Genomic DNA, 144,179 nt, shown 5'->3' with positions numbered 1-144,179 from the left:
CAGAATTCCCTCTTCTTGTTTATTCCCCGGGTTTGGAGACGGCATCGGAAAATAAAAAAATCAGAAAAAAATACCTTTCCTTATTGTCTAAAAGCACCTTTCTTTTAACCAAAATTAACATCTAACTCCCATAACTCTCAGAGCCAAGCGGTGAAATACACAGTCATACTGAAGGTATACTAACAGCAGTTATTTGGATCAGTGTATACTGGATGATGGGCATTGCCATCGTGCTGATTGACATGATGACCTATAATATAACCCCCAGCGCTGTATACAGTAATAACCCCCCAGTGCTGTATACAGTAATATAACCCCCAGTGCTGTATACAGTAATATAACCCCCAGCGCTGTATACAGTAATATAACCCCCAGTGTTGTATACAGTAATATAACCCCCAGCGCTGTATACAGTAATATAACCCCCCAGCGCTGTATACAGTAATATAACCCCCAGCGCTGTATACAGTAATATAACCCCCCAGCGCTGTATACAGTAATATAACCCCCAGCACTGTATACAGTAATAACCCCCAGTGTTGTATACAGTAATATAACCCCCAGTGCTGTATACAGTAATATAACCCCAGCGCTGTATACAGTAATATAACCCCCAGTGTTGTATACAGTAATATAACCCCCAGCGCTGTATACAGTAATATAACCCCCAGCACTGTATACAGTAATAACCCCCAGTGTTGTATACAGTAATATAACCCCCAGTGCTGTATACAGTAATATAACCCCAGCGCTGTATACAGTAATATAACCCCCCAGCGCTGTATACAGTAATATAACCCCCAGCGTTGTATACAGTAATATAACCCTCAGTGCTGTATACAGTAATATAACCCCCAGTGCTGTATACAGTAATATAACCCCCCAGCGCTGTATACAGTAATAACCCCCAGCGCTGTATACAGTAATATAACCCCCAGCGTTGTATATACTAAACTTGGTTTTATCTCATTTTGCTCCAATAAACTCCCTTTATCTGCAGACCTGGAGCCGCCGTTGCTGTCAGTCATGTGATATTTTGGGTGACTTTCCCAAAACACCACACTGAGCTGATGCTTTATGGCGATGCTAATGAAGTCCGTCCCTCCATAGACTGTCATTAGTCAGAGAGTCTGGCTGGGCAATTAAGACCGAGCTGAAGGAGGCAGTATGCTAGAACACACATAAATGACTAATAGGCAGATGTCTGAACCATCATGCAATCTACTAGAAGTACACAATATTTTTTTTTAAATTTATGTTTAATGTGACTTTTAATAAAAATAGTGGCGTTCCCGTTTCTACTGTTTGAGGTGTAAGTGTGAAACATCCAGCAACGTTTGCATACACCTTCCGCATTGTCTCTTGAGCACCAATATATTATATATATATATTTTTTTTTAAAAAAGCTCCATCCAGGTGTCTGGACGCAGGAAAGCTTCCAAATATCTGCTTTTCGTAAGTTTTAGTTACGTTCCGCGGCCCATAAAGCTGTATTATTTCCAGAGCACTATCTGTACTGTTCCCAAAAGCGGCTTTCACACTGTTGTTCTGACGCGGTTGATCTGTTGGACGGGGTAACGAGTAATTAAAACAGTTTGATTTCCAGCTGAAGGACGCTGGCTTGGGGTTCTTGTCTTCTGAGCGCAATAAACCAGAGCTGCTGAATGTAGAAACGGGGCAAACAAATGTTGGGTTTAGTAAAAGTGACTGTTTTTGTTAACTTTAACATATTTTGATATCATTTCCTAATAAAATGTCTTAGATTGAATTAAAAGTTTATTGTGACTTGATGCTCAACTTCAAAAGTTCCAATCAGAGGTCTCCATATTAACGGGACTCTCCAGCCATCAAATGCACTTTATTGCATATGAGAGCTATGGGGGCCAGTGGTGTACCTAGAGTTCTCAGTACCCAGAACGGATTCTGTATTCGGCCCCCCTCCAACACACACAAGAGCATACACACTCTCCCTCACATTCTCACTCACTTTCTCACACTCTCACATTCTCACTCACTCTTACATTATCAGTGTCTCCCTAACTTCTCCGCCGACTACTTCAGTGTCCCTGTCTCCTTTCCTGCTGCTCCCCTTCTTCTCTTGCCTCTTCTGCCTTCTTTCTTTTGTCCTCTTTCTTTGTCTGCTTCTCCCCAGGATCAACTCAGTTGACCAGGCCTCCTGGAGTACTTCCTCAAAAGGGTGGAGCCTCCCCGCCCACCCTCTTCCCCGATTGGTGGTACGGTGGAGAGTCTGTCCACATGGTTTGTGCCATGGCTCACCCCTTTGGCGGAAGTACTCTGGGAGGCCTAGTCAACTGAGCTGATACAAAGAAAGAAGGTAGAAGAAAGAAGACAGAAAGAGAGGCAAGAAAATAAAACTGCAGGAAAGGAGAGAGGAACATGGAAGTAGTTGGCGGAGAAAGTGGGGAGATATTGAGAGGGAGAGAGAATTTCCAGGAGACTTGGGACCTCTGTGTTATCATATTTAATTTTTTTCTAAATCTACAAATTTCAAAAATTCCTTTAACTCCAATAACAACACAAAATATTAGTGGAAGCAGGAAAAATCTACCTAAAATAAAAAATAAAAAACCCAACATTATAATGTGGAAAATGCTTATGATTTAAAAAAAAAAAAAAAAAGTATAATAAACAATCTTGTTATAGTCAGTTGGCCCCAAATATTTGTTTTAAAATCATAAAAGAAAATAAAGGAAGAGGGAAAATGGGCAACAAAAAAAAGACTGCAAAAAGAACAGTTCATCCTTAGGAAAATATAAGCGCTGGACCCCTGCCAAGAGGAGAGATTTAAGATTTCATGCTTGGATTTTCTAAAGCACCTTTCGAAGCTTTGTAAAAGTTGACTCAATACGTGTTCCTTTTTTCACTTGACCCTTTGTGAGCCCAAGGGGTGAGCAACACCCTCCGAAAGTCTTTACGCCGGTACATGTCTTTCTTTAAACAAATTCCTGACAGATATGCAAACTGCCGTGAAAGGAGAGTGAATTATTTCTTTTCTCTTGTCTAGGGGTGCCTAACCCAAAGCGCGTTCCTCTCTATGACTAATTGAAACGTGTACCTTGGACCTTGAAGTAAATCAAACGAGTGATCGGAATCTGGTTAAAGACGCTAACAACCTATTTCCAAGTCGTATCGGAAAGTTCCCACTCCCTCTTTTTCCCTATGTGTAGGGCAATTAACCAGAAGAAAGCTTGGGGTACAAATGGGCCAAGAGTGAAAAAATTCTTCCATATCAGTTAGTGTGGAGACCGCATGTTTCTCTACCAGTTGGGAGACTGTAATTAACTGAGACGTTACACAAAGAATAAATATTATCACCGTCTTTGACTCAAGCCTACAGTCTAAAAACAAGGTGACAATTGTCACGGAGGTCAAAAGGATGGGGCAAATGGGAAACAGAGATAGAATTCCTGAAGATACAAATTAGACTGTTTTATATTGTTGGTTTTAGGACATGTAGAGCCCATAGGTATAAATATGATGGAAAGCAAGGTCCTTACAAGAGTTGCAGTTGAAGGACATCAGTGTCTTTATCCCGTTAACCGAGCTAGAGATTCCCATGTGCTCCTCAGTATAGCTGGGCAACAAGTCAAAACGTTGCCTCAAGAGTTATGGGGAAACATCTTGTTTTCTTCTGGAAGTTCATATTGGAGCAAAGATGAGAGCAAATGGGGGCCGATCTGCCGGCAAATTCTACGTTTCCATGTATATATAATAATGGGTTCTAATGATTTATTTACGTTGGTTGGAGGCCCTTTTTTGGCTTTATTCGGGTTCATTTCATTTCGGGTACGTTGCCTTCACATATTATACCTCTCTTATTTCCAAGCCTTTACGCCGACTGTTTCAGATCTATTTCTGAGAGCTATGATGATATCTTTCAAGAACCGCAGCATGTAATCTTTAAAGGGTTGGGACAGATGTTTCTCCATTCATCTGTACGCCATAAGGCCACACGCAACTCCCCTTTTCCATTATTTTTTCCCATCGTTGTTGCATTCTTGCCGTTCGCCAGCAAATGTGCTTTTGATATACAAAAGTTTGATCAATCCTTTTTTACTTTGGCTGTTCTAACACACGCACAAATATTATGACGCACAACTTGTACGCACCGAAAAGACAGCGCAGTAACCCTTTCGATTTTTCTCATCCCGTCGATGCCCTAAAGATTTTTTATATATGGCTGAAAAAATCCCATTACAGCAGACATTTATTGGAGTAATATGTATGTTTGGGTTTTTTTTAAGTAAGTGGTCATTGATTTAATATTCTGGAAAACCAAAGAAAAAAGGATGTCAACAAAAAACATTTCCAGCAATTTGAAAAAGATACATTTTGGTAATAATTTACGGTCAATGGTAACAATGTATATATAATATATATATATATATAAACTGTATATCTGTCTGGGTTTCTTGTTGGCAAATAAAGATAGAAGAGGTTTTTACCTTTCTATAAGGACATATAATTAGACCCTATGGCCGAAACGTTGGTTCAATAAAATATATTTTGATTTAAGTTTATTTTATATTGTATACCGGCGTTCCCATCATGACATGATGGAATGTAATACATGGTTCCTGACATGTCAGTCCTAGCCTAGGAACCATTCAAAGCTAGAGGCACCAGGAACCATCCAAAGCTCCATCCAAGCTTTTATGGAGTCATCTGAGTGTGAGCCTAGCAGAGACAATATAGAACATCTCTCTGCCCTCACCCAGCTCAGGTTACAGCCTTCGAAGAACATGAACCTCACACAACAGTTAAGAGAGATCCCCAAAAAAAAAAAAAAAAAAAAGAAAGAAAAACCCAAAAAGCAAGCGCTCTGTGATTTAAAGGGTATTTAAGAATCTTGAATTCTATGTACATGGACGATGCCGTCGAACGGTCACACATCTTTATTAGGCAGGTTGATAGTAAAAGATAATATATAACCTAACCATATATGATACAATTACAATGATACAATTTCATCAACACCAGTGTTATTTTTAAGTGGGTCTGTTTGGGCTGAAAAGGTCCACTTTCAGCAGGTCATGGGTAGACCCTTCGTTTTGAATAAGACACTTACCAAAAACATTCAAGGTTAAGCCTGATAACAGAAATTGATGCTTTTAAATAAAATTTATGGAGCTCCGAGGCTTGGAATTATTTTAATGGCTGCTAAACTATAATAATAATAATAAATTCACTCATTGTCATGTAGTAACACTAGCTATAATAATTTAATATGGGGGGGGGAAATGTTATTCTTCAAAAACCTTTTTTTCGATAATTGAGATTCATGTACATTTTTATAGCGCCTATAATTTTTTTTTCTTGGTTCCCAACATATTATAAGTATTTTTATTAGTTAAAAAAAAAATATGAACGTTTAGGTCATATCCAACGAAATGTTAAATTATTGGTAAACTTGTAAAGTATCAAATACGTTAAGTGAGTTGTTATGGTATTTTGCCACGAGACGTGAATAATTCCTGCGCGCACGTATTGACTTTCGTCGGAATGTTTTTATAAGGTGGTTTCTGGAATACCTTGAATACTGCAAATTTTGAGCCTCAGGTCTAACATATGGTAGAGAAATATCCCACGCCTAATAAAAAACAGAAAAGAGAGCGATATATCTGCTTTAAACATGTTTCTCAAATATGTTCAACTCTAGAAGCAGGTAGATGGTACTGGTAGATCGTACGCCCAGGTCTACTGCGAATGCACATATGAGGCTACACAACCCTAATGCATTCTTCTTTATTGTTATGGTTCAGGGTTGGACCCTTTGGACATCCATGTGGCCCAACGACAACCCAGTAATCAAGAATCCAGGTCAACTGGATGGTTCCAAGCCGCTCTGTGGAGTAGTTTGGGTGGTTCTCATGCCTCGACCTACCAATAAGACGTGATCAGCCCATCACTTCCCATACGTGTCCCTCATAAGCCTAGAATCATGGGATGGGGCAGAATTTACGGTCTCGAGGTCCATGGAGAAGGATTTCCACCCCATTGACTCCTGAAGGTTGACCGCCACAGAATGCTAGTCATGAGGATAATGTATAATAGGTCACAGATTAGAAGAAAGAGATGGTCGCCTCAGGCCTCAGGCTGCGGAAAGCTCCTCACTATCTCAGTTTGCTCAGCACCTCGCGAATCCACTTTGGACCCAACTCACACAGAACAGTCCAAGTTTCTAATTGGGCTTGGCGGGTGTCTGCCTAAAAGAGTAGTTTTCCTGTACCTTCGATGATCATTAACACAGTTCTGGACCTCGGCCCATGACCTATTGCCAATCCATTTGGCACCGTATGGTTTACAACATTAAGGTTCAATAGACGCTTGTACATTCGGAGAAAAAGTTAATATATTATTAATGTTTTTCTATCACGATAACATTACACAGTGCAGCAGCACAGGCTCTGCCATCTGTATAAATAATGACTTATTTTGCTGTGTTGGAAAAGTTTGAACCTTTTTATCTGAAAAATAGTTCTCGCTTGATACTGAAATATATTCCATTGCAGGACTTTCATGAAAAAGATATTTGTCTTTTTTTTTGTTACATATATATATACAAAAAGAGTTGATTATGGAGCCCCTGCGAAAAGTTGGCTCGGAATGAACAGAATGATTGAAAACACTTTTATTAAAAGGCTGTTTGCACAAAATGTTAAGAAAAAAAGCACCCTTATACCTCTCAAAAGAAGCAGATAGATTGAAACGCACTTGCCGAGAAAGCCACTGGAGATCCACTGGAGATCCGTCCAGGACTATTAACGAGATACAAATGTATCAGTGTGTGTGTGTGTGTGTGTGTGTTACATGTTACCAGTATTAGTATTTGTTGGTATAATTACACCCCCGCCTAATGCGTCTCCAACTGCCCTGCACTAAAGTCTGGAAAGGGCCACCAGGTTTCTAAACCCCAGAGGGGCCAGAAAGGGGCCAGACATGGGTAGTGGGCTGCAATGTCCCAGTCTGACCACCAGGTTTCTAAACCCCAGAGGGGCCAGAAAGGGGCCAGACATGGGTAGTGGGCTGCAATGTCCCAGTCTGACCACCAGGTTTCTAAACCCCAAAGGGGCCAGAAAGGGGCCAGACATGGGTAGTGGGCTGCAATGTCCCAGTCTGACCACCAGGTTTCTAAACCCCAGAGGGGCCAGAAAGGGGCCAGGCATGGGTAGTGGGCTGCAATGTCCCAGTCCGATAGCAGGCCGCGAGGGCCATTGAGGGGCCCTTTGACAGGGCCCCTTTGTTTTCCCGAGCCCCCATATACAGGTACCGGTTGTAACCCCTTGATGACCCTGGATTTGGAAATAAATATACACAAAACACTTTAATAGTGAATGAGTTAAAGAATCTGTAGATTAGCCACTTTTATAACAGTGTCCGAGCCTGAAATAACGTACTTTTTGAGGAAGATTTTATTCTTAAATGTTTACTTTGTTTTGTTACACATAATCAAAAACAAGAATTAATTGTAACTTTCTGAAAATTCAAAGTGAGGTCAACATTTTAAGCGATATTATTCCAAGAATTATCAAAATATAAGACGTTATTTTTTTTTTATTATACTTTTTCGATGTTTTGCCGTCTTGTTCTGAAATACCCGTAATCAATATTCGTTTTATTGCTCCGTCCTCCCCTTTAGAAGTCATCTGGCATTCATTTCTCACTACTTTGTCCGTCTTTAATTGTAACCATTGCGTACGAGGCTTCAGAACGTTGTGTGCATCTGGTGCTGTTTGAAGACCACAATTTGTAAGTCTTAAGACGCTTCATTTCCATCTGATTTTTCTTCTCTCACGATCAACAGGAAAGGGGCTTTTTTTTAAGGAAGTAACTCATTTCTTAAGACTTACAAATTGTCTCAGTCCGATTTTTTCATTATGTCAATTATCGAGGCATGGATTTTTATGGAATCAGTTTCTAAAGTCAGAGGAAAGTTGGGACAATTTGGGGGGAAACCTCTGGGAAGATCTGGTTCCAATATCTTAACTATTAAAGTTATGTAACAAATATGTTGATAATGATAATAATGTTAATATAATAATGTAAAGAGTTCAGAAATAAATTATACATTAACTTTGGATCTTTGGAACTTTGATGCAATCCCAGGTCTGGACTGGAGATAACATGGTGGACCTGCCACTTTAAGGCCGGTGGCCGCCTAATGCCGTAAGAGTCGTCGACGGCTGGATAAGAGGGGCTACACATTAAGATATCCAGTTGGCAGCCACACACTGCAGCATGGGGTGTTATCGGCCAGGGGACAGTTCGCACCTACATAGTCCTCATGTTGGCCACAAGACGGTCTATGTCCTTCATTTAACATTTCAGATTAAAGGATAAAAGGGGATATTAAGAATTGATTATCCCATTTGACCAATAGGATATTATCCAAAGTTGTGGGGTGTGACTAGAGGTGAGGAGTGGTGGGTTCCAGGACCACCTGCCCACCACACCTGAAGAGCTGCCTCATGGCGCTTAGCTGAAGAACATCACAAGGAGACCACTTAGGACCTTCAATGTTGCGGCATAGACCTCCATTGATTTTACACAAAGGCAGGACAGTGACGCAACGGCGAAATAGTGCACAAAAAGTGGAACTGCCTCTCAAAAACAAGACTCTTGGGAGGAATAAGTAATGGCTTCAAAAATGTAACGTTTGCCATTTTCCTGTGCACAGATAATAAACTTTTCTTAGCGGCGTTCCAAATCTTACTAAGCAATTTGCAGTCACAGAAATCACTGCCGGTTCTCAAGTGCGTTTTGATGAAGTAATTGAATAATTACGGAAAATCATATTTTCTGGTAGCTCGGAGTTCACTTTGGGGTTTGGATTCCTGAGAAAGATCCAAAAACCTTGACTTATTATCTGGTTAAATTAATTAGGGCTGATTCGTTTGATACATGGATCCGGTTATCCGTGATTTCAGGGTATTATAAACGAAGCAGCCCAGGTCTGTGTTGTTTTTTTGTTTTTTTTTTATGGGTTTTTGGCTCAGTCGTGCGAGTGGAATTACTCCGGCTTTAAAAACCCTGGCAACTAAAAGCGAACACAAAAACCCCCCCCCAAAAAAACCCATTTATTGCGTTTATGTGGTAATGTGGCAAGCAGAAAAGCAAGAAATTACAGGAGAAATCACTTTGTTTTCTTATATGTTTGTTATATGTTTTATTTTCTTATATGTTACTTGATATTTTATTGTTTTCAATTAAAAAACTACAAATCACTAATTATTTTTACTTGAAACTTTCACTCACTTGACCAGCTCATGAAGTCCTGGCGCACGTGACATTTAGTGCATGGGGTGTGATTTCAGATGCCAGAATTGGGTGGTTTCAGCTGAACTTGAGCATTTGTTTTCGTCCGAATGCATTTTTGTGCCGCATTTCACCGTTTTGTCCATTTGTCCGAATGCAACATTGGAAGAAAGGTACGAAAGTCTTTGTTCATTTGATGGTCGCCATTGGCCGCCATTTTAACCACACTAAGAGGAGGAGAATCTCACCGTTTTAATATAGCTTCTTCTACGCGTTAATTTCTGGTTTCCATGGCAACCCGGACAGACAAATGGGATTTCCGAATCTCGTCGAATTCTGAACACATTTTTTCCCCCTGAAAACAAACACAAACATTCCGCCGGCATCCAAGTCTACTTTCCGTCCATTTTAACGCTCGGCGATGCAAGGATGATTACCGCGGGAGAAAAAAATCAACTTTTCCCGGTAACTCCCGTAAACGCATTTTACAATATTTCAGCCGGCTCTGTAGAATTATATATATAAATTAATATAATGATGCTAAACGCGCCTGTCCTGAAAAATATTTAGGTAATAAATAAACTTTAATGAAGAGAAGGTAAAAACGTTTCACAAAAGGCCCCCGATTCACCTCCATATTTACGCTGAATAATCCGTTAAGATTCTATTTTATTAAACAAAAACTGATAAAATATCCCTCATAATTCACTTCTAAGCCCGTTACTGTATCAGCCTCGACATTTTTTCTTTAGAAATTCTTTTTCTTTAGAAATTCATGGCTTATTGTTTTTTTTTTATGTCCGCCCGTCCCAAAATTTCCGTTCTAGAGTTTGGCATATCGAGTTCATTGACGTGATCTCGTCTGTAGAGGTCCGCAGGTTAAGTGGTTGATATGTCTATCGAGAACGTTTACACTTAACGATAAACGTTGTGACAGCGCGTCTATGTTTTGTGAAAGAATTACGCAAATATTTCAAGAGTAGTGGATCTGTGGAGCAGCCTTTTGGCAGAAGGGGGGGGCGATGAGACCCTTGATACCCCCATCAAACCAATGAGGATTATCTAATTTAGAAAATATAATAACATCCTTCATAATGTTTCTACTATCATTTATTATATTAATTCAGTGCTAATTTTAATAATTAGATGATAAAATAAATATAATGTTAAAGGACCATTTAGATGGGAAGATGGCAAATATGATTTGTGGTTATATTGGGCACAGACAAGAAGGGCAGAGACATTTAATTTTTAATTCTTTCAAAATAGTGAGTTTTGGGAAATATTTATAATTTTTTTTTCTGTTCAGGAATTTGACTCATAAGAAGCTCATCACACTCTTGCTCGTGGGGGAAGCTCTATACAGGATTTCTAAGCAAACGGGTTTAACTTGGAAGGATGGATGAAAACTCTTTCCCAGTTGGACTTTAACATCTCAGGTGGTCATCCATGCTTCTCTCCCCGCTCGGATACCAGCTGTGTGGTCCTCGTTTTTGGTCGAAACGGCCGTAAATCACTACAACGTGTCTCGGTGGAGTCGATTAAATATTTTATGCGTTATCATCCTCCATAATAATTCTCGTTGCGTAAAAAGAGAACAGATGTGTATAACGAGCAACGTGGCACGTATGCAATCGGGACGTCATGGTCAAGCCATGAACTCAACGCCAGATTTATCCCACCTTCACCCCTCGCTCGGTTTGAGGTGTAGTTTGAGCCTGAAAACGCTAATTACCCCCTTGGGACGACGTCCTTTAATCTCCTTAGCGTTCCCAAAAAAATGTGGTCATGGTGTAAATTTTAGTAACGTCGGTATCTGCCGAGGGGTCTCCAAGCCGTCGGAGTCATATCTCCTGAATCTGGGAGTATTTTATTGTACTTTTTTTTTGGGGGGGGGGTGTTGCCCTTAACTCTTCCATGCAAGAAGCGTTATCTAAACTTCCAAATGAGGTCTCGCCGGACCCTCGTCACGTCTTGACACGGGATCTGTTCCTTTAAAACCAACAGCTGGGCCGAAGCGCCAGAGTCCCCTTTAACAGAAAATCGCACTTGGCGCGTCCCGGGTACCCCATGCTGCTTGGAAACGGTTTGCAGCTGTCACCGCAATTGTGCAATCCGATGCCAGATTAAGTTGCGGTGACATTCGAACTGGCACAAATTCTAGTGCTTTTCTACCATTCCTAAACACGTTAACCATTTAGGTTCCGCGAGGGATTGTGGATCTTCTTTGTTGATGAAATATATCACAATATATTAAAATTAAATTTAAAAAAATCTTTGCGTAACAATTTGTGGAATTCTTCATAGAATTTGAGCTGAATTATAAATCTTAATTATACATTTCTGTGTTTTTTTAGAATCTGGTTACATCAGACACCGTTTATTAAAAACCCGTCTGACAACCTTGAATACTTTACCCAAATAACACACGCTGTAATTCAAGATTTTTAAAAAAAAATTCTAAAGGCATTGTTTTGGATGACGGCGAAGCTTTCGGCATTTATCAATTTAAATATAATGTCTGACCTTAATTCAACTCGGCCGAAGCGTTCCGAAATAATACGGTTACCTGCCAGAAAAGTCATTCCAGTTCAGAACGTCTTATACGACACAAAAAAAAATGCAAGATTCAAGTATTTATTAGCAGCAGAAGTCACAATTTTTTTATTTGATCGTTTTAAAATCTTTTTCATGGACTTATTATCAAAGGCAATGGTTTAAAAAATAATATTTTGTATTTTAGGAGGAAATCAGATAAAATAAAATATGAAATAATTCTGCTTGACACTACAGTTTGATAAACTAAAAAGCTATGTTATGGTGTTAATATTAACCCCTTCATGACAAAGCCTGCACAGGTACGGGCTCACAATGCATTGTCATTAATGGGTTTCAGGACAACCCGTCGTCCTTAAGGGGTTAATTAAATAAATTGAGCAATATGCATGTTTTTCAGAAACCAATCCTATGTCTATATCCTGGGGGCAGTCATCTTAACTTCCTGTTCTCAGGATCTGCATGATTACACTTCCTTTTAAGTTATCTCTCCCCTATTGTTAAGTTGCTGATTGTTGCTGATTGGTTTAGGGAGCCCTTGTAAGAGTAGGGAGGAGAAAATGTAAATTGATCAGATAATACTGGCTCTGCCACGGGCTGCCATACATTTCAGCTCTCATGATCACACTTGGGAGCAATGATGTAGGCCTAGGGGCAGATCACCCTCTTGGGCGATCAGACCACCCTCCGGTGTACCACTTTCTGGGTTCACTCAGAGACTCCGGGTAACGCACCTTTTCTCCAGCTCTCCGGGTCAGGGTGGGAAATCGCCGGGTGGCGGGGGCTGTGTTTAGGCACACCCACTTCCTGCCCATTTCCCCTCCCACTCTCCCACAAATTTAAGAAGCGCGGGGCTAGCCCCACCCATGTATGTGGCTTGCCCTGCCTACTCATGTCATCAGTTCTGCCCACCTTTGTGTTCAGCCCCACCCCTCAAGAAGCCACTCCCCCCGAAGGTATGTCAATGAGGGAAAAAATCTCTTTTACAAAAAAAAACATTTTACAGATTGAAAAACAAAAAGCACACGCTATAGGTAATTTTACTAAATGAATAAAAAAATACTATTTTAGTAATAAAAATATTAAAATCCATATCTTCTGTGGTCAGGTCTTCATAAAATGATCCGGGGGGGGGGGGGCAGACCAGTTGGACATCGCGGATAAAACTCAATTGCTTGATTTCACACCAGTAACCCGTCATCTCGCAGAGACACTCCAGACGCGGCAACACAAACGCTTTGTTATTAAGGACACTTGTGTTTACACAGAGCATTTAAAAAGTGGTCTAAAGCTTTGCAAACTGGGGGGGGTTCCTCTCCGCGTTCGACGCGCGTCTGCGTTGTAACATTGTGGCAAAATCGGAACGATGCGCTGCGTTTCATTCCCTCGCTCCGATCCCAGACACAAACCAGTAACCCTTTGCCTTTTATTTTTCATTTTGGAAATGTGACATAATTAACCTTTTTTGCTAAACAATATGCGGGGAAACCAAAACCTGACTATATTTAAATACGGGTCCTGGTTTCTGTCAGTTTCAAACGCAGAACAAAATATTTGTGCTCGCATAAATTCTTGGGAAAGGTAAAATGTCATAACAGTTGGTGCCTCTCTCTATTAATAACCGAATCCCCCCCCCCGTCTTTTATAAATATATATATTTAGAGTATTAACTTGTAAATAGCGCTAAAGATTTATCTTAAGAGTTTGCCTTTCGTGGCCGTTTTTTTTTATAACTTAAAGCCATAGAGCCTTATAGAAGTGGAAACCCCAAGACCTTCCAGCTGTTGTTTGACTTTAACTCCCATTACTCCCAGGCAGTCCCCGGCGCATGCAAGCCATCAGCAGACAAATATTCTTGTGATTAACTTATACTTAGCTTTAAGTGGACCTGTCACCAGCGGCACATTCTGCCCTAGGGCAGAAGGTCCTAGGGGGCAAATAACCAATGTATCCAATTGCCTTTCGGGGCGACCAAGCACCCTGTAGCTCCATTGTTGAAAGGACAAGATAAAAAGGGAGATCATGTAAAAAAAGGTAGAATATGATGTCATATCCTGGCTCTCGACATTCAAGACCGCGGTGTGGAATGGGGGGGGTTGCGCTGCCCTGGGATAGGCATATGGCTGTCGTGAATATGAGACCAATCAAATGCTACACATTGAGCAGCCAATCAGAAACTGTTAGGGACAAGCATATGGAATAGTTCAAAAGCGATAGGGGCGGAGCTTGGTTATAGGAGGTGGAGCTAGACGGTAATGGACAATATTATTTGTACTCCTGATTTAATATTTAATTGTAAAAAAACCTGTTTTACTCAATATGATGTTGCATTTGCAACAATACCTTATATATTCAAATAAAAATAAAAATGTTTAATAAAATCACCTTTTCATTCAAGCATCTGTATAGAGTGTATCTCTCGTGCTCTCATCTTGGTTATAGGGGATATCGTAAGAGTTTCATGCGCACTCAGGTGGACGTCGCATTGAAGAAGTATGCTCAGCTTCCGATGTGGTTGGACAGTAGGGTTCCAATGAGATGGTCAACGCGGAACATTGCGCAATGAAGGAAAATCTGCCTGAAATGTCATGGTTGTTGTGCGTTTGGTGGATGCCAAAGCTGGAGAATATGTATCTGAATATTTTACAAATGTTATAGAAATAATATTAAGTAATACATGCTTTCCGGAGCTGAATCAAGTGATAACCCCAGGTCAGACGGTTCCCCATTGGGTTTGCAGAAGTAATTGATGAATTTTTAAGGAAGAAAGACTGGCCTCGGTAGCCACCGATACAAATTCCTGGTCTTGGATCTCACAACCATCTTGTCTCCTAAGATTCTATAACCTGTGTAATATAATTGAAGCCTTTTCTATTGAGTTAGAATCTTCCAGCTTGTAAATCAGGCCTGGGAAGCCGTCAGAATAGAGTTTGTTCAGCTTTTATTCACATATTTGTACTGCAGATTTCGGAGAAGGCAAATATTTATGTGCTGGTCAAGTGCACTCTACCTTCGCCTGGACAGAGACCAAACTCCTGAACGATGGCAGAACGCAGAAACTCTTCATGCGCGTGTCCATAGCACTCGCACAATAATAATGTCTCTGGCTTCTCCTGCCCAACTGGGAGCTACGTTTCTGGACGCTTCCTCTCCTTAAAGGAGCCTCCCTCCAGTTCTAAGACAAACCCTAAAGGTTTTTTTTTAATTACCAAAACACAAATTTTTCAGATTCCTAAATTTTGAAAAAGAAAAACCTTATATTTTGGGAATTCCTTTAAATATAAGGGTTATGTGCCTCATGGTGGTATGCAACCACTATGGTGGTTATCCATCAGTAAGAAAGTAGCACTTATTCTTATTCGCATACCGTTACCCAGAATCCACAGCTCCGTATGGTAGGCAATTAGTCTACCTACTAGACACATTTTTAATGCTAACCAATGCTGTAATGCGCTCCAGCCCGAGTGCTTTATTGAACCAGTAGTGCACTTTGTCTCGTTGATGGATTATAATCACCTTCTTAACTCACCGTAACGTAGCTGAGCACACAGACTCCAAGAATTCGCTTCGGAGGACCGTCCGAGTCTTCCTCGTTATAGGATAAGCCTTTGAGCTGTCTTTGTCCTTTTGACACCCATGAAACGCTCAGTCAACTGATTCTGAACGCGCCTGCTTTTAACTTTCTTTTTATTTCCACGTGACGGATGGTTTAAGCAGATGGACTTGTGCTGGAGAAGCATTACGGATCATTGATGGATCATACCAACTGAGCAACAAAAGGCATCCATTGAGACGAGTTCTCGAACCTCCTCGCAGTCTATCTCCCTCGCGTTTTATCTGGTTCCAGATACTATTGTGGTTATGCATGTGATGAAGAACTCTTTAGATAAATAAGAGGACTTCTCTTTTACAGTCAGACAATAATGAAACATTGTTATTTTTTTTTTTTCATTTTTTTTTCTTCTTTTTGAGTTCAAAAAGCTGGAAAAACCACTTCAAGGATACTTTTTTTTTTTTTCTTCAAACCTAAGATGTTCCAGGAGAAATAGAATTTGGCAGCAAATAATCAGACGCTTTCAGTTTATAAATCTTGCTTATAAGATCGGGTTGGACGGGGAGATGATCTGTTTTTACAGCAGACATCCTTATATAGGAAACTTGCGGAATAACCTTGAAGATTCTATTTTCACCAAATGTTACCATTTCCGATACATGTGCCTGTAAGCGCGTGTCTGCGCAGGTCCATCGCCATTTTGTATGCCCAGAATAGAGATAGAGAGACAGATGATTATTTCTTTTGGGGGGGGCATATTCAGGGTTACCAGGAAGACCCCCCCCCCCATAACTCCAAGGTTAACTATTCTATAAGTAAAGTGAATTGTTATCAACATATCAATAAAAAATAATTTCACCATTAACGATGGCGTCCTGGTGCAGGAGGAGAAGAGGGCCCTGCTCTTGCGATGTATTAGGAGGGCGATGGGGATTGACAGGGAAGGTGGGGGTTAGAAGACACTTTGTTCAGAACACCCCTGTGACTCTCCAAATACAGTCCGCCTGGGTAAATATTCCCATTTGTTTATGTCGGTGAGGCTCGAGGGAGAACCCCGTGAGATTTACTGTCCACATGAGAAAGTCCTTGTTGGTTTGGATACTTGTGTTTTTCGGAGGCAGACTCGTATCACAGCGGGGGGCGCTCCTTCTGTTTAAACAACGCCTGGCGCATCCATTAGCTGGGAGCCTGGTGTCTCTTTGAAGTTTGTTTGCATTCCATCGCAATTTGAAATACACATTTCCAGTGGAAGAAGGAATCGCAGAGCTCCGCGTATGAATAATGGTCTTTCTACGCCTAAGCGTTCGGGAGATCCAATGGTGGACAATAATTTTTCCAGTTCGAGGTGACTCTGACGCCGCGCCGCTGGTCCCTGTTCAGCTGCACACACGCAAAAAAGGAATAAAAGGGGAAAATTTAGTAAATAGAATTTTAACAGTAACAGATTAATGCAACACTCGTTACAGAGAAGAAAACTCTCCAAAGTTATTATAATAATAATAATAATTATTATTATTATTATTATTATCTGATTCAAAGCAATTATAGTTTTCACATAATATAATGTTTATTACAGTCTCACTTTACCAAGGTTTTCAGCTTTATTACTTTTGTAGATAAACTTAATCCATATCATACTAAAAAAATAGAATGGCTCAGTTTTAATCACCCAGTCAGACTCTCTGACCAATGAAAGTCTATGGAGGAAAGGACTTTATTAGCATTGCCATAAAGCATCTAAGTTTATTCTCATTCAGGAATATTTTTTTTATAAAAATACACCCCCCCCCAATAATTGGAATTCTATCTTAAAACGAGGAACTTCATAAAAAAAAACTTAAATACTTATTTTAACTTTCTTCAACATGCAATTTCCTAAATGAAATTACTCCTATTTATATATAAATATTTTTTTAAAAAAATATATACTTTTTATACATTTTATATGTATTTATGATTTATTCCAGATTGTGAACATAAGAATTTGAAGAAGAATAAACATTACTTTTACAGCTTTATATATTCTTTATATTAATTTATATAAGTGGCAGTGGCTGCCATAGTAGCCATATTTTCTACAGGGTTAAATTACCAGCCTTACCTACCCCTGGTTATGCCCTACCTAACCTTATTCCCCCAATAATATACCTTTGATATTAACTCTTTTAATATATATAATCATTTGTTCCATTTAGTCTAGGGTCCCGTGTATATGATGCATATGAAATGCCAGAAATCACGTTCATTTGGTTTATAAAATGTAATTAAAAGTGAATCAAATATCACCATCAGACCGATACGGGTGAGATTTAAGCCCCTTCCACGGCGCGCATTTTAATTGTATTTTCTTTTATTTTTTTGCATTTTACGATCCGGCAGCGCTGAGCCTCGGAGCTCAGCTTTCAAAGAACCGCTGTAACCCGACGCCGCCGGGTCCTGACGCAGCTATTTGTCTACAAATCCACTTTAAATAACAGAATTTGTACTATAACAACTAACAAATTGCACAGGAGGGCCACATTTCAAGTGGGGATTGCATAATCCTTTCTGGATCAGATATTGATCTTGTCAATAGATTGTAAGCTCCTAAGAACAGGACCTTGTTCTCCTTCTGTACCAATACATCTTAACGCATGTTATAGTTAGTGGTGATTTTTAATTGTTTTTTTTCAGATATTTTCTTTCTATTGTAACGGCGCTACGGAAGCTGCTGGCGCTGTTTAAAATATAATTAACTCATTGTATTCCAGCAGGACAAGGCGTATCAAACTGTTTTGTTATTCTTTTGTTATGAGTATCTATGGCTTGGAGGAGAGAAGAGAGTGAGAGAGGGAATATGATAGAGACATTTAAATCCATTGTACAGCGCAGCAGAATATGATGGCGCTATATAAAACAATAAATAATAATAATAATAATAAATAGTTAAAGTGATTTAACGAAGTACAGGAGGGAAGATTTTTTTCAAAAGAGGAGAAATGTTAGAACGCGAGACCAGAATCTAGAACGGGAGGGTTAGAGGCTTAGATAAAATATGTAAGGAAGGTTTACTTTACTGAGAGCGTGGTGCATAAGTGGAACAGCCTCCCAGCAGAAGTGGTAGAGGGTAATACAGTGAGGGTATTAAACATGCATGGGATAGACATACGGCTCCTGAATCTAAGACGAGACCAACGACTGAGTCTTTACAGCAGGAGAAACGTGCGACTAGATGGGGGCCAAATGGGGCCGATCTGCCGGCACGTTTTATGTTACTATGTATCTATGTTTCTGTATTTCCCATGCGTTTGTCCATTAGAGTAACAACGTCAGTCGGAGTTGAGATGCAATAAGTTGCCCCTCGCCTCCTTTGGCCCCCTGGTTCTTCATGGTCCAGTAGGAGAAAACTTAGATGTGACCGTAATGCGGAGTCACCATGGTCGGCGGTCCGCGGGGGTCTCCGCTGACGATGTAACCATTCCGCCATGCGTTAAAAAGTCGCCAGTCTGGATTTGTAAAGCTCCCTTTTCTGCTGTTGACAGTCACGGCGGCCACGTCACGTCTGTCACTCTTTCCACAACTCGAGGACGTGGCTTAAAAAAAAAATTAGCGACGGGTTGGATTTTACGGCCCAGAGGTTTCAGCAAATTCGGTGACAGCGTTAAAACAAACGTACCAGCGTCAGCAAATTTCACCCGTCGGCCCATATGTGCTGCTCCTGGATATCCACTGATGGTGTCAGTGAAGATTAATCACATTTCATACACTACATGGCAGCGAACAAAAGCTTCAGGGCCATCCCTGGTGTGAAGAAGTTCAGATATTTCATCGCCCAAGGCCGTCCACACCCTTAAATACCCCTCTGCTCAGACACATTTAAAAAAAGAAATGAAATTGACTTATTAAATACCCCCGAGCCAAGGACTGCCGAGTCTGCTGCCGCTGCCGAGGACGATGTATTTTCAATTCATTTTATTGTACGGATGTGTGGTTGTTTAAATAGAAAAAAAAATGTAAAATATGAAAATATTTATTAATAATTTATTTGGATTTTTGTTAGAATTTTTATATCACAATAAGAGGATTTGTTGGTTGAGCGCATAAAATTATTGGCAAAGAAAATTAATCGAACCAAGAGGACATAAAAATTAAACTTTATGTTTTTGTTAATTAGATCTGAAATAGAGTGGCGCCTTTCTCTCCTCCATGTCGGGACACAGCAGCCGCCAGGGTGCGACTCCAGCTCGTTGGCGCCGGCCAAGGGTCTTTAGAATTTGGGCTTAGGGCCCCTTGGTTTTAAATTGGAAAACCAGCTGAGCCTAGTATGGTTCTGTGACCCTAGAAAAGCTGCCCCTTGGGGTGGCCTTTGATTTCCAGGTGGAGTGAGTGGTGCTTTGCCCATTTGCCCATTGAGAGTTAGCCCCGTGTCCATGCTTGGCTGCCCCTATCTTTCCAAACTGCCCTCCGATATCACCCACCTCCCATAAGGAGCAGGAAGGGGTGACTCTGGAGAACCAGACCTGGTAAGTTCTCAACTATGTACATCTGGCTTTAGACTTATGTCTCCAGGAGCACCGAGACCTGTGCCTTCTATGGCGTGAGCTTCCGCCGACATAAAAAAACTATTTTTCAGATATGGGCAAAAAAAAAAGCTCCCAGCTCTGCCTAGAGGCGCTGCTTGCCAAGACTCTTCCTGTGAAGAAAAGCAAGCAACGTGGCAAGTAGGTGCAATTTAAACAGCCGAGGAACCCAAAGGTCCTTCAGCATGGAGTTCTTCTCTGAATGCGCTCGTAGCCTCCATATTCCACGTCCAATCTTCTGAATGCAATATTTCCGGTACATATTATATACTAGTAAATAAGAATAAAAGGTCTTTAAATCCATCGGCACCGGGAATAAATTGTATTTCATCCCCGTAACATTATTGTTTATTTGAGATCTGCATCCCTTTCTATCTTCCCAACGTATGAGGTCCGTTTGCCTTAAATAACTCCTCGTTTCTTTTTATATACACAGATGACAGTCTGAAAATAAACCGCCTCGAGTATTTGTTACCACGAAGCTAATAATACAGCAACACCAAATACAGCGATCTCTCCGACGGAATGAAATATAATGCTTATATGTTTTATATTAAAGGCCTGCAATGACCGTGGGTCGTATTTTCTAGAATTGCAATTGTTCATATCTGTCGAAAAACTAAAAATTAATAGTAATGAGATTGTTATGGTGTAAAATACTATGTATCACTTGTTTTTGTTTTTTTTTAACTTTTATGCCCCAAATAACTAAAATGTCTTATAGAGAGAGAAAGAAACTTCCTATCAAGCCAAGAATGAAAACATTCTGACCCAAAAAACAAATGTTTTATAGCGGTGCATCTATTTTTGTGAAGAATTTGCTACAAATTTTTTATATATATTTATAAAAGAGATTCTGGGTACACTTTATGTCCGTGTTTTCATTTTTTGGCACAATTGTTGGTTTCTTCCTGATATTGGACTGTAAAGCCATACAACAGCAACTATCATAGGAGCTACAGACAAGTCACACAACGTACTCATAAAATAAGGAAATTGTTCCTTTTTGCAGAAAAAAAACAAGAACTTGGTCAATGGACCGTTTTTAGTGCTTGCCGTCGAAGGCCCACCACAGTCTAGTGCGTTATCCTTATAAACTGCGTAAGGAAACCTAACAGAGAGCCGGCGCATTCCGTTACATATTTTTGGGCTCAGTGTAACCATTTTTTCGATGACGACGGACCAAAAGGATAACTTTCCTTAAACATACAAAAGCGAGGTTGTGACATCATCACAGCGAGGGCTTCCTGCTTATGAAATCTTTCACTCTTATAGACTTTTAATAACACAAATATTTTGCCGCGCTAACAAAATCTTACAAAGTATTACATTATGTGGCACGAGCCCTCTGGGTGTCTATTACGTCAGATTAATTTAATGTAAAGCAGCTGTCCCTGTTTTGTTCTAAGAAAAAAAGGTGTCTGTTTTTTTTTTATTATTTGCCCTCCAGCTTTGCTTCTTATCTGCTAATTTTCAGGACGGTTTGCTTCTTGGCAACATAGCTCCGTTTTCACACCTGCTTATGTGACGCTATGATGCTAACGTATTATTAATGAAGAGAAACAAATTACTTTTTCTTTCCAAGTATGTTTTTTTTTAACCTACTTGTTGAGTTACTTCTCTTTTGTTGCTGTGTTTTGGCTTTTCAGATCCTCATGGGCAGGTCTAACACTATAAGGGAGGAGTCACTTAACCAAAGGGGAGCTTCTGGGAACAGGAATGAAAAATGGCTGCTTCCATGGGTTTTATAGTAAAACCTATGTTTTCGCTGATGACTTGCCCAATGTGAACGTGGGTGAAAGCTGCCAGTTTCTGTCCACTGACGTAACAACCCGTGTAATGTCTTCTGAAATGGCTCCGACGTCCTCTGAGGAGCAAATGACTCCAGAAACCCTTCTTGCTATGGTTCCACAGGGTGTATGCCCTGCTTTGCCTTTTGGGGTTTATTGTAAGTTACAGGCTTGTCACATCTTGAAGTTTTTTCCAAAAATCTTGCATGATGTCCCTTTTTTTTTTTTGAGGGGCCAAAATAGAAATAAAAAGTCACATGACCCAAAGTTGGAGGAAAAGCCTGGGGAGAGACTTAATGTTACACCAAAAAACAAGAAGCGGAACAGCAAACAAGTCATTCAAACTATTAATACGAAGTCATTTAGTATCTTTGTTATGGCAAGAAATGAAGCCTATAGAATGTTCGGTGCCACTCAGCGTCTTGGTTTTAATCCATTAAGATGTCAGACGCGTCTTGGTTTGACGTGTGTATTTAGAAGTTTAGGCCCTAAGAAGCCTGAACAGAAAGAAAATACAGACTGATTTTCAAACAATATGGGAGCGAGAAAAGGCGTCCTGAGAATTGATTGCTGTCACCGACAACAATGTTACTGATCTCTCACCGCTACGTTCGGAATGACTGCCACCTGGAAGGGGTAGGAAACAAAAACAATAAGTGTATCGCAACGGATTTACCCAAAAAGGCTATGTCTGCTTAAATTCTTTTAGCATTACTGATATATGATCAACGTTATGCTTTGTACAAATCTATCCCTATGTTAGTCTCATTATCTATTATATATTTATCGAGAGCTCCTGCAAGCAGCTCTTGTATGTCGACCCCGCGAAGCTGTACTGCAGCATGGAATATGTATATACAGACATAGTCATTTTTAAATAATGTATTGATTTATCTGTGTCTGAAATGTCACAAATCTCATCATTAGAACACTGGGGGTTATATTACTGTATACAGCGCTGGGGGTTATATTACTGTATACAGCGCTGGGGGGTTATATTACTGTACACAGCGCTGGGGGGTTATATTACTGTACACAGCGCTGGGGGGTTATATTACTGTATACAGCGCTGGGGGTTCTATTACTGTATACAGCGCTGGGGGTTATATTACTGTATACAGCGCTGGGGGTTATATTACTGTATACAGCGCTGGGGGTTATATTACTGTATACAGTGCTGGGGGGTTATATTACTGTATACAGCGCTGGGGGTTCTATTACTGTATACAGCGCTGGGGGTTATATTACTGTATACAGTGCTGGGGGGTTATATTACTGTATACAGCGCTGGGGGTTATATTACTGTATACAGCGCTGGGGGGTTATATTACTGTATACAGAGCTGGGGGTTATATTACTGTATACAGCGCTGGGGGGTTATATTACTGTATACAGCGCTGGGGGTTATATTACTGTATACAGCGCTGGGGGGTTATATTACTGTATACAGCGCTGGGGGGTTATATTACTGTATACAGCGCTGGGGGTTATTACTGTATACAGCGCTCAGGGTTATATTACTGTATACAGCGCTGGGGGGTTATATTACTGTATACAGCGCTGGGGGGTTATATTACTGTATACAGCGCTGGGGGTTATATTACTGTATACAGCGCTGGGGGTTATATTACTGTATACAGTGCTGGGGGGTTATATTACTGTATACAGCGCTGGGGGTTATATTACTGTATACAGCGCTGGGGGTTCTATTACTGTATACAGCGCTGGGGGTTATATTACTGTATACAGCGCTGGGGGTTATATTACTGTATACAGCGCTGGGGGTTATATTACTGTATACAGCGCTGGGGGTTATATTACTGTATACAGCGCTGGGGGTTATATAACTGTATACAGCGCTGGGGGTTATATTACTGTATACAGCGCTGTGGAATATATTACTGTATACAGCGCTGGGGGTTATATTACTGTATACAGCGCTGGGGGTTATATTACTGTATACAGCGCTGGGGGTTATATTACTGTATACAGCGCTGGGGGGTTATATTACTGTATACAGAGCTGGGGGTTATATTACTGTATACAGCGCTGGGGGGTTATATTACTGTATACAGCGCTGGGGGGTTATATTACTGTATACAGCGCTGGGGGTTATATTACTGTATACAGCGCTGGGGGGTTATATTACTGTATACAGCGCTGGGGGTTATTACTGTATACAGCGCTCGGGGTTATATTACTGTATACAGCACTGGGGGTTATATTACTGTATACAGCACTGGGGGTTATATTACTGTATACAGCGCTCGGGGTTATATTACTGTATACAGCGCTGGGGTTTATGTTCAAGGGGAAAATAAATATAAATAACTATTTTTTCCCCTGCTCCTTTAAAACTAAACACTAGATTTACATAACGATGTCATCAATCAAGAAAGTGAGTTTATTTTGTGAAGAGTTCTTCTCGTAGCTCAAACGCCCTTTTTGTGGCCTCCGTAATGAAGCAAGGAAGAAAAAAAAACAACTTCCAGGCATTCTGTCAGAAGAACTTTTCTCCCCGAGCCCTCTGGTCTTGCAGGTGCGGATTCAAGAGGAGGAAGGTGTGTGATTAACGAGCTAAAAAACCCGTCGCGCGGCAAGTTTCGGCACAGTTACGGATCGCCATGGCGTCCGCGGCCCTATCCTCTGTACCACGCCGGCCGCGGGGACGTCCATTTGGAACGCATTATCTTTGATCGTTCCACAATTACACCGCTAATGGGCTCAACATGTTGAAAACATTTTGATTCCTTAAATGCTGTAATCAAAAAAGACAAAAGAAAAACAAATTTATCACCCTGTTTATGGAAAAAAAAACGTCTATTTTTAAACTGGCAAAACAAAAACAAAAAGAAATTAGATTAGGTTAGATTAGGTATTGCTTGACGGACGATGCAACTACAATAGGATCTCAAGCACCTCAAAAAAAAAAACACTTTTTTTTGCTTGTTTTTAGATGGTTTTACAGATCCGTAAAAATCTTTTATAAGGTTTAAATATTTTCATTTTTTTTTTCTTTTGAAATTTATTAATTTTAACCTTTTTAATAGGTTTGGAATGTGCATTAAACTGGAATTTTTTGAGATTTGTGAAGATCAAAAACTACTTTTAACTAATTAGACTTTTAACTAATTAAACTCTACAAATAAATATTATATATAAATATTATATATATATATATATATACATATTAAATATAAATATATATATAATTCTACAATTTAAGTATATATATATATTTTATTATTATTATTTTTTTATACAATACAGTTTTTTATGTACAGTAGGACAAACTATAGGTACCGATGACCACATTCTTAAACTTCTATTGTACCAAATCTTGGGTCTCACTAAAGAGCGATATATAATATTTAACATCTAACAGGTGCAAGAAGGTCGCCGGAGAAAACAATCACAGATGCCATTTCTGAAATTGGAACAACAGATCCCAAGCTCTGTTCTCTGTTGGTTCAAAGCATTCTTTGGGAATTAATTGACGCTACCCTAATGTTATTCCGCGGGACAAGTGATTCTTTCTATCATCGGCTTGCAAAACAATTAGAAAACAGTAACTAAAGTGAATTAACATACTTTGAGGCTGTGGAAGGGCCACCATGGAGTGGGAAAAAAAGATAATAAAGAAATAAATTAATTGCATGATAGAAATGATGAATTAGTGTATTTATTATTCTCAACTATTGTCATGTGACATTCTTGTTTTCTGTTTGCGCTAATAATTTGCTTTTATTACAAAAATATTTTATTATAATGCATATTTAGAATTTGATTTCTAGAAGGCTGGTTTGTCCTTTTCGATGGGTCAGCCATGACCTGTCCAAGTCTAAGCATCAATGGCTGACCAAGAGGGGTTGACAAAATGATCCATTAGTCATTCTATTACAGTAACGTTTTTTCTAACTACTTTAATGGAATCATAAGATGTGTCAAAAACTATAAATTCATTTAAGAGCTATGAATATTTAACCCGTTAAAAACATTAAAAGCTAAGTTTTGACAGATGGCTGAAGAGCTCTCTTCTAGCCCAGGTTTGTGAGACTACCAGGAGGTAAGTATGGAGCATGAAATGACCAAACACTACCAAGAGGGTGGTAGATAAGTGGCTCAGTCTCCCAGCAGAGGTGGTAGAGGCTAATACAGTGAGGGGATTTAAACATGCATGGGATAGACATACGGCTCCTGAATCTAAGACGAGACCAACGAATGATTAAGGTTTGAGTCTCTACAGCATGAAAAGGGCGACTAGACAGGGGCCGAATGGGGGCCGATCTGCTAGTCTCAAAATAATATAATGAATAACCCTCACATGTCACACCCAGAGCAATATTTAAAGGCTGCTTTGGGGGAATTTGGGGGGTTGGTGTGAAGAAAGACAAGAAACAACTAATATTTTTTTCAGATAAAACTACAACTCTCTCTGAGGATTAAACCTCCTGTAATCTGATTAAATGTAATTATGTCAGTGATTGAGGGTTAACACGAGCCATTCAAATAACAGAGGCCAGAAAGGGACGAGGATTTCTCTTTAAATGTCTTCATTTTATGACACTTGGAATATTTTCAAGGAGATAATTGCCGATATTGAACGGAATGCATGAAACCGTTTCTTCCAGACTATAATTATCCTAATTGTCTGCAACAGAGTTAGATGTTTCTTCATTGTAAACTAATTTGCTATTTGTTTAACATATTTTCTCTGTTGTGAGCTCATTTGCTCATTATTATTTTTTTTTCTTCTTTTATTTTCGTTGTCAATCATGTGTGTGATCTGTTCGAGAGATAAGGTTTCACCTACAAAAGCTTCAACGTGGAACACAGTTGAGAAAATATTTTTTGTTTGAGACATTTTTCTTTTAGTCTATTGAGGATTTCTAAAATGTTGCTATTTTTCATGGATATTTATGGTAAATATTTTTATTTATTTCATTTGAAAAAAATAAAAAATAAAAAAAATGATTAAAAAAAACATTTAATTTTATTATTCTAAAAATCTCTGTTTGGATCACAGTGATCAACCAGGTCAAAAATTCAGTAAACGGCAAAAATAATTGTATAAAATTTATGGGATTCATGTGAAATTAAGATTAGAATTTAATTTCTAATGAAAATTTGTATAAAATACCAGATTTCAATTAGACTTTTTTTTGCCAGTGGGATTTTTTTACAAATCTGTAACTTTTGGTTCATTTTCATGAATGATAGAAATATATCTTCAGACGTGTTGATTAGTCTGGGTTTAGAATGATCTGAGGCGCAACATTCTTATCGGAAATGAGCTCCTTCTTCATTCATACACACGAGCAAATAGTGTTAGGTGTGATAAGTGCTCATATTTAAGACGTGAATGACCGATTAATGATTACCGACCTACTAAGGGAAGCAAATTAGACAATCTAATCAGGGAGACACCTGGTAATCAAACAGACGAGGAAAAAGTCGGATAAGGAAACAAAACAATTTGATAAAAATTAGATTGTTGGAGAATTCAATGGAGACTTTGTAGGAAAGGAAACAAAATCCCAAAGATTCCTTCAGCTTTGTGTGAATAACAAATGCATCGCTTTTGATCCATCGCTGTGACGCAAGAAATATTTTTTGGACTTGCCCATAAAAGTTAAGTGTGTAAAATATCATCATTCTTGATGATACACCTGTAAGACTTCCGTATTGTCAAGCGGCACCTTAATAGGAACAAAGAACACCATTTCTTTAGCATACGAAGCTTAGTATTAGCCTCCATATCTACACGTCACAAGCAGTTATTATTATTATTATTATCTTTTATTTATATAGCACCAACAGTTTACGCAGCGCTTAATACAATAAATATATTCAAGGGGCCTGACAAGACGAGAATTGACAGAGTAAGACAAACTGATACATTAGGTGGAGAGAGCCCGGCTCACAAGCTTACAATCTTGAGGTTGAGCCCATGTCACACCTGTTGTCAGGGCCGGCCGAAGACTTAACGCCGCCTGGGGCGAAGTTTAAAATGCCGGGTGGCATTTTAAACTTCGACGACGCCATTATTTAGCCCCCCCCGGTACTTACCTTTAAAGAGTCCTGCGGCGAGTCTCCCTGCTCTGCCACGGTGCCGGCTTGTAATGCTGAGCGCCGGAAATTGACGCCACTTCCGGCGCCCAGCATTACAAGCCGGCACCGAGACCGAACAGGGAGACTCGCCGCAGAGGAGAGAGAGGGGCGCCGAGCGGGTAAGCGAAAACCACTCGGCACCCCTCTCTCTCTCCTCCGCTTCAAAACGAACAACAACAAAAAAACGCTTGGGGCGGCAAAGTGCCGCCCCTTCTAAAGTGCCGCCTGGGGCAATTGCCCCAGTCGGCTCCATTGTAGGGGCGGCCCTGCCTGTTGTGTCTCTATATGATATATGGATAACATTAAGATGTATCGGCACTGCTTTGGTAGCGGGGTTAAGTGATGGGTCTTATGGAGAAAGGCTGAGGAACGGTTGGATAGACAATATCAGACACGTGTGCGTGCCCAGTAAACCTTGGTTTCTCCACTCTTTGTTGGAAATATTACGTGAAAACCAAGAAGAACCCAACCTCCTTGAAGAAAACATGGACTGGTGTTTGGTTACATTCCAAATTCTAATACAAAAAACTTCTTCAATAAATAGGTTGTGAAGACTACACAATCCATTTAAGAGTAGCTGGTTTTGGCTACCGCTGAGCCTTAGGTAGGTTACCACGTGAAGACGCAATGCATGCCACAATGACTGATTTTAGCCAAGGGCCCATGGCGGTATTGCTGGTTGGGTTATGTGCTGCCGAGGGTAGTGCTAGACTTATCCTTCTATCGAACTAGTTGTGCCAAGGCCTGATTGGCTGCTTGTGGCCCTTGAATGGGAATCGAGAAACTCCTTTAGGGACTGTTTCAATCTATTGCAACTTCGTTACTCATTTCTAACTACCACGGGGGCTTTCAGATCTGGCACGACTATTAATGATATAATCCCAGTCCCGCCTTCACATCTAGGCTATAAAAATACCCACCCAGGATATTTCACGTTCGGATCCAATTTCCAATCCAGATGGCGTGGTTTTCGCAACACCTACTAGAACGCGATATCCATTTCATCTCCCTCAAGCATTCTAGTCGCACAAAACAAGAAGGACTCGGAGACAAAAATACATTCAGGTGCGAGATATCAGATAAGCAGATGGACCTCAACAGAATATAAACTGTGCCAAGGTGTGAAATGTAAACCGATATAATATTATTCCATGGTAGGCTTCAAAGAAAACGCTGCTTATTTCCAAAACATTCTAATTTTGGCTACAAGGATTTTCCATGATTCTGTATTTCATACTTTTTGAGAAATAGGGGTTTTCTTTGCTTTTTTTATTATTAAGGAGGAAATATTAAACTAGGTTTGATAACCCTTCAAATTGGGTATGGTGGACCGTTATGGGGATCTTAAGGGTTGGCAGGGGTCCATTTTTTTGGGGGGGTGACGACCATCCATGTAGACCCCAGCCATATATATATATATATATATATATATATATATATATATATAGCCAAATATATCACTACCGTAACATTAAGACAAATTTATTAATAATAAATAATAAATATAATAAATATAATAATAAAAATATAACTGAGTTAATTGATTTTTGCATTTGTTTAGCAAAAAAAATTATGTTTCTTTACTATTCCAAAAAAAATGTGAAAAAACAGTGAAAGAATAGTTTAAAGCATGTCCTTAAATCACTTTGTGATGGCTGCGTACTGAGCAGTCTTTCTGAACAGATAAACCGTGTAGGTCCATTGCAATGAATTCACTTCACATAATAGACCCCTTTTTTGTCTTGGATTACATACACAAATTATCAACAAAGCAGGTAAAATAGCACCTTATTCCCAAACAGAGCCTTACTTCAAAGCCCCCTATAATTAGTGAAAGCGGCATTTAAAAACCTAAGTGCGGGGTAGAATTCTGCGCACTCTCATCGTATTAACACACAATACAATGAAGAAAGTGTCTGTTATCGTGAAAGCCCGCAGAGGCTGAGAGTTTGCTCAAAATCATGTTTTTGATCTCATGTTGTCAAATGATGTCAAATAAATCAAGATTTGAGAGTGGGCACCGGCGCCATATTTTCCTAGTTTTGAGTTAAAAACCTCATAACAGACGGCGTTCACCTGGATCTGCTCGTTATATAGTTAGGGAATTACTTAAAGTCGTTTGTAGGAAAACCTGCCATTCGGATTTGTTTTTGTGTAGAACGCTTGTCTTCTATGCAGGTATCGTAAGTCGAACTTCTTGTTAAAACCTGCCAAAATTATTTCACCAAATTAGGAAAAATGTCTTGCTTTACAAATTGACAAATGTAAAGTCATTCCTATACAGTATATATATATATATATAGATATAGATATACATACATTGACATGAGAATGAAACAGACAATGAAATAGTCAGTACATCACTGTGTTTCCTTTAAATGCATTAAAATAACAGAAACAGCAAAACCGCACGTATTTTATATATGAATAAACCAGATGGCTGTGTCCAAGTTTGAGCTTTATAAAAAGGGAAGTCTCATGGAGAAAAATAAAATTCTCCTTGCACATAACCCCAGCACTGTATACAGTAATATAACCCCAGCGCTATATACAGTAATATAACCCCCCAGTGCTGTATACAGTAATATAACCCCCAGCGCTGTATACAGTAATATAACCCCCAGCGCTGTATACAGTAATATAACCCCCCAGCGCTGTATACAGTAATATAACCCCCAGTGCTGTATACAGTAATATAACCCCCCAGTGCTGTATACAGTAATATAACCCCCAGCGCTGTATACAGTAATATAACCCCCCAGCGCTGTATGCAATAATATAACCCCAGCGCTGTATACAGTAATATAACCCCCAGCGCTGTATACAGTAATATAACCCCCCAGTGCTGTATACAATAATAACCCCCAGTGCTGTATACAGTAATATAACCCCCAGTGCTGTATACAATAATAACCCCCAGTGCTGTATACAGTAATATAACCCCCAGCGCTGTATACAGTAATATAACCCCCAGCGCTGTATACAGTAATATAACCCCCCAGCGCTGTATACAGTAATATAACCCCCAGTGCTGTATACAGTAATATAACCCCCCAGCGCTGTATACAGTAATATAACCCTCAGTGCTGTATACAGTAATATAACCCCCAGCGCTGTATACAGTAATATAACCCCCAGCGCTGTATACAGTAATATAACCCCCAGCGCTGTATACAGTAATATAACCCTCAGTGCTGTATACAGTAATAACCACCTGCACTGTATACAATAATAACCCCAGCGCTGTATACAGTAATATAACCCCCAGCGCTGTATACAGTAATATAACCCCCCAGCGCTGTATACAGTAATAACCCCCAGCGCTGTATACAGTAATATAACCCCCAGCGCTGTATACAGTAATATAACCCCCCAGCGCTGTATACAGTAATATAACCCTCAGTGCTGTATACAGTAATAACCACCAGCACTGTATACAGTAATAACCCCAGCGCTGTATACAGTAATATAACCCCCAGCGCTGTATACAGTAATATAACCCTCAGTGCTGTATACAGTAATAACCACCTGCACTGTATACAATAATAACCCCAGCGCTGTATACAGTAATAACCCCCAGTGCTGTATAGACTACCTTTATTTGCAGACCTGGAGGCCGCCATTGTTGTCAGTCATGTGATATTTTGGGGGATTTTCCCGGCACAAAAACCACACTGAGCTGATGCTTTAAGGCAATGCTAATGAAGTCCGTTCCTCCATAGACTTTAATTAGCCAGAGAGTCCAGCTGGGTGATTAAGACATAGCCATTCTAGTGTTTCCCACAGGCTGTATGATAAGGAGTCAGGGTGTTTGTCTAGTAGCTCTAATAGCTCTGGATGATGGGGACTTTATATTAATTTTATTAATAATATTAATAATTTATTTTATTATTTATTTTTGGATCCTATTAAAGGTTCTCTCTCTCTTTACTATATAAGGCGATATGACATCATCCAATATCTACATGATGTTCACGCACTATATGCAGTATTACAATATGACTTTATAAGTCAGCCCCACGGAGTAAGGAGGGCTTTGAAGCACCAAAAATACAATATATTAATAAAATGAGCATAGCCTCATCCTGGATAAAAAGCTTTTTTGTCGAGGATCTCTCAAGTGTTAAGATCACCTTGCGTCTTATGTGATCAGAAACCAAGAACTTTTTTTTTTCATTTTACTTGTTTGTGTTTAAGGTGGATATCCAAACTCCCAAAGTGCATCTTGTAACAAAGGACACACTGTCACACGTCTCAAAGCCCTACTTTGGTCAGTAATTTTGTTCCCTTTGAAATAAGGATATTGGTTCAACGCATGGCAGCTTCTCAAATGACCTCAAGGTCCTCCAGGGAAGGAGGGAGTTTGTGTCCGCGTGTGTGTGTGTGTGTGTGTGTGTGTGTGTCCGTGTGTGCTGTATGGCAGCCGGACAGCTGAAGCTACGTAATGCCGTCAACGTATATAACGTATAGGGGGTGTGCAGAAAATCTACCCCCACCCCACGTGGCTACCTATTAATACGGCACCAAACTAAACTACACCTCGAGACTATGGTCCTGCTGATTGCGTCACTCCATTGGCTGCTATTTTGCACGAGAAACACTAAATACCCGTATATCCCCCATTTTCTTCAACAACCTCAACAAAACATCTTAAATTTAACTTACAACAAATGCACAAATCACTATTTTTTTTTTTATTGCATCGTAGATAAAAGCTTCAAATCCTTGCAGCCATATTCACCACTGTTAGTTTAGGTCACACATAAATCCAGTCGTTGGTCACTCTCATGTCATCAGGCGGCCGCTGGCCTTAAAGTGCCAGGTCCGCCTTGTCATCGACAGCCCCGCTGTGTTCAATACAGATAGGATTTGTTACATTTTATAAACATTTACTATATAATGAGTATATATATATATATATATATATATATATATATATATTATTTTTTTTGTAAATCATTGTATTACTTGTTGGCCTCCAGATTATTTTCCGTTCCCCAGTCTAAAAAAATGACGGGGGTATTAGCACTGGCTGGGTAATTACACAGCCCATCAATTGGGGAAGCCTATTTCAATCTTTTTTTGTTGGTTCGTTGTAAACCTTTCCCAATTACTTTATGGCTAGGTGCCTGGGGCAGGGATACGCTGTGTTTGGAATTGTCTGTGTACAGGGCTGTATAGGGCTGTTTATTGCCCAGGCCATTTATTATTTATACAGAAAGCAGGGTTTGGGTGTAAAGTGCCCCCAAGACTCCGAAGAATTTGGGGGGGGGGATTAGCACAGGGCTGGTTGGGCAAACTATGGATTCAGATCTTCTTGGGTCATTAATGTGTTTTATGACACTTTTGAGAGGCCTGACTGACTGACAGCCGTGACACATGTTTGACAGACGGACACACATGCACCTGATACAAGCAGGAGGGGGATAGTCTCTGTTCAAAGCATACAAACACAGGTTCATCACATACGCATACACACAAGAACACACATTGTCCTATACAAGCAGATATGCGAGCACACGAAGACATTATAAAGCACACAGTGCATATAATTATCATTATCATTATTATTATTATTATCTTTTATTTATATAATGTCTACAATTCCCGCAGCGCTTCTTACAGTCCCTACATTCAGAGGGTCGGACAAAATTAGAACCACAGAGTAAGATGAGCCAATACATTAGGTAGAGAGAGCCTGGCTTGCAAGCTTACAATCTAGAGGTTATAAATATTCATTTCACACACATTGCATACAGATACTACATGCTCACTTACACTGAACACTCACAACATCACATACATATAAAAATATCTTAGCAACTGGATACAATGTATCATGTACAGTGCACTGTGTAGATATATTTATAAACACATGCTTTGTTTCCAAAACATACACATTTAAAAGCACACACTAATGGATAAACACATAGACAGTACACACACATATGTAAAATCACACACACGCACATACACAGACATTCGCACACACAGACATTCACACACACACAGACATTCACACACTCTCTCGTTCTCCCCCCTGCACACACGGCATTCTGTCCAAGTGAATACAAAGTATCTGGCAGTTGTATGTTGGTGGGAAGAGCCCCAGCCAATCAGCTTTCCCGATACAGCTCCCAATCGGACTGGGTGTGTGTAGGAGCCAATCAGAGGACACTTTGCTTTCTGAGCTCCGGAGTTGGAACTGCTACAGTGTCCAGAGAGCAGAGCTGGGAGTCCGGGGATCTGCTGCCGGACCCGAGTGTGTGACTCCTGCTGCCGGACCCGAGTGTGTGACTCCTGCCGCCGGACCCGAGTGTGTGACTCCTGCTGCCGGACCCGAGTGTGTGACTCCTGCTGCCGGACCCGAGTGTGTGACTCCTGCTGCCGGACCCGAGCGTCTCTCCTGCTGCTGGTTGTGGAGCTGAGTGTGCCTTCTGCTGCTTGTGGAGTTTTGTGTGCTGGACCCCGTTTTTGTTGCCTTTTGGGCTGAGTATTGGGCTTGTGTTTGCAGCCAGGGCTTACCTACTGCTTTATGTGCTTCTCGCCAAGACATACAAATCTGTGCACCCCTTGGACCTGCTACTAGGACAAATCTACTCTGCATGAACTGGACCTCTATGCTCTCCAGAACTGGACCTTCTGACTGCAGCACCCAGGACAACCCACAGCAGGACTGCTCTCTAGGATTGCCCCCACACAGAGCAGATCCATAGGGCTTCCTTGGACCTGATGACAATCACAGCAGCCCCCTGGAGGATTTCATCTCGTGGGCTATGGAGACACCAGTAATATCTTCTGATCTGTAGATCATCAGCTCATTATTGGCTGCCACCTCCTTCATTAGCAGCTCCTGTTTGAGTCCTTTGTGGATTATAGAACATGCAGCCTTGGTTTGGAGGAAGATTATCTCTGCTGGATTTCACCCTGATATTTTACCTGTTGATTGGATCTTGTCAAAGCTCGATTGCCCCATGTCCTTCCATCTGCACCTGCTCTGGGGACCTGGTGGACTGCAGTCACCAGGGACTGACACAGCTGCCCCCTGACCTCCCACCGTGGACAGTTCATCTGTAAGTTACCCTCTGTGATATGATCATATAAGTATAGTTATGTAGCTGTGTCTGTATATGTGTTTTATGCATGTGGTTTTACTTTTATACACATTTTTATACATGCTTCAAGCTATTCATATGCACATGGATTTGCTCATTTTATATTCAATTTTTATATTCAATATTCAATTAATATTACAATTATTATTAAGAATGACTGATTTGTATGCATTGAACAGATTGAACATTATATATATATATTCCCATTACCCCTACACCAGGTGTGGATTATCCGGACTGCTGCCAAGTAATCCTCAGAATACCCTTAAAGTATCATTATAATATAATAATATATTTTTAACCTTTCAATTTAGAATCATGGGAAACCAGATTTAAATTTCAAATGGTACTAATAGTTTTGTTTGTTTTATTTTTTTTTTGTTATGGGATATATTTCTAGCTGTAACTTTTTTATTTATTTATTTATTTTGTATAGGCCTGGATTTAGTCAATAATATTAAATCACGGTTTGGATATTTTTATTGTAAATTTGTGCTATAAATGTTTAAACAGAACAGTAGCTGGAAATAAAGGTATTTATAGAACAGACTTATAGAACACATTATATATAATCACTTGTGGGAAGACAGATTTGAATAGTGAATATTTTTGGGACTTTCAAATTATTCTAGTTATTATTTCTTGTCTTTTAGATAATCTAACTATAAAAACCTTTTTTTTTTTTACTTAAAATTTCTTAGGGAATTTATATTTTCATTTTGTGGATCCAAATAATCCTAAAAAGATATGAACTGAAAATGCTTGAGTTCCTATGGCATTTGGCTTGGCTGGTTTGAAACCTAAAATTGATCAAAGACGCACAAAAGGGGAGTCTGGGGAGTTGTTTTAAAATGATTATTCTGGGTTGTAGATGACTGATCTTAATTTGTTTTGGGGGGGGGGGGGGGGCCTTGGACTACCGCCTGTCTCTTCACTATTTTGACACTGAAAGGATTAGCAGTCTTATTTTGACATTAAAAGGGTTAACTTCTTTTAATCCAATGCAGAATTGCCAGTTATTAGGAACACATGTTTCAGGAAGAGCTATCCCAATTCTGTGATTTCTTTTCTTTTTTTTTTGGCATAAAATTAAAGTAAAATCTGGCTGAGGGTTATGAGAGCTGTGTGGGACATATGAGTGGAAAGTTGTTTTTTTATTTATTTTTTTTTACAGCTGTTGCGGGCTGTAAAATATCATAGTTATTCATGTCATTGAGTCAGATGCTTTATGAAGATATGATTTCTATTTGTTTCTTGGGTTCTGGATTATACAAAATGTAATTTAATTTTGAGCCTTTCATTATATTGTTAGTAAATCAAAGCTTTCACTGGAAGCATATTTCAGATTTTTGGAATGGACACAGTGTAGATTTGTATGCTTTATTGCCCCACTTGTTACCCACACAGGTCTAGTGTTGGAACAGAAAGGCTTAAGATGCTGCGGCGCCTCTTGGGGGGTTGTTACTCCCCTCAGTCTTCATAAAGTTGATTGGCAGTCCTGCATCTGGCAAGGTTCTAGAGCAGCTGTTGGTTCCCCTGCTCTGGTTTCTGATCAAGATCTCCTGGTTTTTTTTCAGGGCCCCAATAATTAAACTCTTAAGAAGCTCAAAAGCGCCCTCTGCTTTTTTTTGATACAAGCTGAACTTTTTGCATTGTTACTTTGACCTGTTCGGTTATTAAATTGTGGTTAAAAAACACAACAACGTCACGGTTTAAGGGCCTTCTTGAATTGTCACAAAATTCTAGTCGTGTGTTAGGAATATCTCATTTCTACCTTAACCGAAAATCCATAAACATGACTGTTAATGTTACCACTAAAGGGGCTTTTCCACAAAAGCGCTCATTTTTGGAAACTATTCATTTTTTTTTTGGAATATTAAATAAATACGTTTTAGACAGTTAAAAACGGTTCCTTTCCATTTAGCCTCCACCAAATTAAAATCTATTTCCTAGAATTTTTAGAATTTAGTATTAACTTGGATATTTCAGCCTATATTTGACTAATTTTTATGGCTTTTTTAGAGGGTTTTTTGGGAATCAATTTCACTTTTTTAGCCCGTTCCAAAACAAATAGCATTTCCTATACAACAAAAGGGAGACATTTATTTTAATCTGCTAAAATATTTTTTTGTTTAAAATAACAGTGAAACAATAAACTGCTGGGGTATATTTGGCAGAAGAAATCTATTTACTAAAATGTGCTTATACCTGAAAAAGTAGATTTTTAATTAAAAAAAAAAATATTTTAAAGGAAAAGAAATATAAAAGTGTAACAAACTTTCCTAAAGGAGCTTTGGAGTTTTTAAAACAAGTTTCTAAAACTGGCTTTTAGGACTTAAGTTCAATAAAATGAATTTATTACTTTAAGGTAAAATGTAATGTTACGCATTTTGACAATTAACTTTATTAGCCGCTTATTAAACTTCTCTGCCTAGTGAGACTTTTCAGTGCGAAATATCAAATTTTTGTACGTCGAAAAAGGAATAAAAAGTACGTTCTCAGCCTCTTAAAACTTCCAATCTAATTTTACTGCCCAATAAATGGGGGAGGAAATGATTAAAACACATGATATTCAACCCCTCGCCCCCTTTTTCACATTTCTCCAACGTACAGTGCATGCAATAAACACTTGTCAGATTTCTTTGCACCTCTCCATATCTCAGGCTCCTATAATTTGGTTTTATTGCAGTATTATAGATTACTTTATGGCATTTTGTCTGCATTGATGGCTCCCACTTATAGAAATTAATAGCTGCCTGGTTTTCAATTAAACCCGAATTTAGCGTAAATAAGGCAAAGACCCTCTGCGTGAGTTCTCCGGTGGGTTTTGCTTCGTTTTAATTGGCCGGCTTAGTGGCTTTTTAAATGTTCATTTCCCCGTTTACCAAAATCAGCATGATTCCAGTGGTTTTGTTGTAATTGTAACGCAGGGACCTTTCTGGCTCAGGGTATCCCCATTCATTCACTCAGCAAGCAGGAAGCTAACTTTTAATTGTCGTTACTTAACCCTTCTTTGCACCAAGGGGGGGGGGATGGGACACAATGCTTTGTATTCCCAGCTAGTATTAGAAGGGGAAGAAAAGGAACAGTGACGTCTCAATCTCATTAACTGATGTACTGTTTAAGAAGCTGAACCTTCTCCCGGCGAATGCATGGCCATGAATGCATCATTTAAGACAAGAAGACCTGCGAAAAGATGAGGTTTAAGCTCATTTAAGGCTAGCGTATCAATAGTGTTGGCAATGTGCTCAAACCTTGCATTTTACAATTAGGTAGACTAAATATACTCGTATTAGACGCCTAACTTGTGCGAGTTTCCATCTTAACTTGCTCCTCCCGGTATCGGCATAGTTATTCCTTCCCATTATGTTATCACCACGCCGTTCTTAAGTTGCTGACTGTTATCTGTTGGTCGAGGTAGCCTTTGTAGGGCCAGGGGAGAGGAGAAAGGAGGGAAGTGCCACCTCCCATCTCCTCTAACGTAAATAGTTACTGTTACACTAAACATTCAGACAATTACACCGGTCAAACGGCACAAGTGATAAGTTCTTTTAAAAAAGTTACCATCCCCTTTAACTTGCCTCGCTCTTTCTAACCTAAGTGTCGGAGGTCAACATCTTAAGGTGGACGGAGCCTAATAAAATAATTACCGTTGCTAATTCTGTTAGTACCATTACAATTACTGTTGATTTTTTTTATAGGGATAAACCTAGTCGGCTCTGGACAGGCTTTGGTGGCGCAGGTCTGGATAGCCTTAGCAGCGGTTTTATTGGTATGTAGATAAGGGAGGTGGAAAAAACCCAGCAGGTTTATATTAGACTTCTGATCTGCTATTGACACTAATAATTGGAACGTTGTAGATTCTTATCTTTCAATGAGTGCCGCGTGTCTGTCAACACTTCAGTAAGTCAACAGAAATGAATGACACATATGGGTGGTAGAGCACAATATAGAGTTCCATCCCCATTACATCAAATTTAAATAATCGGAAGTGTGTGGCTACGCCGCGTCCCCCCCCCCAAGAAACACTTTCTTAAATGTTTGTCCTCAAGTGTTTTTTTTTTTTCCTTCCCAGCTCCCTTTTAGTGAAAATTCACCATTTCTGACCAACCATTACCAACTCATCTATATTTTATAAAGCCCCTGGAAGCATTTCGAGAAAAAAAACAGCAAATGTTCGCATCTCTTTCCCAGTTTCGATGGCTGTGAATCCCACGCATTAATATGTAATTTGTTTAACTACGAGTGATACACATGGATTTTTTTTTTCCATTAAAACCCCGTCCACCTTTTAAACACAGCTGTTGCAAGCCCCAAACCAACAGCCCCTCCGTGCTTAAATTAATATTGCATGCTGTTTAAGTGTGAAAAAAAAGCTAATTAGCCTCAGGGCCTACTAAAAAATTAATATATATATATATATTCCTTTCCTCTTCTGACCTTGGCCAAATCTGGATTTTATTGCATTTATTTCAAGAAACGGTGGAGCAGGTTAGCAATTTGGAACTGAGATTTGTGAGGTCATTTACTGTTTGCCAGTCTTAACGGTAAGGGCATGTTCATCGAGCCGGCGGGTGATTTGTTGTCTTTTTTTAAAAAAAATCCTGATTTGATTATTTTTTTAAAATTTGGGTATGGAAAAATATGCAGCATTTATGAGCCGTTATAGGGTGCACTTCCCTGCCTGTACTCTAGGGGCGCTGTTTGCCAACGCTGTATGGGAAGTATGGCCAAGAAATGATATTCCCGTTAGATTGGAAAATAAACATAATTTTGATCTGTTCTCCCTTAAATTTCCCTTTTTTCTTATACCCGTGTTCATCATATTCCAACCCATACTGCGCTCAGAGAAAGGAGATACCTCAGTACTCACCCTTTCATTTATTTGTATTGTGACACATTAGTACCCCCAAAAAAAAGAACAAAACATTGCATTATCAGGGATCTTGGGCAAAAAAAAAAAAAAAAGCAATTAAGACGCAGAACCTTTAAGGCTGTGCTATCACCATAGGGACTGATGTATGGCCAGTAATTTATATGATTTGTGGATTTTTCAGGTTGGCAGTTATAAAAAATGTTAATCGGTGGCCCCTACAGACCTACCGAAAATTCCATATATTTCAAAGTCAAAGAACCATAAAATAAACTGCAGGACCTCTCTACGCCAAGCTCTCCTCCTTCCACCTACGGCCCACATCTGGACCGGCAGTCACCGCTCGGCGCGTTCCCTCAGACGTCCCATTGTCCGCCCTTTGTACGCCACATGTGAATTTCACTTGTCAAAACACCCTTCTGTAGGTTTGATGAAGCATTTGCTTGTAATCGAGGGGAAACGAGGTCTTGATTCCTCTTTGGAATGAACAAGGGAAGTGGATTTGTGTCATAGCGGCTGATCCAGACTTCTAAGGTTTCTCCTGACGTCGGCCCAAATGCACAGATCAGGGGCTTGCAGCTGCAGATTACGTGTCGTGGACAACGTGGCCCTCAGGTTCTCTGGCCACGGAACCTTTGCCATTTTATTAAATCATCGTTACTGAAAGTTGTTTGGATGCGTTCACAAAAGTTTACGCGTCCCGGAACCCAAATAATATATTCCTAAACTTGATTTTTGAGGGAACTTGGCCAACACAGATGACGCCCTCATTATTACTGTATTATATATCTATTTATCTATATATATACAGTATATAACTGTCTGAATTAAAGTATCCATTTAAAGTCAGGCTGATGAAGTTTAGACAGAGACAGCAGGACATATCATAATTCTAAAAAGTTGCAAGATTATTATTTTTCTCTTACTAATTATGTATTTAATTTAAAGCATATGAGAGGTCCCTATAAAGTTACATCTTGGCCCCCCCGGCAAATGGGTGCAGAATCCCCCCATATACATTTGCCCCCCTCCCCTCCAATTTTCTTTAATATACCTCATTTATATGCATTTTCATATTTTAAGGAACCAAACTTGTTGCCTGCTTTCTGCTATACACAAAATGTGAAAAAAAATGAAAAAAAGTATATACAAAAAAGATTGAAAAATAGTTAACTAAATTCAAAGCAGTGTTTGATTTGATACTTTTTTAATATATAAAAAAGTAACATTTGAGGCAGAGTATTTTTATGTAAAAATATAGATGTTTATTATTTTCTATCATTTCTTTTTAAACTGTGTTTTCTTTTTTTTCTTTTTTTTTTAATATTTAATAAAAGAAGTCCGCTTTGCCAGGGTTTTCTATGAAACGGCCAGGCATTCTGCACATTGACCGGCTCCTCCGCTCGTGACGTATAAGCTTTCCAGATGCCTTGCCTTAACGCATCTCTGAATTTTCTAATGAGCTCACGTGATTTAGCATTTAGGCAAACGGCATAAATCCGCGACTGTAATTCAGACAGTAAAATTCCGCAGCCCCCCTGGTGAGTACGTAGCAGTAGATCATATTTATCATGCATTCAAAACTTTTTTTTTCTTTTTTTTTTTATTGTATACGTTTGCACACCTGGTGTGTGAGCATGAAAAACAGCCAAGTTATCCACCAGGTGCACCATTTTTAAACATTAAAAACCACAGGGATCAAATTATTGTTAGTTTTCTTGTAAATCGGTGGGAAGTACGCAGTGTTTATTGTGAAGTTTTGTGTATCTCGGTTTCTCTGAGCTTAAGTTCCGATTTCCATAAAGAAATTCTGTGATTCTCAGGTTGTTAATCTGAGTTATTTACGGGTTTTGATTCACTGCTCTTTTCGTGATAAAAAAAGAAGCATCCAAACAAAAGAGCGGATTACCATTTTTTGTTTGTTTTGTGCGTTTTCTTCTTCTTCTTAGCAGGACTTGTTGCATCAGACGTTGATGAGTCCGGACGTTGAAGAGTTAAGATTCTATGAGGTCATGAATGTTAGAGATACGTGTGTTTATTATAATTTGGCTTCGTACTTTTTTGGCTGCCAAGTCATGGACAAAAATATCTCTCGCAGGACTCTTAGACACTTGTGATGGTTCAGTGAAGCTATCTGGGTGGGCAGAGACAGGAAGTCTTTCCATCTCTTTAAAATACCATCATTGTCCTCCAGAACTGGTAATGTTTTCGTTATCTGCTGCAAAAAAAAAAGTGACGTTTTTGACGCAACCATTTTCTCTCTCTTCCTTGGAAAAGTCTTCTGATCGCGCAAACACAACAGAATTTGCACAAAATTGAATTTGCCCGTTAAACTTGGACATAAATCGTAAAGTTTCCGTTTCTGTATTTTCACCCTGGATTAATTCCAAACGCCTGGTAATCCCCAAATTGTATTTATTGTAATTAATAACTGAAGCTCCCATCATCTATTTTGCTTGGCCTTTCCCATGATGTGGTAGGAGTAATACTACCGCACACCGTGTTTCTTTAAGGCGCACAACCCAAAGAAGACAGCTTTTTTAAAAAAAAACAAAAACAAAAATAAACCCTTGATGGTCGTAAATGGATTTGGATATTGTCCCATTCCTGAAAGGTTCGTGGTCCAGGTTGGTGAGAATGGATGATGGGTCTTTTGTTTTCTGAATCAATTTTTACATAAAAGAGACAAAATCTGAAATCTGCACAACACAACGCAATTTCATGCTGGAAGGGTCCTCGGCAGGAGCTGGCAGCGCGGCCGACTTTCCGATGAGGTTCTTTTATACTTCAAGAATCTGCCCCCTTCATCTTTTGGTTCCATTTCAGACAAGACGTTGATGGGTCAATTTACATATCTATGGCTCTGAGGACAGGGGCTTCGAAATTGAGTGACATTCATTCATAGCACTTCTTGCTTTCATGGAAACACAGTTGGGATAACCAACCACCACCACTCCCCTTATTGCGTACTGCAACTCTAATCATTCTAGGCTAGCGTAATGGCTTCAACGGGCAGCATTTGAGGGCTTTCCTGTTGGAGAGAGACTGACTTGGAACAACATGCACCTTGAAGATCCTTGTTCTTCAAAACAGTCTGATGGACAACTTTTTTTGATCGAACGTTTTAATGGTATCAAAGTTGGAATTAACACTTCATATCAACTGGTGGATCTGGCCTTTCTCCAAGCAACAAGGATCTATGGAACTTCGACTCAACTTTTTTTTGCTTTTGTACAGTTGGAGTGTTCCAAAATATTTTGCCAATAGAATTCAAAGACTGAATCAGTAGTAACTTCTGCTGAATTGTCATCAAAAATCTAAAACAAATTGGTCTATTAAGTAGTCATGCCCAAGGCTTTGCCAACACCAGGACCTAAGGATTCATGGTTCCTATAACCGATATACCTGACGCCTTAACTTCTTTGTCTATTAAATATAGAATCCTAAAAGGTTTAGCCCATTCTGGGTTATTTGCATGAGTTAACCCATTAATTTACCCTTTGATGCTGTGCTGAGATACTTCCAAAGTAGTACAGGGTTGATCAGCTTGAATAATTAGCCAACCACATTAAACAATGACATTGTAAACAGCACAGGAGATGATCATAGACCTTATCGAATAGTTTGGTAGATGTTGTGTTGAGACATCAGGAAGCTGGAACCTTATGCCATTTTTTTCTTTTTTTTTGTGCTGCTGTTTTGAAATTTTTTTATGGTCTACGGCCTCCAAAATTCCACGTGGTGTTTACAGCAAGCAGTGTTTTGGTTTCTGAACACAAAGCTCTTAGCGTTTTCTGCCCCTACTTGTCCGAGTGGCTAATGTCAACTTTTGAGTTTATTGGAGCATGGGACGGTTTCTTTTGAAGGAAAGTCCTTTATGTTTCTCGTGAATTTTTGATTCATGCTTTAGAGAAATCCAAGGGAAGAAAAATGATCTGTCACGCGTTTAAATAAAACAAATAAGTTCACTTCCGAGCACCGAAGAAGAATTTCTTTATAATGCGAAAAAAGGGCGCATAGCATTCCGCTTACATCACTGCCTGCAGACCTGCAGAGGCGAAGATCTATGCTGTCATTCGGAGAGTATAGAAAATCTATTTACGGTCACTTCTTTCAAAAAGATCCTGCTTTTCATCAATACTCTATTGATAAAAAAAAATCCTAGTGTTTCCATTAATGGATGCGTAATCTACCGGTTCCCTGATCAATGTTTCTGTGCAGAACACTCAACAGAACCACTTGATTCCCTCTTGGCCTTATGGCTTGGCCCCTTGGACAGCTGTCATTTTGAACTTGACTGCTGTTGAGTTGATCATCAAGTATGACAAATCGGTGGATAAATCTGTCCAGAAGTCCGTTCGTTGAATCGATGGTTGAGTTGGGTAATCCTTTTGAGTTTAATGAAGTTCTTGACCCACTTGCCTCCTACAGAGAGGTCAAGTTAATCTTGGCGAGTCTGGACTGCTAACTCTACTGAAGCTGACCTTCTATGAAGTTCCTATGTTTTTTCTATTAACTAAGGTGCTCAGTTGTGGTCAACTTGGTCACCTTGGCCAGAAAAATGTTCTTCACTACTCTACTCAACTACTTCGATACTATATTTCCCCTTCAGTGGGAAAATACCAGCGGAAAAGGGTCAATGAGAGCAAAGGAGCTAGGAAAGAAACGACTTCTTCTCATTGAATCAGAAGATAGTTCGTAGGTTACAGATTCTTTAGGTGTGCGAGCATCGGGTTAGGAAAGGGAAATAATCCAGCTAATGCAAAATGATGTCAGGCACATTAAAATTCAAGAAAAAGAGGAAAACTTTAAGTAAAAACAGCCTTCTAAAGGTGTCGTAACTACTTTTCTCTATCTGGGCCCCCTTTAAACTTGAAGGATCAGAAGTCTAAAAAGGTATAATTATTTATTTAACTTTCAGGGTTGAGTAATTCTCGAGGTACCCAATAAAAATCCCATGAGGGTGAAGGGTATCATCAACGGTTAATAGGCAAACTTGACCTTTAGAAATGGAGAATTGGTCTTCTGGTTTTTAGAATTGGTCTAAAACCACACTTTTATTGTTGACCCTAACCCCAGAGACCGACACAAATCCATCTGTAACCACGTTTGACCTATTTTTATTCCACGTCGGCCAATCGACCAACATTTTGTCATCAAAAACACGTCAAGTCGGGAATTATTTTTCAAAAGATCTGCTGACGGCCAATAGACCCCCCCCCAACACCCCCGTTTTCTGAGATTGTAGAAAAGGACATCAAAGTGTCGGAAGCAGCGGTGCCAGACGCCTCCGAGTTATTGTTAGAGGAATTTCGAATATAATTGAAAACAAACCTAAGTGCGCGGCCGACTCGGGGCCCGGAGCTGGCTCTTTTGGGACGGACCGTTGAGAGCTTGTCTCGCTCCGGGCCTGATACTACGAGTTGCTCGTGAGAGATGAGTCATCTGTGAATTCCGTGCATCTGGTAAAAGTTTGCATATCTGGAAAATGCATAATTTTAACAAAAAAAAAAAAGGAATTGCATTGCAGTGGAAGGCAGGCTGGAATTTGGCGGGACGTGGCTATCTAGAAGACATATTTTTCTAATAAACGTAAAACCTTGGAACCTGTTTGGATTAAAGGAATTTTGCGCATGCGAATGAATGGCTTCAGGATCCGCCGCGTGCTTCCACATATTCTTTCTCTTGTAAATGGCGTTAAAGGCCCCCTAGCAATAATTACCCCAATCTAGAGCAAATTCATTTTTTTTTATTTGAAGGGAGGAAAAAATGTCGCCTTATTTACAATGTAAACAAACCACAAATTGCTCAGCAGGGGGATTGGAAGTCCCAAACTTCCAGCTTTCGTGGAAATTATTCTTTTCCTTTCTTCCATTCTTCCGAGCGAGACGCGGAGAGCTCCTCGCTACACCAGTGACCATACCTGGGAACTCTCAGGGTATGGCCTTGAGTCTCAGGGGTTTTTGCCCCAAGCTCAGGGTCTCGGGGCAGATTCTCCAGGTCACGCAGTCTGACTCCTTCCTATTCTACCCAGGTGGTGCTTTTGCTCCCAGTATGTTATGGTTGATATCCCTGCTTGAATGCAGGTGACTCAATCTTCTTTAAATAAAGGCAAGTCAAGGTTTCCATGATGACCGGTATTCGAGCCCTTTGGTTAAAACGTTTGATGAGTCGCTACGTAGAATCTATTAAAGGGTTAATAATATTTCAAAAATCTCAGGATCCACTCATTTAGAAAGTTCCAGGTATTCCAGTGACCCCACCCCCCGTAGAACCTATTGGGAAACTCCCCCAATCCTAAAATTTCGAATTCATGCGATTTTATTGTTTTTACGATAATTTTCAGAAGGAATTCGCTTTGAATCAAAGTGTTTTCTTTGGGAGTCTTTGATACTTTTTTTTTTTGCAACATTTTGCTGCAAAAGAAAACCGTAGTTTTTTTAATGCGTTACGTTTTTCCAAATAAACTTTTTTTTTTTTTTTAACGCGCCGATGGTGTATTAATGACCGGCCAGCCAGGACGGCGTTTGCCAAAACCCGGCAAAGCCAACGAGCCAACAATATCAGCTTGAACTTTGCACTTGGAAAGTGTGAAGTGATGTCGGTGAAAGGAGTTTATTGCACGAGTGCAACTCAGCGGCCGCCTTTGATGCATGAATTTTAACCTCAATAAAACAGAAAAGTATAATAATTCACCCTCCCGGGGGGGGGGGGGGGGCTGAATTCCCGAGGAACCTGACCTCAAAACCAACTAAACCCTCAATCTGTTTGTTTTTATATAAAAAAATAACATTTCTTTTTTAATAATAGTAATAATAATAGTTTTAATAATACGGGGTAATTGTTATATCCCATAATAATTCTATATAGAAATGATCAGGCTGGAAAAGTTTTAGGATCAGGTAGCGTTTTAGCCATACCTGGGATATATAGAAAACTTCCGATTGGTGCGTTTGCTCCCAGGGTGTTACGGTTGATATCCCTGCTTGAATGCAGGTGACTCATCCTTGAGGACGATGAGAAGGGTTAATTAATTCTGAAGGGTTAATACTTAAACTGTCTCAGGGTCCGCTCCTTTAGAAGAATTTTAATGTATCCGGTTCAGAATCACGGAGATTCTATGTTGCAACTCATCACTTATAAGAGTGACTGAGTCACTTATGTTCAAGCAGGGATCTCCATTATAAAACATGGAGGAGTCAATTAGAAACATAGAACCTGCCGGTAGATCGGCCCCATTCGGCCCCCGTCTAGTCGCCCGTTTCTTCTGCTGTAAAGACTCAAACCTTAATCAGTCGTTGATAGCCGTATGTCTATCCCATGCGTGTTTACTACCCTCACTGTATTACCCTCTACCACTTCTACTGGGAGGCTGTTCCGCTTATCTACCACCCACTATGTAAAGTTGTCTACGAAAGGGTACAGCAACTTTTTTTTAACTGCTAAACTTACAGAAAAACTACAGATGAGCAATAAATAAAATATATATTATTTTGCTTTGTTTTTATTCCTTCTATAGGCGTAAGACCTCTTGTGTAAAAGCGATATTTGGCAGAAGCAGGAAGCCGTTTACGGTTTTTTGTCTTTAAATCTGGAAATTCCATTCCCGGCGTCCGCAGCCATTTCTATCGGGGCCTTTCTTGGAAACGGGACGGGCTCTTGTGCAGATGCATCGTTTGCATTAAAAACGTTAACTCTTTACTACCACAAAGGTTTTCAGATACATTACAGGTCCTAACGGTTTCCATAAATTGTTATGTGATGCGCCATTTGTTATGTGCTGTTTAGCTGTTGTACAGCGCTGCGGTATATGATGCCGCTTTATAAAGCAATCGGTAATAATTAGGATCATAGAACCCGCCAGCTTATTGGCTCCATGTAGTCGCTGTAAAGACTCAAACCTTAATCAGTCGTTGGTCTCGTCTTAGATTCAGGAGCCGTATGTCTATCCCATGCATGTTTAATCCCCTCACTGTATTACCCTCTACCACTGCTGCTGGGAGACTGTTCCACTTATCTACCATCCTTTTGTGATTACTTTATAGCTGTGTTTGGTTGTTTTTTGCTTCCCGGATATTCTCATGTGGTCTTGTCTCGGAAGCCATAAAGTTGTGGCAGAAGTGTGGTTACTCAGGACGGGTTAAGGTGCGAAGTGTCTGACGGGGATGTCTGTCGGCAGGCAAACGGGGGAGGGGAATTCAGACTGAATTTCGCGGCAAGTGAGGGTTTGAGCAATCCTGGGAGACGTCATTGGATTTTTCCTCTGTAATGTGATATGAAGCTGAGGTCGTGTTTGCTGTGACATCAGAGCTGAAGTGCGAATGATTTCATAACGAGAACGTGTTGGGATATTTTAATTAATTCTGCTGTTTTCAAAAGACCAAGAGGATTATTGAAATGTTTGCTCTTCTGAGTAGGAAGCTGCTTTACGATGTTAGTGAAAATTACTTCCCCCTATCCGTCAGAAAACACTTCCCTTGATAATCCATACATGCACGCACACGGATACACGCACACATACACACTCAACCGTTGGGGTCACTTTCCTTGTTTTCAAAAGAAAAGCCAATTTTGTCCATTAAAATAACATGAAATGGATCAGAAATCCAGGCGGGGTTAATGTAAATGACTATTGTAGCTGTAATCTCTTAATAGGTGTACAGAGGCCCTTTATCTCTCCCATCACTCCTGTGTTCCAATGGCCCTTTATCACTCCCACCACTCCTGTGTCCCACTGGCCCTTTATCACTCCCATCACTCCTGTGTCCCAATGGCCCTTTATCACTCCCATCACTCCTGTGTTCCAATGGCACATTGTGTTCGCTGATTCAAGTTTAAAAGTCTAATTGATGTAATTATGTTACAGCCAGAAATTTTCTTGTTTTCCATGTAAACAGTGACCCCAAACCATAGAACATTAGGGTGTGTATTCTGACATTACCACAAAAAAGTGTTCCCAGACACCGCAGAATGGTGACCGATTGATAGAGTTGCAAAATCAAGACTATCCGGGGCAAAACAGGACAGTTAGGAGGCACGCACCAGTCACCTGCATATTATAATGCAAACGTTTTTAATTTGAAACATTGTTGCAACCGGCACATAAATAAATAAACGTATAAATTTGGCTTCATTCCCCATTAAACCCCTCGTTCCTGCACATTAATCTGCGATAAAAAAAGCAGAAATCAAACAGTGTTTATTGATTTTATTCCGCCCCGTGCACAGCCGGGTTATTTACCTGTCTGAGATATGTGGAAGTCGTAGGTGTTGATCGGATAGTTAAGTAAAGATGAAAAGAGCGGAAAGGAGAAAAAAGAAAGGAGCGATAACGCCATTGTGTTCTGGTTGCAACGACAAATCCTGCGACCGGGGTGTATCGGCCGAGGTTTGCGCAGCACGGCCTTAGATAAATATTGACACCGCAAGCCACAATTTGTCCTACGCCCTTGGAAATAAAGGCTCTCTCTTTAGAGACTTCCTTCTCGCCTGACAGTTTTGCACGGGCGAGGCGAGCGCTGTGTATACCACCGGCTGCCTGTGACTGTGCGCAGTGACTCGGGACACTGCGCAGGTGTCGCTCGGCCTTTTGTTTCCCTCTCCCACGGGGACTGATCACAGAATTCCACACGCTTCCTCTGGGGCGAGATCCCCGGCTCTTTAACCCACGGCCTTTGCTTGTTGCTACACCATGGAAGCCACGCTTGAAGCAACCAATCAGTGGGCGGGAAGGCACGCCACGTGGATGGGTGATCTCCATACCAGGGAACTTTCAGGCTCTGGCTACTTGGATACCTCCCCTTTGCGGGATGTAGTAGACAGCTCCCTGACGTCGGCAGGCAGTCCCGCTGACGGCAGTTGGCGCCATGCTCAGGCTGTGGGCAGGCGTCAGTGGGCAGGAAGAGACCATTGTCAGAAGTGGGAGGGGAGTGGGGCGTCACCGCGGTGACCCGGAGACCCAGAGGAGCCGAGCTTCACCCAGGAGTCTCCCGGTTATGGTGATCGCTTGATGTAGGGCAACAGTATTTTTAGGGAAGTTCTTACTCAGACCCCCTCTCGCTGCAACGTTATTGGATTATGTTTTGACGACCTTGGAACGAGGTGCTTTCATTATGATTAAGAACGTTACATTGTATATCCTACCTAAATCCTTTCCTTACGGGATAAAGATGTTTAGACCTCCTTAGATGAAGATATGATGCAATTAGTTGTAACGCTTCTGATAACGCCGGTCTCCGCGGTATCTTCTAACCGTGACCTTGAAGGTATCGGCTTCACCCGTCGATTGCGACTCAGATAAAGGAAGTCCTGCTCTCCTGGGCTGAGGATCTTAGATTTCATCGAGGACGTCTTCCTAAAAACCACAATGCGAGCGAATAAGCTCCGTTGCCTTTTAACCGGCAATCAGCGGGGCTCCTGAGTGCCTATCGGGGCCCCGTAGGCGCCGGCGTCTTTAGTCTACGGACTAACAGGGAATCAAAGGCTCCGCACCAATTGTTGTCAAACACGCGCCTGATATAAACAAGTCTATACGATACTGTACATCGTAACCAGCCCATAATGTTCTGACCTTCCAAATTCCGAGTGTCGCGGTGCATGATGGGAGCGGAACATAAGAAAACGTTAACCAAAAAAATCCAAAAATATCTGTAATAATATCTAAAAATTTTATTATTTCTTTAAAACAAATTGAAAAACAGAGTTAAACAAAATATATATAACACGCTATGCACGTACTTTCCTATACATTCATCCGCTGACCAAATGGATACCAAATTTTTATGTTTTTGGGGGGGGGGGGCAAAAAACTATTTTACCTAAAGCCGGATTTTGAATAAAACCCATGTTACGATGTTTACAGGTTAACTCAAACAATAACACGTATGTCTGACAGCCGGCACACACGCTTACCACAGGAGCAGTCGTTATCAGGATCCGCATCTCCCTTTACGGTTAAAGTTGCTGATTGTTTTTGATTGGCTCAGGCAGCCTCGTGAAGGGAGAGAACATCAGGACAGCAAACTGATCGAATATCTTTGTTGTGTCGGCTTTGGCCACCGATTTTTAGCCTGTTAACCCTTGAAATGTTAGTCTCTGTATTACCCTGACCGCGCAGCAAATGTTCCAAGCTGTAGGTATTTTGATGAATGAATTTAGTTCTGCGAAGCTATGACATCGATAAACGCTTCATTTCATTCATAATGAGAGAGAAAAGTCTGAGTGCAGATAATCTACTTTTAGGATTGGCCTCATGCGCTATATTTACCTCCCCTCCCTTATTGAGCGAACTCATATGTTTTACATTTTACACCCAAATTATCGTAGTAAACCATGCGTGCCACCATGAGACACGACCAATAGAAAAAATCAGTTCAGAATGTTTAATTTGACAATTAAAAAGCCGTTTGTGATTTTGCCATAATTTGCTGCAGTATTGCCTTTTATGGGCATCTGGATTAAGGAAAATAAGAGACATATGGATGTGTAGTAAGCAGGATAACGGTGTCCCTGACGTTGTGGGGAAAAAAAATGAGAGGTTTGGTGACTGACTTAAATGAGCAGAATATGATGTAAAAAAAAGAAAAAAATAGGCGATTCCGGAATGTTGAAGGATTTCTGGTTCCCGATAAAAGATGTTTGAAGTCCAGAGACCTTTAAATTTGTTTGTGAAATGGATAATTGGCTAAAGCGACATCGTGTGATCGTTGTGAAGCCAGCTACGAGATAAAGTTTGGTCAGGTAACTGCGGGATGTCATACCTCCCATGTGTCCCTCTTTAGGAGGATCAGTCCTTCTTTAGGAGCCTAATGCCTCTGTCCTTATGCCCCATCGTGTGATTTCAAATATCTTATTCTAAAGTGTTGACGGAGGAACAGAGGGACTTCCCAGGGGATGACCACAGGTGCATCAGCCAACGTGTGACTTTTAAACCCGCGTTGATGTGATTACAGTTATGTGAATCTGAGGACCAGAGTTGAGGCGCTTCATAGCATTTCCCGTGCCGCTCGCCTGGTCTGTCCAATGACCGTAAACCTTCTTGGCCGGTGTCACAGAACCTTGCTAATGATTTTGGTTCCGAATCCACCGGTTTCAGCCAGCGCAAACCCTTGTAGTCGAACGTTCTCTGATGTCCTTTGCTTCTGACTCTCTGACCTTCAAAGGACCAGAGTCCTTCTTTTTTTGACCTTTCCTGCGAGCGAGAAGCTGCACACCCCTCTCGTATATAAACCTAATGTTATCGGGCGGCATTATGCTTGATTTAGAATGTCATGTGCATGTTTTATTTATCCGTGAAGATCTTCCCCTGCAGTTTAAATCACTAGTGACACGTTAAATATAACCTTATTATGTGGTTAACCGGTAATGCGATCTCCGAAGACAAATTGCATTTTTCGTTATTGTTCTTGTTATCGAACAGAGCTGTGCTTTTGAATACACTGTCAACCCGAATTTCTCATGACTCCCATTTACAAGGATATCTCGAGGCCGATGTTAACAAACATTAAATGCTTCTCGGGGAGGCAGGGGGATAACTCACAGGACGTTATGGACCCCCCCCACTTAAATCAAATCACAGCCTTAGCACAGGGATCATTACAAAAGCGGGTACAGAGCGCTAGATTGTAATATAATAGATTCGTTCTGCGTACAAGATGGTAATTGGAGAAAGCAGGCCTGCCCCAGAGAGCTTACAATCTAATTAACGTTCTTTCATTGTCTAGGATTACAACAGGAACATCAACGGTTCTGAAAACAGTAATACGTAACGTCGTCCAGTTTGTGGCGGGCTACAAGTCCCATCAGCCTGATGAGAGTTGTAGTCAAGCAACTGGAACGCTGAATTTCTAGTTTGGTAACGGAGTTCGGAATTTTCTGTTTCCCCAAATATAACGCGTTGATTGTCCTGTAGGTTCTGCTGATCGAAGGGTTCTTCACGCGCTTCTCTCTTTTTTTTGTAATTTTAACAGAAACCTGAGCTACAATAAACTAACAGAGATCGATCCGGCCGTCTTCGAGGAGCTGCCGCATCTACGGGAAGTGTGAGTATTTTTCCTGAAGCTTTGGGGCTTTTTATTTTTTTTTATGCATAATCTGAGATTTCTGCATTCTCGCTTGGAAACGCGAAACCGAGAAGAAGAAGAAGAAGAAGAAGAAAAAAAAAGAGAGACTGAGAATACAGGCTTCTTCTAACTCACTGAAGTTCAGCTATTTAATAGAATTATACATTTATACATACACTCGCGTGCGCACACATACATACACACTCACATACACACATATATACACACACACACACACACACACACACTCACACACACACACTCACACACACACACTCTGTGGATAAGTGCGTGAGTGCAAAGCACACATACTTCCATAAAATTTCCGATTTTGTATTTTTTTTTTGGGCTGAGAATACATAGGCTACGTCCTTTTCGCACCAAGCGCGGCGGCCATCTTGCTTTTTAGACTAGATCGTACCCACGGCGGTTGAAGGTTTCTGGTGTACTCGCAAGGGTTAAGACTCCTGAATGTCTGTCTTATTTAATGTCCTCTCCTTTAATTTGACACCAAAGGGGCAGCTCGCCTCTAAATTATTTATGTAGAGCATCCTCGCCGCTCGATCCCGGGGCTGAATGTCTTATTTATGAGAATCGGCGGGAATATCGGCCAAAATATCACCAAACCCATAAAGCCCATAAAGACATGTATATGTGTGTGTGTGTGTGTGTGTGTGTGTGTGTGTGTATATATATATATATCCAGGTCTGCGGCCGTTTGCCAGAATTTAGCAGACAAGGCCCACTAGAGGCTGCGAGTTGAGGACTCCCGACAGTGAAATCGTTTGTCGTTGCGCCATCGTTACGACGCAGTGTGTCACTTTCACACAAACCCTAACTCCCGCTAAATTGCCTTTTGTTACGCGCGACACAACCGTTTAGGGTGACACGTCAGAGCGCATAGCGTGGGCTTCGCAAATCATTCTAACAGCTGACGCCTCAGCCTCAACTGCATTAGGAATTTGATGTCATTTAGTAAAATACCATCTGTATGTCGCTGCGGCGCGATTGCCGTGTCAGCGCCTTGGTTTGTGGAAGTGGGCTGAGTGGTCAATCTCTTGGGTCCCCGTGGAACAGGCGACTAGATATACCCCGCATTCTGAGATGCTGCAGATAGAAGTTGCAGTGTGATGCAATAAGGGTTAAAAAAAAAAAAAGTAAAAAAAAAATATAATTATTTATTGATTTGATAAAAACATACTAAATAAGGTCTTGCTATAGAGGGGGGGGGGAATCCAAACGGCCGACCGCCATTTAATTGTAGAAGTCCAAATGGGAACTCCCAGAAATGGCTGATGACCTTTTAAGAAGATCTGTAGATGCAAAAGGGCAATATTTATTCTGGGGCAACAATCCTGACGCGGTGCAATCGCCATGACGACCGATAGGACCTTTTAACACAAAATCGTTCTTTAGAAATCTGCCAAACTGTAACTTTTCTGGAACAAACAGATTGTAAACGTTTGGGTGATAATTCCCTTTATTTTCCTCTTTTAATTTCAGGCAGTTGAATCACAACGAACTGACGGCCGTCCCTTCTGTCGGCGCTGCGTCTTCCAAGCTGACTTCCCTTTCGCTGTAAGTTATCGACCAACATTTTAATCGTCTACGAGTTCGTAATTTGCTGATAATTTTTAAGGACGGTTTGGGCAAAACAATTTAATTAATTTTAACCACTTTCTGCTTCTTGTTGAGTCGGAGAATTTTCTTTTTCTTTCACGAACTGAAGAACCTCAACGTTCTTTAACGAGACGAGTTTGTTCTCCGTGGAATGTCTGAACGTATTGGTGGCGGCCACACTATGATTCACAAAGATATAGGCGAATATTTTGGTAGATTGTGAAAATTTAACGTATATAAATAGGTATTTATTGGGGGGAACCCAGGAATGCTGCTCTAACTTTCCTTTTTATAAATTAAAATTTTTTTAAATATACATTTTTTTAAATAATATACATATTCCCTTCCAAAATGAAGTGTGACGTTCTGGGATGCAGTTTCATCCCCCGTAATCGGATTGGATATCAACCGGCAGGGGATTCTTCTTTCTGGGAGGCCACACCCACTGCGATACACAACGGCCTATCGAAAAGTAGCAGGGGTGTGGCCACGGCTTCCTTACCGCGTTGCCTTCGCGGGATACGCTCATCGACCCGTATGGCTGTCACATGGCGCGGAAGTCAAATACCATCCATCCTACTCGTTACGCTCAGCCGACCACGACGCGCGGCCGGCTCCATTAATCATAACTCTGGATATGAAACCCAGAAAACCATCTCTGGCCTCCTGCTTTCCTTCACGTGCATAACGCCGAGAAATAATACCGTATTTGTTGAGACGAACTAAAAGCCCTTCCATGGATGGCTGAGACCAACGTTTTTCCGACAAACCCCCCCCCCTCCTAAGCAGATACAAAAAGTCATGTTGAGGATCTGGCGGAAAGTGTTTGCAAAAGATCTACGCGCTTCATTAAACCTTTGGATCCAATTTATTTATTTTTTTTAATCTCGCCAGGAAGTTCTTCAGCTCGAGTCATCTTTTGTTTATTTAAAGTTAGCTACGGCGGTTGTTCCTGACCAAACTAGCGTTTAATCCCACGGAGCTATTGATCCGTATTCTTTTTTTTGTTGTTTTTTTTATTTTTGTAGAGGCCGATACATTCGCCTTTCTTTCTTTTTTTTCTCTTTTTTTTTTTTTTCCAACTTGAAATTTGCTCACCTGTGTTTGCGTTTAAGTGAAAGAGAATCAACAAATATAGTTGGGGTGAGTTGGCACTCGGAGCTATTTATAAAAGTGTTGATATAGCTTGCAGGGCCGAGATTGATGTTGGCAGGTGGCCACGTTTTCTAAAGGTATTGTAGTTCTGTCAAATCTTTGCCTTTTTCTTAGCCGTGACGGCGTAGGCGGCTTTTTATTTTATGCAAAGGAACTTAAAAAAAAAAAAATAAATAAAAAAAATTTTTTCCACGTTCTAAGAAAAGATACAAAAAATACTTATTGAAGTGAAATTATGAAACATTTTAGAAATTCAAAAAAAATTCTTATGCTAGTTAATCTTCTGCATAGAATACGACAACATAACAGCATAAAAAAGTCAGATTTTTGTACTGTTAATTAAAAAAAGAATTCAAAAGAAATTTTCTAAATTAGTAGCAACTGCAAAGGCATGAAATTTTTTAATGATTTTTATTAACAAGAAAATATATTATTTCTAAATAAAAATATATTAATACATTTATTTGGAAAAGTTAGCTTTAATAAAATCAGGTGTTATTTTAATCAAAGTTCTAATTGCCATGGAAACAAAAGGAGGATTAAACAATTAGCATTCGGAATGTTAGGAATATGGCTCAACGTGTCACTAATTATGTCTCTCGGAGTGAGCTAAAAGTCGATGTTTGGGGTAAGAGGAGTGGAAAATAGGATTAAGGAGTTCAGGAAGGGATAAGCATCTCGTTGCCCCGTATTTACTGCAGGAAGGGAATCGATAAGAGTCCGAGGCCGCGGCCGCGCAGAGAATAAAACTCAATTTAAAAATCAATCTCTTTTACAGGCTAATTAATGTAAAGATCGATTCCCATTAAACTGTAATTAAACGGGTAGAGTAACAGAACGGGGCCGATCTCTGCGCGTTTCAGCGTAATCCTCCGTCTGGAGATGAAACGTGGGATCTACCTTCAGCCTGGAACGTCGGTTCGTTAACGCTCGGGCAGAGATAAGAATCTTGGGCTCTTAAAATGTTGAACTGAAAATTCTATTCCGTATCAGCTGGACAAAGCGAAGGCAGCAGGTAGATATCTAACGGGACAAATCTGCTGAGGACAGCTGGCTTTATTTCTGCATTTCACCTACGGCACCAAATTAAAGACACCATGACCGGGATTATTCATCGTTGGGTCCTCTAGAGCTGGTGGAATGTTTGGACACGTACCCCTTTCGTACCTGGTCTCATACCCCTTTCGTACCTGGTCTCGTACCCCTTTCATACCTGGTCTCATGCCCCTTCCGTACCTGGTCACATGTCAACCTTTGGTAAATGTCCATTCTATAGGACCCAGTGCCCATAGATAACTATAAACATTTTGGAGAGCCCAAAAGTGATTGCCTATCCTAAATAATCTACCATTAACCCTATGAGTTCCCAAGGGGCTGGCGAGGTACTGCAATGCTTGCCCACCATCTACACTCAAAAGGATGAATGTTTCATAAAAGGAACACGCGAACCCCCTCTATATTACCATTTTTGCTTTCTTTTTTTAAAAAAATAAATACACAATTATCTCTCTTTTTCATGTTTCAGTAGTTTTCAAACTTTTCATATAAGAAAAACGTTATTCTCCTTTTTGCCGAAGACGAGAGGGTTGGAAAGCGGAACTGGGATTTGTTGAAATCATAAACTATTGACCTAATCCCATTTATCCCCACACCACTTTAAAGCAATTGCTTCTTAATTCTGAAAATATGTCATTTTGAGCAGAGCTGAAGTGTATAACGGTGGATAACGGGGACATTTACCCCATGTTACTCATTACAAAACAAACTAGTTTAATCAAGGTTAGCGCTCCGTTCGAATTGCTTACATGCGGTACATTTGGTTGCAATTACGGACCTGGCACTTAATCACAGTAATAATGGTGGTATTTCCAAAATACTCTTCTTGCCCTATTTGGTATTTGTGATTCACCAGCTGCTTTAAATTATTTCTCTGTGATTCACTTCGAAATTCCCAGGAGTCCATCTGATCGATATTACCAAAAATGTTGGCTTCCTTCTAGCCAAGTCTCGGGACTCAAGACTTAATTTTGAAGTTTTAGATCTTCTCCAACGCCAATCCGTACACAAAAATAATACTCCCGTCTTCCCTTTAACTCAAGAAGAGAATTCTACATCGTTAACTTTAAACAAGTTACCGTTTTCATAGGGAATGTTACGGTTTGGGGGTCCGCAGCTTGTGCCACTGGCCAAAAAAGGAGAAAAAAAACCTCCAACTTTTATGGGTCCGTTGCCCTTACAAATAACAGAACCCAGAAAACCGCCTTTGTTGTATATAAATGTATCTTTTTTCCCCAATAATTTCCTTAATGATGCATTTCAGAGAAGCTCCGCAGAAGCTCATTAAGCTACGAGCACTTTGGGCACGTGCCCAACTCTCCCTTCCTAATCATGAATCTCCTGTGGTCATCAAGGCTTCTCAGCAGTCAAGAGACCCTCACAGATGTAAGAGTAGCTCTTTAATTAGCACAGATCGGTCCATTAAGAAGACGGAGGGCTCTGTTGGCTAAATCGTGAGATTAGAAGAGCGTAAGGATGGAGTCCAACACTTACATCCAACACACAGGTGCCACGAACCACGAGTCACTTCAACCTCACCATCCACCGAGCATCTCCTCTGTTCTTCGACGATTACTACAATTGTGTTCTTTTTGGCCTCTCATTCTCCAAAAATACATTTGTTTTTGTATGCATTTTCTACACCTGTTTCTAGGTGATGTTCTTTGCTTCAGTTACAGCGAGACATGAAGACGTTTTGAAGAGAATGACAGAAATAGGCCTGTTCAGCGCGTTTCTAAGAAGTATCAAAAATACCACCAGCTGCTCCTCAGAAAACTTGCAGTTCCTGAATCTTCGCATTCCTCGCAGGCCTTTCCAGCCGTAGAGGAACGTTTTATTTCATCATTAGAAAACACGAATCCCTTCATAAGTTGGCAGAACGGAGTCCAAACGCTTAACTCCGGATACATCAAATTCCAATTTCATTCGACTTCAAATAAATCTGATCACCTAGCATTGGAAGGCGGCCATCGCTTCGGGGGTTCACTCCGCAAGCGGGTCATAGGAACGCCAATGAAAGATAAATCATATGGGGCCGTTCTTTAATCAGCAGGTTGGCTGAATTTCAAACAGCAGCTGAACAGGTGACAAAGGTGACCTTATTTTCAGTTGATCAGAATGTCCTGGTTTAATGGCTCATGGAGTCTTGCCCGAAGCGAATGTGTCTTCTAGCTTCATGCCGTTGTAAAATAAATGAATCGGTCCATTACTTTTTGGTACAGTGTCTCTAGGCTTAGTCTTTCCATCATAATTAATCTCTAATTTAGCGAGTTTATGTTGCAATATTTAAATAATTTGATTTTAGTAGCTTAAGGGACATCGTATATCGTCCCAATCCGTTCAAACGAGTACTCAGAAGATATCGTAATAATAATCATCCAAAATATCGAGATGCCTTTTAATATTTAAATATTACATTTATGTGCAAATGCATTCTGGAAAAATATTTAGACATTTTCTAAAAACTATAAACAAAATTAAATTATAATAAAATGGAAAAAGTCTGTTTCGACAGAAGAGCAAAAAAATAATTGTACGGTTCCCTCTTACATACATAGCAAGTCTAGACATTATTTCTCCAAAAATATGTTTTTTTTAGCAAAAAAATTGTAATAAAAACTTCTCAAAAGCTTTTTTAAAGTGAATTTTTTAAATTTTTATTTTTTCTGGTATTTTTCTGTGTCTTTCTTGTATTTCAAAGTGATTTAATGAATCCTATTTGTCAAGTGAATTTTCGGCGGGGGGGGGGTTGTATGTGTTTCCAGATGTTTCGGGGCAGTTCTGGAGATAAGTGCGTGACTCGAACGTCTTGCTGCCTCTGGCCTCCCGGGTTCCACGTCCTACCACTAGCCTGTCCTTGTTTTTTTGGATCTAATTCCCACCTGAACAAACACAACATCTGCAGCGAGCCTGAGAATCCGTCCAATTTCCCCCGGGAAGCTCTGATTCAGCAGAATTATTATTATTATTTTTTTTTTTTGCAGAAAATAAGTTTGCTGATCCTCATATATTTGCTTCCTGTCTAAAAAAACAAAACAAAACCAAAAAAAAAAAAATAACCCAGAGAGTCGGAACATTCTCCATATTCAACAAACATCAGGTTTCTCCACCGTAAGAGAGAGCGGCCGAGTCTTTGTTGTGTATGAAGCCAAAATGGCGCTCGACCCCATGGGAATTGGCAGCCGGTGAACCAAAGAAATCTCACAATGTCCTTTTAAAGAGCTGTCTAATTATTTTTAGATAAATTATGAGGTTTTTGGCCCTGAGATCTGTGTAATTTATGCTTGAACGTGTACTTGTTCATAAAGGGACGGCGTAGAGGAGCTGAAGTTCTCCGACACTCCAACCGCCATGGACTGCGTGTCCTATGATGCTTTTTATCGGATATTTTATACGGTGCAATCACGTTGTTCTTCCAAGAAGTTTTTTCCTCCAGTCGGTTCCTGATACCTGTCGTACCCAACCATTTCCCCTTTTTGATGACATCATTATCTCTCTTGCAGACATCATAATAAGATTCGCGGCATCGAGCCCGGCCTGATGAAGCTCTACATCGCGTTGGAAACATTAGACTTGAGCTTCAATGAAATCACAGAGATCCGGAGCGGCTGCTTTCCCCCAGGACTAAGAATAAAGGAGCTGTAAGTCAATCGCTTGCTATTTTTTATTAGAATTTTTTTTTAATCTTTTAATTTTTCCTAGTATTTTAAGCAGAAAATCCATACTGTTTTATTTTTTTATTTTTTTTTCTCAGGATGTTGCCCATTATTTTTTAATCTCATTCTCGTTCTTATCTCCCCTTCCTATCTTTAGATCATTGATCTCACTCCTTCCCTGTACCAGCTAGGCAAACAGAGAGATTAATCTGTAATCTGGGTCTAAATCCCCCCTTTTAAAAATAAAATAAAATAAAAAAAAAAGCAGGAAGAAAACATACTCAACAGCTGCAATTTTACGGTGGTATAAGAGTATAGATATAGAGTTGGCGGGAAAAAAAAGGGTCATGCGTCGGCCATTTTTAAAATCGTCGGCCTTATTCTGGATAAAACTCCGACCAGGTGAAAAAAAAGCTGCATTTGTTTTCATTTTAATTTTTTTTTTTTTTACAGCCACCTCGGGAGCAACAAAGTTGGCATCTTGGAGTCGGGATCGTTTGACACCTTGGCGCGGTCCCTCCTTACACTTCGTCTGAGCAGAAACAGAATCTCACAGCTTCCCATCAAAGGACTCAAACTGCCCAGATTAACAGTCCTGTAAGTACTCCCCAAGGGCAGCAGTTTATCGGAAAGGAGGGGGGGGATTATGCCAAATTATTACACGTGAGAAATTTGGAAAAAAATACTTTTTTTCAAAAATATATTTAAAAAAAAAGTCAGAGAAAATGAAAGAAATAACAAAAATGTGCAAAAAACTATTTTTTTGCATAGAGACTTAAGGAGGTGTTATAAAGATCCCCTAAATATTCCAACGCAGGATTTTTCACGTAAATTCTTTTTTTTCTGGTGGAATTTCTATTAACGCATGGTGCGGGAGACCCATTTTCCCGTAATTTCCTGCCCCATCCCCCTTTATTCTGGCTCTGATAACGCTAATGATGATTGCAGTGCTAATTTTACTCCAGGCGTAAATAATCACCTTCACTTTAACAGGGGGTCTGGCAGCGGCGTGCTGGGGTGGGGGGCTGGGGGGCGGTAGATGCGTTTCAGACCACACAAGCGTTCGTTAGACAGGAAGCTTTGTACAAGGTAGCAGTTACAACAGACCTACTGTCACGGACAGGGCTATCGGCCGAGCCGTGACGTGGGAGTACGGGCGTAACAAGGGTCAAACGCCAACCAGACTTCCAGCGCGTTTGGTCACTTTCCCCGCAGGGCACCAAGCAACCACCACCAACCCCAACCAGTCACCCCAAAACTCCCAGTGTAAAACACGCTGCCACCACCAAGAACTTTAAAACCGGGCGTCTTAGGTTACCCAAAAACAATCAGACTGCGATAACTACACAATCCCCAAACTGATATCTATATAGTTAACCACTTAGTAACGTGACCTATCGATATATATACAAAAGGCTATCTCTAGGCTGAGTTCGATTAGAGAACAAAGACAGAACTGATTAAAAATGTTTAATCTGAGCATAAAATGGGTCACAGTGCTGTTACATAAAAATGCATGTAAAAAGAGACATAGACTTAAATAGTACAAGTACAAAACAGTATAAAATAAAAGGGATAAAACAGAGTATCATACCACACTTCCTTGGAACCTTGATGTTGTCTCTCTGATGGTAAAAACAGGCTCTTTCCTCCATTACCAATTGCCCACCTTTTTATCCCCCCCCAAAGACCGCCCTTTTCCTGTTACCTGAGCAAGGGGATGGGAGTAGGGGGTTCAGAACTATGACCTTCTGAAGGCGGGGTTATATCTTCTCAACTTTGGTCTGAGATCACAAAATATGTAATATGACGCTGGCTGAGCTTGGCATAATTATGACACCAGGATCATCATACTTCTCTGGTCCTAGTGATCATTTTCATACCAAACTCCACACCTGTATCAGTTGGCACAAGGACACATTCGCATAACACTTGCTATGGACATGCCTGCATGGCGTGTTTGGTCTCCCTGAAACCAGCACATCACAGGCATAAGGATGCAATGTATGATGGGGCCCAAAAGTTATGTACTCATCATATTTTGGACATTATGCATTTATTAATTTTACCCTGTGTCCATTGATACCCTGTCTCCACACCCCAGGGAGATGTTGCCAGGATGTCTGGCCCTTCACTCTTCCACAGGAATCCCTTCCTGTCCCAGGTGACAATACCCAGCATGGGGTAATTAAGTTATATTTTGGGTTCTGGCTCCAAAAGGAAAGGTGTGAACAAATGTTACTGGACCTAGCATCAGTCAAATCCCTTAACCCATTCAGTGCCAAGCTCCAGTTACTCATGCCGTGGCATGACACCTCCCCCTTTAAGAGGGTGGCCCAGAGATTAAGCCACAAGCTTATCTCTGCGCCAACCTACTCTTTCCCTGGGTAACAGTTTCCGGCTTAGATAAAGTATTTCTTTGGGAAAACCCATCCTGCAGAATATACTGAGCAAAGCATCAGCTACCTTATCTGCTCTGCTACAGGATAAGGCCATGGTCTCAGGGTACCCAGGGGCATAGTCCACCCCCTTAATAACAGATTGTTTCTTCATGCAGCTCGGTATAGCTACAAGCCCCAACAAATCTACTTGATGGGTAGCTCGGGTGTCCCGCCCTGGGTTCCCAAACCAAGTAGTCCCTACGTAAGGGATAACAGAATGGTTACCAGTTTCAACCTCTCCCTTGTGTCCTGACTTCGTAGTCCCACAGAATACGGGCACAGGTGCACCAAAGCCCTCTCTCTGTCCCCTATTATGGGAAGACTGCTGCCAGGTTACCACAGTTATGGTTGAAACATCTGTCACTCCACCTGTTCCACTCAAAGGAGGCATACATACAGGACCCCGGGAACCAGCTAATCCTGACACAGAGGAACACTCACTCACCCTCTGCCCTTCTCCACAGTCAGGTGGCCTCCTCACATCTTCACATAGCACCTCAAACATCCCTGGCTCTGGCACAGATTCACTCTGCCCTCCCTCCCAGTGATGCAAAACCTTCAAATTCTCACACGACACCTCCAACATTCTGGGTTCTGGCACAGACGGACATTCACTCGTTCTCTGCCCTCCTGCACAGTCGGGTGGTCCTCTCACACTTTCACAAAGCCCCTCAGACATCCCTGGTTCTGGCACAGATTCGATCTGCCCTCCCTCCCAGTGATGCAAAACCTCCACATTCTCACACGGCACCTCAGACACCCCTGGTTCTGGCACAGATTCGGTCTGCCCTCCCTCCCAGTGATGCAAAACCTCCACATTCTCACACGGTACCTCAGACACCCCTGGTTCTGGCACAGATTCGCTCTGCCCTCCCTCCCAGTGATGTGAAACCTCCACATTCTCACACGGCACCTCAGACACCCCTGGTTCTGGCACAGATTTGCTCTGCCCTCCCTCCCAGTGATGCAAAACCTCCACCTTCTCACATGGCACCTCAGAGACCCCTGGTTCTGGTACAGATTCGCTCTGCCCTCCCTCCCAGTGATCACATTTCACAATGTCCCCCAAAGTTTCACACAGAACTTCAGGTGAAGCAGGGCTGTCAGTCAGCCCTTCTGGCTCGCAAGCAGTGTCCTCTGGAGCATAGTGACAGAGCATCCGGCCCAAATCATTCCCCAACAGAACATTAACAGGGATATCCTCAGAAACACCCACTTCCCGCAAACCTTTCCCCGCACCCCAATCCAGGTACACACGCGCCATGGGCACAGCAGGGCGCACACCCCCAATTCCTTTGATGGACATGGTTCTTCCAGGGATTATGTCCTCCGTATTCACCACTTCAGGGCGCACCAAGGTGAAGGAAGCTCCAGAATCTCTCAGTCCCATGGTCACTCGGTCACCCACAGTTACACTCTGCAGGTTATCCTCCTTTCTCCCCGCAGGCCCACCCACAAGCAAAACTGATGGTGCCTCTTCAGTGGCGCTCCCACCCCCACGAGCAGGTTGGGGTAGATTTCTAGTAGGGCAATTAAAGCTCAGATGCCCAATCTGGTTGCATTGAAAACAACGGCGGGCATGTGACTCACCAGACCTAGCCCTTACCCCATTGGCAGTTGGTGGTGAAGTCCTCACTGCTGATCTTGTGGACGATGATGGAACTGGAGCCCCTCTCCAGGTGGAAGTACCAGCTGACACAACTCCACGCCTAGATGCACGAATGTCGGCGTAGTCATCTGCCAGCTCTGCAGCATCCCTAGCTGTTTTCGGCTTTCTTTCTAAAATCCATTCTCGTACTTCAGGGCTCCGGGTCTGTAAGAACTGTTCTAGGACCATTAAGTCATTAACAGCTTCATAGGTAGTAACTTGTACCCCAGTAACCCACTGCTTGTACGCGGTTTCCAATTGTGCAACATATAGAATGCAGCTGGATGACGCACTCTGCTGCATGCTCCTAAACTTTTTCCTATAAGCCTCAGGAGTAAGGTTAAAAGTTTTTTGCAAGGCAGATTTGATTGCCTCATAATCGTTATCAGTCTCTGAGGGAAGGGACACAAACACATCCAAGGCTTTTCCTTTCAGTTGTGGGGTTAAATATCTCCCCCACTGGTCTGAGGGTATTTGGTGCTGCCTGCACACTTTTTCAAAACTTTTTAGGAACACATCCAAATCAGTCCCTTCTTCCAGGGAGGGAAAATCATCCTTGCGGAGCCTACGTGTGCTGGGATCGGATGCATTACTGTTCAGTGAGGACTGAACAGTGTACTGCAGCTTGGCCATTTCCAGCTCATGTCTCCTTTGTGCCTCTCTTTCTGCCTGCCGTTCCGCAGCTTCTCTTTCTGCCAGCCTTTCTGCAGCTTCTCTTTCTGCCAGCCTTTCCGCAGCTTCTCTTTCTGCTGCCTGCTGTTGAATCATCACCTGCATGGCCTCCCGAGGATTTGAAGCCATCAGTTGCCGAAATAAATCTGTTGTGCAAATGTCCATAGCACTTTGAGAGGTACAACCACTGGGCATTCCAAGGAGTAGCGCTCCTGCAGTAGTAGGGAGCTCTGTAACGCTTTCGATGTCCGTCTCTGGCTCTACAGTGTGCCTGTCGGTCTCAATAAGGTCAGCAATAAGTTGTTCCTTGCTCTTGCCAAAAGTTTGTAAATTCCTTGCTTGGCACATCAATTCCAGGGCCTCTTTGGGTTGTTTGCGATACGCCTCCATATTCGGAAATGGTATAGAGACAGAAAAACAAGAGTAGGGAGGGGAAACTGTTTTGTACTTTGTATGTCTTTTTAAATCAGCACTGAGCTCTGTCTTTGGAAATTACACAAAAAGGTATGCAATTTCTTCTAGTGCTTCAGGCGAATCCAGTCAGCACTAAAAACCTCTAAAAATATATATATCAATATATCTATCTATCCCACCGCTATGCCACCAGTTTGTCACGGACAGGGCTATCGGCCGAGCCGTGACGTGGGAGTACGGGCGTAACAAGGGTCAAACGCCAACCAGACTTCCAGCGCGTTTGGTCACTTTCCCCGCAGGGCACCAAGCAACCACCACCAACCCCAACCAGTCACCCCAAAACTCCCAGTGTAAAACACGCTGCCACCACCAAGAACTTTAAAACCGGGCGTCTTAGGTTACCCAAAAACAATCAGACTGCGATAACTACACAATCCCCAAACTGATATCTATATAGTTAACCACTTAGTAACGTGACCTATCGATATATATACAAAAGGCTATCTCTAGGCTGAGTTCGATTAGAGAACAAAGACAGAACTGATTAAAAATGTTTAATCTGAGCATAAAATGGGTCACAGTGCTGTTACATAAAAATGCATGTAAAAAGAGACATAGACTTAAATAGTACAAGTACAAAACAGTATAAAATAAAAGGGATAAAACAGAGTATCATACCACACTTCCTTGGAACCTTGATGTTGTCTCTCTGATGGTAAAAACAGGCTCTTTCCTCCATTACCAATTGCCCACCTTTTTATCCCCCCCCAAAGACCGCCCTTTTCCTGTTACCTGAGCAAGGGGATGGGAGTAGGGGGTTCAGAACTATGACCTTCTGAAGGCGGGGTTATATCTTCTCAACTTTGGTCTGAGATCACAAAATATGTAATATGACGCTGGCTGAGCTTGGCATAATTATGACACCAGGATCATCATAATTCTCTGGTCCTAGTGATCATTTTCATACCAAACTCCACACCTGTATCAGTTGGCACAAGGACACATTCGCATAACACTTGCTATGGACATGCCTGCATGGCGTGTTTGGTCTCCCTGAAACCAGCACATCACAGGCATAAGGATGCAATGTATGATGGGGCCCAAAAGTTATGTACTCATCATATTTTGGACATTATGCATTTATTAATTTTACCCTGTGTCCATTGATACCCTGTCTCCACACCCCAGGGAGATGTTGCCAGGATGTCTGGCCCTTCACTCTTCCACAGGAATCCCTTCCTGTCCCAGGTGACAATACCCAGCATGGGGTAATTAAGTTATATTTTGGGTTCTGGCTCCAAAAGGAAAGGTGTGAACAAATGTTACTGGACCTAGCATCAGTCAAATCCCTTAACCCATTCAGTGCCAAGCTCCAGTTACTCATGCCGTGGCATGACACCTACCCTATTAACTTTTTTTGGGGTAATAAAATCTATCAAAGTGGTAAAATTCCTAATGCAAAAATATCCCAGTATTAACCCCGTAAAAATATCCCAGCCTTACCCTAGTGGCGAATTGCTGGAATTGCACTTTAACCCTTTCACCGGCAGAGACACAAATTGTACTCTCTCTGCGTATAGTCGTTCTTTTATGCCCTGCTCGACGCGCCCCGACTTCTTTGAGGTTTTCTGCAACGCGGTAACTGATCGAACCCGGCGCTTTTATTTCCAGGAAGATTAATTATCGCGCTTTGTCCTAGAAGGAGCTGCATCGCATTCCATAGCAAAGTCTTAATTAAACAAGTCAATGCTCAGGGCTAAGAAGAAGTTTGTTTTAACAGGTTTCAGCCGAACTATGCGATTTCGGGAAACCCATTTTTCACACATATCAGCAGCCAATGAAGCGAACCGAATATAACATGAAAACGGCGAAAATAATAATGAAACGCCGGACCGGTGTGCACCGGACCGCATTAATGATTAAAACGTAGAATTTAACATATTGGGTATTAGCGGCCCTTTGTAAAGATTAAGTAACGTTATAGGAGCTCGAGACAAACTCCAGATTAGAGGCTCCCCTGTCTCTAATTAACGGTGATGAACTCGGCAGCGAAGCTGGCCCAGGGGACTGATTTAATAATAAGAATGTCATGTCGGGTTTCCAGCCGGTGTGGTCAGAGAATGTTTTCATCCAAGCGAGGATCGTTTTTCCACCAATACAAACAGACAAGGCAGAGAGCACAACAGTTGTCTTTAGATCTTTCTTGTGCTTCTTGAAAAGGTCTTTGATACTTTGCGAATTCTAATTTCCCTCTGGAGGTGTAGATGGGGGATACAGATTAAGGAGGAACGTGATACGATCTGCCGTCTTTGTGCTCTTTCTTCGACTCCTTGTTTTGCTTTGGGCTTTTCTTTTTCTCCTCCTTTGTGGATCCGCACCTGATACTTGTAATTTACGCCGTAACAAAGTTACCTCTTGTCTCCTTTTGTAGGGAGTTGAATCGAAACCGTATTCGTTCCATCGAAGGTTTGACGTTCCAAGGGTTGGAAAGTTTGGAAGTTCTGAGGCTGCAGAGAAATAACATCAGCAAGCTGACCGACGGGGCGTTCTGGGGTCTGTCGAGAATGCAGATCCTGTAAGTATTGGTGAAACGAAGGCTATCGTCTTTAGAAATGATCTTCTTGACCTACGGAAGATGTTGGGATCTTCTAGAGAGACGCATTACGTCTTCAGAGAGCCAACATTCTAAAACGTTAAGAAAATAAATCCAAAACATTGGGCAACATCTGTGTCTTTTGTTCCTGCCCTCAATACCAGGCGCTTTATGACTCAGGTCGTTTTATCGAGGTTTTTCTTTTATCTCAACTGTATTTCAAGCTGTTGTATGTTGGGTAGAAGTGATTCATTGGTTAACGCAGAGGTCCGCCATCATTAGGTTGAACTTCCACAGCTGGACACATGTTAGGTAAACCGCGAGAAATGTGTTTGGAACTCCGGGGAATATATCTCCGCGATGGATGTATTAATGTAGCCCAAGGCCACTCGGTGAATTACGGAGTCTTTTTCTCTCTCTTTCTGTAGGCATCTGGAATATAACAACCTTCGAGAAGTGAACAGCGGATCGCTGTACGGTCTCCTGTCTCTCCAACAGCTTCACCTCGGCAACAATTCCATATCCCACGTCAGCTCTGGGGGATGGAACTTCTGCCAGAACCTGCAAGAACTGTAAGTGTTATTTCTAGTGCCTGCTTTCATGGCAACATATCAAAAAAACAAAATAAGCAGGAGTCGTTGGAGATTAAGTGTTTCCATTGACGAGGAGTAGCTCGCGCACCTGAACATAAAATAATGGTGGAAGGAGGCTGAGTGTGCTCCTGATCACAGCTGAGGACCAACACTGCTTCCATTAATGGGTCAATAAGGCCAGGATAAGGGTAGCCTAAAACATGGGGGGGGTAATTAATCACCAGTGCATACAATATACTGTTTATGAATGTAAAAGGCATGTGCTTGCACCCTATAAATAACCGCTACTTACATGTGACAAATCTAATTAACCCCGTACAATCTGAAAGATGTCCTCTCATCTATCTTACTAAAAGTATTCCGCCGCAGCGTAAAGAGCTCCTCGTAATAGACGTATTTTATTAAAGCAGTCATAAAGCAGCCGAAATAATTCATACAGCGCGTGATTTACGGCTGCTCTACAGGTTAATGCAGGGTTGTCTCGATCCGACGGCAAGCGATACAATGTATTCGGGGAGCGAGTGGGAAGTAATGACGGATGGAGCGCAGAGCGCTTTCATAGACTCCCCGTGAACACCGCCGCGGTTTGATATTTAAAAGCCCGCTCTACGCCATTAACGCGGCTCTAGCGAGTAGTCCGAGCGCCGCTCTCTGGAAATGAATTATGGGAAATACAGGAAAAAAAAAAAAAAGCTATCCCCGGCAGATGTTTTTCTGCATCTTATCAAAGAGAATTTTTTCACTGTTTCTCTATAAGCCAAGTCTATGGTTTTTTTTAAACCCCGTTGATCTTTTGGCCAAATTCATTAATCGTGCGTGAAGACATTATTTTGGTAGACAGCCAGTTTGACCATTAACTCTTTAAAGTTAGAAACTTGTTTCATTCAGTTTTTTTTTCCGAATATAGAACTTTATTATAGGCTTTCTAACTTTGATCTACTACATCTCCCATGGTCTTCAGTTTGTCCCGTTGTAGATGATTGGGTTCCCAGCTTTGATTTTCTTCTATTTTTTTTTTTTTTTTAAATAAGTCAGCTTTCTGTAAGGTCCAAATGATTTACCATTTGAGTTTTGTGTCCGCAGAGTTCTGTCGTACAATAACCTAACCAGACTGGACGAGAGCAGCTTCGCGGATCTCGGTGTCCTGGACACCCTTCGGCTCGGCCATAACTCCATTAATCACATTGCGGAAGGTGCCTTTAAAGGCCTCAAAAATCTTCGTATTTTGTGAGTATTAAGATCGTTTATGTTCCATAAATAATAATTTTGTTTTATTACTGTATTATCACAAGGTCTAGAATAGCCTTCTCCTTTAGAGAAAATAAAAATCCATTAGGTATTTTTTATCCATCATAAGGAAGACCGTCAGATACCAAGGAATTTACATTACCGGTTTATTCGATATCAGGCAAAATAAACAAAAAATAATAATAATAAATTAATATATATGTAAATATATGTCCTGATATGATGGACCCTATGCAGTAAACAGAGAAAATGATGTTTTTTTAGTCTTTTTATTAGAAACCATGATGGCTTTTCTAATAAGGTTGGACGTTCCTTCTTTTGGGCTATGTTGTCCAGTTGTTTCCGGCAGGTGGCCAGTTGAGAAAGGGGACAGATGTTGTCTCAGAACATCTGGAATAAGAGCAGTTTTATTCTCCTTTATCCCTGATACACATTTGCACTTCACGACCCATGTAATAGGGCTTTATACAATTTAATATATTTTAATATATATATAGTACTGAAGCATTATGACCGTAACTTAAAAACCATACATAGGACCCAAAATAAATTATAATAAATGACACAATAAACTGCTAAATATCCAAGGGTGCTTTTGGCCTTTGCATTGATTGCATTTTGTATATATATATATATATATATTTTTTTTTTTTTTTGCCTTAAAAAACATCACAACAGTAGAATAATCCCAAATTTCTTTTGAGAATTAAAATATCTTTAGTTTTTTTTTTTTGAAGGGTTCAAAATTTTGTATGAAAATGGTAATGTTTGCAGTTGGAAAAAAAGATGAGTGCAAGCCCTTCTTTTTTTTAGTTTCCTTTTTTTTAATGTTTTTTTTTATAATTATTTTTTCCCCTTTAGTTCTTAAAGGCTGAGTGAATGGAGAAAAAGTTTCAGGGAAAGTTCTAATTTAATAAGTGGGGAACACGCTGGCTCAAGCACCTAATGAATGGGACCCAGGCATACTTTAATTACACCCTATTGTTAAAATGCCTTTACTTGGTGCAAAAACTGCTGAATTATTGAACTATTCAAACGGGGGTCAGGCTGGGAGACCTCGCGGTCCTATGATTAACAAGGCAGCGAACATTCAGATGCAGCCAGCCAGAAAGAATAGGAAATTGGCATGGGAGAGGAGAGGAGAGAATAGCTGGGAGAATAGGCCAAAGCCCCTCTATTGTCTGCTCAACAATACGGCTCGGATTCTATTCGTAGAACCAACACAACAAAAAGCAGGGTGTCGAGAAAAGGGTTCAGCGTAACATCGTGGCAACAAAGTATCAGTGAGCTTCTTAAAACTCCATTACAGCGTTCAGATCCAACCCTCCAAACTTAGACATAAGACTCATCCTTCTACGTTGGCAGAAAAAAAAGAAAATATCCCGTTCTTTTTTTGTTTTTTTTTTCTTGTTTTTGGACAATCTCCTTGACTACAACAAACGCATTTATGCACTCGTCCGCCATATGCGAATAGCTGGCCGTCACAACTCAATGAGTCCCCACGGGTGCTACGTCGGAGCTTGGAGGGGATTGAGCAGCACTACATGGGATTGTCCGACTCTTTTGGCTCTCAAACGGTTAAAGGGTCAAAAAAAAAAAAAAAGATGGATCCGAAGCTGTGAATGCCGAGGGGGGGAAATGATTAATTCCTACGCTGACTATTGGTGAACTTAAGAAAGCCATGGCAGAGTCAGAAAGAAAGCTCTTTGTAATGCCTCCTCAAAGTTTTTTTTTTTTTTTTCCTTCTTCCCTCTTCTTGAAAAGCAAGAATCAGGAATAGAAAAAAAAAAAGATTATAAGCCTTCTTTTGTCTCCTCCACAGGGAGCTGGACCATAACGAGATCTCCGGTACAATAGAGGACACCAATGGGGCTTTTATAGGCTTGGAAAGCCTCACCAAGCTGTGAGTATCCCAAGTGGTCGAGACCCCCCCCTCCCGGCTCTGCATGTTTATTCTTCGTCTTCCATTAAGAACTCCGTGTTTCAGAGGCTTCTTTTTTTTATTCTCCCTTTCAAAGACCTTGCTGGTCAAAGAAAGTCCTTTCAATGTTTTCAAGTAATTCAGACCTAGAATCTCGTTAGGAGTAGGTAGGGCCATTCAGATGCCGTTCAATGAAGAATTCCTAGGGGACTTTAAGAGGTGCGGGGGGGGTTATCGTGCTTGGAGGGTGGAAGACCCTCGATCGTGTTAAAATGCACGGCCTTAACTCCGAGAACGAGACGGAATCTCTGATGGTTCCACCAAGGTGAAAAAAAAAAAGATTTGGAAAGATTATTCCAATAAAAAATTAGGCCAGTTGTATAATTTGGTAAATTGTGTGAATTACATTGTCATAAGAATATTGCACCCCCCCCAAATATATATATATATATATATATATATATATATATATATATATTTTTTTTAATTATTTTAACGTCTAATCAGTATATATTGGTTGATAAAACTTTTTATTTTAAATATATTTGCCACTTATGATTTAAAAAAGCATAGTGTTTAATTCTCAATTAAATGAATATAATATTTTTAAATTAATGTAAATCACCTACATTCTTCTGTTATGATTCTTATTACAATCTGTAAGGAAGGCGACGTGTCGTAGGGCGACCTTTAAGGTGTCCGTAGACGTCTCTTTCTTAGGAGGATGCATGCAGTTTCATCCTGTCGTCGCTTGTAAATCACACAAGCGATAAACATCGCTATTTTCAGCAGGTAGAAGTCGGAAAAGTCCTTAATCTCTACGTTTCGCGTTTCCAAGACACATAAGACACCGTTTCTCGTGGACTAATTTTCTGCCCCCCTCTCCCTTTTTTGTCTCTCTCTCTCCCGTGTGTTTGTCTGACCCTTGATGTTTGGAAACTACAGAACTCTGTTTGGAAACAAGATCAAGTCGGTGGCCAAGAAAGCTTTCTCAGGCTTGGGAGCCCTGGAGCACCTGTGAGTTATCCCAGCATGCCTTTCGGCTTCTAGCGGGGCTGCCAAAACGAGTTGGTTGAGAGGTCTGCTTGCAATTTAATAGCCGCTTTGTAAGATGAGCTGATGGTCCATTTGTGGAGGCCAGCTGCTTCCTTCTCGATTATAAGTCAACTTCAACTTTGGCCTTTCTCTCTCTTTTTTTTTGTGTGTGCCAGGAACAAAGTTTTTGAACATATGGTAAATTCTGGGGGCATTTTATTTTCTGACTGGGATGGGAACAAGCTCGCTGTCCCTTATTTTACATCTTCTGCACAAAAAAAATATAAATAAAATGTAAAAAAAAAAAGTCATGTTTTCCAGCCGGACGCAAGCTGGTTCAGCCAGTAAAGATTTTTTTTTCCCCCCCAGGGGAAGGTTTAACGCGCTCTCGGAATGCCTGTGCTTCCTTCGCTTCGAGATGCTGCGCGTATGTTTATTAGCAGCTGTATGGATTTAACCCTTTCGGCGCTGGTGGTTATCACTCGCCTCTCGGGCACCAAAGGGGGCTTAAAAGAATCACCCCCCCAATCTACGGGGGGCTCTTGACTGTAGTTCTGAATTTCTATTCATTTTGTTTCTAAATTAGATGCATTTCCAACTGGGTTCGGGGGGGGGGGTTCAGAGAGAGATATACTGCTAGCCAATTATAAAACCAATGACCGTGTGGGCTTTTTAGTCCGCCGGATTTGCGATACCGAGAGAGCGGCATCGTTACAATGTATTCGTAGTAGAAGCATGAATGCGTGTGTGTTTGTGTTTTTTACTGGACGTATAAATCGTTACATTTATAAAGTTCTTAGCAGCCAATCACCGGGTATCTTTCCTCTTTCTTCTGCAGAAACCTCGGGGATAACGCTATACGCGCCGTGCAGCCCGAGGCCTTTGGGGAGATGAAGGTCCTCAAAGAACTGTGAGTCCCTTCAACATTTCCAAACGAAAACACACCTAAAAAAAATAAAAATCAGTCCATTTAACCTCCCGGGTGCCAGTCTGCATTATATTGTGTTTTTAGGTGCTGGGTGGTCCCTGTTAACAGAAAAATACTATTTTCACATAAATTTTTCCGTTCGGGGAGTATATTCCACCTTGACTGAGAAGGTGGTAACGATCGTTGGTTTATTTGTGGCTTCTTTTTCCTGCAGGGTCATCAGCAGCGAGAGCCTTTTGTGTGACTGTCATCTCAAGTGGTTGCCTCAGTGGCTAATTAGCCGAAAACTGCAGTCCAGAGTGAAAGCCACTTGTGCCCACCCCGAGTCCTTAAAGAATAAAAGCATTTTCAGCGTTTCCCTGAGAAGCTTCGTATGCAGTAAGATCCACTTAACGGGGACCTTTCACCTTCCTAACACTCGACGTGCCTTAGAAACATTTGTTACAGATTTACAATTACCGCTATCTCTACGCAACGCAGAGCAGCCGTTTCTCACTCATGGGGGTTGGAGTACTCGGCGTCCGTTGAGTATTTGGAACCTTCTGCACGTTCTTCTCGGTTGGGTCCTGTTGGATTTCGTTGATGATTTAAGGCAGGACCTTAACGTGAAGACCTTCAGAAAGACCCTTTAGGTCCCTCGCTATTGATTGTTATCAAACAATAAGAATGTCCAGAGATAGAAACATCTCTTTTTGAGTAGATTTGAGGGATTAATTTTGAAAGGGCCAACCGATCCAAAGGTACCGATTTAATCTCCTCATAGAAAGAAACAACTTGGTATGACGTGCACATCATTACTGCCCTGCAGTATATACTTTTTTTATACGCACCCCAGTGAAAGGGGGCAAATAGTTACCCGCTCCGTTGAGTAACAATGTATCCTAGAAGACAGGTTCTCCCGGAGTGTCTCTCGCATTTGCCATCTTCTCCCCGCACCCGTTCGCTCCGACCCTTTCAAGGCCAGCTGGCTTTGGATAAAGAGCTGCAATTCACAACAGCAAACGTCCGGACAGCTGAAAACGCAATTAATCCCCGCAGAACGAGGGCAAAAGGGAGCCTTTAATTAAAACAAGGTGCTCCAAAGAGCGGCCCTCATTATTTACGGTTTTGCCGAAAGGTGCGCGGCTTTTGGAACCGTTCTTGTTTTGCTTATTTTTGTAAGTAATTTTTCTACGTTCGCACGGAGGATCTCGCTGATTTATAGATTAATCATTCAAATCACAAAGCGGCCACATGTGGCAAAAGGCTAATTATTCCCATAAACGAGATTATGTAAACAGCCCTTTGCATCTCCCCCCCCCTCTCTGTCTTGCCTTTTCTCAAATACAAATCACCAGGGTTCCTTAATAGCCTAAAACAGCAGGTTGGAATGTATTCCTGGTGGCATGTAAAGGGTTAACAGTGAGCCATAATCCCTGTTATCGTGCCTCCTCATTAGCGTAGATGGCATTGTACATAAGCCTCGTAAACACAACGCTGCAGATGTTACTTCTGAAACGTTACTGCTTGGTTGGTGGATAAATGGAACAGCCTCCCAGCAGAAGTGGTAGAGGCTAACAGGATGAGGGTGTTTAAACATGCATGGGATAGACATACGGCTCCTGAATCTAAGACGAAACCAACAACTGATAAAGGTTTAAGTCTTTACAGCAGGAGAAACGGGCAGTCTAGATGGGGCCGAATAGGGGCCGATCTGCCGGCACATTTTATGTTTCTATTAGGCTAGGTTTCCACTTGGGTTTTTTTTGCTAAAAACGCCTATAAAAACGCCAATAGCGCCACCTGGCGTTTTTTTGTGAAAAACGCATGCAGCCAGATGTTAGCTGTAATTCAATGGGAAATCGCAAAATGCCATTTCCACTTGGCGTTTTTCTGTTTGGCGTTTTTTCAGTCCTCTTTGGCGTTTTTCTGCTTTTTTGGGCTCTGTGGCAGTTTTTCAAAACTGCAGCATGTTGACACTCTGGCGTTTTTTGCAATAAATCTTGGCTTTTTTTCTCCAATAGAAGTCTATGGGAGAGAAAAAACGCCATGAAAAAGCCATGTGGGTTTATTGCCTTGGCGTTTTTTATGGCGTTTTTTCCACAGTTACAATGCAGAGGATGGACCCAGTATCTGTGTGTCCTACGAGAAATAGGCTGAAAACAAACAGTTTCACACAAAACAAAGTCCTGGACTGGTTCATATTGAATTTTACACCATTTGGAACAAACATGCCATTACAAACAAACATACGCGACCGGATCCTGCGTGCCAAAAGCAACAGCAAACAATTTGCACCATCATTTGGGGCCAATCTTCCCAGAGGAGCAGACATTCGGAATAAAGCATGCCTTACAAACCACAGAAAAGAGACAAAAGGGTCTACCAAGTAAATGACATCAGGAGAGGGCAGATACTTGCCATTTATCCTAATCCCTTTTAGCTGGGTGAAACTTCTAACTTGTAAAGGCTGGAAAAACTGCCTAAGGTCAAAAAAAGCAATTTCCACAGAAAGGCTAAAACGCCAGAAAAAACTGCAGAAAAAACGCCAAAACGCAGCTAAATGCAGTGGCAGTTTTCTTGGCAGTTTTCCTGGCGTTTTTCATCAAGAAAAAAACGCCGGACAAAAACCCAAGTGGAAACCTAGCCTTATAGCAGCTTATTAAGGTATTCCTAAGCAATGGTCCTGAATATTAAATATGGACTTCTAAGGCCAGCTGAGGATTGTGAGCTCTACAACAGATGGGACTCACCGGTTGGCTGTCTCGGTGTGAATTAAAATAATCACCAAAACATCTGTTTCTATCGAATTTGACGTTAACCCGAGATGAAGTTTGCGAAATGTGACCCGTTTTGTCTCTTGCTTTCCTTAGACGATATCCCTAAACCCCAAATCATAGTCCAGCCGGAAAGCACCATGGCCGTCCTCGGAAAGGACATCCGTTTCACCTGCTCGGCCACCAGCAGCAGCGACTCCCCGATGACCTTTTACTGGATGAAGAACAGCGAGATCCTTCACAGTTCCGAGACCGAGAACTTCGCCAGCGTGTGGGGGAAGGACAAGGATTTGATGGAGCACACCTCGGTTCTGCACCTGAGGAACGCCACGTTCTCCCAAGAGGGCCGTTACCAATGCATCATCTCCAACCACTTCGGGTCCACGTACTCCAACAAAGCCAGACTCACCGTGAACAGTAAGGAAGCGCCGAACACTCATTATACAAAACAATGAACTAGGAAAGCATTTTATCCCGTATCTATTGGGGTTACATCGCTGTGTTCTCTAAAATAGTCTCAATGACATCATAACCCTTAAGCTGTTTTGAGTGATAAAGGGCCATTGAAACACAGGAGTGATGGGAGTGATAAAGGGCCATTGGAACACAGGAGTGATGGGAGTGATAACGGGCCATTGGAGCACAGGAGTGATGAGAGTGATAAAGGGCCATTGGAACACAGGAGTGATGGGAGGAACACAGGAGTGATGGGAGTGATAAAGGGCCATTGGAACACAGGAGTGATGGGAGTGATAAAGGGCCATTGGAACACAGGAGTGATGGGAGTGATAAAGGGCCATTGGAACACAGGAGTGATGGGAGTGATAAAGGGCCATTGGAACACAGGAGTGATGGGAGTGATAAAGGGCCATTGGAACACAGGAGTGATGGGAGTGATAAAGGGCCATTATCATTATCACTAATGTAACGTTGCTCCCTGTAAGGTGATTTAGTGATTTTAGCGGCAGGTTTACTGAAAAAACATTTTCTAAAGGTTTTTTTTTTCTTAAATGTGATTTGAATGCCATATACCTGACCTTTTTTCTTAAATTCTAGTTTTGCCATCATTTACCAAAACGCCAAGAGATATCACAATACGGACGGGCACTACAGCGAGATTGGAGTGTGCCGCAGAAGGGTACCCGTCCCCCGAAATCGCCTGGCAGAAAGATGGAGGGACGGATTTCCCCGCGGCGCGAGACCGGCGGATGCACGTCATGCCGGACGACGATGTGTTCTTTATCATGGAGGTGAAGAGCGAAGACATGGGAGTGTACAGCTGCACGGCGCAGAATTCTGCGGGGTCTGTCTCCGCTAACGCAACCATAACCATACTTGGTAAGACATAAGAACGAGATAGCATGTAAAATATGGTTCTACCCCATGCATGTTTAAATTCCTTCACTGTATTAATCTCTACAACCTCTGCTGGGAGGTGCTGCATTTTATCTACCACCTTCTCAGTAAAGTATGACTTCCTTACTGTACATTTCCTGATAGCCCCTGGGGATAAAGGGAGTTGAAGTTCACAGAAGCTGTGCCCATAGGATGAAAATACATGGAAATGGCCCCAAAGTTCTCAACACTTATTTTTTGGTGATAAGTTTTGCACTTTATGCTAAAAATACATATTTTTTTAAAGCAATTTATCTTAAAAAAATGAATTTAGATGAGTAAAAAGCGTGCCTGAAATCACTTAAAATGAAGTACAAATGAAGACTGAACCCGGTAATGTTTTTCTATTGGCAGAGATGCCGTTTTTGGTTAAATCGCTTGAAGATCACGTGGTTTCCGTGGGCGCCACGTTAGCTTTACAATGCAAGGCCAGTGGCAGCCCCCCGCCTCGTATCACCTGGCTGAAAGGGGACGAGCCCCTGGCAATGACCGAGCGCCACCACTTTACCCCCGGGAACCAGTTACTCGTCATTCGGGACGTGGTGAAAGAAGATGCCGGCAGGTACACCTGCGAGATGTCCAACACGCTGGGCACGGAGCGCGCGTACAGCCGCGTCAGCGTCTATCCCGCCGCCGGCTGCGTGGCCGAGCAGGGCAAGATGGAAGGGACCATGACGTTCGGGATCATCACCATCGCCGTCGTGTGCAGCATCGTCCTGACCTCGTTGGTGTGGGTCTGCATCATCTACCAGACGAGGAAGAAAAGGGTGGAATACAGCGTCACAAACACAGGTACTGCATCAGTAGCGATTATTGGCTGTAATTAATAAATATATTTTAATAATTAAAAAATGAAGTCCTGATCGATCGCAGCTAAATAATTTAACTGCTTTGCTTTACAGACGAAACAATCGTACCCCCCGACGTGCCAAGTTATTTATCTTCTCAAGGTAATTTTTTTTTTTTTTTTTTAAGGGGATCGATCAATATATGGAAAACTCCGCCATGTTTTATGATATTTAATATTTACATTATTATTATTTAGTATTATTCTATGAGACGGCACTTAACGTTTGCTTTACGGCAGAGCTTAACCATTTACTTTAGAGTCCTTTCAAATAGTCCATCATTAGTCCAACGGTCCGTCTCATTCATTGTTTGGCTCAAGTATTGCTAGGTTGATCTAGAACTTCTAAGGTGTTCTTATCTAGAACCCTGATGTATGAACTCAACACAAATACTTCATTATTTCTAAAGTAGCGGCAGCCACGGACCAGCGACTCTAGTAACGGGGTGTTATAGGCCGGGTTTTAATGCACGCCTGCACCCGTTAATGCATTGCAGGTATTTGCTCGAGCGACGGAGTTGGTAACCTCGACGTCGAAGCTTGTAACGTCACATACAGGCGGCCGCAGATCTGCTTAGGATGCAACTCGGAGGCTTGTAAAGCGGCAGACGGCTTATTCAATACAGAAAATACAGGTATTCCCATCCCCCGCCATCTAAGTTTACGGCTAAACTTTTCCTCCTACAGAAAGTTAAAGGTCGGCGAAGTACTTTTTATATTTTATGCCCCGATTACTGTAGTTCTGTCTGTAAGTCCAGGACATCGGCTTTATTTATACCCGAGGCTCTTCTAACTAGACTTTCTGGCATTGCATTTCTTATGTTTTGCCCCTACGGACCCCAAAGAACCATCCTGGCCCCCCCGATATTCATTGTTGCCATTTCCCTTTCTTCTCAGGCTACGGAGTGCAGGTTACGTGCACGGACTGTTCCGACGACCGTTCTCTCTACGACAAGGACGCCGACTACTGCCAGCAAGCCCTGGCGTCTTCAGACTATTCATATCAGAAGCCGGCAAACAGCCACAATTTGTATGACGACGGCCATGACACTTCTTGTCATCAAATTGCTGGGACATTTGGTTGGCCAAAGAAGGATTCCTGCGGCTTGACCCATCCGAGCAACCACGAAAGAGTCGCATCATGCGGGGCATCACGCCAACAGGAGACAGAAGGTACCGACTGGTCTAAGTTTGGGTGTTTGCATGTAGGTTGTCCACGGGACCTCATTGCTCCTACATGTTGAAGACATTGGCTGATTACCACATTGGGCACCCACTTGGTTAGAAGAAATGTCCACCAATATATTAATTACATTGTTGTTTTTTTTTGTTACAGGTCCCTGCCAAGAACCATTATTAAGGTCTTCAGAAACAGGGACATTTCTCGAGTACCCCGTGACAGACTATTTCCAACCCCACACGGCCTTGGAACCTTTAAACGAAGACCCCGACAAAAGGACACTTCTATCCAACGGATACATCACGTCGCCGATAGACGGTGACCAGCAGCGTCATCACCCGGTGAACGCTGCCCAATTGCTCTGCGCAAACTGAAAAAAAAACAAAGACTTTCCAATCTTTGCACTGAAATGGAGCGGATCCTTCTACCTCAACCTGCTAACCCACTAAAAAAAATACTATAAAGAGGTACAAAGTCCTCCACGGGCTTGAAGGCCGATTGCGGAGACGTACAAAGCGTTACGGTTTAGGATCCAGAGGATTGCGCAACCCTTTGGGCACTCGAGAGTTCGAAAAAAGGTTTTTTTTTTAGCTCAAAAATGGTATGCTTTTGCAGCACATAAATGCAAGAGACGTGTAAGTAAAAATGTATTGGATACATTGTACATAAGAGTTTTCATAAATATCTATATGTAAATATAAATATATAAAAATAGATGGATATATAACTATATCTTTTACAGAGTCTATTTTAATCTACTGCATGGATAACACAGATGTGAAAAGCTTGTTACTGTTTCTAAAACCACATGAATCGGTGCCTTAATCCTACAAACAAAGAGTTGGATAATGTGATGGGAATCGGTGGGCACAGGCAGGGTATCCTAGATGGAGTTTTTTCCTCGCGGCCACGTCTGCCGTGGGTTCCGAACGCCATCTTTGATATTGTTTGGTCGTCCATTGGCTTTGTTCACCGCGGTTAGGTCGGTAACCCCATTTTTCTACGTCCCGGTTTAGGAATAACCTTGCATCGTGACCCTATAGCAGGTGCCGAGAACGAGGTTGCCCATCTCTGCCGTGGCATCAATTTTTGGAATGCCCCCATCACGGTTCTGCTGTGTGCCAATTTGGCAGGCGCTGGAGCCAACGGTGAATTTGAGTAAAAGGGGTTACTGTGGGTTTTTGGTAGCTCCTCTTGTCCCTGATTGGTTAGATGACGCCGAAGGGGCGGTGGTCTGCCAAAAAAAGACAAATTCCAGCCTTTCCTTCAAATAATTTCCTATTTCATATGGGCCAAAAATGTGCAATCCTCCCCAGAGGGGCAGAAATACTTTCTATTCAAAAATAAGGAGCGGTACAACTTTTTAAAAGTTTGGGTAAGTTTACCTTCCTACCGTATGACTGTTTCATAATAATTTTATTTTAACCCTCTAACTGCCAGAGATGGGTAACTGCTTTGCAATGTATTTTTATACATCTCTTGCACTTAAAAGATGGAGGCTTCGGCACAGACCTTACAAAAATAACTCCCTGTGTTGCACGGAATCATTATTTTAGAAATGAAGGCTGTGTTTCCTTATGTATGTATGGAAGCAGATTGTGAAGGATTATGGGAGTCGTCAGTTACCCACTGCTCAGGAGGCATAGGTTAGATACTTATATATCTATAGATATATATATAGATAAATATATTTATCTACACACATACACATAACTACCATTCAAAACTTTGGGGTCACTGAGCTGTTTTCATGGAAAACAAGGAAATTTCTGTCTGTAACATAATTACAAAAGGATTTTCTAACCATCAATTATCCTTTTAAACTTGAACTTCAGCGAACACAACGTGCCATTGGAACACAGGAGTGATGGGAGTGATAAAGGGCCATTGGAACACAGGAGTGATGGGAGTGATAAAGGGCCATTGGAACATGGGAGTGATGGGAGTGGTAAAGGGCCATTGGAACACAGGAGTGATGGGAGTGATAAAGGGTCATTGGAACACAGGAGTGATGGGAGTGATAAAGGGCCATTGGAACCAACAGTGCCAACAATTGCTAAAATGAACTGAAATTTCTATGTATTGACATCGAAAGATTGATTAATTTTTAGTTAACAATGCAAACAAATGTGAACACTTTAACCCATTGAGTGCCACTGTGCGACACCCTAGTGGCTAAGCAGATTCCACTCAAATCTGACAGCCTGGCTTTCTATATCGAATGTCTGGAAGCCAAAGTGTTACCGCAGACGATTCTTCATATTATTAGATCTGATTGCTGATTAAGCTCATTGTTGAGATGGCTCTCGGCCGTATAAACCGGCCGTCATCTTCATGGCGCGCCGCCTCTGGTGGTTTATTATCATTAAGTGGGGGGCATCCTCTATAGAATCCATAGAAGTCTTTAAATCCCCCCCGATAGCAGCTAAATTAAATAAAGTTTGTGCTAATTCTAAAATGTTTGTGACTTTAATAGGAGATTCAAAATTATTTTTTAAGATAAAAAGTGCATTTTTCTCACATTTTACAATTAAAGTAACATTCACTTTTCCGGGGGGTGTTAGTTTTAACGGTATTTACTTCCGCGACTTAGCGTAATGCTGCTTCCGAGAGGCAATGTGAAAATCAAGTATTAGTTTTGTGTACAGATATTTATTTATAGAGAGATGCGGTACGATAATGTGCATTGAAACGAAAAAATGAAGTTTTTAACAAATTCATGTGTTTTTACTAAAAAAAGAAAACCTTTTTCTTACAGTCACCACTTTTTTTTGTTGTTGAAAAATGTCAAAGGTTTTAATTAAAAAAATAAAAATGTAGAGAAAATAAACTGCATCTGTTATTTCTTTTAAACCATCTCATAATAAAGGGACAGAATAGCCTTATAAACAACCAACATTAACTCATACTTACCAACTATCCCCTTTGCTGCGTCGACCATAGTTTCCAACTGGCTCGATTTTTGAGAGCTGCAGATGAAGCCATTGATGGATATTAAGTGGGTGAAGCGAGACGCCAAGTGATGGGAGTAGTACGTGGCGTACCTGGGACAACATCATGGCAACCTCTGCCCACGTGGTGAAGGAACCGACAAAGGACCGTAGAAACACCGATTACGGCTAATTGGTCAACAATAGGTCGATTAATGAGATTTATTATTTAAAACAATATAACAATCGTACAAGTCCTTCGACAAAATCAAAATTTTAAAAAGAAAATGTTACGAAACCCGGCAGAATTTTTATCCCAGGCACGTCGAGGCGTCTGGACATACGTGGGGACCCTGCGGCACCCCAAAAAGCGTCCTACACCGGCGTCGCCCCAACTTCTAAATGTTTAAAAAAAAAAAAACCTTCAGCCACAGCTGGACAACAGCAAGTGTATCGAGATCCAGCTTAACGAATTCAGCAGGGTACAGGACGAAATAGTCAATGGCCGGTTGAATCCGTTTGGTGACCACAAAGAACTTGAAATTTTAAACAATGGCCGTAGCTGCAAGGACCGTATGGTGAAACTGAATGTCGTGCGGTGAAATCGTTTAGATCAGGAGCTGGTGGAATCATCTTCTGTTAGACTTCACGGGCCGCTTCTTCCCTTTGTGGTTGGCAAAGGGTCACGAGTTATCTAGGCCAATAAGAGCTGAATATCCGTGCCCCAAAAGTTAATTTGGTTTCTATTTCTTATCCATTTACTTCCTCGTTTCTCGATTTGATCCATTTTTGCCCTAAGAAAAAAGTATAAAAAAAATTAAAAAAATACAAGTGTTGTTTTGTCTATGGCCAAACTTCTTCTGAACTTACAAAAAGATCTAGAACTTTCCAAGATTTCAACTGAAATAAAAATTCTAAAGGAAAAAAATAAAATTCTAAAGAAATTAGAAATCTGCAAATTATTCTCTATATGTTTATGCTGAAATGAATTGTAAATTGAATAATAAATGTCCTGAGAGATGCCTTTAATGTAAAGATGGTAACACTGTGGTGAGAAACACCAGAAACTAATTCAGTATCATTGTCCCTTTAAATTTATAATGAGTTGGGTCAACTCCGTCCCTTCGGAATTTAATTGGACTTTAAACAGCTTTGAAAAATTCTTAGAAATGAGTGAATTCCATACGTTTTCTCACTGTAGCAGACTGCGGACTTTGTCATAAGCGCCGAGGAAGATAAACCCGCCCAGGCTGATGGCCGTTATTCTTGGGATGATTCCGACAAACAGCCTACAAGACAAGAAACCAAAGAGAATAAAGAGCCGTTTGCATTAAATAAACATATTTTCCACATTCTCTCCATATTATGTCACAATATTTGGCAGATAAATTCTTAAAAATGAACTTTTATTAGTGGTCAAAAATACTTTAAGCCCGGTTTTTTTAAATTCTTTGATTAAAAAGTAAATTCCTTTCCAAATTCGGTGTTAAATTTTGCATACATTAGCCTCGATCCGGGGTGTGATATTTCTTTTAATTCACTTTTTTTTTGCTCAGGTTCTCTATATAATCTGATATACCCAGGAAGTGATATTTAACTTTTAAGGGGAAGTTAACCTATGACCTGCCATTTTGGGCAGAATCTTGGAAATCATGAAAAAAAAGCCAAAACATTAGAACCTCAGTTAACTGTTTAAATAAATCAAATTGCAGGATTTTCCAGGATCAAAGACAAAGGAATTAAGTGAAATCAGATATATTTCTGTAGTTTTACCATATGGAATCTATAAGTAAAGCGGTAAAATAGTTGAGTCTGCACACAGCTGGCTAGACACTAGAAAATAACCGTTTCAAGAAAAAATTGTAGAGAAAGTGAAATAACACACCCTATCACAGGGGATTTTAGGGAATTCACATACAAACATGAACAAATTCCTAAAACTCAACAATATTTGATTTTGCTTGAGCTATTAACCACATGGGGGAAGCCATTTTGAGTCGCGCTCTTTACTTCTTGAGCAGGAAGTTGTATATGATCTAATCTGGGATATTCTTCATTGGAAAACAATACTATTTTGCTCAAGACTCCGCTTAAAATGATAAGTAAAAGAAAACGAATTGCTCATGTTTGGTAAAATCCTCTCTCGTTTGAGAACATCCTCGCTGCTGGTTTCTAAATCTGATCGGGTTACATCTCGGAATCCTTTACAAATAAATCCATTATCACTAACTGTGAAATATGACATCATAGAGGCTCTGTTGCCATCAGATAACATTAGAGGCTTGGTCGGTGATCTTGGGGTAATTCATACCTTTTTGGACGATATATTTTATACGCTAAAGAGGTTTCTGGCAAGCGCACTTGCACGTTTTCACCAATAGATGTCAGTGCTGCCGCCTATGTGTTGAATTGATGGTGCAGAGTATGTTTAGTGTGACTCGAGTCCCACTTATGACAGATGTCTGACCTATCACCCAGTACCGATAAAACGGGCCATATATAAATGGAACAATTCTGGGGCAAAGCTCTAAGTGCGAAGCCGTCACCGTGGAAACCATTATAATGTTTCTACCGAATTGCTACGTATCAAGCACTTGTTTATAAATAAAACGTCATTTATCTGGCCTCAAGCTGGTCGGAGGTTTTTGGAGGTAGGTCCCATTAAATTAAAAAAAAAAAGACATTGAGGTTCATACCCCGTAACTCCTTGTGTCCTCCAAATATCATGGAGCGCTAAGAAGACGTTCCCGCTCGCTGTACTCGATCCAGCCTTCAAAGACAAAGATTACATCTGAGATCACAACACAGAATATCTTCACTGTTAATGAGGTTGGCTGCCATTCCTTCTAAAGAGGAGACCTCTGAGGTCCTAAAGCTTATGGAACTTTACATCATTTTCTATGATGACCTCATAAAAAGTTTCAACTGAAGACACCACCATAAGCGATAGTTATTCATATAGCCGGATTTAAACTTTTGAAAGTGGAATACTTGAACCTTGATGTTACCCATACGTTTTACCTAGTTAACCCTTTGAGTGAAGGGGTATAAGAAACAAAAACTCTCCCAGTGCTAACATGCAGCGATTCCATACATACATACCTTTGCTAACATTATCCGTGTTTTTGCCACGTCGAGAGGGGTGGTAACAGCTGCTGCAAACCCACCTGAGTGCAGAACATACAGCAATAGCGAGGGGTTAATTACAGATTAATACACTGAGCATTCATTAAAACAAAGTCGTGTCTCACACTTCACTCTCATCACACCTGGTTACCCGCTAACTATCCCTTTCTAATCACGGTATATGTGCCAGGTCCGAAATGTAATTTATAACCCGCCGCGAAACTGTGAAGCCTGGCTGAGAAGGGTAAGAGTTGTAGTTTGCGGCAGCTGGCGTGCCAATGGTTAACACAAAGCACGTGATGGAAAAAGTCCTGTCCTGCGTTTGCGATTGAAATGTCAGCGGTGTCTTTGGTGAATCCGTCTCGGGTTCCAGAACTGCGGTTAATGAAACAGGAGCTATGAGCCTCTGCCGCTGCAGCTGTCCACCTGGCCTTTGCCGAGGGCCGCTGGCCGGCACACACTGGGATTAAGTATCTCAGCAGAAGTGGGGGGTGAGTTCGCACATAAAGCAGACACAATTAAAAGTTTTAATTAGCACCTTCTCGGCGGGGAATGAACGACACTTTTGTTCTGATGACATTGAAAGTGAGAAGAGAGACGTGACGCCGCATCCTGCGATCCGAGACTCGCCCTGGACGGATGCCCTAAACGCCTTACACCCCAAATCTCTGATAGTACAAACCACTGGTGGCCCACCCAGGAGCTGCCAGAGATTTTACCCCAGTTCCAGGGTGAGTGGGCAGATTCTCAGGGTTTTCACCCCAGTTTCAGGATCTCGCAATCAATGAGCAGATTCCCAGGGTCACAACTCGGCAAGATGGACTATTTAAAGGGTTAATATTGGAGGACCTAGGGATAACAATGGTGGGAATACCTGTCCCTTCCCAACTATCCACAAGGAGAGGGCATCAAATGGGGCGTAGAGAAGAGAATCTAACATTTCTGTCTAGAACTCCAGCTGCTAAGGACTGCAGTTCCCATCATCCATGCAAGAGCGATGCAACCTCCGGCACTGAACCGGCTATACAATAAAACTAAAGAATCGCAACGTAAAAGACAAACTAACTTCCTAGCAACAGATAATTTTATTCGCTACGAACGCCAAGACGCCATCGTTCGATATTGAAAATTTTGCATGTCTATGTCTAAAAAACACCAAAAAACTACACATATATATATATAAAGCTTTTCTCTCTAGGTGTTTCCTGTCCTTTTTGTGGTCCCAACCCTGATCCTATTTCTGTTCAAACACAGATCACCTGACGCAGCTGTCAGCGGGGGGGGGGGGTGTCACATATTTGGGAAAAGTGTTGAAAGTCCGAGCGTCGGTGAAGCAAATCACAGTTTGTCACAACGTTCATAACCTTTCTCTTACTCCCACATACGGTAAAAAAAAAAAAAGTAGTAGTTTTTCAGAAGGATCTCTGTTTAGATTTTTCGGATGTAATATTATGATATTCGGCCGGGAATATTAACGGAACGCTCTCTCTCGGTTTTTAAAAAATAAAACATTATTAAACCCAATAAAAATCTAGAAAAGCAAAAAAAAAAAAATAGTCTGGAGACTACAGCATTGCTAGATTAAGCAATGATGGGAAAGCACAACTCCCATGATGCTCTGCCATCCACAGTTGCGCTCCAGTACTTCAGCCTGTGGCATTTATATGCTATATCTATTTATCTATCTATCTGTCTGTCTGTCTGTCTATCTGTATACACAGCCTGGTGGCTACCCCTTACCCTTAAAGGGCAAGTTTAATGTCCCTAACGGAACCCTAACGCTCTGTGTGTACTTTAATAATGAAAAAACAGGAAAAAAAAACATTGACCTGGAGAAGCTGTAGCCCTGTTGCTGCAGCTGTCCTCTGCTTCTGCGGTCTGATGATTCTTGCCACTGATTGGTCCCTTAAAGTAGCCAATCATTGACAGGAAAGATTTTCCATTGAAATCAATGGGATTGCGGTCCACACATGTGCACCGGAGATCGCAGAGACCCCCGTTCCCCGAGCCAGCGCTGGAGCTGACTGGAGGTACACGTCTCCTGCACAGAAAATAGCTGGGGAGCGGGGCAAATGCTTATTGAAGGGGGGGGGGATTCTGCACTGGATGGCTGGAGTGTGTTTTTTTGCTTTTTTCATTGTTTCTATACAGTCATGCATTCCATTGGTCGTCGCATTGGAAGGTTTTAGGCCTTGGGCACTTTTCCTCCTCTTCTCCCGACACCACTTAATCTGCCCTGCTGCCGGGGCTGTCACACGAGTCGTAAATCATGACACCCCCCCCCCACCTCCCAGGACTCATAGAAAGCCCCGCAGAGGCGCTCGGGGCCCCGGGGCCAACAGCTGCGCTTTGCTGCTCTCTTAACAGATTTCTGCCTTACAATTCTTCTTCCACATCACTAAGTAACCTGATTGACACCTTTTAGTTTTCAACCAACACAAATTTGTCAAAAACAAATTGGCCGTCTTTCATACGACACCTTTTTTTTTTTTTTTGACCTCTGTTATGCTAAACAACAACTGGCGTGATAAACAAACCGGCGTCAGGAAAGAATGCTGCGCTGGTGAGCTTAAAACATTTTCACATTTTTCCTCCCTTTTTTGGGCTTCACGAGCTCAAAAAAAATAATCCTTTGCACCTGCAAAAGCTCCGCAGACCGCCGACTGCCAAGAATCAACAGGATGGCCTTGTTTCCACGACCAGAGATCCTGCAGTTAAAGACAAAAAAAAGGGGGGGGGAATAAATATTATTTAATATTTTAAAATGAATAAAAACAATTAAAAATTGAATTTGGATAATTCATTGTAAAAAGGGAAATTGTATTGATGGGTTAATACTTGTTTTTAAGTGAGGAAATAATATTTGCCGTGATTTATGTAATGCTCCAAAAAATAAATAAAAAAAATATTTTTATAACAAAACAAAAAAAATAAATCATTTTTTCTAAAAGTATTTTAGAAAATATTATTTTAAAAAATCATAAAAAATACATAAAAATGTAAAATACACACATATATATATATATTATTCATAAGATTATTGGTACAATATTAGGAGTTATATTAATGGAACATTTTGTTTATTTTCTGTAGAATTTATGTGGAGCAAAATTCTGAAGTCTTGATCATTTTTAAAATGAAAACCTTCCATAAAAGTTTATTTATTTTTTTAAAGAAAAAAAAAAAAATGCTGCTATCAGGCAAACCTGCTTCCAGAAACAGTTTTCTAAGTCTGAAAAAATAGTGTTATAAAACAGGATTTTGGGGAAAAAAAACAAAACAATTGGCACCAACGGATGAAGTAAAATTTGAGAGAACATTATGTTCATTTTAACAAGTGAAATTTCGTTCTCTGGCACGTGTTTCAGTATTACATGGGGCATTAGCAGACTTCTAGTCAACTGGAATAATTGGCACCGTTTGCTACACAAGCTAATTTTTGGGCTGTTTTTTGGGGTTTTTTTTTTACAGTCACAAAGTTCTGCTGTCTGGGACAGTAGCTTCGGGCCTCGTGTGTTTAGGAAAGCACGCCGATAATTAGATTTTCTTCCAAATTAATAATGCCCATTTCTTACTGGTAAATAAACCCGTAGAGAGCGAAGGACGGCACGGCCAAGAACGCCGTTCCGATATGGATGCAGAAAAAGGCGGCCATGTGTGTTCTATTACTGAACTCTCAATAGGAGACTTTGTTTCCAACTTCAAAGGAACCCATCTCGATCTGCTGCTGCTCCCTTATAAATAACAGACCCAAAATATATCCCTTTTCTAAAGTGTATAGAATCTAATTCAGCCCGGATTAGAAGAAAAAAAAACCCTTCTGATTATACGATTCACAAAGAAAGAGGTTTGGGGTAAAATCCTGAAATGGCGAATATTCCAAAATGCAACAAAGAATTTTATGGACCAGTCGAAAATATTCGCAGAATTATTAGTATATTTTCATGGCTTACTGTATACTGGGAGACGTCTAAAATATGTTACAGCGGGCAGAATAACTGAATAAAGGTGAAAGATGCGGCCTACGCAGTCAATACACAGACTACGAAATATGCAGTCAAGTCCTACGAAAGTCTCCACGTGCCTTATGGCCAGGAATTTCAGAAACACTACCGCTCAAAAATTTTGGGTCACTTAGAAATGTCCTTGTTTTTGAATAAAAAGCCAATTTCGTCTATTAAAGTAACACGAGATGAATCAGAAATTCAGCGCAGACGGGGTTAATGCTGTAAATGACTATTGTAGCTGGAAATGGATGATTTCTAACAGAATATCTTCATAGGCGTACAGAGGCCTTTATCACTCCCATCACTCCTGTGTTCTAATGGCCCTTTATCACTCCCATCACTCCTGTGTTCCAATGGCCCTTTATCACTCCTGCGTTCCAATGGCCCTTTATCACTCCCATCACTCCTGTGTTCTAATGGCCCTTTATCACTCCCATCACTCCTGTGTTCTAATGGCCCTTTATCACTCCCATCACTCCTGTGTTCTAATGGCACGTTGTGTTCGCTGACCCAAGTATAAGTTTAAAAGGCTAATTAATCGTTACAAAACCCTTTTGCCATTATGTTACAGTGATAAATTTCTTTGTGTTCCATGAAAACAGCTGAGTGACCCCAAACTTTTGAATGGTAGTGTAAGTTCAGAAGATTCACCTAATGGAACATTGGCTGCCCAGCCTTCTACACAAACCAGAACCGGACTATGCCTTGATGATGATATTATTTATCCCTATGCGGTTCTATCCCTCTGGAACTCAAACAGAGCAGCGCACGCACTGAGTTGTCTTAGAAGACGTCGAACCTAGATATAGGTCTTCAAGATTTGTACAGCTGGGGATCTCCACCACCGCCAACGCCATCAAAGCACCCCACGGTGATGGAGTCCAGGAGGGACTCAACGTCCTTTTAACATGAAAACAAACCTCATGAGGTCACGAAAGACTTTCATTGTCAACCAAAAAGAATTACGGCTGCTCACCACTAGCTCTATGGACCCGATCTACTGTAAAATATTTTTTACATTTAAAAAAGCTATCCTGTTGAGGAAAATTATACAAAAAGATACATTTCTCAACTATGTTGGGGCTTAACCGGTAAAATAAACAAAATATCACATTGTGACAAAGTAAAATAATGATGAAACGGAGTGTGTTTACATTGAAAACGCATGATATTTCAGCAAAATGTTCGGATGGGAATAGGTGTTCTATTTACATGTAAACGACTTTAAATTCATTCGTCTCCGACCTTAAATAGGCAAATACCCTGCATTCCTTAATCCCTTTGTTGACAGCTGACAAAAGGTTTGCTAGATTGTTGGGATTTCTGACATGAACAGCTCAGGGGACCTGCTGAGTTTATTTTTATAGTTTAAAAGGAATGTTTTACCTTATTCAGAAAAAAATGCTGAAGAACACTTAAAATATCACATATATATATATATATATATATATATATATATATATATATATATATATATATACACACACACACACACACACACGTATAGACCCTTGACCCAACTGAATGTTGACACAAAAACTCAATGTTTTCTCCCTTCTTGTAGAATGGTAGATAGAACATTTTGGTTGAGAGAAGTCTGCAGGACGTTTCAACTCCCTGATGTCACTGTCCACCCCCAATGAGCTTCTGCTGTAGCAGGACCTGCATTATGTATAGTTGACAAACATTGAGAGATTTCGCTGAACGTCATTGCGCTGATTTAACTATACATCACACAGGTCGGGCTCATCCTTCCTGAGACCGCCGGAGTTGGTCCTTCATAACGTATCGTGATGTTGGGGAGCTAAGAATGGTCAAACTATCCAGTAAACTGGATCAGCGAGTAAAAACTTCAAAAAGTAGAACAGGCGGTGACAGAAAGCCTATATCAATTGTTGTTGATGGAACTTCATTATTTATCATGTTCCACAGCATTGGTGTCACCCCTGAAGATTTTGAAAGCCTGGAGGCTACTCACAGATACTCGTTTTGAATGATCCGCTTGACACCTGGGCTTGATATTAAACAAATATAAAACACAACCAGATGTTTTTGACTCGCTCACAAAGCTCGGAAAGAGAGCGGATATGCAATAGACACGTCCTTTGCTTATATCCAGAAAACCGGAGGAAACCTTATAAATTTTTTTGGGGCTTTGGAAAGGTTTTCCCCGAGAGACCACTTGGGATTCTTACGTTAGTACTTTAAGTTTCTGGGGAAACTCTACTTAACGGAAGACCAATGGACAGACAAACTGACATTGACAACTCCGAGCCCCGGAAGATAATCTGCCGGTGAATTATAGGACGTTTGTACTTTTTTTCCCCCCTCTGACTGATGTGAAGTGAGGACGATGTTCCGTTTTATTGCTAAAGGATCAGTAAAGTTTATTTTTTTTTGCAATTTTTCATCTATAATTAGAAGCGAAGGTTATAAGACTTTTTTCTTCTAGAGAAAGCAACCTCATGAAAAATCTCTTCTATTGTCATGAAGGGAGTGTTCAAGTAAAGATATTTTCAGAGAAAATGTAATAATTATATCTAGAAACCAAGTTTTTCCTAACGGAGACCCATGATAGTTTATTTTTGAGCGTCTTCTCTCTGATCTCTCTTTCACTCCCCATTTTGACCTCCTACTCTGACCACCTCTACGGTTTCCCGCTACGCCCGTCTCTTCCCCTGTACAAAACTTTAGCGAGCGATCTGCACTCACCTTTAAAAACTCCCACAGAGGAAACTGAACAAACGAAAATGGAATCTGAAACGAAAGACGGAAAAAAAATGTTAATTATAACAAATTCTTGGCAAAAGAGCCATTAAATCATATGAATTGCATTCACGCTGTTACGATTCGGATAGAACGGGCAGCCAATCAGAAAGCAAGGTGCATACTGGAAAATATCATCATGGCTAATTAATGATGCCCAACCAGACTTCTAGAATGTTTCCAAATAAAGTGAAATTAACCAATGAAGGTACATTTTAAGTCACAATATTTACTCCCGAAATGATACTTAAAAAAAAATATTTAAAAAAAATCATATTCAAATAAATGTTTCTGTTAAAAAGTTACAATTTAAACATAGAAATCATCAGAAAGCAGAAAAACGCTAGCTGGGGAGGAATCAGTAGCCCATCTAATATTAGCTATACAGAAAAATCAGACTTTTGAGTCTGCTGGATTTTCTTAGTTGTCAAAAGCAAGTAATTCAAGGGAAAATTCCAAATAATGAGGCCAGGTTTCCGCAGCAAATTCTTTTATTCTTTCGGAAGCACCGGTAACAACTTTCTTAATAAGGACCGTAATTTTAACCCCGTTTAGCCAAGCCCAGCACTTCTCCGCTGCAACCGAGTTCAGAGTATAACCATCTAAGATCTGCTGGCACTAAAGGGTTAAAGTGTAGATTTCAGCCCTGAAGAGCTGTTAATTCGATGTGTCGTGAGTAATGATTCATAAAGGAGCGGACTTGTGGCGAGTCTCTCGGGCTGAACTCGCTTGATGCCCCCAGCGCATGAAAACGGTTATCTGTTCAGACAGGAACTGACAGCGAGAAGAAATCGATGGCCCGCGTTCCACGCTGAGCCGACACTCGGAAATCTTCCGGGAAGTTTGTCAATGCCCCGAATGATAAATGCCTCCTGATGCATCCCTGAAAGCAGCAGCAGAGGTTACAGCTGTCTCACGCGGGAAAGCCGGGAAAGCCATAAATTGCCAGAAAAAAACCCCAGCGCTAGGGTACAGCGGGGCAATAAATTACAAGTGATTGTCATCTTTGTGGCAGGGACTGGAAAGATGAAAAACGGTCGGGGTGAATTAAAAATCGAGGCCAAATGACATAGAAAACGCCTTTTTATTTCTAAAGCTGTTTATTTCTTAATCGGGATTCAAATAAACTCCATATATTTTTCTCTTCTGGATGTGGAATATTGACGCAGCGTACTATATGCAGCAATGCTCAAAGTCAGAATTCCCGCTGACTTTATGTACAGATCCCTAACTTTCCACCAGCCGCCATGCTTTAATATATAGACATTCTGCATGAAAGCTCAGCCCTACATCAAGCTCTGTATTAAATTCTCGCTATAGCAAGAACATCACATAGACTGCAGGACTTCACCTGCCAGCACCAGATACAATGTATCAATTCCTACTTTGTAGGATACAATACATAATACAGGAGCCAGTCCCTCTTTTTTTTCTCTTTCCTCCCCTGATGCCCCTCTTTCCTCCCAGGAGGTCAGAATGTTTGCTGGGTATGAGGCTATTGCTGGGTTCTACTGCCCTAAAAGCCCCAATAATGTGTATAGAAACCGCAGGGAACGGCTTTATAAAGGAAACTAAGTAACTAAAATCTATTCTTCAAAATCCCTTACTTGTTAAATAAGTAGCCACAAATTCACATGAAATGACCCGGCCCTAGCCATGTTTCCAAGCTCACCTCCTACAACAATTGTCCATCTTTTGCGTGTGTGTGCGTGTGTGTGCGTGTGTGTGTGCGTGCGTGTGCGTTAATGGTCTGTGGGTATGGGATGACCATCTGAAGGCGTTAGAGAGACCACCAGAAAGCAAATGTCCACCAGAAAGCAAACTCGAACATTGGCTTGGGCAGGAGTTACGCCTATCATTTAAAACACTCTCATCCGTCACAAAGCCCATAGGGTCGCTTGGCTGCTGTGTCTTTCCCCGCAGGGAGGTAAAAGTACCATAAACCCTGAAGCTGAGGGTGACATTAGGGCAGCATCACCACCACAATTCATTCCAACAAAAGTAATTGTATATCCGCCCACTATTGTCAATATTTTATGGGAATAATTTAAATTAATATTATCATATTTTAGAGGACGTGCAGATGTAGTTAGGACTTTATAATGCATATATTTCTAAATTCTGTAGGACACAAAAAGCCTCCAAAATTAAGTTTCCTAAACCTTCTTAACTTGCCAGAACGTGCCGGAAAATCTTCTTCCGCAAAGAGCGCAACCGACACGCAACATTGTGGCCCCCATCGCGCCCTCCCATCTCGGCGTTCTCCGCTTTATTTTGCAGATTAGAAAACCGAGCTTGTATGATAACAGACGAGATGCACAGCTCCGCATGAATGCCGATATTGTTTAAGAAGAAACAGATGTGTGTCAGATGGCAAAGTCATTAGACTGTCCCATCGTTAAAAGGAAACTGGATAACAATGAGACATCTGAAAAAACCGTAGTGATCAGGAAATATACAAGCCGCGGCTAATCTCACATTTATTGGTGGGTAATGCCTTTCAGACGCGCACATGCATTCAGCTGAGGGCCATGAAGCCCAAAACTTTGTTCACATGAAAAGGTTATAATAGCAAAGCACATAAAACATGCAACACAATTTGTCTGGGAAAAGTGTTTATATTTTTTTTTTCTTTTCTTAAAAAAAAAAAAAAAAAGAGAAACAAAAGAAAAAAAAGAGAAAAAAAAAAAGAGATAAAAAAAGAAAAAGAAAACTACAATAAGGATCACACTTTCTTCAGGAAAATCACGGTCTCGTAAAGGCAAATATTTAAATTACAAGAGTAAATGAAATGCAGTAATGTCACAGATGCCGAGCCTCCTCTACTATGTAATAAAAATATATAAAAAATGATTGCCAGATATTTGAGAGGACAGCCGTTTTGATTATTCTTTTTTCCTTGAAATGTGCAGAAATTGTCTATTTTTTTTGTTCTCTATAAAAATAAAATTCTTTATGGCAATATCATGACTTAAAACTGCTGAAATGATGTTAAAAAATATACGTAGATGTAATAATAAAAAATCTAGGTTCTATTTTATCGGAAGGAAAGGTGGCGACCATATACTGGAAATTAATTGTTAACCAAAAGAAACCAGATGAAAATTAAGGTCTCCTAATTAAATTCCCTTCTAAAATGTGACAAATAAAAAATGGTGTTAGTAAACAAAATTGTTTTTAAAGGAGGGGTAGTAAAAGTAAAAATCTAAATTATTAAGTAATAAAAAGAAAAGATTTAGGCTAAAAAGTGGCTGATTTAGCTATATATTTAAATTAGTTTCTCCAAACAAAAATCCACATATATAATGTTTGCATTTTTGTTGTTTTGACTATTTTGTATAATTCCAAAAGTGTTCCCTATCTAGATTTTTAATATTTTTTATTTTAAATTATATATTTTATTTTTAATATAGACTCCAATAAATAACGGTACACCGAATATCTTCCAAAAGTTGCAAAATTTAGCAACAAGTGGCAATTATTATTATTATTTTTTTTTTTAACATGATTGATTATCCACTGGGAAAAAAACTCGTACATGCGCAAAATTGGATTCCATGGAAATTGTACTTTTGGAATTTAAGAAAAGAGAAAAAAAAAGGGAAATTCAGATTGGAAAAAAAAAGCTATTTTCTTCAAACGTTAGCTTAACCTGCTGCTTGTCCAATCCAATTTAGGGTTAACCTCAACCCATTGCCTCTGCTTTACTGGTAACGTTACAAGCCCCAAAGCTGTGATCATCCTCGTTTGGAAGGTGTTTAGAGGTCTGCACTTTGTAAGTTACACATACCGGCACAAAGTAATATCCTTATGTTACGCTTGGCCGCTGTTCCGAAAAAAATAACTATATTTATATGAAAAAGGGCTATTTAACATTTTTAGAGGAGCTGTTAATAGAGTTTTAATAACTTTTTGCTGGGAACAATTTTTCCAGTTTTGTAAAATAATTCGATGTTACGCAACTTGAAATTAGGTTTTGTGAAACCTCTGAGGCTGGTGTGAAAATGGGATTTTTTTTTTTTTGTACCTTGCATTTTTCTTGGTTATTTCACATCTGAATAACAGTGAATTATCACCTTCGATGTATATTAAAATCAGAAGCTTAGTTATTAAAATAATAGCCGGTAACAAAGACCGACGGGCATGATAAATGCCAACATCGATTAAAAACGGGTGAAAAGAGATACTATCTCCACTTGCTTAAGTTTTTAGATTTTTCTAGAATTTGGAAAACAGACACAGCCGAGATTATTCAGTTTTAATAGACCTTAAAGGTGTTTTTTTCCACCCGCTGTACTAAAATTAACATTTTTATTGCTAAATGTGCAAACCTCTTTTTAGGCTATGCAAGGGTTTGCAGGGAATGTTTAATTGTCGCGCGACACAAAAATAAGCATTTACAGGCTGCCCTAGAAATATAAAAGTTGTCCTTAAAAAGGTTCTATGTTGCTGTATGCGATTAACCTTCAGAAGAAAGAGTAAATGATTAACATTCCGGACGGTACAATTAATATTTTATCTAAGTGGAACTGCACCTTTAAGTGTTAGAAAATGCAATATTGGATTTAAAATATATGGGAGTTTTGCACCAATATTTTTTAACAAAACATTTATTTGGAAGGTAGACAAGAAGGTCGAAACTCTGCGTAAAATAATAATAAATAAATAAAATGATGTTGGGATTCCACCCGTCATCGCCGGCGGAACCCCACATGTAGAATTTACACGAGCTGATGGCGTAGCGCCGAGAGGCATCTCATAATACTCTGTCTCTAGCTCTCCGCGTGGAGTTAGAGTGGCCTGGAGACGAAACGAGCTCCAGGAAAAGGCTAAAAGGTATTCGGAGCGAATTAAGACATGCTTAAAATGCTGAGACCGTCCCGCTGGCAGCAGTCCAGGGTTAATCAGCCTCCAATCTATTACAAGGGGACAATCTCAAGCCTCTAAACCCATTTTTTCCATTGTTCTGCTAAACCCATAATGAGAATAAACGCTGGGAGTGTATATCGGAGGAGATTGATCTGTATACAGATCATCAGTCACTTCCGTTTCGAGAAGTCCTTGGTATACCTGGGTTGCTCTCAAGGATCCAAGGCTGATTACTGCACCTCCAGGTCATCGTGTTTGGTGTGCCATGCTTATAAAGAATAATATCGGAACAATGTCTTGAACCTGGAGCAAACATCATGGTAACCATTGAAATATTCCATCTCCATGCCACAAATTTAGAACCAAGAGTGATCCTTTATAATTATGTTTCATGTGCCATTGGTCCACCCTCCGCACTAATGGTGGGACTGGGAATGAGGAACTTTAGGGTAGACCTATATGGAGCCTGGTGGACCCTTGTCTTGTCTAATCACAAATCCACCCTTGTGAGCTCTCCTATTCTTCCAAAGTCATCATACCCAACCAACACGCTCAACCCTGGCGGTTCTGGTGCAGAGAAGACTTCATATTTTCCTGAGCACCAAGCTGGTGGGAGGCCGCCGATCCCTAAACACCGGCTCCTATCGATTTCTAATTACACCCTGCAATAGTTTCACTGACTTATTTGCCTCCGGTGATATCATCATGTGTACCTGCACAGGTGGCAGTTCTCTTAATCATGTAAAAATACCGTGAATCATAAAAGAAACCTTACACTATTGTCCTGCAGAAGACACGTCTAAGATGAATTTGTATTTCGGGTTAAAACAACATTCACAGCTTTTTCCCCCCCGACATACCTGGCTTTTATGTACATTAAGTTGTTTGCACTCCGAGCCGCATTCCACCTCTAAATTATGCAGCATAAAGACAAGCAGACCTGTGTATGACTTCATCGTTAATCACTATTACCTTTATAAACCCATATTTACCGTCCAAAAAATACAGGGTGTCAGAAGGGCAAAGTAAATCCACAGGTCTGAGAAGCATGCGCAAAGTATGACATCATTAACTTAGAATTCAATCCCCTATTTATTTATTACAATATTATGGGGTTTATTTGGCAAGACTTGAAATCAGGGCCATGGTTTTAAAAAAAAATAATAAAAAATATATATATTTTTTTTTTTTAGTGCAAAAGAGATACATTGTATTGCGACCGCTTTAAGTTCTAAATTATTCCCCATTATGCCCCCGAACTAGGAGCTTCTCTTAATTGGTTGTCTCCTTTGAGTTTTTTATTTTGTTTTTTCTTTTTTGATAGAGAGGAATTGCTGTTTAGCAAGTGGAAAAGTGTTTTTCCTCGATATTAAACAAAAATATTAGAAATCCCCTAAAAACCTGCCAATTTTTTTAACTTGTTAAATGTTATATTTTGTAAGTGATATTTTTAGGTTTGTACTATGTAAAATCCATAGTCTGTCAATGACCTGGAACCACAGCTGCTATCTCTACGATAGTCTAAAGGACACCATATTGTCCACAAGAGACTTGGGGTTTTTTTCCCGAAAAGCACTGGATACCGATGACATCAAAGAGGGATATTTAGAAAATGCTCATGTTTGTATGCTACGAACCGCAAAATACAGTAATTAACATTCTTTTATTTTCCCGCTTTTACATCCTATTACAACCACATGTTGGCACCAAATCGTTTCATGGTTTGTTTCCGACAAATATCCATTAAATTGCGGGGAGAGACAAGAGGCCAAAGTGGCAAGACACTCAACAAGGAGACGTCTGTAGTGACATTTAAGAAGATGTCGGCTAGAAAAATTATTGTTTGTGGTTTGAAGTTAAAGATAGACAAAGAAAAGGAAGGAGGAACACAATCATTTCATAGTCCAGAACGGTCACATCGATTAAGGCTGGTTCATGAATTGGTGTAGATAAAGAGGGTGAGAATGATATCACTCACACATTATGAGAAGACTGAAAGTTGGGAATGTCTGCCAATATCCCAAAAGGTAGGACCGTTCCACCACAGCGCCCATAGAAAAACATGCCAACATCGGACTTTATCTCATAGAAGTTTCCCCATTTATCTTTTCTTAGAATAGAGGAGAACATAGAAGAATGTCTTCAGTGGTGATCAAGGCTATGAGCGCTATGTGGCTTTCCTTTTGGAAACATTGTGTTTGAGTCTTCATCGTGGTCTAAGACTCCAGCGATGACCCAAGCAAAGTCAGCGCCACTTGCTTACAATTACCATAGCCATTGGCAAATCAAGTCAAAGCCAATATAGGACATGTTTCTACGCTGATCATACTGGTGTTGGACACAAATAAGCGGAGTATCATTGGACGCTACTTGCTTTACGAATAACCCGTGACCCAGTGATCACGTATGTTGAGCATCTCAACGTTCCTAGATGTTCTTCAAACTTTTGGTGACCTCACTGTTGTGTGTTGGACATTAGAGGGTAACAAAAACCGCTTTACACTTCTAAACATAAAAAAGGCTTATATGTAGTTTTTGTAACGCTATTCTTAGCAATAATAATAATAATAATGTTGGCGATAAACGCATCTATGATTTATTCAATAATTCAAGGACACATTTTGGGGCAACGCTCGCTTATAAACGTCCTGCCTTTTAAACCGTTTCAATTTCAAGTCCCACCAAGGTATTCCGAGATCTGAATTCAGGGTCTGAGGCTTCAACTTTCCAAGACGTTAATGTAAATACAGACCGCGCCGTGCTGCTTTAATGGAAGATTTAATGTATGTATACAACGCACAGATCTATAGAGGAGATTTCTGGAAGTAACAATTATTTTATTTAACAGGAGACTACAGGAGTGAAAAGCATTCAGATGCTTAGTCTGGGCACTCGACGGGAGGCCCCCATCCTCTCATCCGGCGCACTCAGCACCTTTCAGCAGAGAATCTGCTTATGTAACAGAGATTAGACGGGGAAAACAGGAGATATTTTAAGAGAGAAAATGAGAAGGAATACTCATTCTTAGATATTTAATAAAAAAAATCAAATACCCCCAAAATGTCATTGTTAAGCTTGACAAGTCCCTCTTTAGCACCCAAATCTTTCCTCCCCAGATGCCCCTTATTCTTCCCCTGATGCCCCTCTTTCCTCCCCCTGATGCCCCTCTTTCCTCTCCCTGATGCCCCTCTTTTCTAGGAGGTCAGAATGTTTGCTGGGTATGAGGGGATCGCAGGGTTCTACAGCCCTAAAAGCCCCAATAATGTGTATAGAAACAGCAGGGAACGGCTTTATAAATTAAACGGGGTAAATAAAACCGATTGTTTTCTGTAAATACCAAACGTTGTTACATAAATAGTTATCAGTCATGATGTCATCTAAAAGGTCTCGGCCAATCCCCATCCTCGGGCATCTCTGCGCATCCGCAACCCACGGAACAGGTTCTCCAAATGCATCTGTGCAATTCACTCATAATGTCACACCCATACGTTGTCAAGATGTTTCTTTTTAGCTTTATCTTTCTAACACAATTATTATATTCTAATATTTACGCTTAATATTTATTGCGCTTAAAAGGAACAGAAAACACGTTACACGCATGACACGGGACTCCGCTGTCAATTTCTCATAATTAAATAGAAAAGTATATAAAACGGCGAGTTCCTAAAGAAGACGGACACAGCTCACAGACGTGACGTGACCTCGGATGGTCAGGTGAATGACCAGGCGCAGGCCACCCATCGGCTAAATAATTACACGTGTGTGCATATGGTAGCCATTTGGCTAGTATAATCTATAAGTGGCACATCTTCCTTTTTAAATGCACATTCTATTTGAACAGGTGCCTTTTTACGACAAGGCTAAGTAGGCTGAATGGTTCTCCTTTTAACCCGAATTTGTTTTTGCGTTGTAAAGGCGATACGCTGTCCCTTTAAATTGCTGCTCTAAACAGTTCTTTCTAAAATCCAGCTTGAAAAGCGGAATAGACCTCGCAGGGAATAATTTATAAATACAGAGAGTCCGGTAGCAGAGACGATATTTTTAGAACCCGGTGAAATAATAGACGTGGAGCCACCGGCCGTGATAACATCACATAGAAGCAGCCAGATGTATACAACCTGGTGTTACGTACGCAGCCTGGCCGACGCGGGCTCCGTCTTCGTACTGTCTGCCTAAGATCAAATCCCACTATAAACCATCGCGAACGGGACAGACCAAGCCACACACATCTTAAACACGTTTCACACACTGCTTGAAACATTATCGTCATCGGGATCCACTTACGTAAAGACAATGACATAAGATTACAGCGCTGTTCCAACAAAGAACGTGGAAGGGTGGTCCATGAAGAGGACCACCATGTAGAGGAGGTGGTTTCCATGAATGGCATTTGGTCCACTATCTCCACAATGGGAACTGGAGTCTAATCACAACCCGTTACAAAAGAGGAACATGGTCAAGAAGAAGAGAGAACGGTAGAGATACATTTTATCCCGATTCTATATAATAAACCAACCAACAAACCCTTAGGTTGGGCTTGGAGAAAGTTCTAAACGAGGCCTGTCGAAGAAGCGTACAGCGGGGAAAACGTATTCCTCGGGAAGGTTTTTGTTTCCTCAACAACTTCATAGCCTCCAATATGACATCATAATCTGAAGCGGGGTCGATCTTTTTGGAATATGAATCTTCTCGATCTATTGTCCACCAGTTGAAAAAGTTCTCAACTCTCAGGACGCTTTCATTTTTAGGCTTCTCTCCCCCGAAGAGGCTTCTTTTTTTTTGTAAATTATAACTTGTTTTCTTCATTTTTTTTAAGGGCAAATTGTATTATTTTTTTATATATATCTTTTTATTTTTTTATTTTTTTATTTTTTTTTTTGCTTTCCCCCCCTGACATGGAAACTACGCCTGCTGCCAAAGCGAGCAGGTGTGAGATTAATCTGTTCCAAGGCTGAAAAGAATTCTCAGAACAATACGTCATCCTCACATGCATTTTATGCTTGTTTGCTTTCCTTAACCTCGGTTTGCGTTCGTTTCTACAACGGTTGTCACTTCCAACAATGGATTTTTAAAGAAAAAAAAAATATATATATAAAATAAATACAAAAACGCCATCATTATTTATACAGTATTCCACAAGCATGAGTTTGCAAACTTTGAAACTTTTTATGCAACGTTGTTTTAACTTGTTGCAGCCGACGGAAAAACACGTTCGGCCGACGACCTTTCACTGCGTGGCTTTTTTTTTTTTTTTTTTATAGCTTTTCCTGATCTTTTTGTAAAAAAGCAGTAGAGCTTGAATGAAAATCAAACAATATTTTTTATCCTTTACTTTTTGTGCAAAAAAAAAAATAAAAAAAAATAAAGAGAAAATATATGAGACGTGCAAAAAAAAAAAAAAAAAGTATTGAGATGAAGAATGCAAGTATCTTCTCGCTACTGATTTCTTAAAGGGTAGGTGGGGCAGATAGCAAAAGGGCAAATACGTCAAAAAGGCATTTTTCTTCTATTTAAACAGGGATAGCTACGTATATTTTAAAATATAGTAAAGAATAAAAAAAATAATAATATATATATTTTTTTTGGTGTATATCAACCGAGTGGCCCTTTAGACACAGGGAAGTCTTAAGATTCAACAGTGATTTGGTACATGAGATGTATAAAGGGCTAGTTTTAATTAGAGCAAGGTACCCCAAACAAAAACATAGACCCTGCCGGCAGATCGGCCCCCATTCGGCCCTCATCTAGTCTGCCCGTTTCTCCTGCTGTAAAGACTCAAACCTTAATCAGTCGTTTAATACCCTCATTGTATTACCCTCTACCACCTCTGCAGGGAGGCTGTTCTTAAAAAGATACGGCTTTTCATAGACATTTCTAGATCACACATGTTGTGCTATTCTCTCCGGTGTTGTAGTCACGTGATATCCATTGATAATCAGTACTGGTTCCACGTTCCGTCGCCTAAAATGAACTCTTTTCGAGGTGTTGGATCCGCCTAGTGAGTAATGCAGGTGTGCGAGTCTCCGGAGCGATCTTTATCTCCCAAAGAATGATCCAGATAACCATCTTTCATTTTTTAGGTACATTCCTCCATGCATTTAAATAGATTTCGCATGATTACAGCTGGCAGATATGAACACGAGGAACTCCAAATGTGGATGCATGCAGAATAGGGTTTTTTTTTTATCTACTTATTTATTTATCCTAAAAAAATATTTTCTCAATCATAAAAAAAACACTGAGAGTGATACATGTTAGCACATAACAGTACAGAAAGAGAAGAAGGGATCTGATCCTGGGAGCTTACAATCTATTACAGACTGGTTGTTCTGCCATATATATATATATATATATAATCCATAATGGTGCAAACTGGTAAAACGGGTGCAATCGCTACACAGAATGTTCAACCTAAAGAACTTTCCACTTCAGCTGCGTTTCTCTGAAATTGCGTTTTACTGCGTGAGATCTCTTTCCTTCTTTTAAAGGAAGATTTCGGAAAGAGCGCGAGGCTGGAACCTTCACAAAGTGTGTGGAGCACCCAAAGAAAGAGATATGGAAAGAGACAGAAGACACACCTGCAAACAGATATAAAAACCCTGATTTAGCCCGTTACAGATATGTGTATGAAACTCACACTCTCTTTCACACTCTCATACACATCTACACTCTCTATCACTCTCTCCATCACTCTCTCTCATACACATCTACACTCTCTTTCACTCTCTCTCATACACATCTACACTCTCTATGAAACTCTCATACACGTCTACACTCTCTATCAAACTCTCATACACATCCACACACTCTCCCTCACACATCTACACTCTCTTTCACTCTCTCTCATACACATCTACACTCTTTATCAAACTCTCATACACATCTACACTCTCTTTCACACTCTCATACACATCTACACTCTCTATCAAACTCTCATACACATCTACACTCTCTTTCACACACTCTCTATGTCCCTGTCTTTTTTTTGTTGGCTCCGCTTCTTCTCTTGCCTCTTCTTTCTTTTTTCTTCTTTGATCTTTTTTCCCAGCTGTCTGCTCCATTCTCCAGCCTTACGCAGAGCGCTTACGCAAAAGGGGGGGGTGTCTTCCGCGCATTCCCTCTCCTCCCATTGGAGAAATGGGGAGAGGCTGTCCCGGTGGTGCGTGCCGTGCCTTTTTTGCGGAAGCGCTCTGGGGGAAGCCTGGAAAACGGAGCGGACAGCCAGGAGAAGAGGACAAACAAAGAAGACAGAAGTACGAGAAGAGGCAAGAGAAGGAGCAGAGCTGCGGAAAAAGAGGACGGGACACGGAAGCGGTCGGCGGACGCATACTGTATACTAAAACATGTCTCCGAGTTACGCAAACCTCGACTTCCGCATAGAGTTGGGGAACGCTCCGCTTTTGTAAGTCGGGGACTTTCTGCACCAGGCCGAGCTTCTTTTCACAATCGTCAGGCAGGTAAAAACTAAACAAAGCAAGAACTCTTTCCCTTTCTTTCTCTTTTTTTCACTTTATAGAAAAAAAAACTCTCTCTCTCCTAGAAATCTATTACTTCCAGGAAAAGAAAAATTCTTTGAATGTCAGAAAAAAAAAAGGACCTGCACGCGTTTGATCTACTTGGTGCAATCTATTTGATATTTTCACATCAAAACAAAGTCTTTAAGTGTCCTGATCAGAGGGCGATGAATGCCAAAATCTGATTTCATTCGTGTCCACGTGTGCCTTTGAACTTTCAATTCGCGGACTCGGCCGGTGTATTGAACTAATTATCATGCGCCGCACTCGCCAATTTTCACGGCCGGAATTCCTCGCGCTACAAAGCAGGCTGTTTATAATAAAAGGAGCGTAGAGCGATGTAAAAGTTCAGACTGTGAACAAAGTCTGTAAAACACGTCTACACGATCACAAAAGCCAAAATCCATTAGGTTATAATAAAAAAAAGAGGACTTTGACATCTTATCCACGTGTTAGTATATGAAAGCAAAAAGCTTTATAGAGGTCGGGGAGCAGAGTGAAATAAAAATACAATCGGAACGCCCCACTTTAGATTGATGTTGATGGAACCGTTGCTATGAGTGGAACCGGACTGCGTTCAGCAGTCTCCTGCGACCAAACAATCAAAGTTTTTCTGCATTTAATTGCTGGATTTTATAGGACTTATTAAAGATAAAACCCTAATTTTCTAAAGGAGTCATTTTTATCGTACAGTCAATTTGAACTGAGAAAGCAGATGTCTTATGCTGTTTGATAGAGGTCTACATAGGTCTTAATCCCTATAGGACACCTAGCGGCATAATTGCCTTTGCCGCTGTTTTGGGTCTAACCAAGTGCAGTGGAGCCGGCCGCCTCCTCCGACAACGCTGTCCATTGTGCTGGGTGTCGGGTCATGGCGTCCCATCCCGGCGCTCCACCTTTAAAGGAAGTATACTGCGGAAGACTGTCCTCCATAGTGTTAATGGCTCCAGTTGGGTCTTCCTTTTAACCAGCCCATTAGGGAGGGACTGCCGCCCCAACCCCGGAGTCAGTCTAAGCCAGAATAGGCCACTGCCAACACCGGACAATGTCCTTGGTGGAGGAAGCTACATACCGGCGGCAGAAGTAGGAAGGCCAGCCAGTACAGCGCACCTGGGTCAGAGAAGCAGGCAATAGTTATATTTCATGTAAGTCATTTTATCCAAGAGACTTAAGCATGAGAGGACTCTCTGGACAAAGAACCTTGGGGGACCATGGAGTGAAGAGGACTCCCAACTCGACCCTTCTCAAGAGAAAAACGCTTGTGATTTGGTCCGTTCATAATTTATAGTCAACCTTTTATACCTGCTTGCGACTCGTCTACAGCTAACTGTTTAGGTAATAATGCCCGTATCTCTATTACAGTACATTCAGGCTTCTTTGGCTGCGTTCGTTTCATGGAACGTTCAGCAAACCTTTCAGCAAAATTCAACCTTGTGTAAAAAGTAAACACTTTTCAACCCATTTAATCTTACGGCTTTAGAACTCCATGCGCTGTGAAACAGGAAGTTCTTGTTCATCGTTACTCAACGTTCGCAATGGAAGTTGATTAATAAGCCAACTGGAGACGTTATTTGAGTCATGGGTCGAGCTGAATGACTAGGGGTGGTAGCAAGTTTTCACTTGCCGATCGGGGTTTTTGGCATGTTGCAGTAGGACCTCCATCAACTCCGCTGCCCTAACGCTTCAGCAACAAAACACGAAAAAGAAAAAATGTCTGATAAAGTAGAATTTGGAAATTCGAGAAAATTTTAAAAAATATTTAGAAAAAAAAAACAATTTGCTTGGAACCACAGAATATAAGTGTTAAGGAAGTCCTATTCATGACGTCACAGAATGTCAAGAAGGATGGAAGGGTTTGGAACATTGAATAGTACTAGAAATTATGTTTCTAATGCGTTTGCTTTAAAAATGCTAAATTTAACAGAATAGGAGGGAGAAGACCTTAAAAAAATGGAGTTCTTGAAACCGCCGGCGGCATGTCCCTTATTAATCTCTCATTTTAAGTAAGTGTGCCATCTACACGATAATAAGGAAAAAAGTACCAGAGATGTCAAGGAGACCACTGAAAAACCATTAATTTGTAAAAATATTAATCTATCTGCATACGCTTCTTTAGGAAGCACGAGTGTGCCGTCTGAGCATTCTAATTGTATTAGAACGCCCGAAAGGAAAGAAAGGCTAGAATCGGTAGACAGACACTGCCCCCTGCTGGACAGTCCTTGTAGGACAACCAGGAGATAGATTGATGATTTCTTGAGACAGAACAGATGGAATAACTTGTGAGATACGGATATTAATTCTACCCAGTTTGGGAACAAAATATTTCAGTTTCTCCCAAGCTGGTTAACTTTGGAATTTGCAACAGAGTTTAAGTTAGGCTCGCTGGGCTTTCCGGTTCATGTGTAATGCCGGGTACACAAACAGCCCCCGACCGGCCATTCAGCAAACACGGCAAATGCCGAAGAGCCGCTGGACGACAGTGCCCCACACTCACCAAACCTACCTCTGGGTATGCCCAGATGCATTTATACGGGAACATAAACGTAGCACGCGGCCGTGCGTTTTCAGGTGTTGGACGCTCTTACAATAATGTTCAAAAGTTTGGGGTCACTTGGCTGTTTTCATGGAAAGCAAGGAGATTTCTCGCTGCAACATAACTGCAAAAGGGTTTTCTAACCATCAGTTATCCTTTTAAACTTAAATTTGGATCCACTAACGCAATGTGCCATTGGAACCCAGGAGTGATGGGAGACACACAGGAGTGATGGGAGACACACAGGAGTGATGGGAGACACACAGGAGTGATGGGAGGCACACAGGAGTGATGGGAGGCACACAGGAGTGATGGGAGGCACACAGGAGTGATGGGAGGCACACAGGAGTGATGGGAGGCACACAGGAGTGATGGGAGGCACACAGGAGTGATGGGAGGCACACAGGAGTGATGGGATTAATAAAGGGCCTCTGTATGCCTATGAAGATATTCTGTTAAAAATCATCAGTTTCCGGCTAAAATAGTCCTTTACAACATTAACCCCGTCAGCGCTGGATTTCCGATCCATTTCATGTTATTTTAATGAACAGAAGTGACCCCAAACCCTTGAAGGTAGTGCGTACCATCGGGCGACCGCCGGCTTTAAGCCCCCTCTTCATCGCCACAAACACAATCCCCGCTTCCTGAATACGATGGCAGAAGATCTAACCTAGCTGGTCCCATCAGAAGCCTACAATGTAACACAATGTGAATTTCCAAACGTAACGGCTTTACTTTGTATACTGGAGTTTTGCAAGCGCTACAGAGTGAGGCAACATTGCATGAAAGTTGCGCATGTTTATATAGCGAACTTTCAACTACATTCCTGCCAGAGTTTGATATTTTCTGTGCAAACATTTGTAACCTTTGTCGGGATTCAGAAAAGGAATCTGTCACCATTGCAGAAAAACAACGGCACGTTAGAAACCGGTGCAGCTGGAGGGGAAAACAAATCCCCCCGGTGAGAGATTGAGTTTACGTTTCCGGGGTAAGGAGAATTTCCACGCCGACGAAATATTATTTACCCCGAGGTCCAAGTTCCCCGTTCACTGAACGCTAAGGAAAAACATATCGCACTTTGGGCCAAATACATGAATTAATATCCACGGAAACGAATAGGACATTTTGATTGATCTATGAGGCTTCCACAGCCGGCGCGGAGTACTTTTCAGACCAAGATTCCCACGCGTATCTTGAAAACATTTTTTTGCTAAGAAAAACACAACTTTGGATCTTTGATGAAAGCAAGAAACCAGAAAAGTATTTTGTTAAAGGAATCGGCGCACGGTCAGAAAAGGCATAGAGAGCAGTAACGTAGAATCCGACAACAGATCGGCCCCGATCGGCCCATCTAGCCTCAGTGTTTTTAAAGACTCAAATCTTAATCTCAGTCGTTGGTCTCATCTTAGATTCAGGAGCCCTATGCCGATCCCATGCATGTTTAAATCCCCTTGCTGTATTACACTCTACCACCTCTGCTGGGAGGCTGTTCCACTTATCTACCACCCTCTTAGTAAAGTAAAACTTCCTTCCATTCAATCTAACCAGCACATTTTAGATTACAGACTTATTCCATAATGCCTTTGGCTTTCATTTCATACAAAAAATTCAGCCATTAGTAACAATGTTTAAAAAATGCTGCTTTTGTGTGTGGGGGGGGTACTTTCCTAGTGTATAAATATATATAAAAAAAATGGCAACAACATGATTAAGACGAACCTCCTGTTACCCGTATCATCTCCCTTTAGGTACAGTAAGATAGATTTGTAAGGTGTGCGCTGGGGCTGTGTCTTGCTAACAATGAGCCTCTTGTATCGATGACCTCATCTGTCCTCTCGGCTTTGCCAAGAATCTAAACACCTGAGTCACGGAACAAAAATCGAGAAGTGGATTGTTGTTAAACGGATTATGTGCAAAGATTTGGGAGCTGACAACGAGCCCATCGAAAGAGATAACGCAGGACTTCTGCGTCACGTTTACTGGGCTGACATTTTAAAATATGTATCCGTACGAACACCTTAAATTTATATAATCTGCCAACGGCAGCTGTTTAATGCAACGCGGGGATACGAGGACCTCAAACAAACAGAAACGCGCTCCACGACAAAGGACGGCTTCCATCAGCGAATGCAAATAGTTTTCCGAAATAAATCCGCTTGCGATATCGAGTCCTTAAAATACCCAACGTTGTTTGTGAAAACAAATAAATAGGGAAAGCGCGTGTGTACACGAGATTAAATATTTTCTATAAACAGAAGTTATTGGTTTTTTTTTGTATTTACAAAGCAGAAGATCCGATACGGATGGACTTTTTCTAACAAGACCCTGCTATCCGTTACTAGGAATGTTGGTGGCCCCCGTCACAGCTCCAATCAACCTATTCTACTAGATCAGGGTCAGTGCTATAAATTAACAGAAAACAAGAAGTATAAACAATATTACATCAGAAAGTTGCTTTGAAAGTTTACAATGTTTCAATGTTCCAGACTGCTGCTGTTAATCTATCTACGTCTCACTATTGCAACCCTGTGCCCCCTACCCTGACCTTTGGCTAGTTTCATTGTTCTAAACCTGTGCCCCCTACCCTGACCTTTGGCTAGTTTCATTGTTCTAAACCTGTGCCAATTACACCGACCTCTGTCCAGTCTCCTCTAAACTCTGTACGTCTCGTTGACTCCTTGCCCGGTCATCTCTACTGCCTACCTTCCTGGCCATCTCTACTGCCTACCTTGATCCACGGCTATCCTGGCCTTAAAGCCACTTGGTTCAATACAGAATTCACCAAATAAAACATCTTCATGAAGGTTCTAAACTTGGACTCTGAGGTCAACTTCCACGTTCTCTCAGCTCATGACCTACGGTTTTCATGAGCCTTCCACCAGTTCACGATAGATGTAGTTAATCGACGTAAGGAGAGCCTCGAGATAACTAAGCCCCTTTCTAAAGGAACAGATCAGAAGGAATGTGCGACCGTTTATTTGAACCAAAGATGGCTTCTCGTTGTATTTGTAACAAACGATCCGAGGATAATCCTCGAGGACCTTATTTTCATCAAGTCAGATGAAGGCAAATTCTTTCCACTCGGGACGTTGGTAGCGTCAGTAAAAACAACATATTGGTGGACTTTGCGCTGTTGTCCATATTATGTTTGGAGATACATTGTTTCAAGGGAATAAAAAAACTCCAGAATCTACTGGGAACATTAAAAAAATGTCCTTTACCAGTTGGTGATATCTGACCCAGCCTTAGGCAGTTAATCCATTTTACGAAATAAGCCGCATGAGCGAAAAACAATGTTTTATTGAAAGAAAACAGACAGGTGGCTTTTTGAGGTCTAAGCTAATAAAACCTCTCTTTTTTTAATTCACTTCTTTGTACTGTGGGAAAGATTATCCGTCCTTCTTTTACATAAAGGTATATATCGGAATCGCTGATTATTCGAAGAGTTAAAGAAATACTCTGATTAGACAAGGAGCTTGATTTCGCCCCGTGTAAAATTTCCCATTAATAATAGTGTCTATTTAAGACATCTGCTTAAAGCTAACAACATTCGTTTAATGGAAAAATTCCAAACATAACTTATACTTCCCATGGAGCCGGAACAATGGAAGTCTGACAGACGGGGGTTTTTGATCAGAAACGCTCGTATCCAAAACCATAAATCTGTGGCCAATATGTTCCTTTACGGCTCCGGCTACCTTACGTTGGTTTCTTTTTATGAGCCAAAAGTTTAAATCTGGTTGATAAGATGTTTTATATCAGTATTAGCGGTATGACCGCCCGCCCGGTCCCCGCACGCTCTGGTCCCGCTCGCGGTGGGTACCCTGGTCTCTATGTTCCTTGGAGGGTTGTTGCTACCATGCCCCGCCATGCCATTACGCAGCGGGGAATCCTCTTCTCCTCTGGCCATCGTGGGTGGCCACCGGCAGCTTGTGCTTGCTACTCAGCCAAGATTTAAAGGAGAAGATACGTTTTAATTTCTGGGTGTGCATTTTTTACCTAAGCCCTATGCATTGAAGCGCTTGCCCATGCAAGAGCGATCTTCAGTCCCTGGGTCCGATTCCTTGTGCCGAGTCCTACATCGGTTTCCGGTTCCTTGCCTCGACCATGAGTGATCTTATGGTATTATTGCCGTTGGATCCTGAACTGTGTACCAGACGTCTGCTTGACCTTGACTTCATTCCTGCCTTATCCCACATTGTCTTGAGTCCTGCTCCGGTATATACACAACCTTGGCCTGCCTGGAGTTTTCTTCCACGTTCTTCTGCTCTACGCTCTTGTGTCGTGTTTTGCCCATCGGGCGATACCAGCTCAAAATTGGGGATCCTTATCCTGACCTACTATATATCTCATTCCAAAATAAATATAGATAAAATGTTATAAATACCTAACTTTTATAATGTTTTTTTATGGATCATCGTGGCTGGTTCCCTTAAGGACATCCTCACCAAAAATGATTAGAACGTCGATCAATCTGGTTTCCATAATGTATAGATCAAATGTTTTATAACATGGACTTTATCTCGAGTACCGTATGCTTTCTGGATACTATGCGTTAAAAGTTAATCCTTTTGCATAATGTCTTACTGTGTTCTGCACAAATAAAACTACTTAAAAAAAAATGCAAAACATAACTTCAAAAAACAGGCAAATTTCAATTTTATTTCAAACTAAAACGAATCCTCATCGCCGGATACATAATTGCTCTTTTCTCCATTGAAGTCTCCTCTAAAATAAACAATATTTCATCTGAAATCAGTTTTGAAGGTTCTATTATGAATCCACATAATGGAAAAGACCCCAATTAAATTTCCAACAAAGTTCTGCCATTTTCAGGAAACAAATGTATCACCGGAAGGTCACAAACTGTGCTTTGATAGCGGCGCGGGAATTAATTACCGGGCTGACATATGTCAAAACGAATTTTAAAGGAGAATAGCATTGTCTTGTAGCGGTGTGTTTTACCTATTTGTCGCTATGCAAAATCCGGTTTTGACGGCATCGAAATTTATTCATTTATTCAAAAGCCCTCGAAGGAATCACAAAGGCTCGTTGGCTTTTCTTTTCTTTTCTTTTTTTTTTTTGCTGCATGCATTTTGATGAAATCTGAACACTGACATTTGTTTAGTGAGGCATAAAATAAGTACAGAATAAAGCAACGGCGCGGCTAATTCCAGAGGTTCATACGATGCCTCCGTCCTAAAGATTCCAGAAGCACAAGTTTGTATCTAGAAACGTGTTCTAGCGGAGGGAGCTTTGAACAGCCGGGATTAGCTTGAACAAGCCGCAGGACTGTCCAGATCGAAAGCGGCATGAAATGAAAGTACTTGGCGTATATAAACAATACTGTTCAAAAGTTTGGGGTCACTGAGCGGTTTTGGGGAAAACAAGGGCATTTCTGGTTGCAACATAATTGCAAAAGGGTTTTCTAGCAATCAATTAGCCTTTTAAACTTAAACTTGGATCAGCGAACACAACGTGCCATTGGAACCCAGGAGCGATGGGAGAGATAAAGGGCCATTGGAACACAGGAGTGATGGGAGAGATAAAGGGCCATTGGAACCCAGGAGCGATGGGAGAGATAAAGGGCCATTGGAACACAGGAGTGATGGGAGTGATAAAGGGCCATTGGAACACAGGAGTGATGGGAGTGATAAAGGGCCATTGGAACACAGGAGTGATGGGAGTGATAAAGGGCCTCTGTACGCCTATGAAGATATTCCATTAAAAGTCAGGCTACAATAGTTGTTTACAACATTAACCCCGTCTGCGCTGGATTTCTGATCCATTTCCTATTTTTTTAATGGACAGAAATTTGCTTTCCTTTGAGAGAGAAAAGTAAATATCTAAGTGACCCCAAAGTTTTGACCGGTAGCGTAGTATTTAAAGACCAATAGTCTATGCGCTACGGTATTCAGCAGGTATCCTTGTGCGGCTGTGAACGGCTCATCTAGAAGGCACACGGTATAAAGCTAATTGAGCCATTGGTTCTAAGAAGTGTCACATTCAGTGGCAATTATTTGATGGGACCCCCACAGCGGTGGAGATAAGGGCAAATAGCCTTGCCCTAGAAGAGCGACTCACATGCCCGCTGGGACTGTGATGCATGAGTTAACCATTCCTGTTTTTTTTGCAATTATTATAATTATTATTATTATATACAGAGCTTCCAATACAAAAAGGCAGAAAACTAAATAATATGACGCAGATGATCTTCACAAAACAAACGATTCACAATCAAACATTGTATTAACATTTTGTATATAAAAAAAAAACCCGGTGAGAGATTTCTGGATGACTTTTTACCATAAATAAAGTAACCAATAACAAGAGGGAGCCGTATGGGGAGGTGATACCGGTCACTTAATCCTTCATCTATTATGCCATCAGAGCTAAAGGAGAGGCGCAAACAAGCTGATTGAATAACCCCCCCCATTAAGTCACCATAATGCAGGTCAGTGGGTGGAGCAAACAGCAACCTTTAATCTGACCTCACCTATGACATCATCATCATCACAGTGGAAAAATGTTCCTGAGCAAACTTCCAACTACAGTCAAGACTTGAAAGTTTCAACGACATGAAAGGGCTGTCCCCAAATGATTTTAATTAATTAACTTAAAAAACTAAAACAATTAGGTAAACTTCAATACTTTACTAATATTGAGGGGGGAAAAAACACATCTTTCTAAATTCAGATAAAACATCAACCTTGCGAACAGTTTTATAATGAGAATTAAGACATTGCGTTACCTCCCGTAGCACCGTGCTCTTATATCCGCGGTAAAGGCCCCGTATCCCCTGAAATAAAATAAAAAACAGCAATTATTACACGGCAGACAGCGTGAAACGTCTATGAAATAAGCCGACGAGGGAACCAATCAGAGCTAAGAGCAGGTTTTAGAAGCTCAGATGCCAAACTGAACTGAAGAATCGGCCGTACATCTCCCCAAATGGTCCGGTCCTTTTGGTTTTGATCACAGTTATAAAACTACAGCCATCGTTCCCAACACTTGATGTTAGACTGCAGTTCAAAAGTTTGGGGTCACTTAGAAATTCCCTTGTTTTTGAAAGAAACGTGAAAGGTGTCCAATAAAATAACATGAGATGGATCAGAAATCCAGCGCAGACGGGGTTAATGTTGTAAATGACTATCGTAGCTAGAAATGGCTGATTTTTAATGGAATATGAAGAAGACAAGCAGCCCATTTAAGTATCCTGTAGGCGGCTATTTTGTATCTTGAGGATGGACAGCACAATACAGCTGCTTCTTGGCAGTGTCCCCAAACTAATGATTGTTTGTGTTGTTTATACCCATAAAAGATCAATGGAAATGAGGTTCATGTAATTTATTATATAGTTATTTTCAATAAATAATAAAAAAAAACCGCACATTCGTGCCAATATTTCAATGATAACTCAACTTTATTAAAGGAAGAATAACAAAGTATTCCGACCTGGACTTTATAACGATCGGGTTCATCGCGCAGGCAGAAGAATAACAGAGCTTGAAATGTCTGCTTCTTAAGCCCGGCTTAAAACAAATGTCACTCACTTCCACTTCAAAAAGTCTCTGTCCCTGCGATTCTATACAAAAAGAACGGGTTTTCCTCCGCACGCTGCGTAACGTCTGCGCTATTTCCAACATTTTGACAGATTTTGGGAAATGCCAAGCGGGGTTCATGTAAGGTGAGGTGCTCGAGAAAGTCTGGATCATACGGGACCTCACCTCTTGCCGTAGAGTCCAAGCCAACGTCTGATACGTGGAATAAGAAGGAGACACCTGTGTCCTCTGCTTCACAACCTCGGAGGGGACCCGAATTAGGCAAGCAACCTGTCGATAAACAACAATCACATAGTTATACGCATGATATTAACCATATGGGGGTCTTGAAGCAGGCTAGAGAGGGGACTATATTAAATCAACCCTGTAATTAACGGAAGGACTTGGATTTTACATCCCAATAGCGAGCCCCAAGCAAGACATCAATGAAGGATCTTTTTTCTACTGGTATGGCAACATAAAATAAACAGCTGAGGTTTAGGAAAAACAATAAATGGGGGAAAAAAAATAGGAAAAAAACCTGATCATGGTCCTGATCAGGTCTTTAGACTAAATGTGTTTTATTTAGCAGTTAAGTGTTGAGCTGGTGGAACGGCTTCTATGAAGACGAGCCAATTAGATGTGATTTGTACAGAATTCCCCTGAATTAATTCAACACGAACAAATCAGAGATATGAAAGGAAAGTTTGCATTCCGCGGTCAGTGAATAAACAAAACAGTACGGTCCGTTATGTTTAATCATCGCGGATCTTACAGCCTTCGGGGGGTTAAACAAGGTGATGATCAGTGGTGGGACGACCTACGAGATCCTGTCTACAGTGCTTTGGAGGGAGTCCATCGGTTCCATCTGATTTGCCCCCCTGAGGGCAGGGACAGCGTGCTTTGAATTGTCAGAGCTCCGATCCAAGAATAATTACCGAGAGCTGATACAATTAGGACAGGCTGTACAATCACTAACAAAAAAAAACTAACTCGGACCTGGTGACACCCGTCGTAGCTCCTCATTATACGTTATAATTGCATATTAATCCGTCGCCCCTTAAGAAAATGGAAAAATTTAATTTATAGCAGCTGGTTGCGCACTCTGCTGACCCGCGATCCAACGACTTCATCAACGAGATATAATGGCCTTGCCGCGGGTATGACCCCCGGCCTCGTCGTTCACGGTGCAGAGGATCCATAACAGAAATGAAACGTCCTCCGTAGCAAGAATGTAACGAGACGGCGTCTGATCCGGAGTCCTTTTATTTATTTATTTTTTTATATATATATAAAAGGTAACGTTCGGCCGGCTTCTCGGCTGGCAGGGGTCAAAAATTCCAAGTAACCCCAATGTGTCAAGAAAATAAGAAATTGTCAACTTTGTTGAAGTTCGGCATAAATATTTATAGAGCTTTATGCTTCGTGAAACTCGGTGTCTTCACATTAGTGTGACTTTAAAAGAGTTCTTAGATAAAAAAAAAAAAAAGCACTCGCGCAATCTATCTGACGAGAGGGGGTGCTAAGAACTCAGCACGGCTTCTTGGACTTCCACGGAGCTGCAATTTCAGCCTCTGAAAGGGGTTTACAAAGTAATAGCTTCGTCTATATTCCAAAGATCTATTTTCCTACAGATTATCTTTGATCTTTTTTTTCCCTCCCCATTTGAATCAGGAGAACGTCTTTCACTGAGCAGGAACAAAACCTCAAAGTTCTATTCCGGAACCTAAACTGAGATAATGTCATCCTCGGGTCCCCTGACACACATTTATATATATATATATATTTAAAGAAACGCTTTGCTCCGGCGGAAGAGACAGTGACATTTAAACATCAAAATCTTAAATATCGAGTTTTGGTTTTTAATCTTGATATTCAAAGTCTGTTATTTCTCATGTTTTGTTCTTAGGCGCCACCAGGGCATCAGCGACAAGAAATAAAAGGTTGTAACCAACGTTCCCTCTAATTTTTATTAGTTGGTGTGCTTAGAAGTCTTACGTTTATTTTTATTTTTTTATGGAAGTATGTGCGCACTGAATGCTTGTGCTAATGTAAACCTGACATTGTTTCAAGATCACTTTGGAACAGCCGCTCTCCCAGAACTGATAACACGGCTCTGCCATGTTTTAATATAATACAAATATAAATGCAATCTATAAAGTTATGTATGTGTAAGTGTGTGTGCGCGCACGTGTATGTGTGCACGTGTATTTATGTATGTGTACGTGTATGTTATAACAGTGTGTATGTGTAAGTGTAGAGCTGCCCTTGACCATCACCACAATCTTTATCCATTAAAGTCGGTTGTACCCAACTGGATTATCCATCCCTATTGGTTAACTTCTCCCCTTTGGTGGATGCTGATTGGCACCAGCAGCCTTAGAAAGGTGGGGCAAAAATAATGGGATTGAAAAACAAAAAACTTTAATAAACAAATGTATTGATTGTAAACGCGATCTGTATCGTGTTATCTGACGCAGAAAATCTCTATGGAGCGATGCCGGCCTCAGCCATGCGCAGCATTTATATATAAATGGTTAAATACTGCCACCTAGTGGAAACACGTGAAAAGCACACCTTCAGCCTTTATTATTAAAACTGGTGAAATATACACTAAAATGTATAATCTGGTAGATTTTTTATATTTGTGACAAAAGCACCAGATCTAGCATCTAATGAATTACCTGTCCCTATTTTTCTCTCTTTTCTCCTCACTACACAATTGTGACGGCTGCCTGAATTAATCACCAACTTACCAATTGGGAAGAGATAAAGGGAACGAATAACCATGCAGATCAGGAAGATAACAGACCTTTATAAATGTTATACAGATAAGATGGGTTTCCATCTGATACATATATATATATATGAAATATATATCTTATACATATATATACATATACACACATGTATATATCATATGTTATACATATACATATGTATATACATATAGTATACACACACACACATATATATATATATATATATTAGGGCTGCAACTAACGATTATTTTAATAATCGATTAGTTGGCCGATTATTTTTTCGATTAATCGATTAATCGGATAAAAAAAACAATATGCAAATTTTTCGTTTATTTACAATAATTTTAAGAACTAGATGTTAAAAACAACTTGCATTGTGCCCCCACCCCTTTGCACTGTGCCCCCACCCCCACTCTGCCCTGCATCCCCACCCCCACTCTGCCCTGCACCCAGTCTCACACCCTGCCCTGCCCCCCCACCCCCACTCTGCTCTGCACCCAGTCTCACACCCTGCAATGCCCCCCACCCCCACTCTGCTCTGCACCCAGTCTCTCTCTCTCTCTCTCTCTCTCTCTCTCTCTCTCTCTCTTCCCCCCCCCCCCCCCCAGTCTCGCACATAAACATTCGCACAGACAATAGACATAAAGAGTACTTACCTCCGCTACGAACTTGTTCCACTTCAAACTTGATAGTAGACGCGCGTCACCTCCGTCGTCACGTAGCATGAAGAAGGCGGAGACTGCAGAGCGTGGAGCAGAACCGGGGAACGCAGGCGGAGGTAAGTAAAAGGAGCCTAGTGCTCCAACGACGAATCGATCACTCGATTAATCGATAACGGAAATCGTCGACAACGATTTCCGTTATCGATTATTATCGATTTTATCGATTCGTTGTTTCAGCTCTAATATATATATATATATATATATATATATACTCCTCTTTTTAATCTGTAAACACAATTACATATTAATTACATCAAATGAAATTTAAAAAATCCAACTACAAAAATCCATACTCAATATATCTCCCTTGTAATTAACCTCTGTCCTCATCTCTTATTACAGGGTCAATTTAACACATTTGACACAACCGCTCTACAAAGTTTGGGGTCATTCAGCTGTTTTCATGGAAAATAAGGCGAAATTCTGGCTGTAACATAATTGCAAAAGGGTTTGCTAACGATCAATTAGCCTTTTAAACTTAAACTTAGATCAGCAAACACAACGAGCCATTGGAACACAGGAGCGATGGGAGGAACACAGGAGCGATGGGAGGAACACAGGAGCGATGGGAGGAACACAGGAGCGATGGGAGGAACACAGGAGCGATGGGAGGAACACAGGAGCGATGGGAGGAACACAGGAGCGATGGGAGGAACACAGGAGCGATGGGAGTGATAAAGGGCCATTGGAACACAGGAGTGATGGGAGTGATAAAGGGCCTCTGTACACCTATGAACAGATTCCATTAAAAATCAGCCGTTTCCAGCTACAATAGTCATTTACAACATTAACCCCGTCTGCGCTGGATTTCTGCTCCATTTCATGTTACTAAGTGGCCCCAAACTTTTGCACTGTACTGCTTTTTAATATAAACACAATTTCATACCTCGCGGTCCCTGGCGGTACAGCTCTGTATGGTGAGCGCCAATTCTTATTTAATAACAGATTCAAACTTTTCCACCGCTATTTATTTTATGATGAAACTCAACACAATCGAAGCAAGGTCCGGGAGATTTACTACGGTAACCTAGCTTAATATAGACGACACAAATGAGCTCTCATATGGAATCTGATTTCATTGATTTTACTGTACGCCACGTTGCCGACATAAGGCAGAAAAAAAGTTGTAATTACAGTTTTTATCGATTGGTCGTTAAAGTTTTAATCTAATTCGCACCCATAGGGATTGGTTATTATTTTATTGAGTTTTTTTTTCTAAGCTGCTGTGAATCTGCTTAACCTTCTGTATGCCGAAGGAGTGTAGCAGCTAAAGGGTTAAAGGGATAGGAAGCCCAAATATTGGTCATCCTTTAATGACTCCATGAAACGTTAACTCTTTCTGATCTCTACTCCTCCCCCGATAAGGGATTTTTTCCTCTAGTAGGTGATGCCCATCACACCTATCATGAATTAAAGGGGTCCGTTGGGAGTATCCACTCAAGGTATTTACTTTAAAGTAACGTCCGAGGTTTACTCACCACTTCTCCCATAGAGGCAGCTGCCATGTGGGCTACGGGTGACCAATACGAAGACGCATCAGGGTGTAGGATACATTTCACAGTTTCGTAAGTGACAAAAAAAGCGGCGGCTGAAAGAAATGAATTGAAGATACTTTGTAATTATGGTGTAACTCAACAATGTTTTCACTGTATAGATTTTTACAGAGGCTCTCGTCATTCTTGTTAGAATGATTCTAGATTCTGCTCACCGTTGGGAAACGATCCAACGGCCGTGGATGGAACTCCTGCGTAGATACCTCGGAATCCTCCAGATCTGTAAAATCCAAGAGGGCTCTGCAGTCTTGTTTTGACCGTGTCCAGTGGAAATAAGATGAGGTCCACGCACATGCCCGCTGTGCCCCCCGCCTACAAAATAAAGAGTTAACATTATCACCGGGGGTCTGCTTGTGATGGAATCATCCTATTTAGTTGGGTGGGAGAACTTTGGGAGAAGAAGACCTTCTGCAGAAGACCCAACAGTGTCAGGGAATTACAAGCATATTGAGTATTCGGACTAATTGTTTTTTGTTTCCTTTTTGGTCCATTCATTTTGAGACAAGAAATGTAATTTCCTGCCCTTTCGGTTTCAACGAAATTTAAAGGGCTTTTTTCATTTGGAAACAAAATTCAACGTTACCACCACACTCTCTCACATTCTTTCTCCCTACCTTCTCTGCCAACCACTTCCATGTCCCTGCCTCCATTCCTGCAGCTCCATTTCTTCTCTTACCTTACCTTCTTTCTTCTTCTTGCTATCCGCTCCAGAAGCACTTCCGCAAAGGGGCGGAGCCTCCAAACACACCCTCTCCCTCGATGGGAGGAATGGGGCAGAGGCTGTCTTGGTGGCTCCACCCTTTTGCAGAGGAACTCCGAGAGGCCAGAATAATGAAGACAGTTTCGCAGAGAAAGAAGAGCATTTCTGCACTTTCTGTATGGCTGCTTTATTTCGGCCTTTACGGAATACCGCCACAAAGAGGCGGGGCTACAGGGACAGCCTTTCATCTGTTCCTCCAATCAGGGGAGAGGGTGCACCCATAGAGCAGATAGCAGGAAGAAGACAGAAGGACAAGAAGAGGGAAAAGAAGCAAAGCTGCAGGAAAGGAGACAGGGAGGAGGTTGGCGGAGATAGGGAGACACAGAGCGTGAGAGTGTGAATGAGATAGAGCGTGAGAGTGTGAATGAGATAGAGCGTGAGGGTGGAAAAAAAAACATGAAATGTGAATACAAAATTTGGAGCTCCCTGCTTCGTTCTCATGTGTTTTCTGGGGGCCCTTCCTCATTTTCAGACATTTCTACAAATTAACGAAATTGGCAAATCTGAATGCACCGTGGGACAGAAAGATCATTGCACAAGGGACATCTGTGTAACATGGTCCAGGTTCTCGTGTCACTATTAGCACAACTATAACTTTGGAAAAGCATCAGAAAACTTGCTACAGGGAAAAAAAGTAAGGGAATAATTAAAGGTAAGAAAAGAGAAGAAAAGAAGGGGGGGGGGAGAGAGGAGGAAAGTGAAGCATAGTGATGGTTAACTTTGTCATTTTCATTTTAATGCGACCGTTGGCGAGGGGGGGGGGTCCCGCAATGCTTGGCACCGATCGTAGTGACATTAATCAATAAGTTAATTACACTTTTAATCTGGCTGGTAGTTGCGCATGGATTGATTTTTTATCTACAAGATATTCATTAGTATTCCTGCGGTGGTCACATCATACAGATGAAATCTCGCTTCATCATCAGATGTTACATGAAATACGGATCCCAGACCAAGGGAGGGAGGACGCCTGCCCCGAGGAACGGAAAATTCTATCCCTACAAGACTAGGATACGGCAGGGCCGGCCCTGAAAGGGACAGCATGACTTAGCTGTCCCTTTATGCTTACAGTGAGTCAAACTTCAAGGGCTGCTCCACTCACTTACAGTGAGTCTCGCCAACAGAGAACGCATATCGCATTCATAAAACTCTTTCCTTGAGGAGAAGCTGCAGCTCCAGAGCTGAAGCCCCCCCCCCCCCCGAGAATAAGCCACAGACAGCGAGACCCCTTTCCAAGGTGACAGGCGATCTGTTAAGAGATTCTCTAAACACATAAATCGGACCCCGTCCGCGACAATAAGATTTCCGAAGCGGAATGTTTGTTTGTTTCTAGATTTTTGAGACGTGAAAAGTTTCATCCCACAGAAGCCAGCAGGTCTTCTCCTCGTTACAATGTAACGCGCGGCAATTCCCTGGCACGGTCCGCGTGGCTGAGAGACGGCTTTGGACGCGATACGCGGTGGCCGGAATCCATGACACGGATTTTCCAGCTCTTCGGCCAAGCGTGGGTTTAGCAGATTCTTGGCGTGAAGACGGCGTCACTCGGAAGAAACCTTTCACACTCGACAGGATCGCTTACGCTCGGAGCTTCGGCTGGAAAGCTTTCTGAATTTTCCATCCTAGTCTTTAACGGCTGGATGAATAACGCCGATCCTCGGAGCTTATAGGGGGGGGGGGGTTGGATGTTATACGAGATCAGCGTGGAACAGGAAAGGGGGATAAAGAGAGTGATCGTTTACACCCAAAAGTCAAAGGGTTAGGAACAGGACTTTTCCCCCCAAAAGAGTGAAAGAAAACTACCACTTTTTGAAAATACTCGTGTTAACCCCTCAAGAACCAAAGAGTTGTTTAATGGGTATGATTTGAGCGTGAAAATATTCACCCGTTCTTATTTCCTACAGAAAAAAAAAGAATGGTGGATCTGCCCATCGGTAGCTGTACGTTTTTGCAATTATCTTACAGCCAGAAATATCCTCGTTTTCAATGAAAACAGCTGAGTGACCCCAAACTTTTGGACGGCGGCGTGTGATTAATAAATATGCGATTTAGCGGCAGCTTTGAAAGCAATCCGTTCCCTTGGCAGCCCTCGCTCCCGTTATAACTCCCACTAATCCGATCGCGCCGGAAACAATCTGCACTTATTACGTTTGCGCTACCGGTAAAAAAAAAACATGTTATGGAAATCTATAAAAAAGTGGGATTAACATTTCTTAGATTCAGGAGCCATCTGCCTACCCCATGCATGTTTAAATCCCCGCAATGTATTAACCTCTACCACCTCTGCTGGAAGGCTGCTACACTTATCTACCACCCTCTCAGAGACTTAATAAATAAAATAAAATAAACCCTATGGGTGTCTCTTACCTGAGAGTATCATTATACAGGCAAATTGGGTTATTTTGACCTAAAAAACAGCTAGCACAATGTAAAATGTACTTGAAGGCAGGTTTCCCACCTGTTTGATCACCATCTATACTGTGTCTAGACACCATTATACCCCAGGAGGTTCTGCAGCAGCTGAGGCCTCCCCCTGGGCACACACTGCCCTGGCTCTGGATGCCACTCACCAGCAGGGATTTCAGGAAGTCCCTCCTGTCCATGATGCGGCCTCACAGACGCCGGGCACCGGCCGGACCCATGTGTACCGACACAGGGTGACCCCGGCAGCGGGGCGAGCGGCCCTTTCCCTGCCTGCACAGACGGAGGGCCGAGCGGGCGGCGGGAAACCCAGGGAGAGCCACTGCTCGGCCCTCTGAGCGCAAACCCCGCCCCCTCCGCGCCACGTGACGCGCAGCTGCCTAGAGCAGGGCAACAGAGCAGTGACAGCAACAGCGCAGAGACAGGAGACAGGCAGACACAGAGACAGACAGGCACAGAGACAGCACAGAGACAGGGAGACCAGAGACAGCCAGGCACGGAGACACACAGAGAGACAGTGACAGGACAGGCACAGAGACAGCACAGAGACAGCACAGAGAGACAGTGACAGGGCAGACACAGAGACAGCACAGAGAGACAGGCAGACACAGAGTCAGGCCTGGTGAGCAGTTAAAGACAAGTGGCCCCATCGGCCCTTTGCACTCCCCCCGCTATCTCACATATGTGCTGGCATACAAATTTATACACGCTCTTACATTTACACAAACCTACACACTCACGCTACACACATAGTCCCTCTCACACATTTACCCATTCACACATTCATGCTAACACACAAACACTGACACATACACATTCATGTTAACACACACACAAACATTCATGCTAACACAAACACTGACACATACACATTCATGCTAACACACAAACACTGACACATACACATTCATGCTTACACACAAACACTTACACATTCATGCTAACACACAAACAGCTTTGTTTTACCGCGGCATGTGACCCCGATACATTCCTGCCTTCCTGGACTCTTACAAAATTGGAACGGCCCACTGTGGACAATTATCACCGGTCTGCAGGGCAATCGCCCCCTGGCTAAAGCGCATGTACAGGAAGCATACTTAAGTACACTTCCTGTTTTTTACTGGCGTCAGCGGGAGAAAAGAAAACGAGACAGAACTGTAAATCCAACAGCGAAACAACACTGATTGGCGTCCGATATGCATTTAAATAAATGAGTGGATTATATCTTTAATAAATCCCAAAAAGATACTTTTCAGACAAGTTTTGGAATCTAACAGCTATAAAATGTTCTCAAAAACGCCGACAGAACCAACGCACAGAAAACAGTAAAACTGAGCAGAAAACAGTACATAAAATGGATATTTATTGCACCAAAATGCATGCTTACTATTTCTCTTAATTGTTTTTGCTCGTTGAAATAAAAGCCTTCTCTGCCCCTTTAAATAATTTGCCGCCAGATTCTTCACGTCGAACATAAAGTAGCGTTTTTGGCAGGAGAATTTGGAGGTCGAACACGTCTGTGTAACCTTGGGCTTCAATGTATCAGACGTAAGATACATCGCTGTCACAGCTACGGACAAAAGGACGCGTGTAGGTGTTTGGGTGTGTGGACAGACGGACCCCCGGGAAATGAAGCTGTTACGAGGCCGAGCGAGCGTTTGCAGAGAGACGACACGGTGAAGGGAGATGTGGCTGGCGGCGTTTTGTTATTTTTTGCGTGACTTACCAGATCGAGCTTTGAAGCGATTTAACAGAAGCTTCCGCGCCGGCGTCTCCTTCGGTTCAGTCGGAAAGGATAAAGGGACAAGTTATAAAAAAATTAATGTATATATAAGTGTGTGTGTGTGTGTATATATATATATAAATATATATAGGGTATCTGAAAGATTGTAGACCTCATTTATGATGCAATGAAGGACCCAACTTTGTGAAGGTTTGGATGCTGTTACAGTTGGGTCCGAAAGTTCCGTAGGATTCTTTCTGCTAAGATTCTGTAAAATACTGGTTAGAAGAAGCTGCCATGTTTGAGCCCCTTGGGTTCAGTTCTTGGGCCAAGTCCCCGTTATAGTGAAGTAGAGGTGGACAAACTGAGCCGAGTCCCACCTGGGAAGACCTAGTTCCTTCATGTCTAGAAAAACACTAAAAGGTCCAAATAGGGGTTATTCCTCTCCAACCACCAAGCCCTCCCTGACCTCATGTTATATATTCCGTCAGATGGGTTGAGGGTGACTCGACCAACCCCAACTCAACAGCACCCAACAAACTTGAAGAGCTACTTGTCTTCTTCTACCCAGCAGCTGTCGAGAACCTCATGCTTTTGATTGCAACTCGATGTAAGTATGGAGTTTACCAGACGTCACCTGTGTTCCGATGCTGCTCTTTCACTTTGGTGTCTTTAGTTATAGTTACAATATTAAACTCTCCATAGGTGGTAACTGGGGGGTTCTAACTCTTCACTAAAGGGAGATCTCCAGGAGAGCTTGTAGGATAGTTGTGTTTCGGCTCCTTGAAGGTCCAACCCCAATGAGCTTCTGCTGTAGGAAGCGCTTGGCCGGCCCTGTACAATGCATAGTCAAACCAGCGCGATCCTTTCTTTATCCTTGAAACTATACATTATACAGGGCCAGCTTAGACTTCTAGCTGGAGAAACCTGCCCGCGATGGCCCTTCATAATGAACACTGAAGTCAAGGAGCTGAAAGACAAACGCTCCTGAGAACTGTCCTCTGTAGGGATGACGAGACTCGCTTTGTGTTTCTGCTTTGATTGGCAGCTCTCCCAATGACCCGAGTTATTGTTTTTAAAAGCGCCCAAACGAAATGAAATTGCCGGCCGTTATTAATGGCGAATGCAATGAAACCCTTGTCACTGTATATCGCGGCGAAGGATTTAAAATGAGTTTGTCTCACATCCTCTGAAAGCCCTTCATAAATATCAGGCGATATTGCTTGCCTTTCTACTTGACTGATTGATGCTCCGTGCCGGATAATGCAATAGGGGGGGGGGATAACTTTATAATGTGAAAGTATTGAAAAGCAAGAAAAAAACAACTAATAGATTGCGTCTCATTGATTTGCTATAAACTAAATCATCCGATCGCCGTTAACGGAAATAAAGCAGGAAACGTGTTTTTATGTCTGATACGTTTAAAGGCCCTGTTCCACTAAAGAGTTTAATATTTCTATATCTAGCTTTAGTGCTGGGAATATCATCTTTTTAATATTTTACCGAGGAAACGTGTCCGGTAAATAATTAATCACGTTTTATTGCCTATTGATCGTATTTTCAACGGGGCTTCCTAATTCTACGCTGGGGGCACATGACGCAGGCTGCCCGGAATCCATCCTTTAAAAAAATCTTCGAGGATGGCGGCTTTATTTTGACCATATATATATATATATATATCACAATTTTATTTCTATATATCTTTAATATAAAACGATCCCTATATTGTTGTTTACCAAAAAGTGGCACTTTCAGGCATATGACAGCTGAGAGGTACCCCCCCCTTGTAAATGCATGGGGGGGGGTTACGCAGAATTGCCCCAATATGCATTTGCAAGATGAGCACATCTTCCAAGCATCCATGATGGCACATCAGTGCCAAGAATCGACTACAAAGGAGGCGGCAGCTGCTCCAGAGCTGCAGCTTCTACTTAAGGTAAGTGCTTTTTTTTTGTTCTTTTTTTTTTGAAGAATTTTTGAAGTATTTACAGGGGTTTAGGGCTACTCACAGAATACTTTAATATGCATTCTAAATGTCAGCCACATTAAACTGTCCCTTTTAGTGCGGGAACAGAGACAAGATAGCCATAGCAAGCATTGTAGGTAATACCTGGTCACCGCGAGCCCATGTTTTTTAACATTTTTATTCAATTTCTTTATTGTGTTATAAAAATGTTTCTTTATTTATCACCCGCTGTCATCCGCGTAACGAAGGCTCCAACCTTTTGCCCACGGGCCGTAACATAAACAAATACCCCCCCCCACACACACACACTAATTGACCGAGAATTAATCTTCCTGACGCGTCCCTCAGTGGGTGTCCGCTCACCGAAAGACGTCCGATAACACTCGTTTTTTTTTCTAGCGCATTAGAACATTATAGCGGGTCGGGGACTATCAGACAGATCTGCCACGCGCGATATTACCCACCATCTGCTTGCATCTCTTACTCTGTGCCATGAAACCGATATACTCGGTGTAACTGCCCGTTTCTCCGCACGGAGCGCCTGCGCTCATCTTTCGGAATGACAGTAATTATATTTCCAGCATATGTACTCAAACGCATTCAAAAGCGTACCTTTTTGGGGACATGGCACAGTGATAGCCCTAGACTAAAAACGCAGGGAAATTCGAGCGAAATAATAATAAACGGCGATATTTCTGGATGGGATTGATGGAAGACCGCTTTCCGTGGACTTTTCATCCACTTCACGCCTGCCTTTATTTTCAAAGAAGAATCCCCAAGTGAAGTCATAAGAAGGCGGACAGATAAAATGTTTCTGTGACCTGAACCCCGGAGCTAGAATTTGGTTCTAAAGGTTCATTAAAGCCAGGTTACCCGTTATGGACCACAAGTGGAGGTTCTACCATGGTGGTCCAAGGTAGACAAGGCCAGACCCCCCCCCAAAACAGACAGAAAAGAAGCAAAAAGCTATGAATTTCCATCCAAAATTCCCACTCTCTGAATGTTTCTCTACCTTCTCTGCTGACCACGTCCGCATCCACGTCTCCCAGTTCTGCTTTATTGTCTTGCATCTTCTTGTTCTCCCTCTATTTGTTCTTCTCTTTTCTCTCCTCTCTCTATTCTCTCTTCTTTCTTCTCCCTTCTTTCTTTATCCGCATCTCCGTGGACATGACCTCCACGCAACCTTTGCCAAGATGATCGGCGGGCAGGACGTCACCGGAAGCACCGCCATTTGGGCGAAAGTCCGCTAGGAGACTATGTCCGCGGACAAAGAAAGAAGTGAGAAGAAAGGAGAACGTAGAACAAGAAGATGCAGAAAATGACGATGAGAGACGCGGAAAATGAGCTGCGAGACGTGGAAGCGGAAGTGGTCGGCAGAGAAGGTAAGGAGAGCATGAGAGAGAGTGAAGGATTGTGAGAGAGCGAGTGAGAGTATGAGAGAGTGAGTGAGAATAAATCACTCGGGCAACAAATTTTGTTCCTGAATTTTCGTCTGAAACGAATGCTCAGGAAACAGAATTTGGTTTTTGGCCCACTTGCACGCGTCTAGTCGAGCAGGTCCAGCCAAATCTCCAATGTTCCAGGCCGGACCTTCAGCATCGCGGTACGCGAATCATGGCATTTCTCCTCATTCTGCCTCGGTGCTCAGGAGGCGACGCGCTGCGTTCGAAGGTTCACCTCACACGTCGTCCTTTTCACGGGGGGGGGGACATGGAAAGAGCAAGTCAACGGAATCTTAAAACAAGTCCAAGACGCAACCGGACCAAAGATCAGCGAGAATGGAGAATGACCTTCAAAACATAAGAATGACAACCACGCTACAATTTTATCCGAGATTCTTCTTGGTTGATCTAAAGAAATATCAGGATCGTTGCCCGTATTGCATATTTGTGATTAAGAAGCCATTGAATATTATAAATCCCCATGGTGTTCCGTGATGTTACGGAGTCGCGGTATTCACTCGCAGAATTCCATACGGGCTTACTATACTTTTATTACATCCAACACTTTACGATCTCCGCTGCAATGTATATCCGGATTCTCTCCGAGTCTGGAGCTGGTAATAAATCTCTAATATACAATAAAACATCGTTTATTTACCCAGAAGAGTAACAAATACTCGGTAAATAACTGAATAATGCATCCGCCGGTCGACGGATCGAACAAGCGGCATTTTAGAACACCAGCTGCTGAAATTGGCTACCTAGCACATTATTAACCCCCGGGGCTGCGTAAAACACACCTGTCCCCGGTCTTATTTATAACGCTAATTAGTTTCTCCATTGGCTCGAATATCTTTGACCTTAAATAATGCATCACGGACACCGCCAGGCTGCAATGTTTGTGTTTAAAAAAAAAACAAAAAAACATTTCCTTAATGGCGCCTTATAAACCCAAAGTATTGGAACCTTTATATAAATTCGCTTTATGCCCGGTTTCTTCTGCACGAAGTGAAACCGTGGCGTCCTAACCTACGACCCGTGGGGCAATCTTTATGGTCGGCCTTTTTGCTGTTGTTACCGGATTTGCGCCACAATCCGGACCTGTAATTTCCATGATAGTTTATTGTTGACAGCAATTGTGCGTTCTCGAGACTAAATGGGATATAAAATGCCGTGCAATGGCCTGGTTACTTATATGGCACCCTATGAGGTGCCTAAACATCTGCTTTAGGGTAGAATTACCCTTGCACACATTTGCCCATCCTCTGACCATTGGTCAGGTCTGCACATTGAGCCGTTATTTGGAAGAGGAGCTAGCTGCTCCTGGGGCAGTATCTTTGGAGGGGCAATAGGCTGCCCAATGGTACTGCCTGGGATTATCGCTTATGCCACTGCAGCGCTCCACCACAATGGAGGACCCCCATCATAAATACTTTGCTGCCCATGGGCACACCTGGGCACTCCACGATCACTGCCTGGTTTCTTTTGAATGGCAACCCGGCAAGAGTAGCAGACGAAGGACATGAGTGACTTTTCCCTCTAACCCAAAAAGAGATTCCCATGTGCTTCCCGTGTGCTTCCTCGACACGCATCAGACCTTGCGCATGGGACGTCCGAGCCTGCGTGGTATCTAAGCCAGGTCAATGATGCCCCCCAAATAATGCGACTTGGTACTTTTTAGGAAATCAGCGTCGGCCTACGAAATCTAGCAGAACGCCATTGCTTGTCCGGCCCTCGTGTATCGGCTCCATGAAATAGGTTGGGTCAGTTTTATGTTCTACCCTAATGCCAGCAAATGCCTTCATCTGCCAATCAATTCCATTTTGAAGAATTCTACACCGTTGTCATAGTAATTAATGAATTATTCAGTAATTGTCCCTAATTATCTCCACTGCACACCATCAAAAATTGTGGAGAGCGTCCGGCATCCACTCCCAACGTTTACATGATCCGCGCTATAAAAAAAAGAAGGGATTTGGCAATTTCTGAATAAATTAAGTGTTGTTAATGTCGTTGAAGCGGATGGGAATGCGGCGGCCAAATATTAAACAGCCCTTTAAAAAGCCTAGTAAAATTCATCAGGAATGTCAGGTGATTAATGGTCCTATCTAAATAAATACATTTTAATACCATTTTTTTACCGTAGAAATAACAAAGCTTAATACCGGTATTTGCATGGTTTTTGTTCAGCCTTTCAGCAGAGGTGGTAGAGGTTAATACAGTGATAGAATTTAGCCTGTGTGAGATAAGGTTATCCTGAACATAAGACTATGAGCTTTTACTGCACCTAACACGGATTGGCTGCTTCCAGCCAATCAGCGTTGAGCATTGTCCAACCACCAAGGAGACGGGAGCTGCAGCTCTGAAGCTGCATCTTCTCTCTAAGCTTTTATTTTATTTATTAATGTTTTAAAGGATGCAAATTAACTGACTCATAAAGTTCTTCACTACTCCAGGCTGCCAAGGACATTAAAGGCTCTCTTTGGATTTTGGTTTCTTTCCAATATATGTTTTTTTTTCCCTTGAGATTATTAGATATAATTTTATTAGATATTAACTTAAAAGAGGGAACAAAGCAATATTTAACTAGCTTCATTTAAACAATATTTAAGAATGTTTATAACATAAAAAATATTCGGTCTACGACCAAAAATAATAAATAAATAATAAATAATTCTCATTTCTTTTAGAACTTTCAATCAGTCACTTTCGATATTTCATTTTGGTGCTTTTGGTTGATATTTTGATATTCCAGCAATCAAAAAGCGCTTAACAATTAATCGTTTCTTTTATTTAGAAACAAAGGCTTTTTTTCTGAACACATCATAGTTACACAGAGTTCCGTAGCGTAAATGAATTGTGTTCGAACAAAGAAGACCCCCCCCCGCTCCATCTACTTAATTAACTCCTGTAAAAAATGTAATCAGCACCTGAAATCCAGCGGTCACAAAGGGCTCTCCAAAAATACTATCTATTCCTAAATACAATTATGTTGACAAACTCAATTACACGCCTCGCTTACTCTGTAAATTACCGAACTTCGCCCGGACCAAGTTTCATTGTTGGAGAAGATCGCAGAATGCTTACCAATAAACACCGGTGATGTCGTAGCATTGTCTGCGCTAAATTAATTTGATGTAACAATAGCGCCAAAGCTGACTTGTAAGTCTCGGCTCTTTCGTTGCAAAGGCCCCTTGGAAATGATTTGTAGGATAAATAAAATAAAAAAAATATATATATATATAAATTTAAAAAACCCTAAAAATATAAAAAATCTGATCTTTTATGCTATATGTTTTAGAATTATTATTATTTGTTGTTTTATAAAGTGTCATTATATACTGTAGCGCTGTACACGTTTGCTTGCAGTAACTGGCCACCACTTGGACTCCTAACTTGATTCACACTTGTTGACTGAGGACAATGGGAGTTGTAAAGTTAAGATATTAGCTGTGTCCTCCATTAATCAAGGGAATCAAATGAATTGAAACTGGCCTTTATAGGGAGATCCTAATCACTAATCAAAACTAATCATCTATTCATATTTTAATTTAATTTGTTATTTTAGGCTAGTTTATTATTATTATTCCACTCTTTTATTTTTATAAACACGACAAACAAAAAAAAACGATAACAAAAAAATATCTTTACAAGCCCTCCTGCGGCATGATCCAGAACTACAGTCATTTTACTGATTTACCATGATATTGTTTTTAATTGACTATAATTCTAATAATCAACAGTTTAGGTTCATATTTTTATCATGTAGACCTAGACTGACACCTAGTGTTCAAATGGCATAATTGCATAAAAATATCTTGGCTGTCCATTTCTCATTTATTTTCCAGCTGAAACGCTCTAAATCTCTCACTGTAATGGAGCAGACAATGTTTAAGAGACAGAAAGCTGAGGGCATCTCACAGCTTGACAATTAGTTGGAGGAGTCATGCAAACCTGCACAGTGACGGAAGCCACCTTGTGTGAGGTTTCAAGGCAGAAGAGACCCAAAAAATGTTGACCCATTGGCCCCACATGTGTATGCTGACCAAGAATGGTTTTTCAATGAAGTTTAGTTAGTGTCATTGTGGCTCTTGGAGGTTCCACGTTTGGATTTTCCTACAGCAAAAAGAACCTGAAATAGTGTCCAAAAGAACACTCAACCAAGGATGGGAAGAGCCTTAAGAGGTTGACCAAGAGAAAAGTACACTTGAGTCATTACTTGTGTCACTACAGAGGAAAAAGGCCATTCATGTATGAGACCCATACCGACCATAAAGGAAACCAATTCCAAGAGACATGGAAAATGCATGTTAATCAAGTGAATAGCTCCAGATATTAAGCATCTTATAGGCTTCATCGGTGATATAGAGTTGGTAGTTTTCTTTGGCAAAGTGGTAAGGAGGTCTATTATCAGTTCAGCCTCCATGTATGTCTACTGATTGCATACAGTTACTGGTTATACATCATGGCGAAGTATAATCGACACGTGAACCCTATACTGTGCCTAGGGGATACCTCACCAAGAAGACACCTCAGAGTCACAAACATATCCTTTGGACTTCACTCCATCAGAGAAAGATTTACAGACATTTGGTTTCTCGATTTCTGAGAATGAGTTGGATCAACGTGACCTGCCAATGGGGATGTTATATAATGGAGCTGCTTTCTCGCTGCCACCTGGCATCTATTGTGGGCTGACAATAGAATACCAATACAGCCTGCACTGGAGGATCATGGGAAATGCAGGAAATTTTGCATGACATGTCCTGCCATTCAACACATATTAATATATTTTACACGCATGCGTAAAAAGAAATGTATGACATAAAATACATATTAATGAACAAAAAAGGATCAGTTTCTAGAGCCACATGCAGTTACACCTTTTCTCCACTAGAGGTAGCTCATGTTGCATAGGAATTTCCCATTAAAAAATGTAGCGAGGTTTTTCACGCGCCGCGTACGTGTTTAATATATTCGGATCCTAATTACAGGCAGCACAATGATTCTTGCCACATGGATCTGTCTATAAGACCCCAGGGCAGTAGCTACACTGTATTAATATGACAGCATCGCCATATATTATATATAGAGCTGTGTTTCTAGCGTTTTCTTTTCCTTAAGGAAATAAAAAAAAAAGAGAAGAGATTTTTGTTTGGTGATTTTATTCCTGATTTCGTTACGAAATAAAATCTAATAAAGAACGCAGGGTTATAAGTTAACCATTTCTGCATATATGGTACAGGTTCATTGTTTGATGTTTGTGTTATATCAATTTGTAAGGAAAAACACTAAAATAAAATATAATACAGTAAACATAAAACATGAGCTATAAAATTAAATCCACATTTTTATTTGATCCTTTTGACATCATTATCATTAAAAAAATAAGAAAAGTAAACAGCGTGATATAACTGTCTCACGGTTTGACAGCTAAGTGTTGTTGAGGGTTATCATGTGAAAGAAGAACCTTAACACCATGGTCCAAATATAGATCCAGAGCTGGGTTCATATCTTGGTAAGACTTTCAATCAGTGAAGGATTATCCACATGGAGACCAAGGGTGATGCTTAGAACCCATGGAGTAGTCAGTCTCAGGGTCTTCCAGTGCCCTAATGTTGCACCATTTTAGGCACAGAAGTTTATGCCACCCAACTGTCCTGATTTTTCAGGCAAGGTCCTGCTCTCTCGCCTTTGTGGACCGTGAGGATCTCTCTGGATCAGCTCAGCAAGCCGCAAAATTGGCACAGAGCTCTATCTCGGCTCCTGTCTCTGATCAATTTTTGCCCTGACGAAGGCCATTATGGCCAAAACGTTGGCTGAATACATTTCTTTTTTATGTATACAGTGTGCACAGTGGTGTTCTTTTGTTTGGCGATTGATGCAGTGGACGGCAGGGATCGATCTCAAAACCAGCAGCACCTCATCCTCATTTTTTCCCTTTTTTCTTATTTTTTGTTTTACCTGCCTACTTGTTGAGTTCCCAGGTTTGGTTGCACATTGTATGCAGACCTTTTTAAACCTTTTACTGAAAACAGTAAAGAATAAACCTTTTTTAATCACATAGAAAGTCCACACTTTATCGTTTTATCTCGTTTTATCTTTTAGAACCTGTTTTTTCCATGAATGGTCTCCGATGGCCGCGTTCACGTGATCCTTTTGCCGAGTTAACCTCCACGGGATCCGTCAGCACGTACTTATGTGCTCACAGTCACCTCGTTACTATTTAAACATTTTTCTTTAACTCCGTAAGTCTCTGGAAACCCTGCCAAACTCCCCACCAGCTCCGTAACGCGAGGACCGTGTTCTCCCCACCAAAACCTAAGCCTTTCATGACGAGGATTCAGAACGCGCTCTATTGTTCTGGAAATTCTATTACCATTCTATGTCCTTTTACTATTATTATCAGTCGTTGGTCTCGTATTAGATTAGTATGCCCATCCTATGGCTGTTCTGCTTGAAGGCTGTACCATTTATCTACCACTCCCTCAGTACTACATTTACTACATTTACCTTCCAAAAAAGTCGGTCCAAGTTTAAACCATCCTCTGTTGGCCAACTTTTCTCCAAATTCGCCACGTCTCGCCCCAGAGACAAGCAAGCAAGCAAGCAAGCAAGCAAGCAAGCAATTACTGTAATTTTAGGAAAGGTACACTAGGTGGCGCTGTAGTTAAAGCAGAACAGAATCAGGCAGGTTTTTTGGTTTTTTTTACTAAAATGAAGAAATTACCTTTTTTTTGTGCTTCAGGGTATTAATCTAAAAGGACTGGAGGTCACAGGTGGCCTCTTTAATGTATGTTTTACTCTACAACACATTGTAGTTTTATTTCCTTGCATGTTCCATATGATTTATATCAAAATCTTTCTGCGAAGAAGCAATGGATCAAAAATAAAATCTATATTTGTTTAATGCTCTCTGCGGAATGACTCCGGAAAATGCCTCCGAGGCACTCAAATGCTGTCGCCCCTTTAAAGTTGGAGTCATCTAAATCCCATCTACATGTTTCCCAAGAAAATTGAGATGGCCCCGGGTGTCTAATCTAAAACATACACATTGCCTACGGATTGCTTTGATAAAAAAAATGTATAATATAAGAAAGTGGTGGCTGGTGGGGTGTCGGGGAAAAGTACGTTCATAAGAGGTAATCACGAATTTCCCTTCAGATCTTTCTTTTTTTTAACAAGTCTCGCCAACATCTAGATCCACGTTCTGCTCCGAATGAATCAGTTAACGAAAAAGATAAAACATGATGGTTCTATTACCGATTCACAATGAGAGGAAATGTACTATGAACATTTGGGGGGAAAAAACATTAATTCGGAGCACCTGCTTCTGTTTAACTCATGTGTTCCTTGGCTCTATTTCCTAATTTTTTTTTTTAAATGTAGGCATTTAGGGTAAAAAAAATAATATCCAAATTTAAAACATTCTAAATTTTCTGTATTTTTTGTTTTCCTGCATCTAGAAATGACAATTTGTGGTTCTTTTGGATAAATGAAGAACTTTGGGTCCCGCTCCCCTCCCCCTCCTTGTCCATTTTATTTGATATCTGTAGATTGACTTATTCTTTTTTTTATTAACCTTCTCTTGTGTCTTGTTTTTGTTTTGAGAAATTATACCTCTTTGAAACTTTGTTTCTTCCCCCGGTGTTCTACGGCTCTAAAAGTCACAATATTGTTTTTTTATAAAACAGGACAAAGTAGTGTCTAAAATTATAGCTTGGAGGAGAGAAGAGAGACGAGAGAGAGGGAGGGGATGGAAACATTTAAGTAAATAAAGCCGTTTAAGAAAGGACAGGAGGGAAGTTTATTTCAAAGGACGAGAAATGTTACAACAAGAGACCATAATCTAAAAAAAAAGAGGGAAAGAGGGTTAGATGAGTGGTAGTTAAATGGAACAGCCTCCCAGCAGAGGTGGTAGAGGGTAATACAGTGAGGGGATTAAACATGCATGGGATAGACATACGGCTCCTGAATCTAAGACGAGACCGACGACTGATTAAGGTTTGAGTCGTTACAGCAGGAGAAATGGGCGACAAGACGGGGGCCGAATGGGGCCGATATACTGGCAGGAACTATGTTTCTATGTTTAAAATACATGATTTCCTCTTCTACCCCCAGCCCAGTTATTGGCCATTTGGATTATTGAGGAGCGAACCCTACGTAGCAAATCTTCAAGGAGTTCCTGAAAATTAAAGTAATCAAAAAAAAAATTCATATCAACTCAATAAATGGCTGTGCAAAAAATAACTATAATTGGCGTGAATTCATCCGTAACCAAACTTCCCTGATCCGTGTTAATCGCAGCCCGAAATGCAGACGCTGGAAAGCACCAGATTTTCCATGGAGCCCAAAAACGTCAAACTATAACCTCAAACTATTCGCTGTGATGATGTAATCAGGGAATCGGCGTGAATCAGAACCCCGAACCAACCTTAATGGTCACCTATAAGAAGAGTGGAATGTGATTGAGTTCACAGCTCATAAATGCCCCGGCCACGTTTCATTCTGCACCGCGGGGCCGGCTGATGAGCGCTCGTCCCAAATGATAATAAAAATGAATGAGATCGCTTAAAAAGCATTCTGGTTGCCTCATTCATGCAACGAAAGCAGAGTCAGAAGATGAGAATGTGGGGCTGCTCGCTACTCCTGGTTCCCCGTGTTTTAATAACGAGGTCCTAATTAATGTAACGCCGGCGAACGTCGCGGATGAACCAGCCGCTGTAACTAAAAGAGCCTCGAACCCCCGGAGGATTCCGATCCTGGGTTATCTTCTAATCGCCAACGGGGAGCCCTCTCCACCGACCAACATGTCCTAGCCGGCCTTGGCCAGAACGTCGCTGGAGGCAGAGCTGGGACTTTACTGAGACTCGGAGACTTCGAGTATATCTAGCACCTGAGACCTGGGATCTGCAGTCTATCTCATCAAAGATGTTCAAAATCCTGATTTGAAACAAATATTAGTTCCAAAAGGATAGTAAAGTATCCAGCAGACGCGGAGCAGAGCATGATTCATGTTTATATGATCTCGTTAAACTCCTGATCGCGGAATAACTCGTGATCATCTGACACTAAGTAACGATCACGCTGTTCTACCAACTTATGACATATAATAGCGTCTTTGTCTTTGATGTAACAAACATCTCTTTCTGCGTCTCAACAAAAATGAAAAAAAAGGGGCGAAATTCAATCCCCCCCCCCAAATTCCACATTTGATCATCTAATCTGAATATATGCATAGAACGGAATAATGGGGGATTAGGGGGAATTTCCATATCCTTGATAGTCTTCCAGCTTAAAAATGGTTAACCCCCCCCCTGTAACCAAAATAAATAAATAAAATATACCGGTTTATATGAGATCTTGGAGGGTTTTGTTCCATTTGTATTTCGTAACTTTGGGTAAATCCATCCCAGAAATAATGCTACTTTTAAAGACTAACGCCGTGCGATCTCGTTGACTATGAGAAAGCATTGTGCGGGGGTAACGAGGCATCCGGGATTTATTAGCTATTACGAAATAGCTGTGTACTTTTCGAGCACCTGGACTCCGACAATGGAAAGAAGAAGAAAGAAAAAAAAACCAAGTCCTAAGTAGGGCAGAAAAATATTTTGGATGAGTGAACAAGTTACTCGGTATCCTGGATGCAAAAGCCAGATAATGAGGGGAAACAGAGCGTGCGGAGAAACGTCGCCTTTTGTTGGCATTTTAAGTGGATTTTAGAACGCGAGACAGATTTATTCTAGATGAAGCATGCAGAGATATAGATATATAGACAGATATATACATACATAGACGGGTGGGTAAATTAATTGGAGATATAACCGGTCACAACATTATATAATTTCATATCAAAGGGCTGTGGGCCTCTCTTTTTTCCCGTTAAGACTCGTAACGCCTACACCTAAGGACTAACGGTAACTGAAGCATGGACTCTTTGCTCCCAAGCCTGGTCTTATCGGTCATGAAAAGAGGAGAAGCTACAAGCTCCTGTAGCTGGTCCAAAACATGCACTTTAGTGGCTAGGACCAGCTTCTGGTCCAGCTTCTGGTCTGGGTTTCTGGACAGAAGTTGAAGGAACGGAGTCATCTGATCCTGAGTCTTGGAGGCCAACGGAGACCTGAGGCTTATGGTTGGAGAGCAGATGAACCGAAGGTTCTTCTGAGCCTTCAAGGTGCGGGCAACACGGAAACGTAGACCTTTTTGACCACCATGACTCTTAAACCAACTAGAACATCAGCAAAAAGTTTGGTTGTCTATGGTGGCTTAGTAGGCCTCGCCATGGCCTGAGATTGGCGTTGGTCATCGCGTTGTTGTTTTAGAACATTGCGTAGGTGGGGTTTTACTTAATCAAGGGTTATTCTACCCAACTTTTGAAGATTAGCATGTGTCTGGAGTCTTTGTTTCTTCGGACAGCCAACCCGGCAGGCCTTTTTAATTAAAGACAGCGTTTATTCTGAGCCTAGAATTCCGAGCCTACAGAAATGATTGGTCGTTAAGTAAATAACTTTCATGGTTTATTTTAACAAACAGATTTTTTTTTTCCGCTTAACATTTTCTTTCCTATTCAATTTTACAAAAATCTCAAAAATATTCTGCAAAACAAGGACCAAGTAACAGGTTTTGGGCTAGAAAAATAGAATTATCTTATTTTTGCACAATTTATGTCTGTCGGAGCCATCTAAGTGAGTTATCTCCTCTCTGAAGCATTACGCTGTCCCCTGCCAAATTAAGGAGCATCTGTTTATAGCGAATAGTTGTCGAGGATAAAATATAAGACGCAAAAGAAATCCTTCTCGCTGCTGGGGTTGAGCTTCTTACTAACAGGTTTATGGGTCAGTCGTTTAAGTTTCTCAATTAAAAGCATAACTCAAAATAAGTAAAAAATAATTACCTTTTATAAAATGTGACGTGCCTTCTGATGCCAACTGTGTAGCATTCTAGAATAATAGACTATTTTATGTGGTTACGAGGATTAATTAATTCCGGTAGGGCTGTGGGTATATGCGAAAGCGGAACAGCTTCCCAGCAGAAGTGGTAGAGGGTAATACAGCGAGAGTATTAAACATGTATGGGATAGACATACGGCTCCTGAATCTAAGACGAGACCAACGACTGATTAAGGTTTGAGTCTTTACAGTAGGAGAAACAGGCGACTAGACGGGGGCCGAATGGGGCCGATCCGCCAGCACAGTCCATGTTTCAATGTTTCTATACCTTCCAACATTTTAATTGGTCAAAGAGGGACATTTTTGCTTTGGGGGTGTGGTTAGAGGCGGGACTAGGGTGGGACTTTAACAAGACTATTTATATGGCTTTTGTGACCTATTAGTATCTATTTATGTAGTCGGATGAAAGATTTAGAAAAAAAAATGTATTTTATTTGCAGAATTAAATGTATAAATTACGAGGTTTGACCCAAACGTCATTTCTACCCCCAACCCTACTGCTTTAGTATAATTTTTTCCTGCTGGTTGTCATTCAAACAAATCCATAATAACAAAAAATATTTCATATGATCGGATAGCTTTTAATAAAGATTGAAGGAGCCGGGTAATGAAAAACAATAATATGCCCATAAATGATTCAAGTTTAATACAATTTGAAAAAGTCTTGGTTATTATATGCATTTTGTTAATTTAATATAATTAAACTCGAAAATGCTTACATAGAAACATTGCAGGCAGAGAAGACCCATTTGGCCCTATTCAGCCTCCCAGCAGAGGTGGTAGAGGGTAATACAGTGAGGGGATTAAACATGCATGGGATAGACATACGGCTCCTGAATCTAAGACGAGACCAACGACTGATTAAGGTTTGAGTCTTTACAGCAGGAGAAACGGGCGACTAGACGGGGGCCGGATGGGGCCGATCTGCCGGCAGGTTCTATGTTTTTTATAGTTACATCTCCAGCTTTGCGCACCTGGCACAGGTGTTCTCTTAGCTCAGAGGATCATCTGAATACACGGTGTTTGTATCAGTTGGGTTTGTATAATCGCGAGCTGCCGGGTTAGACTGCAGCGGGAGATTCCGGCAGCCTGGAAGGAGCCTGGAATATATAAAGTTTATTGGAGAGACGCAATAAAATCAGACCACCCTGGCTGGCGACCGCGTGCGACCCAACCGGTCGGGATTAGAAGTCCTGATAGACGAAGTATTCACTAAATTGTATCGTTTGCACCTTAACTTCACATTGTAAACATTCCACACTCGGATCTTTCATTTTAGTTCCTGTTGGGGTAAAGCCAATTAATTTTGGAATTTTGTTGCATTTGAAGAATTTTAGGACCATTACGCCCTACCGTGTCCCCCTGACCATAAGCGTAATACGTATTCTGGATTTGTTATTTCACCATCTGAAGAAGGAACCTCCGAGGTTCCAAAAGCTGACGGAACCTCAGCATCTTTTTCTATGTTGGCCAAATAAAAGGTATCGGCGTCTTCGTTATTTCACCCTTATTCCTCCAAGCAAAAAGTCATCGTCATTACATAATTACCCTTAACTCATTAAGCAAGCAGATAGTTATTAGTATTAATTACTGAAATTACGATCAGGCGCCGCAGCGTTCAAAACTTTCTGCTGCCGATGACAAAATTAGCTTTAATTGCGTTCGAATTTAATTGGTTGGAAGGGACGCTGTTATTTAAATCCATTTTAAAACGACCGTATTAGGCAAGGTCCATCCCTGGGGGGCTCCTCCGCAAGGCCCTGGATAATGCATAATTCAACCCATCAGATGATCTTCCAGAAAGCCCATTGATTTAAAGGGGGGGCATTCAACATAGTTGGAGGAGAAGCTCGCCGTGGTCGGCCCTTCATAACAAAAAGAGGTCAAAAGGCAACGTTTGTAACAACAACCTCTTTAGTTTGGAGAATACGTTATACGACACGTCAGAAGCTCGAATTTTCTATATTTATTTTTGTTATGCAGCTTTTTTTTTTTTTTTTTTTAGATATGCTCTGTCCCAAGGGGCGGAAAAATATTGTGACATTGCTCCCTGTTGTAGTAGGGATTTATTTGCCCCGAGGCACTGGGAGTTTAGCTTGCGGTGAAAGGAATGTGTAGCCTGGTGACCCCCATTACAAGGGGTAGTATAGATTAATTACCCAGCTGACTCTCTGACTAATGAAAGTCTATGGAGGAACGGACTTCATTAGCATCGCCATAAAGCATCAGCTCAGTGTGGTGTTTGAGCCGGGAAAGTAACACAAAATATCACATGACTGACAGCAACGGCGGCTCCAGGTCTGCAGATAAAGGGAGTTTATTGGGATAAAATGAGATAGAACCTGTTTTTTTTTATCAAATTCAACAAACATTACTGTATACAGCGTTGGGGGTTATATTACTGTATACAACACTGGGGTTATATTACTGTATACAACACTGGGGGGTTATATTATTGTATACAGCGCTGGGGGGTTATATTACTGTATACAGCGCTGGGGGGTTATATTACTGTATACAGCGCTGGGGGTTATATTATTGTATACAGCGCTGGGGGGTTATATTACTGTATACAGCGCTGGGGGTTATATTACTGTATACAGCGCTGGGGGGTTATATTACTATATACAGCGCTGGGGGTTATATTACTGTATACAGTGCTGGGGGGTATATTACTGTATACAGCGCTGGGGGTTATTACTGTATACAGAGCTGGGGGGTTATTACTCTATACAGTGCTGGGGGGGGTTATTACTGTATACAGCCCTGTGGGGTTATTACTCTATACAGTGCTGGCGGGGGTTATTACTGTATACAGAGCTGGGGGTTATATTACTCTATACAGTGCTGGGGGGTTATTACTGTATACAGTGCTGGGGGGTTATGTTACTGTATACAGCCCTGTGGGATTATTACTCTATACAGTGCTGGGGTTATATTACAGTATACATCCCTTGGGGGTTGTTACTGTATTCAGCGCTAAGGGTTATTACTGGATACTTTTAGCACAAACTTTTAAATCAAACTTCCTGTCTCCGATGGGCCACTTCCTGATTGGTGAATGGAAACAACTATCAGAAAAATTTACACTATTGAGATATAAAAGAAAACTCTCGAGAAGTAGAAGATCTATTTGATCACCGGCTCTTGGATACCGCATAGGCCGGTGTGTATTTAGGCGTTTGTGATGTTTGTTACAATATTTACTTTTGAAAATGAAACATTATCTTTCCTGCACTGATTACGTTTCCAGCAAGGGATTTAAACGCGCGGCCGGCCTGAGATACCAATTATTTGACAAACACCTAAATTCCGTGTTCCATTTGTAGACGATGGCTGCGTTTAAAGGCTCATCTAGCTGCTATTGATTGTGTAAATGATACTTGTGTAATTGTCGTGAATTAGAGGACACGGAGAATATATTCTCTCATTAACTCTTTCATGGCATTTCTAAAAGTTGCTGTCGCAATCCACTTTGTAAGAGAGATGTCACATCAAAGAAAAAGCCAAATGCCTTCTGCGATGGTTGGAAGAGACGATCGCCACCTATTTTTTCTCTTACCTTTAATGTCCACAAGGGGGCACAAGGGAGCACGGCGTAGCCTTTAGGCAGTATTTTTTGGTACATATGGAGCTCACAGAAGAACCTGGATAGTATGGCAGGTTCCCTTAGCCCGAGTATAACTTCCTTGGCAAATCCCATTACTTCAGAAAGACCCGAAAAATCCAATAAATGGCATTTTCAGAATTTCAGTGGATACAGAATAAATCATAACCCTTTGCGTGATTTAAGGAACCACAATCGACACGTTAAAAAAAACAAGCAAACGTTGAACGGGATTTGTAGAAAAGAGATTAATGGGCGTCAATATCAGTTTTCAACCCCCAGATGAAAAATAGTCTGATTGATTTTTCGAGAGAGACGGGTGATATAGGGATAATTCATTGATTTACTGTTTGGGGTAAATAATGAGTTAACCTTTCCAAAATGATATATTTTAATTATTCATTAATAATTAAGACAAGTTAATTTTGAGTTTATTTTGTTTATACACAGTATATATATATCTATATATATATATAAATCTATATATATATTTATATAGATATAGATATCTATCTATCGATCTATATATTTATATATATATATATATATATATATATAGATAGATAGATGGATAGATAGATAGATAGATAGATAGATAGATAGATAGATAGATAGATAGATAGATAGATAGATAGATATAAGTATCTCTATATATAAATATATATATATATATCTATAGATATATATATATATAGATATAGATAGATAGATAGATAGATAGATAGATAGATAGATAGATAGATAAATAGATTATATATATATATATATAGCAATCTAGAACCATAATGCAAGGCAAATCATTTCTATAGACTTTTCTGAATAATTTCCCTTTTCTGCCTCTATTTAAAGGGACGCCATAGCAGAATTAGCCTTACAATTTGTTCACACTCATTGGCAATCATTGAGTTAAGTATATGTATAAAATAAAGTAGATAAATT

The 144,179-nt window shown here is 41.1% G+C and overlaps 2 protein-coding genes across 2 annotated transcripts; one reads left to right on the top strand and one right to left on the bottom strand.

Moving 5' to 3' along the window:
• The first annotated feature begins 34,558 nt into the window (after positions 1-34,558).
• LRIG1 (leucine rich repeats and immunoglobulin like domains 1) lies at positions 34,559-80,438 on the top strand. Its single transcript, XM_053470366.1, has 19 exons — positions 34,559-34,918; positions 52,802-52,873; positions 54,398-54,472; positions 60,229-60,366; positions 60,835-60,978; positions 67,988-68,131; positions 68,578-68,721; positions 69,826-69,969; positions 71,813-71,893; positions 72,857-72,928; positions 73,785-73,856; positions 74,089-74,252; positions 76,727-77,047; positions 77,687-77,968; positions 78,380-78,817; positions 78,928-78,975; positions 79,370-79,507; positions 79,770-80,045; positions 80,209-80,438. Exons 1-19 carry the CDS (start codon positions 34,728-34,730, stop codon positions 80,424-80,426), a joined length of 3,162 nt encoding a protein of 1,053 aa, XP_053326341.1. The 5' UTR covers positions 34,559-34,727; the 3' UTR covers positions 80,427-80,438.
• Positions 80,439-84,169: 3,731 nt separating this feature from the next.
• Positions 84,170-123,863, bottom strand: SLC25A26 (solute carrier family 25 member 26). The gene is made up of 10 exons (XM_053469443.1): positions 123,703-123,863; positions 120,531-120,687; positions 120,301-120,410; positions 115,525-115,629; positions 114,549-114,596; positions 92,828-92,872; positions 88,747-88,816; positions 86,085-86,149; positions 85,679-85,752; positions 84,170-84,271 (listed from the first exon to the last, which is right to left on the bottom strand). The coding sequence occupies exons 1-10, from the start codon at positions 123,733-123,735 to the stop codon at positions 84,175-84,177; spliced, it is 804 nt and encodes a 267-aa protein (XP_053325418.1). The 5' UTR covers positions 123,736-123,863; the 3' UTR covers positions 84,170-84,174.
• Between the last annotated feature and the right edge of the window lie 20,316 nt (positions 123,864-144,179).

The sequence above is a fragment of the Spea bombifrons genome, chromosome 6, assembly GCF_027358695.1.
Source record: "Spea bombifrons isolate aSpeBom1 chromosome 6, aSpeBom1.2.pri, whole genome shotgun sequence".
In the NCBI taxonomy this organism is placed as follows: domain Eukaryota; kingdom Metazoa; phylum Chordata; class Amphibia; order Anura; family Pelobatidae; genus Spea; species Spea bombifrons.
Note: the sequence above shows the minus strand (reverse complement) of the source record. Positions and strands in the feature narration are given on the sequence as shown.

Excerpts from the sequence above, each read along its gene's own strand:
- LRIG1 (XM_053470366.1), top strand. The coding sequence starts at position 34,728 with ATGCAGCCTTGGTTTGGAGGAAGATTATCTCTGCTGGATTTCACCCTG. Across the intron at positions 34,919-52,801 it reads CCACCGTGGACAGTTCATCT|AAACCTGAGCTACAATAAAC; the intron begins GTAAGTTACCCT and ends TAATTTTAACAG. Across the intron at positions 68,722-69,825 it reads TGCCAGAACCTGCAAGAACT|AGTTCTGTCGTACAATAACC; the intron begins GTAAGTGTTATT and ends TTGTGTCCGCAG.
- SLC25A26 (XM_053469443.1), bottom strand. The coding sequence starts at position 123,735 with ATGGACAGGAGGGACTTCCTGAAATCCCTGCTG. Across the intron at positions 120,411-120,530 it reads CGTTGGATCGTTTCCCAACG|CCGCCGCTTTTTTTGTCACT; the intron begins GTGAGCAGAATC and ends CATTTCTTTCAG. Across the intron at positions 84,272-85,678 it reads AGGACACAAGGAGTTACGGG|GCTGTTTGTCGGAATCATCC; the intron begins GTATGAACCTCA and ends CTTGTCTTGTAG.